The sequence below is a fragment of the Ruditapes philippinarum genome, unplaced genomic scaffold, assembly GCF_026571515.1.
Source record: "Ruditapes philippinarum isolate M1 unplaced genomic scaffold, ASM2657151v2 ctg455_1_1_1_1, whole genome shotgun sequence".
Lineage (NCBI taxonomy): Eukaryota > Metazoa > Mollusca > Bivalvia > Venerida > Veneridae > Ruditapes > Ruditapes philippinarum.
The window spans coordinates 1-144,179 of NW_026863235.1; the positions used below are offsets into that span (position 1 = coordinate 1).

Below are 144,179 nucleotides of genomic sequence, written 5' to 3' on the forward strand. Positions count from 1 at the left end.
GATAAAATTTTAATTCTAAAAGATTAATTCATAATAACTTCAAGATTAATTCTTCCAAATAAATTCATTACAACTTAAAAGATTAATTCATTTAATTGACATTATGCCCATCCAAGAGAAATTGGTGAATATACAAGGAAAAGTCAAAATAACTTTACACATTGTAATGACTGTTTTAATTTTTATTTGGAATATTTTCTATAAACCACATGAATTATAAATAACGCATGTGACACACATGCATTTCTTTAAATATCCTTTAAAAAAAATGTATCAGTAACATTTAGTGATGTTCCGATTGTCGCGAGTCGCCGATAATCAGTTACTTTTATGTAAAGCGACAGTAATCGATTCACAAAAATTTGTTCCGCGACGTCGTCGAAAATGTTTAAAGTATCAAAGGGAATTCATTTTGATGGTAATTTTCTTTTATGAACACCTCGCCGATCGCAAAAAAAAACATTTCAGAGACAATTTGGAGTTGAATAGGATCAATACGTGATGAAAACAATAGTAAAATAATGTGATGTGAATGTTATTATTTGACATCCATTAAAAATTAAATCTATTTCGTAAATTTATGACTATATAAGGTTAAAACTGTGTTGAAAAGTGCTAAATGAAGTTCATGTTACTGAATATAATCAACTGCCTTGGGAAGAAATGTTACTTCCCTTCTTCTTTTTAACGCGACTTTATTCGAAAAGTTATCGATTATGTCCCATCCGATTGAACCGATGATCGATTGGGACAAATTTCATCCGATTTCCATCACTAGTAACATTCAACTGATAAAAAGAGTGGGGCAGTCTTTCTTTTATATTTTAGGCAATTTTTATATTTCATGCAATTTAAACATTTGTATTTATCAATTACATGTATATGCCAATCATCATTATTATAGAATATTTTTTAATGGATTGAGCTATATCAGCTTAATACAACAGCTAAAATAAAAGCATATTGTCACTTTACTATCAATATTACAGCAACAAAATGGAAGTTTAAAGGGGAGAAGTTGCCAGCTATTTGTGGATAGCACTTACATGCATTCCAAATGCTCGCAGAATGTCCATCTTGCACATTGGACAATTTCTTTGATCAAGCAACCATGGATCTACACACGATTTGTGAAAAACATGTCTGAAATTACAGAAAATAAATGGATACATGATAATATTAATACCACACAAAATGTGAGAAAAATATGACAAATTTTGTACTACATGTAAATATAATATTGTGAGAAAAATATGATAAATTTTGTACTAGAGCCATGTAAAACTAATGTTGTGAGAAAAATATGATAAATTTTTGTACTACATGTAAAAATAACATTGTAAGAAAAATATGAGAAAATGTTGTACTACATGTAAATAATATTGTGAGGAAAATATGGAAAATATTGTTTTAGCAATCATCAATCCAAGTAATGCCTGTCGAAGAATTCAAGAAATAAATGAGAATGACATGTAAGCTTTGACACAGGTCCTTTACTAATATGTCTTTCTTAAATAGGATATCTTACACATGATTGCCTGTATTCAACTCTTTTCACTAAGGACGTTAATCTACAGACATTAATGTAACTACTTTAACAGAAATCTCTGATCAATACCAAGAAAAAAGGGAAAATTATCTCACTTTTAAATAGACGATCAATACATAAGAACTTCGTATGCTTTCATCTTACAACAACAACAATCTTGATTTTTTTGTAGTTCTATTTTTTGTGAACGTAACTTATCATGTGGAAATGTGTCATTAACTCTAATTGTGATAAAATGAAAAGAAAGAAGCTGATTTGTCAATCAGAATTACTCAAGACAATATTACACTCGGTGTCCCTTACGATGTGACCTTCACGAAATCTTACGTATTACTTTCGAATCATTAACACTAGTCTGATGTAAACAGCTCTAAGCTTATTTGTATCAATGTCTTTATTTATTTCCTTTTAAATAATGATGCTATTTCTATACTTGTATCATTACCATTGATGTCATATGACAACTTTCGAGCTTTGCTGGTAGAAAAACAGCTCAAATTATTTTTGTCTATTTTTAGGTCTAATAAACAACTTTCTGTGAGAGCTAGTTAAAAACACTTGTCAAATGATCTCTTTATTGACTTTATTCAAAACAAGAGCTGTCACAGGAGACAGCGAAGCTCGACTAATAAAATACTGGACACAGTAAGGAGAACAAAACTATGAAAGAAAAATCAATTATGTATAATTATGTATTAAGTTAAAGTAAAAAAATAATATTTGTTAACATAAACTCCAAGATCAAGGGGAATAATTCTAGAAATAGTCATGCTAGAGTTATGGACCTTGTCACACAACATTTGTGTAATGATAAGAAATATATATATTTGAAGTTTGAAGTAGATACCTTAAAAAGTAAAGAAGTTATTATATTTCTTAAAGAAAATCCTAAGTTTCAAAGAGAGATTAATCTGTAAAAATTGCATCAAGAGTTATGAACAAATGTCACATAAAATGTAATTGTTGATAAGGAATAAGTATTTGAAATTTGAGGTAGATACCTTTAAAAATAAAAAAGTTATAATAAAAAATAACATTTTTCTAGTAAAAAATCTAAGTTTATGGGGAGATAATTCTTGCAATATTGGTGCTAGAGTTATGAACCTTGTCACATAAGATGTGGATGATGATAACGTAAACATATTTGAAGTATGAAGTTGATCCTTTTAGAAATAAATAAATAACAGTAAAAAAAATATTTTTTATGGAAAATTCTAAGTTCAAAGGGAGATAAATCTGAAAATATTGGTGCTAGAGTTATGAACCTTGTCACATAAGATGGGGATGATGATAACGTAAATACATTTGAAGTATGAGGTTGATCCCTTACGAAATAAAGAAGAAACAATAAGAAATAGTACTTTTTGAGGAAAATTTCTAAGTTCAAGGGGAGATAAATCTGAAACTATTGGTGCTAGAGTTATGAACCTTGTCACATAAGATGGGGATGATGATAAGGTACATATATTTGAAGTATGAGGTTGATCCTTAAGAAATAAGGAAGTAACAGTAAAAAATAGTATTTTTTAAGGAAAATTCTAAGTTCAAGGGGAGATAAATCTGAAAATATTGGTGCTAGAGTTATGAACCTTGTCACATATGATGTGGTTGATGATAAGGAACATATATTTGAAGTTTGAAGTTGATACCTTAAGAAATGACAAAGTTATAGTGAAAAATATTTTACTGCACCAAAACTTTAATCTAAAATCTGGACGCGGACGCCGACGCCGGGGCGAGTAGGACAGCTCTCCATATACTTCGTATAGTCGAGCTAAAAACCAGTTGCTATTTATAGAATAAATTTATAGAATAATAGAATCTTGACATTTCTGGGGGAAACTAGCACTTTGAGAGGCCATGCATACCATGTTACTCATACCATGCCACTTTATTATTCAAAATGTTTTGACACAACAACCAAAAGTAATCTTCCAGATTTAAAGTTATCAACGATCAAAATTTTTAATAATTTCAGTCCAGCATCTGATCCTTACAATTCTTAATTTCTAATTTTCTATCATTTGACACTTTCTTGGCATTACTGGTTGAAAAAGACCAAAGATATACCTATAAGCATATTTTAATTTAAAGGCACAATTAGTTATTTACCTCCTCAAATAAGGTCGCTGCAGAGCCATATGAAGTAAGCAGGTTATGACATTTCTAATACTTACTTAAACAGGAATTGACATATCAATTTATTACTTAAACAGACTTTGACATATCAATTATTACTGTAACTAAACTTATACTGGTTAAGAACTCTGTGCAGTACAAAGCCAATTGTTTATTCAGGTCCACTAAACACAAAGGAAATTATTACTTGTATACCATATACAATGTAGTTAATGTTCAGGCATGACAAATTTACACAACAGGTATCATTAACATACATAATTTACACTGATCCACATTATGTCAGACTTGCTGATGTTCTGCTTTGCCGGATACATGTAATTATTACAGACCACAACAAGTCAATTAATGTCTAATTACCTAGTTATGCCTTGTCAGTCGCTTAATTAGAAGAATTGATACAATGTTTTTTCTTGGAAATGAACCAATTAACACAACAATTTCCCAGAAAACAATTCTTTTTTCTTCTTCGCTTAAAGTTCTTTTGCACTTAGGACATATTGTTTTAACATCATTAACCCGAGTCAGCAAAATTTAGACAGTCACATTCTTTCCATTTCATTACAAAAAAATTTGTTATCAAAATAGATTGTAGATTGTGAAACAGGTGATGAGGTGTTTGCAACTTATATTCATCATTCTCGAGTTTATTTCCTTGAACTCAACAGTATTGGTGTTATATATGAGGAAAAAAAATAATTGTGACATCAAAAGTCAAGGGAAGACTAGTAGCCAAATGAATAGACTAAGGGATTTGACTTACAACCTATTGATTGGCTCTTTTCCGGTCACAAAATTTTTTGAATATGATTCTATTTTCAGTTAGATTTCAAAATGTACAAAAAGCTAAATAAGATTGATAGAAAATCAGAGTTGTCATAAAAATATTTCTGAGACAATCCAAAATTATTAATTTGAGGCAGTCATTTTGTTTTTTATTAGATAAAACAAAGAGTATTTTATAAGATTTGAAGTGGCCCAAATATATTTCAGACCATCGTTATGGCCTCCAGTTCCTTCATAATGACAACCCTGCAGAAATCTAACATGCATATTATATGAATACACATGATGCCCAGTAAGAAACAGTATGCACCACTTTACTTTAGTTATTCTGGTTACACATATTGTAAAAACAAGGGAGATAAATCATGAAATACAAACATGAAAGTTAATGTTAAGTGTTAAAAAAAAAAAAAATTCACCAAATCTAACAATGGCGCATTTACTGTGCAGTATTTTGCCTTTTAACTAACATTTCCCTCCCATTTTTTTGACCCCTGCCCCTTTTTCAGGTCTAGAATTATCACTATACAAAACAAGAACAAAATAAGCCATTAGACAGAATATTTTGGAAAACCAATCATTTTAAATACTTTAAAAATAGTCTCATTACAAAAGCCGTGGTATACAGTATATAATTGAGCCGCGTCACGACAAAACCAACATAATGGGTTTGCGACCAGCATGGATCCAGACCAGCCTGCGCATCCGCGCAGTCTGATCAGGATCCATGCTGTTCGCTATCAGTTTCACTACTTGTTATAGGGTTTGTAAGCTAACAGCATGGATCCTGATCAGACTGCGCAGGCTGGTCTGGATCCATGCTGGTCGCACACCCAATATGTTGGTTTTGTCATGACACGGCTCAATTTATATTCATATTCTCTCATTTTCTATTTGGCAGGAAGTGCATGATGAATGAAGATGTCTGCGTGATAAATCATTTCACTTAATTAACTTACATCCTAAAAATATCTTTTTATTTTTTTTATTTCATCAATTAAACCAGCAGAATCACATACCTTCGTTACACAGACTGGTACATTAAAATATGTGTTACAGAGAAACGTAAATGATTAATCATGCAACAGTTACATGGCGTGAACGAGTATTAAAACTAGAGGATGCTTTTGTAAAAAAGCGCATGTCTCCCCCACTGCACTGTGGACCTTGACCTTTGACCTACTGACCCAAAAACAATAGGGATCATCTGCTCTATAAGACCAATCATCCTATGAAGTTTAGGGCTGTAGGTCAAAAGGAACTCTAGTTATCATCCGGAAACGAGAAATTGACCAACGGTCACTGTGACCTTGACCTTTGAACTACTGACCCCCAAAAACAATAGGGATCATCTGCTCAATAAGCCCAATCATCCTATGAAGTTTGAGGTCTGTAGGTCTAAAGGAACTCTAGTTATCATCCGGAAACGAGAAATTGACCAATGGTCAGTGTGACCTTGACCTTTGACCTACTGACCCCAAAAAACAATAGGGATCATCAGCTCTATAAGACCAATCATCCTATTGAAGTTTGAGGGCTGTAGGTCAAAAGGAACTCTAGTTATCATCCGGAAACGAGAAATTGACCAACGGTCACTGTGACCTTGACCTTTGACCTACTGACCCCAAAAACAATAGGGATCATCTGCTCTATAAGACCAATCATCCTATGAAGTTTGAGGGCTGTAGGTCAAAAGGAACTCTAGTTATCATCCGGAAACGAGAAATTGACCAACGGTCACTGTGACCTTGACCTTTGACCTACTGACCCCAAAAACAATAGGGATCATCAGCTCTATAAGACCAATCATCCTATGAAGTTTGAGGGCTGTAGGTCAAAAGGAACTCTAGTTATCGTCCGGAAACGAAGAATGGACGGACGGACGGACTGACGGACTGACGGACGGACTGACGGACGGACGGACTGACGGACGGACGGACAGGGCAAAAACAATATGTCTCCCCCCGAGGTGGGGGAGACATAACTATTAATTGAGGAAAACCATTATGTGACATATGTCAACTTCTAATTTCCGAATCACAAAATAAATAATAATGACATGAAAATTAACTTCCTTATTTGTATAATGACCTTGAAAACCGCAATATAACAAGCATTGTGTTTAATTGAAGGTTTTTAACATTCTTTTCCATGATCTTAGTTAATACAGGGTAGGGCTTTTGTAAAAAGCATTTAATGATTTTACACAGTAACAATTTTTTTCATGTTATGCACTTTTCCATCTTTGAATTTGGAAAATTTTAATTTTAAAGATTATGTCTCTATTGAATACATGTTATTCAATAGAGACATAAATATGTCTTATGGAGGCAATATCCTGTGGAAATTTTATGTAAATAAGATGATTAATCAAATAATTACTTTGAAGTAATGATAAAAATAGTAAAAATTTCCTTCACCCACTGATAAAAACTGCCATAAATCAGAAAATTTTGGATCACACCGAATTGATCGGACAAAATCAACAAACGTAGATATGTGAGTGCATCATGCACTGTCTCGTAAAGATAGTAAATGTTATCTTACTGCGTAGTAAGTAAATTATAGTATATATATCATAGTATATGCATTCAGCTGTTGTGTTTGACGAAAGCTTTAAGTGCCTGAAGTGTTTAAGTCATGCATATTTCTGAAAGGACAAAGTCCTATTTTAAGTCCTGTTGCTGGGTATTTGAAATAGTATGAACCTGAATTTGTTTTTATGTTGTTATATTTTTTTGTGTCTCTAAATATAGTTATTTGAGCATTCAATACTGAAAGATGTAAACCAAATTATTGCCTGATAAAATAATCAGAATTTACAGACTAGTTTTTAAACTCGTAAGTAGTTTTCCAACAGCATAATAAGAGTTCAATGAACTTTGTATTGTTATCTTAATTGCTCTGTCGGTTTATCACATAGTAAATATTTTGACATTACATTCATATTGTACCTACATCGGAGAAGCATGGCAAACTGTTTAAAGCAATAAATATTCTATAACAGTTACTGATAGGAAGTACAAGTAAATGTTGAAACCAAATTTGTATGCACTCTCCTTTTAAGTTTTATTGATTGATTGTTTAACTGTCAATATGTCAGACTGTACAAGGTACTGATAGCAAATTGTGAAAATGCATGGTTCACTGTATATTGGACTTAATCATACTCCAAACTCAATGCTATATAAAAATACCTTTTCTCCACACAGTTTTAGCGAAGGCAAAACATGTCCTTGCCTAAAGTTTAATATGTTTGCTTCTTGAACCTGGGATTGTTGTTCGAAACCCTTTTTTAGAGTCACAACAATTAATCGTTAAACACATAATATGACAGAAGTTCTGGTTAAAAGTTCCAGGATGTTGACTTTAGGAGTGGTACAAATCAGCTTCAAACTTTCAACACATCTGAGTGAGCTACATTAAATATGTTTCAACTAAACTATATAACAATCAGAGACACCTTGAGAAACTAAATTATAATAATCAAGAGATATACGTACTTGCATGGCAGTACACGTATGACATCATTCCATTTGTAAGGCTCTATACATACAGCACACTGATCAGCCTCGGCTTCAAGCTCCTGTAGAATATAACATTTATTTAGCACAAAATATAGGTAAAACTATAATAATCATGCGTTCAACTTCTTAGTCAACACTTGTAACATGTGCTGAGCAATTAAACTAGAACTGGTACTGTCCGAGGTGAGATGCTCATCTGGACAAAAATTAAGTATTGAAAGAATACAAATAGCAACATCACCAGAATTATGCAAAAGAACATTATGGCTCTTAGGCACTTTCTTTTTCTCCTTAAGTAATTAAATATTACCACTTGTAAATTTCAAGTTAATAATTCCAAGAGGTGTAGGGTATACTGACAGCATTGTTTAACAATAAAGGTTAAGATGTGTGCCTCTCAATGCAGGGGGGAATGAGGGTTTGAACCATTTAAAAAAAATTCAAACTTTCTATTTGTAACACTGACCTTGTCTCCAGCTTTGATTGTTCTCTGTGGAATTTTGGCAATAGCTTTCTTGGCTGCATTTGCTAAACGTCTCTGAAAAAAGAGAGAAAAATACCGATACAGCACAACATTCTACAATGGATTTTATCCTAATGTACGAACAATTATTTCTTGATTTTTCCCCCTGAAAATTAAAAACTAACAGAATTTCAAACAGTTTTCTTATTATTATAATGTATGCCACTTGTGCCATTTCATTAATGACCTTTACCCTTTAGTATGATTGACTTGGAATCGAACACGCAAATTCCAAACCACCTCTTAACTGCACACAAGGGGAGCGTGACCTAGTTGTTAAGGTGTCTGCCTCTTATCATGGATCATGGGTCCGAGCCCTAATTGGGTCACAACCATATTTTGTCATATGACAACAGTACTGGTTGCTTCCAGAAAGAGGACTCGAAAGTGATTTATATAAGTTGCAAGAACTTTGTTTTTCGCAATCAAGCTTAAATAAATATGTTTAAACCAACTGCACACATTAGAGTGATGCTGAACTACATGTACTACTTGACTTTGATTTGTTGTCAGTTGGTAGACACCTGCAACACTGATATTCTTGATGATCATGTGACAAAGTTTATATCACAGTAAATAATACGGAGGTCACACCTGCCAAATTCATCTCCGCCACATATGGTTTACAAATAACCGATTTTCAGAATTTTCTTTTTCAAAATATTTGATATCGACTGACTGCAATGAAATTGTAAACATGTTTACTATAAAGTGATCTATTAATATCGTGATGTTATATGAGTCTATAAATAGAAATGTCCACGGCTTATTATATACTGCACAGACAGGTATTGCGTGTCCTTTTAAGATTGTATACTTTCAAAATAACATGTTATTTTGTTAATACATGACGTTACATGATCATATAAAGGAAATGATTTAATGAAGTTACTTATTATAATTAACAACCTCATCCTGTATGAAGCCACTTGGTCTCTACTCCTTTCATTTACCATCATATTTACATGGTATGATGAATTTTCTTTTCCTTTTTTTTTGTGGTTGGGTTTTTATTTCGCACCAACACAGTATAGGTCATATTGCAAATTTCCAGCTTTACTGGAGGAAGACTTCAGGTGCCCTTCTGTGCATTATTTCAGGCATGAAAACGTGCCTGAGTAAACCACCAATGTTCCGTAAGCTACCTGGATAGCTTTCTCATATGATAGAACTCTGGATTCAAAACCAACAGTGGTAAAGGGCAAGTGGTTGAAGTCAACTTCCTTAACTACTTGGCCATGGTATGATGGAGGGCAAACAGATAAATAGATAGGCACTTCCCCTACACCATATGGTCAGGATTTGAATTTAAGTGGGAAACACATTTCCCATAAAATGAAATATACCTTTCATTCTTCTGTTACTTTATTTCAACTTCCTTAATTCATCTTTTTGCTTTCTTTATTGGTGTAACTTAAATTTGGACTTTTAAACTTTCCAAATCAACACTGCAAATGTAACTCATGCAAGAAAAACAATAATTGTACAATATTGTGAACATACACATACATGTATGAGATTATTCATTACACTCAATTATCCCCTGATGGCATCCAATGTATATTTATTTATATACAAGTGTACTTGTAAGGGGAAAAAATTCTTGTATACGGGGATTTTTCTGCTACAAAGAATGCTTCAATTTGGAGAAAATAGAACAATATCTTAATGAGTGATTAAAGGACATCTTAAAGCAAACAAAGAAAAAGTATGAGAAAATGTATGTGGCTTAAGAATGCCCACTTAAAGCCAACCACTCATTAAATGAAATAAACTGCCAATAAAAGACATGAATTAAAGTACATTTGTATTGCCACTTATACATAATTGTAGTCTACCTACTTCCCTATCGTCCAGACGGCCAGACAAAGGAGTTTTTATATCATTTTTGATGTAACAAAAAACACTAGCTGTCTGAGCAGACAGCATTCTCAACTAATTAAAATTTAAATATTGGACATACATATATAGTCAAGGAAAAACAAAAATTATCATTAAATATTATGGAATTATAAACTGGCGCCAGAGTTGAACCACTGACATTCCATAGGCTAGCATGATAGCTTCCTCACATGAAAGAATCCAAGCGGGATAAGAACCGGGATTAGAACCCACAATGCTAAGAATCAAGTGGCATGAAGCCAACAACATTACCCACTTAGCCATGGATGCCCACAAAAATCAAGTCAAAGTTATACCGCAGTGAATTTACTAAGAACTATCCCCATACTGCTCACCACAGAGCATAGAGGCCATAAGCGTATACTTTGGTCCTTTGTGTAAGCCAGATGATGTCACTGACCCCCAGTGACCTCTAAATTATAAGGCCAAAACTCTACAACAAGACCTCTGTTGCTTTTATTTATAACAAGTAAATCTGAGCTTGATATACCCCAAGTCTCCAATAGAATCCACATAACAATTTGCAACTACAAATGTAGACCTTCCAAGTGAAATTATTTTGATTTGTATTCTATCAGAGAACTATCACAGAGCATTCTCAATCTCATAGCAGACAAAGTCGTAAATGAAACTTGTTTCCATATCATGTTTTAATCAGTGCCATGAGAAATGTTTTGATGGATATTCATATCAATGTTTGTTTAGTAATTGACAAGTGTTGTGACAATAAATAAATCATATCTGTACAGGCTCTTAACTCTTGTAACTAACTAGACCTGTATTTAAACCATAATCTGCTCTGGAATCGAAAGTGATCATTAGTCTTTGATTGAAGTTGAACTAGAAGTTTTGCATGTATAGGGAATGGCTTTGTAATTCTTTAGAACTTTTTATTATGATTACAGCACAACCTTTACCTGCAGCTGATGTTAAAACAACTTACAATTTTTTCTTAAATATATTGAATTCATATTAATGACATACTAACTTCCCCTGATTCAAGCAAACTGTTTAAAAAATTCAAAATAATTTATTTACATTGTATAGCATACCAATCTTTTCAACAAATGTAAAAAGATGTCATCTGGAACTATGAAAATGTGGATTTTCCCCCATCTTATACTAGAGGGTATAAATAAACTTTTACAGTTAAAACTTCACAGTGCAGTACCATTCCCAAATTATGCAATGCATTGCTCTTATCAATATATTTACTAAGTTGTATAATTTATAGGTAACTGTTTGCATGAACCCAGGATAAGATGGGGAAAAAACACATTTGCAGAGTTCCGGAAAAGTATCCCTATCTCTATTTATAAGGCAAGAACTTACACTCAGTCTTTCTTTGGCATTTGTGTAGCGACATCTCTGTATGTAATAAAACACGAGCCACGCCAGTGATATTATAATGAGAACGATGAAAGATATTGAAACGAACAAGACGGACGTGTTGTTCAATTGTCCAGGACTATCTGGAGGGTCGTCTTTCTTTGGCATGTGTGTTATCGTGATGTTAACATTGTGAGATTTTAGCATGTCCACCAGTTTCTTCCCTTTCTCAAAACTAATCAGGATTGCCACTATATCTTGAACTGAAATAGAACAGTAATGTATAAAGTTATTACTTATGTTACGGTATTAAATATACAAATTAATATTGTCCATGCAAGTAAAGATACATACATATATGATATACATCAATCATAATGATATTCCTTGTGCAGCATGTATAGACGGGTTACACGACTTACCGGAATCGGCCGAATTACCGGAATCGACCGGAATCGGCGGTGAATTACCGGAATCGACCTGTAACTTTGTAATAATTAAACTTTTTAAGTTTTTTTCTTGCAATTTTATAAGATATAAACAATATCAATGATTTATGAAAAGATTTTTATAAATAAAATCGCTTTTGATTAATTTAACAAGAGATCTAATATCGGCGAGCTACTGCCAAACTACCCGTGACCGGAATCGGCCTGTTATTTCGTTGTTTATGCAACTTTTAATGTTCCTTTTGCATGTTTTTATAAAACCTAAATATTATCATTAATCTTCCTAGATATTGTGAAAAAATCGCTTTTAAATAATGATAATAATAAACAAATATTTATGATCAGCGAAAACGGGCAAACTGCCGGAATCGGCAAAGGATTACCGAAATCGGCCTGTAATTTGCTTATCTATATACTTTAAACAAAATGTTTGCACCCTTGATTATAAATAAACAATAGCAATGATATGTAATCAGAGTATTGTCAATAAAACCACTTTTTATTAATTAAATAAGATATTTAATATCGGCGAGTTACTGCCATACTGTCGGAATCGGCGAAGGATTACCGGAATCGACGTATAATTTAGTCTATTGTACTTTTTAACGTTTTTGTTGCATTGTTAATATTCATCTTATAAAATATAAATATTATGAAAGATATTTAAAAGTTTCTTTCTTTCTTTTATTTTGTAAATTTCAATTCGCCTTTGGTTAATAAAGCAAGAGATCGAAGATCGGCGAGTTACATACCCTACTGTCATACAGCCGAAATAGGCGAATGATTACCGGAATCGGCCTGTATTATTGTAATTTATGGACTTTGCAAGAAAAAAATGCAAACAATATATAATATATATCTAAAAAGATTTCTGTAAATGAAGAATCCTTATTAATTAATAAGCTAGAGACCTAAGGTCGGCGAATTACTGCCATATCGCATAATTATATGCAGTGCCAGGGCTATCGGACAATTACCGGAATCGGGTCTGTTTTTCCCCACCAATATTTCAACGTTTGAAAAATAACCTTGACTTATTTTATTAAATACAAACAATTTAAAAGATTTTTATAATGTTTATTGAAAAGAAGCAAAAGATTTATGAAAAATTGCTGTTATAAATAATAAAAAGATTAATATTGAAGATCGGCAAAAAACGGGAAACCTGTCGGAATAGGCGATAGATTACCGGAATCGACCTGTAATTTGGTTATTTGTGAACTTTTTGAATATTTCTTTTGAATGTTTTATATAAGATATAAACATTTTCAACGATATTCATTTTTGTAAGTAAATTTGCTTTTGATTAATAAAACTAGAGACCTAAGATCGGCGAATTACTGTAATTCTGCCGATATAGGGGAAGGATGGGCGGGATCAGCCTGTAATATAGTTATTTTTATGTTATTTTATTGAAGAAAATAATATCATTGATATACGAAGATTCTTTTGAGAAATAAAGATCACCTTTTTACTATAAACTAGATATCTAAGATAGACTAATTACTATCACAGTGCCTGAATTAACAGGTAAATACAGGAATTAGTCTGTTATTTTGTTATATTTCAGCGTTTTAAAAATATCTTGCCATACTTTATTAAATACAAACAATTCAAATGATATCTAATAATATTTATTGTAATCGCTATTACATAATAAACAAGGTGATCTATGATTTCTTCCATACCACCGAATCGACGAGCGATTACCGGAATCGGCTTCACTTCGTCTAGGATTACTGGAATCGGTTCTAATTTTGTTATGAATGTGAACTCAATATTATTATTATCATTTATTTTTGCATGTATTTACAAACATTATCATTGATCTTTTATGGAATAATGCAATATCGTCTTTACATTATATTTTTTCAGGACATTGCTAACAGAGGATTGTTTGAAATGACGGATAACAATAGGTCAGTTTAGTCTTTCTTTATGTTTGCACAACTCAATTCTTGATTTCATAAAGTAGTCGATTTATAATTACATGCAATAATTTTTATTTGAATCTTTATTTAAACAATACAAACCTCATGAAATATTCACATGAAATCAATGTTTTACCAGGCAGTTAAATCCAACTTACTTGACAGTTCAAGGTCATTCTGGAGTATCAAATCAATTGTCGTCATTTGCGTTATTGGTGCACCATAAAAATATTACAAAGATTGCAAATAAGTCAATCGTTGAAACATAGATTCTTTAGTCTTAAATAGTAAACAAATCATATATACCCGTAACGTATAAAACAGTGAGATATGGATGTTAACTATACACGCACAGATGATACTGTCACTTTATTGGAAGTAAACGAGCTGTATATTGGGAGCTGTGTATTGGGAAGTGTGATATACTACAAAACAGTGGGGTGCCAATATACGGTATGCTGAAATATTTCATAGTGGGAGAGACTATCTGTTAGAGAATGCCTGTTGTTAAGCAAGCTGTAGATCGATGAATTAAGTCATAGGATTTATTGAACTTCATAATTTTTAAAGACTTAAGATTTAGTCAATGTAAAAACTAAACAACAATATAAACACCCTGTATAGATCTTAAGATTCTTTTCAAAGTTTAGCATAATTTCTAACCGTTTGACCCATTTAATTATTAATTAAAAATGGAAGAAGATCCTTTAAGTAAAGGACTATGATATATACATGTAGTTACTTATGACACTGAATTAATAATGACATTTTCCGCGAACATCCCAAATAAACACACAATAGTTAAATAATGTGATGTATATATATTTTTTCATCTTTGATTAAATATAAACAATATCAATGATATGTAATCAGATTTTTGTAAATAAAATCTCATTGATAAATGATTAATTAAACAAGATATTTAATATCGGCGAGTTACTGCCATACTGTCGGAATCGGCGAAGGATTACCGAAATCGGCGTATAATTTGGTTATTAATAAAGATTAAAAAAAAGGTTCTTGCATCTTTATACAATATCAATGTAAAAAAAAATGTAAATAAAATCGCTTTTGATTAATTTAACAAGAGATCTAATATCGGCGAGCTACTGCCAAACTACCCGAATAACAATCCTTCCGACAGTATGACAGTAACTTGCTTATCTAGTTTAATTAATAAAGCGTGATTTTGTTTATAAAAATCTTTGTACATGTCAATTCTTAAAAAGTTCATGAATAAAATTACTTGCCGATGCTGGTAATAATTCCCCGATTCCAGCAGTATGACAGCTGGGCCATACGATATATCGTATGTCCCAGATGACAGTAACTAGCTGATCTTAAGTATGTTGCTTAATTAATCTTAAGCGATTTTTATTGTCATTAATATTGTTTATATTTTATAAAAGATGCAAGATTTTTTTTTAAAGTTCATAAATAACAAAATTACAGGCCGATTCCGGTAATCATTCCCCGATTCCAGCTACAGCTTGCTTAACAACACGCTTTCTCTAACAGACAGACCCTCCCACTATGAAATATATCAGCATACCGTATATTGGCACCCCACTGTTTTGTAGTATATCACACTTCCCAATACACAGCTCCCGATATACAGCTCGTTTACTTCCAATAAAGTGACAGTATCATCTGTGCGTATATAGTTAACATCCATATCTCACTGTTTTATACGTTACGGGTATATATGATTTGTTTACTATTTAAGACTAAAGAATCTATGTTTCAACGATTGACTTATTTGCAATCTTTGTAATATTTTTATGGTGCACCAATAACGCAAATGACGACAATTGATTTGATACTCCAGAATGACCTTGAACTGTCAAGTAAGTACGATTTAACTGCCTGGTAAAACATTGATTTCATGTGAATATTTTATGAGGTTTGTATTGTTTAAATAAAGATTCAAATAAAAATTATTGCATGTAATTATAAATCGACTACTTTATGAAATCAAGAATTGAGTTATGCAAACATAAAGAAAGACTAAACTGACCTATTGTTATCCGTCATTTCAAACAATCCTCTGTTAGCAATGTCCTGAAAAAAATATAATGTAAAGACGATATTGCATTATTCCATAATAGATCAATGATAATGTTTGTAAATACATGCAAAAATAAATGATAATAATAATATTGAGTTCACATTCATAACAAAATTAGAACCGATTCCAGTAATCCTAGACGAAGTGAAGCCGATTCCGATAATCGCTCGTCGATTCGGTAGTATGGAAGAAATCATAGATCACCTCGTTTATTATGTAATAGCGATTACAATAAATATTATTAAATATCATTTGAATTGTTTGTATTTAATAAAATATGGCAAGATATTTTTAAAACGCTGAAATTTAACAAAATAACAGACTAATTCCGGTATTTCCCTGTTAATTCAGGCACTATGATAGTAATTAGTCTATCTTAGACATCCAGTTTATAATAAGAAGTGACCTTTATTTCTCAAAAAATCTTTTTATATCAATGATATTATTTGCATTTAATAAAATAACATAAAAATAACTATAGTATACAGGCTGATCCCGCCCATCCTTCTCCTATATCGGCAGTATGACAGTCATTCGATCTTAGGTCTCTTGTTTTATTAATCAAAAGCAAATTTACTTACAAAAATGAATATCGTTGAAAATATTTATATCTTATAAAAACATGCAAAAGAAATATTTAAAAAGTTCACAAATAACCAAATTACAGGTCGATTCCGGTAATCCATCGCCTATTCCGACAGGTTTCCCGTTTTTTGCCGATCTTCAATATTAATCTTTTTATTATTATACAACAGCGATTTTTCATAAATCTTTTGCTTCTTATTTGATACCGATTTCAATAAACATTATAAAAATCGTTTATATTGTTTGTATTTAATAAAATAATTCAAGGTTATTTTTTAAACGTTGAAATATTGGTGGGGAAAAAACAGACCGATTCCGGTAATTGTCCGATAGCCCTGGCACTGCATATAATTATGCGATATGGCAGTAATTCGCCGACCTTAGATCTCTAGCTTATTATTTAATAAGGATTCTTCATTTACAGAAATCTTTTAAGATATCTATTATATTGTTTGCATTTTTTCTTGCAAAGTCCATAAATTACAATAATACAGGCCGATTCCGGTAATCATTCGCCTATTTCGGCTGTATGACAGTAGGGTATGTAACTCGCCGATCTTCGATCTCTTGCTTTATTAACCAAAGGCGAATTGAAATTTACAAAATAAAAGAAAGAAAGAAACTTTTAAATATCTTTCATAATATTTATATTTTATAAGATGAATATTAACAATATGTAACAAAAACGTTAAAAAGTACAATAGACTAAATTATACGTCGATTCCGGTAATCCTTCGCCGATTCCGACAGTATGGCAGTAACTCGCCGATATTAAATATCTTATTTAATTAATAAAAAGTGGTTTTATTGACAATACTCTGATTACATATCATTGCTATTGTTTATTTATAATCAAGGGTGCAAACATTTTGTTTAAAGTATATAGATAAGCAAATTACAGGCCGATTTCGGTAATCCTTTGCCGATTCCGGCAGTTTGCCCGTTTTCGCTGATCATAAATATTTGTTTATTATTATCATTATTTAAAAGCGATTTTTTTCACAATCTCTAGGAAGATTAATGATAATATTTAGGTTTTATAAAAACATGCAAAAGGAACATTAAAAGTTGCATAAACAACGAAATAACAGGCCGATTCCGGTCACAGGCAGTTTGGCAGTAGCTCGCCGATATTAGATCTCTTGATAAATTAATCAAAAGCGATTTTATTTATAAAAATCTTTTCATAAATCATTGATATTGTTTATATTTTATAAAATTGCAAGAAAAAACTTTAAAAGTTTAATTATTACAAAGTTACAGGTCGATTCCGGTAATTCACCGCCGATTCCGGTCGATTCCGGTAATTCGGCCGATTCCGGTAAGTCGTGTAACCGTGTATAGACCTATGCCATCTGCATATCCATCATCTGTGAGTATGCAGTCTGAACAAGGCTCTAACTGTCAATGGGAGCTTAACATTTGCATATTGAATTTGTAATCCTTAAAGTGTTAATAGTAAACAGTTCTAAATTCAAATCAATTACACAAATTCAATAGGTTTAGAGATAAAGGAAGTTAGCATTTAATTACTCTTCTTTCACATTGCAGTACAGTCCGGAGTACTTTAAAATGAAACAAAATGTAACACAGTATAATTACATGTAGCATTTTTATCCCAGAGGAGGTAACAATTTACATGTATGTATTAACAGCTGTACTTGATATTCATATATTCAGCATCTTTAACATTTAAGGAATAATCATGATGACATGTTAGATATTTTTAGTTTCTATACATCATCATCATGGATTGTTAAAGTACTAGTCATTCTAAATCAATATTTTACTTCCTTAAACAAATAGAAGATGTCTGACTCTGAAGAATATACATTTACAAGAAACATGCAAAGAAAGTACAAAATAATCTTATAACAATGCATACATGTACATTCAAATTTAATTCTACATGTACAAGTATGATTGATAATAAGTACACCAGGACAGATTCAATTTTCTCTGCATACACAGTCATGTCAAACACATATCTAGCTTTGTTTACAGTTTCAGAGTCCATAAAATCTATATCAAATGCATATTGTACTACATCTAGCCTAGTTTTCATTTTCAGATTAATATCTAAAATTTATTGTTCTTGAGTTACAAAGTCTAAAAGTCAGAAAGTTCTGTGAAATAATCTAGGTAGTGTCTTGTCGGATATAGCTTTGACAGCTGTATAATCCTCAAATCAAAATCAGTATTGTACTCAACAATGTATAAAAGACTCATTAATATTGGCAATTTCATTGAAAGTGTACTGTAACAGGTACAATGTAGATTAATATAGATAAGGAATCATGAAGTAAAATCTCCAACATAAATAATCTACAGATATATGGCTTTTTCAACTTTTCACTTTCCAGAGTAACTTCTTCAGCTTGTCATTTCACAGTTCTCTCTAAAGATTCAAGTATACTGAACAAATGCAGATGAAAGGATAGGAGTATATATATGTATGTATCTCAGCACACTGCATATTTTGTTGGCAGAGTGCTTGATTAGAATTGGAAGATGTTGTTGTAGCTATTTTGGTAATACAGGATGTAAATAAACATTATTGTTATGTATGATACACGACCTTGAAGAACATGGCATTCCTGTCTGGGACACAAGGTGAAAATATCATATCTTTGCAGTACAACTCTTGCAACAACTAACAAACTTATACACTGTTACTTAGTAATACAACTGGATTGTTAAGTCAATTTCTGTAATGATAGTCTAGTTACTACATTTGTAGGTCAAATGGACATCTATGATATCTTCATCTCTACTAATAAATTGACCATTGCCATGATTGCCCTAAATAAAAGATCATGAACTTCAAGGCGGTTAGGTAAACAAACAATCTTACCATCTAGCCATAGAATGATAGAAAAAAAAAAATTTTTGATAAGAAGTTATAAAGCTACAATGTCTGTTTTCAAGGCAATGGATTGACATTGACATTAAAATGTCTGTAAAACAGGTCAAGGCTCATTTAGCCCAAAAAATGCTATCATTTTTTTCTCAATAGTTTTTTTGTTTGACTTAGCCTAAGCATATTTTGCTAATTGGCCATTTAACTCCACTGTGGTCCAAAAGCCTAAAAACAAAATTTGTATTTCTTGCGTAGAACAACTGGGGCACTTAAAACAATAACATACAAATGATATTTAAGAAATAAAATGAAGATCATATTTTGTGCTACTCTTTGCCTGATGTGAAGAAAAGCATTGAAACACCTCAATTTTCAATAAAAATAATTATTAAGAAAAAACGGAGAGTGTGAATGATCTGAAATGTAGCACACAAGTTATTGGTTGAGACCTACACCAAACTGAACAATTTGATCTCAAAAAAATTATTGCTATTCCAGTCATGCCAAAAAACCCAGTGCTATGGTCCCTTAAAGTAAAGGTATATTTTTGTATTTATTTGTAAAATGAATTTTGCATGAAAACAAAGTGACATTTTCTTTTAAGTTTACATTCAATTCTGCTTTCTTCATGTCAGAAGCATCTTATAATATTTTCAATCAATCCAATTTATCAAATGAGGCAAAACTGTTTAAGACGCTAATATAATTTGCCTTTTCTTCTGAGGAATATTGGATTTATTCCTTATGCTTAAGGAACTTTAAACCCACTTGATAAGGCTACGTGTACATGTAGCTACATGTAGTATAATAATTATTAATTGTATGACTATTCTGCTATAATAAAGTCATGATTTTTCCTTAGTCTGACTAACCTTAGAACTTCTAAGTTAGAAATCATGTATAGATCTTAAAAACTAAGTCTGATTCAATTTAATTTTATTCAATTTACTGTCCTGGCATGTATGTATAAGTAAAGTACATGTACTACTGAAATCCAGACAAATGGTCAACCAAACCAAATGATAACCCAAACAAACACCTGGTCTAACTCCAGGTGTTCAATACAGTTGATTATTTGAACAATTAAATTACCACAAGTCTTGTTAATTGATAACCCATATAATACTACAGACAATAACATAACTGACCTGATGTTTGACCCCATAGAAAGTTGCAAAATTGTCATCTATAGTACATATAGCCTTGAAGTTGAACTATCATGAGTCTACCACTCAAGCTGCATGTCTTCATATAATCATATTATATAACAAAATATAGAATTTCATAATATATCATGTAATTATCTTATGCAATCATACTTTCTGGTTCTTGGTTTGTGTTTTTTCTCATTCTTTATTAATCAGTCAGGTAAACACCTGTCAGTGTGTTCCAAATGATAGCATATATACCTAATTTCCCCAAAAAAATTGTTTCCAAAAATCCCAATTTAGTTTAATATAGTTCACAATTCAAAAATAATCCCAACTCAGTTGGGCCAGATCAACTCATTTCTAAAATGTTGGTAAAAGGCACAAAAATGCAAGTCTTTAAGAACACTTAGCATTAAGATAATTAGATATACATTTGTACATTGTAATAGAATATAATATATATAAAATTGGTTAATTCAATTCAATTCCATTCTTCCTCGTATTGCACACATGTTGTGTATTAAATACTTACAAGTTTACTCTGGATTATAGTGCACTAATATCATAACAAACAAAACATAACATTTCTGGCAGTTTGCCTTCTTGTGCTAAAGAGAAAAGCGTAGATTTACCTACATACTGGTTTGTGTACCATTATACAATTATATATAAATCCTCAACACATAAAATGATAAATGTAAAATATTTGTATTATATATTAGAATAGTGCTTAGGTAATTTATTATACATGTACATATTAAGGTCATATATTAAGGTCATAGAAGGAAAGAAGTAAATAGAAAAACTTTGTAAACATATTAATATAGTGACTATACATAATTACAGTATATATATAAATTTAAAATTTCTATTGCTATTACAGAGCTAAAATAAAAATACCACATAAAGCCACATTTTTATAAAAGTACAACTAAAACCGATACTTCTGTAAACTCTCAGTATAAGTTATAAGTTTATAAGTACATATTTACAAAATTAAATTGGTCAGGCGCGGCACAGCCAATCTTAACCAGCTTAGTGTTTTAAATTATTTTTATAAACAGTTGATTTACTATAATGATTAACAGTTTGCCGATTAACCAAAGTAAATGTGTTACGATTCATTTGAAATACGGTGATATTGAACAAAAAATAATTTCAAACACTAATAAACATAAGTGTTGTATTTTAAAAACAATTTAAATTGTTTTATTCATAAAATCTAGCCTGTTTATTTTTCAATACCAAAGCATAATATATATAGACTATAGTACTAATACTATTACGTATACATTTTATACCATAAATTTATACTGTATTGTTATGAAACACTGCAGGAACGATACAGTATGAATATCATTTACAACAACATACATTGTAAGTTCAATAATAAATGTAACATAACTTTTATTCATGAGAATCAACAGGCAAGAATACATAATGAATGAAGCCGGTTTAAATGATATCTTATCTCATCAGTAAATCAACATTGTGTACATAATTTCACAGATGAAACAAGAGAACTGCACGCACTGAATGCTCGTCTGTTGAGGGCAAAGACTATCAATATTATAATATTATAATCAATATTGACAAAAAAGTTTAAAAGGGAGCATTACTGTTAATTTACATCAAAAATATAGCCCCCATTGCCTATCAACTGCACCTAGTCATGATAAGCAAGTATTCCATGTAAATGATGTTTAAACTTAATGAAGTTGATTACTTTAAAATATTTTTTTCAATGGACTGCATTTAAGTTTTTGCATGATAACAACAATGACAAAGTGAACATATATATTATAATGTACAATGCAATAGCTCGGTTTTTTCTTCAAAACAGACAAAAGCCTGACAAGTCACAAGAATGGAGAAGCTAAAAGTGGCATAAATTTACAAAACTTGTCTGTTTTAAACTAAGAACTTTCATGCAGCATTACTGCTAATAATGTAAAGTATTGGCATCCTTAATATGAATGTACATTGCATATTTATAATCCTTATCACAGTATCAATTTGCTGATCTTTTCACAGTGCCAGACTGCCAGTTGAACAAAATATATCATAAACAGTGTTCGAAATTAGCAGTAGTCCTATAGCCCCTGACTACTAAATTTCTTCTCGGGCTACCAACTTTTCACAGTAACAAGCCCGACCAGGCTACTGTATTTTCAGAGGCAATATATAAACAACTGTTTTGAACAAATGAATCGTGCTAGTGAAATGTCTTTTGGGCTAGTGAATATTCCAATCTGGTAGTCCGACCAGCCTAGTGGATTCAAATCTGAATTTCTTACACTGCATAAATGAATTGATTATGTATTTTGTGTCATAAATAAAATATATTAACAATATTTACTAGTCTACACTGTTTATATAATTTTTAATTTTAGGTATATCCTAAAAAGAACTGTGCTGAAGTCCCTTTAAGTTTCCCTCATGAGCGTATTATTAACAAGAGCTGTCCGTAAGACAGCGCGCTCGACTTTTTTATTGCTTGCCAATAAAAAAAGTTTTTGCAGTAAAAGGCAATACAAGAATCTCTGTATTTTTAAAGTGAACAATGGCCATGAGCATTAAGATATTTAGTGAAGAATTATTTTACTGAATTGTGTGATACCCTTGCACACTGCAGCAAAGTTTGAAATGTTTAAGTCAAAAGAGGGCTGGTAAGAAAGAAAAAAAAACTGAGTTGAGCCTTAAATAAATTTGGGAATCATGATTGTAAACAAGTATTCCAACTTTCAAATTAATATCTCAAACAGTTCAGTCAAAAAGTGGACTGGTACTAAAAACTTAACCAAGATTCTAAGTCGATAAAAGGCCCTAATTTTTAAAACAAATCCTTGACAGAGTTATCTTCTCTTGCGTACAGATGGGGGTAATGATGTGAAATAGCATTAAAAGTTTCAAAGCAATATCTCAAAGGGTTAAGGCAATAAGTGGATTTTACCCATATTCAATGTATTTTCTAAGTCAAAAAGGGGCATAATTCTGTCAAAAACCTTGACAGAGTTATGTCCTCTTGTCTGTTGATGAAGGTCGTGATGGTAAACAAGTATGGTCAGTTTCAAAGCAATACCTCCAATGGTTTTGAAATAAAGTGAGGTGGTACAAAAAACTTAACCAAGCTCAATACACTTTCTAAGTCAAAAAAGGGCCATAATTCTGTCAAAAACCTTGACAGAGTTATGTACTCTTGTCTGTAGATGGAGGTTATGATGGTGAACAAGTATGGTAAGTTTCAAAGCCATACTTGTAATACTTCTGAAATAAAGTGGGGTGGTACGAAAAACTTAACCAAGATTCTAAGTCGATAAAAGGCCTTAATTTTTAAAACAAATCCTTGACAGAGTTACCTTCTCTTGCGTACAGATGGGGGTAATGATGTGAAATAGCATTAAAAGTTTCAAAGCAATATCTCAAAGGGTTAAGGCAATAAGTGGATTTTACCCATATTCAATGTATTTTCTAAGTCAAAAAGGGGCATAATTCTGTCAAAAACCTTGACAGAGTTATGTCCTCTTGTCTGTTGATGAAGGTCGTGATGGTAAACAAGTATGGTCAGTTTCAAAGCAATATCTCCAATGGTTTTGAAATAAAGTGAGGTGGTACAAAAAACTTAACCAAGCTCAATACACTTTCTAAGTCAAAAAAGGGCCATAATTCTGTCAAAAACCTTGACAGAGTTATGTACTCTTGTCTGTAGATGGAGGTTATGATGGTGAACAAGTATGGTAAGTTTCAAAGCCATACTTGTAATACTTCTGAAATAAAGTGGGGTGGTACGAAAAACTTAACCAAGGTGTGACGCCGACGCCGACGCCGGGGCGAGTAGGATAGCTCCCCTTTTCATAGAAAAGTCGAGCTAAAAATGGCTGTTTTCATTGAAAAGCCTCCTGTTACAAGCTCAAACTGCTATGATTCTATGAAAAATTCTTCTATACTAATTTAAACTTGGCACAAATGTTGACTGGACCATTGCCTTTGTAACGACATGCTCAGTCTTAAGTTTCCTGTTACCATGGCAACGAGGGGACATATCAAAATTGCCAAAAATCACTATTTTGCCTCGACTTTTTCCATCAAAATTTATTTCAAAGTGCTGCAACTTCTCAAGAGATTGAGATAGAGTCAAAGGCTTTTCAGCGTTGGTTACATGTTACCTTATGATCGACCTGGGGTCATTTTATGTCTCTCACAAGTCCAAAATTTTCTTGGCGATGAGGGGGACTCCCAACCCCCTTCAAACCCCCCAAACAGAAGGGGGCACATCCCCCTTCTGACAACCCCATGATGTATCTTTTGGATGGGGTCCGCGCCGAAAAAGTGCTCACTTTTTTTAGCAACATTTCTCAAACAAAAACATGTGTTTGGGGTCCAAATAGGACATTTTTTCACTATTTGAGGCCTAAAAGAGGGGGGGTCTAAAGTGCATTGTTTCGCGTATATATGAGGTAAAGGGTTAATGTATTCTTAATATTTACATGTATCTATTACACTTGAAATAAAACAGAAGTTTGTGCAAGTCTTGAAGTGCAAAACGTGAAGAAATGAATGAATTATGATCAAGATGGGTCATCTTATTTTTAATGATCAAATGTATGCTACAAGTAACATGTACATGTTGTAAGTAAAGTTCACAATATTTTACGACATTACTTTTCATATATTTATAAAGCAGAACAGGATTGTTTAATTGTGAGATTAAATTCAAATTAGATGCCGGAGACAGAATCTAAACTAAAACAGGTCATGGTCAAACTGCATATTAAAAATTAAAATTACATATTATAATTATAGAGACATTGTAACGACACAGAGGTTCCATTATCATCTAACTTATTAATGACTCACTTGTCTCAGTCAGAAAGATGTTCATATATATGCAATTATGAAATGTGGTCTATCTAGCCTGCCTAAAGGGCAGTACATAACTTACAATGTACTTCAATGTATTAATATACTATTTTAAATTATGCAAGTGATAACATGGCATAATATTTTGATAAAATTTTATACATATTCTATCAGTTAATTAATACTACTAGTACTTGGGAAAGGGTCTGGGTCCTGTCTTCTTGGAAAAAAATATGCAGAGTGATGACTAAAATTGATTTTTTTTCATTAAGACAATTTCATTTAAATTTGTTGTTTGTTTTATTTATCTAAAGTTACATTATTGACAGATACATGTGTCTCTATATCTGTTTCTTTTGAAGATTTAATATGCTCCCCTCGTTAACATGTTCCATCCAAGCATTCTAAATTAAAATTGTCAATATTTTTGGTGCAAAAATGATTTCTAAAGCTTCACTATCTACATCTGTGATGTAATTGGGAATACTTTGATTTGGAATTGGGGAAAAACTGTCTGCATATTCAATAAGGTAGGGTGACCAGGGTCCATTTATTTTACAAGACCCTAACAAAGAACTAAATTACTGTCCACACTAAACCTCATCTGCATTATAATTTATACTGCTTCAACATTATTATTATTATTGTAAATATTATTAGGTTTGCTCAGTTATATGCTTCATCACAGGCATTCAGCACAAGCCGCATTGTATATTTTATATAGTAAACCCAGTCATCGAATTTTAAATAGCACTGGCCCGGTGGCCCATGGCCAGTGAAAATTAGTTTGGGCCAGTAAAAATTTTAAGAAAATTTAGTAAAATATATAGTAGAATAAATTCAAAACTGGAATTCGGGCTAGTAAATTCAAAATCTTAAATTAATTGACTGTAAACCGTAGCTGGATATCAACTTGCCGTGTCTTCAAAATTTGAGGGGTAAAGTGTTGGGGGTGGGGGGTTGAAGTGTCTTGTTTCTCTTTTTAACACCTGATCACAAATTTTGACGCTATTCGGTATAATTTACATCATATGCAGTGGCACTTTACGGTTTTGACTTTTTTGTCACTACACAGGCAGCTGAAAATTTACAGAAGAATCAGTTATTAATGGATTATATATAATTCATTAAATGTGCTTATTATAATGAGGATAACTCATTTGATAGAAATACCCACCATCTCGAGCCCCTTTCAAATCCATTTGTATAGGAGTGTCTTCAACTGATGTGTTATCATAAACAATTACTGCAGCTGCATCTCTAGCAAAATATACTTTTTCATTAAAATTACATGTCCCTCTCTTTACAAGAGCAATCCATGGCTCATCTTTAGGTATTATTGCTGGATCAAGCTCGCTGCATCCTAATTCACTTTTATTATACAAAGTTTGAACTTGTACTAGTTGCCCTTTGATAGGGCTTGAATTTATTCGAGCATTTTTTCCGTAATTTCCCGTACCAAAATCAACTCGATTGAATTCAACTTCTTTATTAATTCCATTTACATCTATATAACTCAAAGAAATTCTAGCTTCTGTCAGCTTGTCTTTATCTTGTTCGTGCGAGCATATCACAAATGGAGATGTGAACAATACATATAAATACGCATAAAATATGCACACATCCATCTTAGACCTCCATCTTGTCGAAATTATACGAGTGTGTGTAAAAATTTCCATGCCGTATGAAATGAATATCTTACAACATCTTACAACATAAGGAATTTGAATAATTTTAAACACCGTTTTGGATCACATGTACTATAATTCCAAGAGTTGAAGACACATACATGTCCTAAATGGCCTTGAAATTTCACCAAAACAAACGGAGATCTTGATTTCGTCACCTCTAACTTCATTCATGCTAGTGTGTGTTATGGTACAGCATGACGTCATAACAGGTGACCGATTAAAGCGCCCTCTGTAAACATTCAGTATCTAGGGTAGACTAATCTCACTAGCCTAAAGCATGAATTATGTAATACAGCCTATTACAGGACTATAAAGTTCTAAAAGAGGAAAATTCAAACAAAGATACCTAAAGCTAGATCTTCCAATCCTATGACATCTTCATTATGTTTTTTTATCTATACAAAATTACAAGCCGTTTCTGACGTGAGTAAGTAACTTAACTAGAAATTAATAAGTATATTTTTAGTGACTTCGCGCTTTTTTAACTGGATTTTTTCCCGGGATTTGTGTACTATTTAGGTCTAAATCAATAACATGCGTGCAAATTTTCAGTTCACTCCCTAACCCCGTTTTCAACAATAATCGTTTTTATTGTGCAAAATGACCCAAAAATGTTTTGCAATCAAATCGGACTAAGAATTGCCATGATTGCGCTAAAATTGATTTTCAATTTGTATATTTCTTTAATACACTTTTTTCCGTTTCAAGTGGTTCGCTTGATCTATGTAAAAATTCCATTTTTTCAAGCTTTTTGATCGAAGTGGGTCTCCTTTAATAACGTTGCGCTAGAGAGAGATTTAATTAAGGCCTAGAATCTCTATATCACCTTGAATTTTCAAAGGGAAAACAGTTTCCATATATCCAATTGTTCAGATTATTTCATAGATAAAAATAGTAGAATATACATTTATTCCTTAATTAATACATAGACTCTCCTATGATGAGTTTTCAAAGCAAATTGCCCGATCAATACTGAGAGACTCTGGGTTCATGAATTATATATAATAATGATATATAGCCTAATTTTGGGTCTGAATAAAACATTCACGTTCGAATTTGTCGCAGACAGTGGTGAAGGTTTAATGATGCCTTATACAACCGGTTTTTTTTATCTACAACTTAAAGATAGAATAGCAATTTAATGAATTTTACAATAAACCGTTGACATGTGATATCTCTGAAGTGACTAGATTTTGAATATAGTCAATACAAGTTTATTCCATGTCATCCGCCCGTTAAGTCACAAAAAGCAGCTTTCGCTGTCGAGTGCGGACCATGTCACCAGTCCTTAATTTTGAAAACACAAAGCGATACTAATTTACCCACAGAGAAGTAACCAAAAAAAATTGAGCCGAAAGAAGGTCACTGTACAGCGGTCAAGGAGCAACTTACCAAACGTATATAGTAACCAGCGTCAATAATGAAGGAGGTAGGGCTGTATCTGCCAACACATATGCGCTGCTGTTGAAAGCCGCCTCTTCGTTAAGTTTAATAAAAAATTATGCATGTATTTGTCCATGCATATAAAAATACAGATACAAATACGAAAAGAAACCTATACAAAAAATGGGCCACGAGTTATATTAACAGCAAACTGGCTGTTCCATATCTGTCTGGGTCTTCTTTTCCCCCCTTTTTGAAGGTCCTTAAGCGACTTTCCAGCTTTACTGGTGGATAAAAGACCTGACCTCAGGTTTCCTCCTGTGCATTATTTAAGGCATGAACGGGCACTCGAGTAGAACCTGCGATATTCCGTAAGCTGACTGGATAGCTGACGTAAAAAAAATCAAATTCCCTATCGGGATTTGGCGCTTTGTCGTGTTGTCGCTAGCGACAGGACGACAAGACGAAACCAAACGACAAACACAGGATCACGTCACATATAACAAAAATAAAATTTCTTAACGTTTCTAAACGCAAAATGTACTACAATAGAGCTAAATTAACAATTAAGAATGTCCACTGGCATACATTTAGAACATTAAGAAATGAAGAAGTATCTCTAAATCGCACTGTAAAACAAAACTATTTTCAAACAATGGCCGATTCACTAAAATGAGAACCTTACTTTCTAAAGATTGGTGGAAACTCCTTATAGATTTCATCTTTCAAGCTGATAAACCAATTAAGTATCCCTTCCCTATTTAATTCTGCTGTTATGTTTGATTCAAACTCGGAAGCAAATATTCTGAATGAATTTTGAATTTCTTTTTCTGCACAATCTTCAATTAACAAATTTAGCACTGACCATCGTAGAAACTTCTGCCAATCCAAGAAACAAACTAAAAATGTGTACACTGCCCCTCAAGATGTAGAAGAACTCTGAGATCTTAGAAAAAAACAAATAAAGCTTCAAGGCTGATGAAAATGATAACAGAAACCTACTGGAAACTGCACCCGTTCTGAAATAACGTCTATGTCTTAGAATATCCTCTTTTCAACACAGTAAGGTACCCCTAGTGTGGAAAGATGCAAACGTCTGTACAATCTTTAAAAAAGGTGATAGTTCACTACCAAACCTTTGTTTTGTTGTAAAGCAAAAGTCTTTGGACGCACATGTATTATATTTAAGAACGTTTTTTAACTTTTTTCCTTGATAAATTCCTTTCTTCTGATCAATCTGGATTAACACCAGGAGATTCAACGATCAGCTTCTAATTTATTTAATTTATACACTACATTTTGTAAGGCTCTCAGTAAGAACAGTATTCTTTGATTTAAGTAAAGCTTTGACATAATGGTCTTCTTTTTAAATTAACAAATGCTTGATAAGGCGGGAAATTGCTGGATTGGTTCTCTGATTATATCTTTACCAGACGTCAATTTGTTGTTCTTCCGGGAGTTCAGACTAATTGGTCAACTCCTCAAGGATATATTCTTAAGCGGCCATTGTTCATGGTATTCGTCAATGATAATGTTGATGACTTGAATATTTGCCGATGATACCATGATACCAGTTTGTACATAATTTTTGACTACACAATTTCACAGAGGCTTGGAGGTCACATCCTGCCCCCTTCCCCAACGTGACTGCCCCTGTATTAAAACACTCTATCAAAAATATTTTAATATTTAAACACGAATGGGGATTCTGTTACAACGATAAAACTGGTTTTCATATATGAAAAAATACCGTTTACCATCAAGTCTCAACAAAGTATGAGTATTGACTATGCAGTCAAGTTTACACACAATGAAAAACTTGAGCTTTGTAAAATTTAACACGAAGCCGCTTGCATATTTTCAGTGGCCACTTAGCTTGTACATCTTCGTGAACTTCAAAGAGAAATACCTTAAGAATCCCTCGAGCGCCGAAAACAGAATCACAAACAGTTTACTAATTCTGTGCAACAAAATGAGTAATGGTCTCATAATCGTCTTTAGTTCCACTATATATCTGTTGAAGAAACGTCTAGTACAGTTAACGAAATACAAAAAAAACACCAGCAAAACCTTCTCTTTACCATAATGCATTTCTGCCATCTACTTAGAGAGTGTGGAACTCACTCACTAGAAAAGTACAAAGCTCAATATATTTGTCCTCCATAAAGTTGAAAATTAAAGATAACAGAAGATATGCCCGAATATTTTTTATATAGGTTAAAGAAAAGGGCTAATCCTTCACATCCGAGTCCAAATAGAATGTAGCTCTCTTAACCATCACTTATTCAGGAAAAACTTGTGAATTTATGAGCTTTATTGCTTTCGGCTTTAATGTACTTTTAGCATAGCTCTTTCAATCAAACTTATATTATGAATAACAGCCGAGATGTTCCGATGCAATAAGCTATTTTAAATGCTGCATGCCTCCATATGAGACAAATGTTTTAAAAGAAAATCAAACTTGGGAAAAGTGTACAAAGATTTTAAGAAAATTAAAAAGATTCAAGATTAAAGGAATAATTTATATGTTATGTGCTGATTTTGTAGTATTTTCATCATATATTTCTTCTGCGTGGCTAAAGTAGTAAAGGATTTTTTTTTGGCATATTTTGTTCTCTGTTTGGTAATTTAGTTGAATTTTATATGCCGTTTGCAAAGTGTAAATTGTTTGTTCACTTCTCAATATTTAACTTTACATTTAATACATTTACTTTTAAAAATTCCATAAAAATTAGCATGAATCTGATGTCAGGTTGCTTTAAACTAACCTTAATAAAAATGATGAGCGAAAAGAACATTCTGGAATCTGGTTAGTGTCATTTTGATGCGAGCACCTGGAGGCCGTTTCATGAAGCTCGATACGACATTTGAAGTCCGACGCAGGGGCATTAATTAGTAAACTATAACAATTTTGACAATTTTATAAATGGATATATAAAAGTCCGACGCAGGGGCATTAATTAGTAAACTATAACAATTTTGACAATTTTATAAATGGATATATAAAAGTCCGACGCAGGGGCATTAATTAGTAAACTGTAACAATTTTGACAATTTTATAAATGGATATATAAAAGTCCGACGCAGGGGCATTAATTAGTAAACTATAACAATTTTGACAATTTTATAAATGGATATATAAAAGTCCGACGCAGGGGCATTAATTAGTAAACTATAACAATTTTGACAAATTTATAAATGGATATATAAAAGTCAGACGCAGGGGCATTAATTAGTAAACTATAACAATTTTGACAATTTTATAAATGGATATATAAAACTATATGACAATTTTCCGGAAAAGATTCTGTAGAGAAGTATTAAAATATTTGAAATAATATTTTAAAGCAATTGACGTCTTGGTAATACTTATGACAAGGTTCTACGTATATAAGTCACAGATAACAGCTTTGAGGAACATATTCATCACCAAGTTATGACAGTGACACCCACCATATATATCAGTCACCAGTATATACTATAAGTGGCATTAGCACGTGTTAGTAAAACGTGATACTGATATTGAAGTACTATACAGTATTATTCAATTTCAATTCAATTAATTCAATTTGCTGTGAAATAAATTTATTTACATTGTTTTGGGTATCAAATCCTAGTTTGTTGGTTGTTTTGTTAGTGTCAGTCTATACCAATTCGCCCGTCCTACCGTTCGTTCATTTGTTTGTTGGATATCTCTTTTAAACAAAGAAAAATGCTTCAGAAGGAGACTATCTTTGAATGTGCATATTAGACTTAAATTGAATTAAATTCTCACACCTCGAAACCTCTTGCCGATCACAAGTATATATAGTAAACCGAAAGAGCTGGACATTTTTCTAGCCCTTTCCCTCCTTTGACCGTAAAACTAACGTGAAAAGCATAAGAACAAGGATTTTCCATTTATGATGACAAGAAAAGCGGATATTAATTTAAACAGACTTTTATAACACCAATATGGAAATTTAATGTATCTTTGTGACCTAAGTCTTCTAGACGATCTCTATTAAGTACTCTTTCATATACTATATATAGTTGTAGGATAGGTATTTGGCCTGCAGCTGACTTTCTTTTCTAATATCGTATATTACCATGGACCCTCCAGTAACATAAAGTAATGTATAATTCAGTGTATTTTCGCTTACAACGTGTGGAACTGTCAGCTGAATAGAAGAGGACGAAAACATGGTTAATTCTATCATCGATTTTCATCTCTTACTAAGCTATAGTTGTGTGACCCTACTGCATTCGGAGAACGTTTCATCGATTTTTGCCCTCGCGAACTACATGCTATTTCGTATATATTGTCTTAAAATACTATATTTCCTCATACATTAGTAAATTACAAAACCTTTCTTCTACAAACACTGCCTGTGTCAACTACAATAAGCGTTGCTTGTGTCATGTAATGCAAACACTGCCTGTGTCAAACACTGCATGTATCAACCGCAACAGACATTGCTTGGCTCAACTTTAGTGCAAAAACTGCCTGTGTCAATTACAACAAACGTTGCATGTGTCATCTAGTGTGAACACTGCCTGTGTCAACTACAACAAAGTTTGCTTGTGTCATCAGGTAATAACAATGCCTGTGTCAACCACAAGAAAAGGTTGCTTGTGTCAACTAGTGTGAACACTGCCTGTGTCAACTACAACAAAGGATGCTTGTGTCATCCAGAGAAAACACTACCTGTGTCAACTGCAACAAATGTTACTTGTGTCATCTAGTGCAAACACTGCCTGTGTCAACCACAGCAAAGTTTGCTTGTGTCATCAAGTAATAACACTACCTGTGTCAACCACAACAAAGGTTGCTTGTGTCAACTAGTGTGAACAAAGCCTTGTCAACCATATCAAAGTTTGCTTGTGTCATCAAGTAATAACACTGCCTGTGTCAACCACAACAGAGGTTGCTTGTGTTAACTAGTGTGAACACTGCCTGTGTCAACTACAACAAATGTTGCTTATGTCATCTAGTGCAAACACTGCCTGTGTCAACTACATCAAATGTTGCTTGTGTCATCCAGAGAAAACACTACCTGTGTCAACCACAACAAAGGTTGCTTATGTCAACTATAGTGCAAACACTGCCTGTGTCAACCACAGCAAAGTTTGCTTGTGTCATCAGGTAATAACACTGCCTGTGTCAACCACAACAAAGGTTGCTTGTGTCAACTAGTGTGAACAAAGCCTGTGTCAACCACAGCAAAGTTTGCTTGTGTCATCAAGTAACAACACTGCCTGTGTCAACCACAACAAAGGTTGTTTGTGTCATCAAGTAATAACACTGCCTGTGTCAACCACAACAAATGTTGCTTTCGTCAACTAGTGTGAACAAAGCCTGTGTCAACCGCAGCAAAGTTTGCTTGTGTCTTTAAGTTATAACACTGCCTGTGTCAACCACAACAAAGGTTGCTTGTGTCAACTACATTGTAGTGTGAACAAAGCCTGTGTCAACCACAGCAAAGTTTGCTTGTGTCATCAAGTAATAACACTGCCTGTGTCAACCACAACAAAGGTTGCTTGTGTCAACTAGTGTGAACAAAGCCTATGTCAACCACAGCAAAGTTTGCTTGTGTCATCAAGTAATAACACTGCCTGTGTCAACCACAACAAAGGTTGCTTGTGTCAACTAGTGTGAACAAAGCCTATGTCAACCACAGCAAAGTTTGCTTGTGTCATCAAGTAATAACACTGCCTGTGTCAACCACAACAAAGATTGCTTGTGTCAACTAGTGTGAACAAAGCCTGTGTCAACCACAGCAAAGTTTGCTTGTGTCATCAAGTAATAACACTACCTGTGTCAACCAGAACAAAGGTTGCTTGTGTCAACTATGGAGCAAACACTTCCTGTGACGGTGTCAACCGCAACAAATATTGCTTGTGTCAACTAGTGTAAACACTACCCGTGTCAACTACAACAAAGGTTGCTTGTGTCAACTATAGTGCAAACACTTCCTGTGACGGTGTCAACCGCAACAAATATTGCTTGTGTCAACTAGTGTAAACACTTCCTGTAGCAACTGCATCAAATATTGCTTGTGTCATCCAGAGAAAACACTACCTGTGTCAACCACAACAAAGGTTGCTTGTGTCAACTATAGTGCAAACACTTCCCGTGATGGTGTCAACCGCAACAAATGTTGCTTGTGTCAACTAGTGTAAATACTGCCTGTGTCAACTACACCAAAAGTTGCTTGTGTCATCCAAAGAAAACACTACCTGTGTCAACCACAACCAACGTTGCTTGTGTCATCTATAGTGCGAACACTGCCTGTGTCAGCTACTACATTTGTACAAAGCGTGTGTCAACTACAAGGGTTACTGTGTTATATCCAAAGCAAACAGTACTTGACAAGTTGAGGCAACTGTTGCAAACACAGTTTTCGTTACATATATGTTTTGCTATTGTAAACTTGGGCCCAAGACGTAGTCTATAAGGCATTCATTGGATATCATAATAGAATTATTTGTTTTTGTGGTAAAATGTGTTCTTATAGTAACAAGAATATGGAAACAAGATTGACCGTTAAATTACTGGAACATAATTTTAATACTTGATGCAATCTTGAAATATCTCTTTCACACTTTGTGAAAGTTATTAAAATATTATCGTACGAGGTTATAGACCTAAAAAGGAACAACAAGCCATGTTAATACAAAATGTTAATACAAACGTGTCGGGCAAAAAATCATTTCAACATTACCTTAATTTATCAGAATTACAATGACTCGAGACAAAAGGAACTATTAGAGTGGACACATTTGGAACACTTTGTCGATTACAAAAAGTCATCTCGGAAACAATTCGCTTTGAAAATAGTTTTTCCAAGTTCTACTTCATTTTTAGGGGGGTTTACTTAATATTATGACGAGAAGGAAAGGGACAGTGATAGAAAAATTACATTCGGATGATCGTACATTGATTCATTTATTGTGGGGTTTCATATTGTGGCGGCAGGGAAAGTTTTTATTTTTTATTTATTTTTGACTACGATACAATACGATAGAACATTAAGAAATGAAGAAGTATCTCTAAATCGCACTGTAAAACAAAACTATTTTCAAACAATGGCCGATTCACTAAAATGAGAACCTTACTTTCTAAAGATTGGTGGAAACTCCTTATAGATTTCATCTTTCAAGCTGATAAACCAATTAAGTATCCCTTCCCTATTTAATTCTGCTGTTATGTTTGATTCAAACTCGGAAGCAAATATTCTGAATGAATTTCTTTTTCTGCACAATCTTCAATTAACAAATTTAGCACTGACCATCGTAGAAACTTCTGCCAATCCAAGAAACAAACTAAAAATGTGTACACTGCCCCTCAAGATGTTAGAAGAACTCTGAGATCTTAGAAAAAAACAAATAAAGCTTCAAAGGCTGATGAAAATGATAACAGAAACCTACTGGAAACTGCACCCGTTCTGAAATAACGTCTATGTCTTAGAATATTCCTCTTTTCAACACAGTAAGGTACCCCTAGTGTGGAAAGATGCAAACGTCTGTACAATCTTTAAAAAAGGTGATAGTTCACTACCAAACCTTTTGTTTTGTTGTAAAGGCAAAAGTCTTTGGACGCACATGTATTATATTTAAGAACGTTTTTTAACTTTTTTCCTTGATTAAATTCCTTTCTTCTGATCAATCTGGATTAACACCAGGAGATTCAACGATCAGCTTCTAATTTATTTAAATTTATACACTACATTTTGTAAGGCTCTCAGTAAGAACAGTATTCTTTGATTTAAGTAAAGCTTTGACATAATGGTCTTCTTTTAAATTAACAAATGCTTGATAAGGCGGGAAATTGCTGGATTGGTTCTCTGATTATATCTTTACCAGACGTCAATTTGTTGTTCTTCCGGAGTTCAGACTAATTGGTCAACTCCTCAAGGATATATTCTTAAGCGGCCATTGTTCATGGTATTCGTCAATGATAATGTTGATGACTTGAATATTTGCCGATGATACCATGATACCAGTTTGTACATAATTTTTGACTACACAATTTCACAGAGGCTTGGAGGTCACATCCTGCCCCCTTCCCCAACGTGACTGCCCCTGTATTAAAAACACTCTATCAAAAATATTTTAATATTTAAACACGAATGGGGATTTCTGTTACAACGATAAAACTGGTTTTCATATATGAAAAAATACCGTTTACCATCAAGTCTCAACAAAGTATGAGTATTGACTATGCAGTCAAGTTTACACACAATGAAAAACTTGAGCTTTGTAAAATTTAACACGAAGCCGCTTGCATATTTTCAGTGGCCACTTAGCTTGTACATCTTCGTGAACTTCAAAGAGAAATACCTTAAGAATCCCTCGAGAGCCGAAGACAGAATCACAAACTTATTCTGAGTAACTAAAATGAGTAATGGTGTCATACCAGATTATCTATCGTCTTTAGTTCCACTATATATCTGTTGAAGAAACGTCTAGTACAGTTAACGAAATACAAAAAAAACACCAGCAAAACCTTCTCTTTACCATAATGCATTTCTGCCATCTACTTAGAGAGTGTGGAACTCACTCACTAGAAAAGTACAAAGGGCTCAATATATTTGTCTCCATAAAGTTGAAAATTAAAGATAACAGAAATATGCTCGAATATTTTTTATATAGGTTAAAAAAAGGGCTTAATCTTCACTCCGAGTCCAAAAGAATGTAGCTCTCTTAACCATCTACTTTTCAGGAAAACTTGTGAATTTATGAAGCTTTATTGCTTTCGGCTTTAATGTACTTTTAGCATAGCTCTTTCATCAAAACTTATATTATGAATAACAGCCGAGATGTTCCGATGCAATAAGCTATTTTAAATGCTGCATGCCTCATATGAGACAAATGTTTTAAAAGAAAATCAAACTTGGGAAAAAGTGTACAAAGATTTTAAGAAAATTTTAAAAAGATTCAAGATTAAAGGAATAATTTATATGTTATGTGCTGATTTTGTAGTATTTTCATCATATATTTCTTCTGCGTGGCTAAAGTAGTAAAGGATTTTTTTTTGGCATATTTTGTTCTCTGTTTGGTAATTTAGTTGAATTTTATATGCCGTTTGCAAAGTGTAAATTGTTTGTTCACTTCTCAATATTTAACTTTACATTTCAATACATTTACTTTTAAAAATTCCATAAAAATTAGCATGAATCTGATGTCAGGTTGCATTTTTAAACTAACCTTAATAAAAATGATGAGCGGAAAAGAACATTCTGGAATCTGGTTAGTGTCATTTTTGATGCGAGCACCTGGAGGCCGTTTCATGAAGCTCGATACGACATTTGAAGTCCGACGCAGGGGCATTAATTAGTAAACTATAACAATTTTGACAATTTTATAAATGGATATATAAAAGTCCGACGCAGGGGCATTAATTAGTAAACTATAACAATTTTGACAATTTTATAAATGGATATATAAAAGTCCCGACGCAGGGGCATTAATTAGTAACTGTAACAATTTTGACAATTTTATAATGGATATATAAAAGTCCGACGCAGGGGATTAATTAGTAAACTATAACAATTTTTGACAATTTTATAAATGGATATATAAAAGTCCGACGCAGGGGCATTAATTAGTAAACTATAAACAATTTTGACAAATTTATAAATGGGATGATATAAAAGTCAGACGCAGGGGCATTAATTAGTAAACTATAACAATTTTGACAATTTTATAAATGGATATATAAAACTATATGACAATTTTCCGGAAAAGACTTCTGTAGAGAAGTATTAAAATATTTGGAAATAATATTTTAAAGCAATTGACGGTCTTGGTAATACTTATGACAAGGTTCTTACGTATATAAAGTCACAGTAACAGCTTTGAGGAACATATTCATCACCAAGTTATGACAGTGACACCCACCATATATATGCAGTCACCAGTATATACTATAAATGGGCATTAGCACGTGTTAGTAAAACGTGATACTGATATTGAAGTACTATACAGTATTATTCAATTCAATTCATATTTAATTCAATTTTGCTGTGAATAAATTTATTTACTTGTTTTGGGTATCAAATCCCTTTTTCAAAAAAAAATTTTTTTTGGGGGGTTTTTTCCCCCTTTTTAAAAAAAATTTTTAAAAAATTTTTTTTGGGGGGGTTTTTTTTAAAAAAATTTTTTTAAAATTTTTTTTTTTAAAAAAAAAAAAATTTTTTCTTTAAAAAATTTTTTTTTAAAAAAAAAAAAAAGGGGGAAATTTTTTTTTGGGGGTTTTTTTTTTTTCCAAAATTTTTTTTGGAAAACCCCTTTTTTTGGGGGGCCTTTTTTAAAAAAAAAATTTTAAAATTTTTTTTTTTTAAAAAAAAAACCCCAAAAAAATTTTTTTTTTAAATTTTAAATGGAAAAAAAAGGGGGGCCCTTTTTCCCCTTTAAATTTAAACAAAAAAGGAAAAAGGGGGCCCAAAAAAAAAAAAATTTTTTTTTAAAAAAATTTTAAAAAAAAAAAGAAAAATTTTCCAAAAAATTTAAAAATTTTTTTTTTGTTTGGTTTTTTTTAAAATTTTTAAAAATTTTAAAAAAAATTTTTGGGTATCAAATCCCCCAAAAAAAAAAACCCCCCCCCTTTTTTATAAAAAATTTTTTAAAAAAATTTAAAATTTTTAAAAATTTCTTTAAAAATTTTTTTTTCCCAAAAAAATTTTTTTTTGTAAAAAATTTTTTTTTTGGGAAAAAAAAAGGGGTTTTTTTTTTTTTTAAAAAACCCCCCCCCCAAAACCCGTTTTGTTTTTTTTCCCCTTTTTTTAAAAAAAAAATTTTTGGGGTTTTTAAAAAAGGGTTTTCCCCCAAAAAAATTTTTTCCCAAAAAAAACCCCCGGGGGAAAAAATTTTTTTTTTAAAAAAAAAAATTTTTTTCCCCCCAAAAAAAATTTTTAAAAAAAAAGGGGAAAAAATTTTTTTTTTTTTAAAAAAAAAAAATTTAAAAACCCAAAAATTTTTTTAAAAAAAATTTTTTAAAACCGTCCCAAAAATTTTTGGTTTTTCCAAAAAAAATTTTTTTTAAAAGGGGTTTTTTTTTTTTAAAACCCAAAAAAAAACCCCCTTTTCTTAAAAAAGGAAAATGTTTTAAAAAAAAAACCCCTAAAAAAAAAAATTTTTTAAAAAAATTTTTTTATTTTAAAAAAAAGGGGGGGGAAAAAATTTTTTTTGGGGGGGTTTTTTAAAATTTTTTCCCCCAAAAAGGGGGTTTTAAAAATTTTTTTAAAAAAATTTTTCCCCAAAATTTTTTTTAAAAACCTTTTTAAAAAAAACCCTTTTAAAAAAATTTTTTTGCCCTTTAAAACACCCTTTTAAAAAAAAATTTTTTTTTTAAAAAAATTTTTCCCCTTTTCCCAAAAATTTTTTTTTAAAAAAAAAAAAAATTTTTGGGGGTTTTTTTAAAGGAAAAAAGGTTTTTTTAAACAAAAAATTTTTTTTAAAAAAAATTCCTGTGTCAACAAAAAAAAATTTTCCCCAAAAAAGGGGTTTTTTTAAAACCAAAAAAGGGTTTTTTCCCAAAAAAAGGGGTTTAAAAAAAATTTTTTCCCAAAAATTTTTTTAAAAAAAAAATTTTTTTTCCCAAAAAGGGGGAAAAACCTTTTAAAAAAAAAAAAAATTTTGGGGGGAAAAAAGGGGGGGTTTTTTTAAAAAAACCCCCTTTTTTTAAAAAAAGGAAAATTCCCGGGGTGCCCCCCCCTTTTCCTTTTAAAAATTTTCCTTTTTGCAAAAAAAAAGGGTTTTCCCAAAAAAAAAACCCCTTTCCCAAAAAAAGGGTTTTTAAAAAATTTTTGTCCTATTTTAAAACCCTTTTTTTTAAAAAAGTTTTTTCCCGTGTAAAAAAAGGGGGGGGGAAAAAAAAGGGGGTTGGGAAAAGGGGGAAAAAATTTGGGGGGGAAAAAAGGGGGGGGAAAAAAAAGGGGAAAAAAGGGGTGGGGGGGGGGGGGGAAAGGGGGGGAAAAGGGGGTTTTAAGGGGGGGGGGGTTTTTTTTTTAAAAAAAAAGGGGGGGGGGGGGGGGGGGGGGGGGGGGGGGGGGGGGGGAAAAAAAAATTTAAAAAAAAAAAAAGGGGGGAAAAAAAAGGGGGGGGGGGGAAAAAAAAAAGGGGGGGGGGGGGGGGGGGGGGTTTAAAAGGGGAAAGGGGGGGGGGGGGGGGAAAAGGGGGGGAAAAAAAAAGGGGGGGGGAAAGGGGGGGGGGGAAAAATTTTTTTTTTTGGGGGGGGGAAAAAAAAAAGGGGGGGGGGAAAAAGGGGGGGAAAAAAAAAAAAAAGGGGGGGGGGGGAAAAAAAGGGGGGGGGGGAAAAAAAGGGGGAAAAAAAGGGGGGGGGGGAAAAAAAAAAAAAAAAAAGGGGGAGGGGGGGGGAAAAAAAGGGGGGTTTTTTGGGGGGGGGGGGGGGGAAAAGGGGGAAAGGGGGGGGGAAAAAAAAAAAGGGGGGGGGGGGGGGGGGGGTTTTTTTTTGGGGGAAAAGGGGGGGGGGGGGGGAAAAAGGGGGGGGGGGGAAAAAAGGGGTAAAAAGGGGGGGGGGAAAAAAAGGGGGGCCCAAAAAAAAAAAAAAAACCCCCCAAAAAAAAAAGGGGGGGTTTTTTTAAACCCCCGGCCCTTTTTTTTTTTAAAAAAAAAAAAATTTTTTTTTAAAAAAAATTTAAAAGGGGAAGGGGGAAAACCATTTTTTACATATATGTTTTGCTATTGTAAACTTGGGCCCAAGACGTAGTCCCATTAAAGGGATTTTATTTGGGTATAAAAAAATAGAAAATTTTTTTGTTTTTTGGGGAAAAAAGTGTTTTTTATGTCAAGAATTTTGGAAAAAAGAAAATTTAAAGGGTTTAAATTTCGGAAATAAATTTTTTAAAGCTTGAAAAGCAAACTTTAAATATCTTTTTACACTTTGTGAAAGTTTTTTTAAAAATTATGGTTTCCCAGGTTATTGACCTAAAAAGGGAAAAACAAGCCATTTTAATTTCAAAAATGTTAACAAAAGGTGGCAAAAAAATTTTAAAAAATACCCCTTTAAATTTTTCAGAATTACAATACTCGAGACAAAAAGGGAAATATTAGAGTGGAAAACTTTTTAACCTTTTGTTACAAAAAGTCATCTGGAAACAATTCGCTTTGAAAAAAGTTTTCCAAATTCTACTTCATTTTTGGGGGGTTTACTTAATATTATGACGAGAAGGAAAGGGACAATGATAGAAAAATTACATTCGGATGATCGTACATTGATTCATTTATTGTGGGGTTTCATATTGTGGCGGCAGGGAAAGTTTTTATTTTTTATTTATTTTTGACTACGATACAAAAGAATAAAAGAACATCGAAGGCCTGCGCCCCCTCGTACAAATCAGATAGCCCCGTGCTCTTACTATTACATGTACACATGTATAATTAAATCTGCATGTTATGTAAACATATGAGATAATTTGTCAACCGTTTTATCGATATTTATCACCATAAAATAACAACAACAGCAAGGAATCATGAGCTTCTACTGGTTGCTAAGTAACATTTACATAAATAGTGACGTTGCATCAGTAGTGATAAAAAAGTATTTAACAAAAAATTAATGCTGTTTTGACCCCATGTTATTTATAAAGAAATACTATTGTATTTATTGATAATGAGTATTGTATAACTCTTCATGGGCCCCAAAAGAACACAAACAACAACAACAACAAGCAGTAAAACACAAAAAAACACATGAAAACACAAACTACAACAAATATTTGGAATTTGAAGAAAATGTTTTAATTTATTTAAAAATAAAACAACACCAAAAACATCATGAATTGAGGTATAACATAAACAATGATTTGATTCATATAATCCATTTAATTCAACAAGACTTTGTCACTTTTAAATTTCCAAATCGACGCTCTTTAACGACCAAACTTTAACTATGATACATCATCGGAAAGACCCATGCCAGACGAACAAATCTGTAATTACGATAAATTGTGAAAATCTTCTTACGAATGACTAGATATGACTGAAAAGCCAAGCTATAATTATGACAACTTTGGAATATAATCCGGCTAATGATTTGTCTGATATGACAAAAATACTACCTTGCTGTAAATACAAGAAATCTTGAATGTCTTCGGAATAATGTAATGAAATGCTGAATAGATGCAACTTTAACAAATCAGAAATATTATTGGACTACAAACTATTTCAAGACTATTATAAAAAGGCATAATTAGTAACGCTTGTGAAAACATACCATTGTGACCACCCTCCGTAACTGTGGTCATAGTAAGATGGGTCTTCCTAGTGTCGTCTGCATGTATCAGCACAGATCCCTCGAGATTCATTATTATTACAGCGGAAGCAGACGAATTTTTTGCAGCATTATAAATCTTCTCGCTAAACGTACACTCGCCCCGTTTAATTAAGGCTACCCATGGTTCATTTTTAGGGACAATATCCGGATTGATTCGAGTGCAACCGAGTTCGCTGTTGTTATACAAAGTCTGCACGAGAACTAGACGGCCTTTGATTGGACTACTGTTAACCCGAGCATTGTTCGCATAATTTCCCCTTTCAAAATCGTCATTTATATGTTTGTATCCAGAATTGTCCTTGTATTCGACAGTTAGCCTGGACACTTTTGGAGACTCGTTACTGATATTTTCCTTCTGACAGTTAACAATTTGTGTCAAGCAAGCAATAGAAACAAACATACACAGTATACTGATATCCGCACGAAGTTGCCTTTTAAGACTCCATTTTGAAGATTGTCCTACACAGTCCATGATGCTGTCCTGCCGCTGTCAATCAAATTTATCAAGGGAAAATAACAAAACGGTAAACAACCACAAGAAAATTCAAAAATATTCCCGGAATTTCTCAAGCGAATACATATCTAAAATATTCCCTGAAATACTCTCTGCTCCTAATCCCACTCGGGTAAGACTAATTTCGCTTGACGTAATAAGTAGTTCCAGTATAAACAAAATGCATTTATTGGAAATCGACAAATATTCTGCAGAATGTTCTGCTGGCATATATACGCTAGATCAGTTTTAAAAAGCTAATAGATACCATCAAACTGTCATTCTTCTCTGTGTATAACATACAAATATATATAAATACGTTATGACAAAATAAAATAGGCACTTGCATGAAATTCTCTTTCGTATTTGCAGTATTTTTGTTAAGAACTTTCACCACATTTAGCTTCTTTATCGCTTTGTTTATATGGCTTATACACCTGGAAAGAAGGTTACTGTGTGCGTGTGTTTTGTTTTTATTTGTTTGGGTCGTCAGACCAAACAAATAATGGTAGCGAAATTTCAGAGTCTAATGCTGTTAATTGCAAATGCCGAAAGAAGTCCACTTTTTTGAAGCGGTTACTTCCCTTTATATGTACACTAACGCCGAAAAATTCAGGGGAGATCACTGCGTAAAGATGGTCAAAGACAGGCGCATTAATTTTCAAGCAAAATAATTCCCGAATGGTCGAAGATTTCTAATATTGTTTTATTGTATTTTCTCTGATCGAAAATAAGTAAATACAAAGGGACATTCAATGCTCTTACACAGAAGTTTACGACAAACCTAACAACAAGTAGTTTTCTCAAAACAGCTTAAAACTAGCGATTTTAAAGAAAGAAATATTTTATTTTGTTTACAAGTATCCAACAAATTACAACGCATTCAAAGTTTTAAAAATAGCGTTGGCTTATAGAATTGTCAATAAATGCACAATCACAAATTACGCGGATGAATATGATTTTATGTCAATGAAATGTCGATTACCGAATACTACACAAACCGAGTAGTGGAATATATAGATTCTACATGTCGGACTGTTTGGGCGAGAAGATTTTCGCTAAATTAATTACTTCAATTTTAAACAACAAGTTTATCCTGAACAAAATACCTCGAAATTAATAAGGATTACAAACCCGAAATGCAATGGAAGTTCTAAATTTAGAATGACTTGATGTTATTCAGCCATTGTTTGTATAACTTCTCCGTGGTGCAGTGGTAACGCGCTCGCTTAGTGAGTGAGAGGTATGGAGTTCAAATCCCAGTCGAGGAAACTTTTTTTTAAATTCTTTTTTTTTCTTTGTTAAGGAAGTAGCCATGATATGCAAGGACAAAGTGTGGCTGTCGTAAAAAATGAACAGAAATGATTTTTTGATGCAACTCTAGTTATGCAGAATTCTGTATGTATCAAACTCTGGTGCCTTGCAAAATGAATTATGATACATAAAAATAAACTTATACAGGAAAATACATACAGATATACAGTACGATTTAGATTGCAAAGATCAGAAAATACCACAGAACTTGCAGCCCTTTGATTCTTTATAATATACATGCTTATAGTAAGCTCCAGGATTATTTACATCTGTGTTAAACAACAGTTAAAGTCGTTACAAGCCCTAATTTAGAATAATATGGTTTTCTTCAGGCCGCTCACATATAAATTTACCGTGGCTGAAGGGTTTTCGCGCTCGCTTAGGTTAGCGAGAGGTCTGGAGTTCAAATCCCAGTAAAGGCAACTCATTTTTTTTTTCAAATTGTTTAAGTCAAATAAACATTGGATTGAATATCAGTGTTGCAATTAGTCTTATAGCCAATTTACTACAATTAAAACGCTGGAAAGCATTGGTGGCACTATACATATAATCTCACAACCTGTACCTTTCTTACATTCTGAGACCCAAACAAATTCAGCGCCTTCTCTGCTTTGATTTTTAAATTTTATTGATATTCGGCGCCGAAATTAACCATATGTCCAGCACTTTCGGCTTCCCTTTCGGTCTGCAGCTATTGCCTCGTCCGGGACGTCTTTTTATCAAATGCTGGTCGTTCGGCAAAAATGTTCTTCGTATATATAGGTGGTTGCTGAAGGGGACGACAAAAACACCAAAGCATGTTTCAAAACAACCCTTTGTAAAACCACACCCTCTCGAGTTTGTCATGATAGGTCCTATAACTTATGATGAATTGCCCTTGACCTACCGCGTGCCTTCTGCCTCGGGATGGGTTTTGGAAAATGGAGAAGGTAAACAAGTCACGGTCTTTTAGATACAATGTAGGTGATATTATTAAAAAAGAGGGCCATTTGTGGCCCTAGATCGCTCACCTGAGAGACCCATTGCTAGAAAAATGTCATACATTCTTCAATGAAGAGGAAGGTCATCGAATCATATTGGGCGCGGGCGTCTTAAAATTTCAAATACTGAAGGGAAGTAACTTCTGCAAATCGTAAAACCTTTGTTGTTCCCCTTTATTGTCAACAAAAACAAATAACTCAACAAAAATCTGTAAATCGAAATAAAAATTAATAAACTGATAACAAAACATGTATATAATATAAAAATTAGTTTATATCAAATATTTAAAAAATGAAATTTTAATACAATATTTTTAAAATATACGATTGTATACGAAATTATAAATTGTAAGTAAATCGTTTTTATATGTTATATTGGTATATATATCAAATTAATAAATTTCTAATTGGCAACGTCGTCATGACTATAACAATTATATAATGCTCGACTTTTTCTAAAAGCAAGAAAAAATTGAGATTTTGGAAGTTCTTGCTTTCTATAGCGAGAACAAAACAACCATTTCTTTCATAGCAGACTGGCGTTTCCGTGTATTTTACCCATGCCGGAAATTTCATCTGGCATGGGGGTGCCAGATGAGTCGCGTGCTTAGGATGACGTCATTTTACCGTTATGAATGAAGTTGCAATTTCATACGCTGTTGTAAGAAAATAGTTACGGCTGTAATGATATAAATTTCCGTTTAAAATAAAGATAAAGAATGTAAAATGTAATGGAATATTGTCGAATATGCAAGAAAAAATATCTGACATATGTTTGCGGTTCGAATCGGAATATCCGTCCCTCGGTAACCCGCCCATGGGCGGTAACTCGGCAAGCCACGTTACCGTCCAATGGGCGGATCACCGAGGGGACGGATATTCCGCTTGACAGATATTATTAATTATATTTCACCTAAGACCATGATTTAAAAAATATAATACTAAGTCCACTAGCACGGAGGAATAATTTGGAAAGTTTACTCAAAACTATCAGATTTTAAACAAGGCGCTGAAAAATGGACAGTAATCTGATAATTAGTTTTTGACACATAGTACAAGATGTAAGGCCAGCTTTATCATTATTATATAGTTTAATTAAGCACCTAAAACTCACACTTTTTTAAAGATGAAAATTACCATTTTGACCAGTGTTTCTGCACTGCATGTCTATACAAAAATTTTCCGACGAACTCAATGACAGTTATCACAAGAACTTCTGACAAGTTATCATAAGAACTCCATCCCTCGTGTAACAGTTCCTCCCCTGTGACTAGGCTACGCTACATGCTAAATATGAAATATTTTACTTTGCCATTACTTATATAAAGCTACTGGAATAAACGAACACCAAAATGCCATATCCCCTCTGGAATATGCATTAACCTTTAATTCTGTGACCCCCATCAGTAAAAAGGTATACTAGATCTACGTACTCTATCACTATTTTTCCTGAATATACATGAAACTTGTAACTTAGTAGGCCAGCCTTTTTCCCCCACGTTGCGACACATGCCATTTAGGCCAGTGTATGCCAGTTTGGACAGGTAGATATATAACTTGTAAAGTATTTTTTATTCTTTAATATTTGTTATTGAACATACTATATCTATTTTTAAATATTAGATTTCAAAAAAAAAAAAATGATAATAATAAGAAACGAAATGGATTGTGAATACTTTTAATTAAAGTATCAGTACACTACTGAGAACCAAAGTTTCAAAGTTTTCTTCAACCCAGAGAATAAAATGACACAAATAAAGATAAAGATGTGACTTGTGCATAGAGTCTATCGAACAAAAATTCCATCTAGACCCCTTAGTAATATAATGTGATGTGACGTCATGTAACGTGGAAGTGACGTGACGCGTAAGATGCGATGTGATATATAGAGGATATTGAATGAGTGTAGTTTAATACTGAATTTATTGAACGAGTTGAATAATACTATTTCGTTCAATGAGTTCAATAAATTTAGTATTGAACTAACGCGAATTTAATACTATATTTATCACATACCAAAATTAAAAATCTTTTGAAGCGAAAAAGAACCATTTTTTCATTGACGCACCTATATAACGCTAACATTAAGCGGTCTTTTAACGCTATGTAAAATAAGTTTATACTATTTAAATGAAGTTGTGTGATAGCAAATTCTTAAGAATTTCAGTTTTAAGTATTTTTTCAGGAACTTATTTTAACAAATGTTTTATATGTAAATATAAATAAATCGAATGAGAAGTTTAAAGAAAAAAAAATAGAAATATAGATAAACTATTTATGCATTCATGAGGGGAAACAAAACCCTATTTCATTTTAGAGCTTAAAACATTACATTTTCTTCATAATTAATTAAAATAATTAAATGATTTTTAGTGGATTCATATTTATTAATCAGTACACTTCTTATCTGGGAAGACGCCTCAAAGTTTTCTTTTGTTAACCATTTTTACATTTAGTGGTGTTTTACCGCACGAGATTTAAAGTACTCAGTCACCGGTTAGCAAACCATTGCCAAAATCCGAAACAGTCATATTTTGTCAAATTACAGAAAAATCATATATTGTCTTACAGTTTGCGAAATAGAAATGTGTTTCTTTTATTAATATTTACGTTTATTATCATTTACTATTGACTGGCATGCATTTAATTCATAGATATTTCTGATTTTTCGTTTAAGATTTGCGAAAAACGGTGTCAAGGCAGAAATTCTCACGATCAATTGATCCAGGATGAGCAGAACGAATGACAGCATTGGTTGTTTGCCAGAGGAAATGCAAGCTTGTATATTAAGTAAATTAAATGGGAAGACAGCTGCTGTTGCAAAGAAAGTCTGTAAATTATGGAATGAAATAATTAAAGGTAATTTCAATGCTTGATTAGAGATTAGACATATAAATCTTACTGTTTTCCATTTCATGTTAAGTCTTTTTAACCCAATTTTATCCAAGACATTTTGGCACTTTCCATATTGACCATTTTATACAAGTTCATCACCTTTCCAAACTTAAGTTACCAAGATCATGGTCAGTTAATGGATTAAATGTTGGTCAGTATGTCACATACTACAGGCCTTGCGTTGACGCTTTAAGAGTGGTGCTGCAGAAAATGTTGTTAAGTAACTATGCTAGGTGGGTCGGGGGAAAGTTCCCCATAATAAAATATTATTAAAGCCTGGACCATTGCTCTCTAGGGATCTACACTTTCCTAGTTTTCAGGTTATTGTATAATGAAATCGGCTTTTGAGACCAAACCAAAGAACCTGATACCCGATACAAGATGATAGACTTAATATCCAAATGGGGGCTATTGTAATGTCAACGTCCTTGTAGTATAACAGACATCAGGGTCTTTCAAATTTGTATTTGAAAGACCCTACGGACAGTAAAACTCTTAAACTGTAGTCGGATGAGATCCACAACTGCATCCTTTATGGTACCATTTATGCACTTTTCCTTTGTATCAGTGTTGCCTAATTTACATTGATTCATGTGTTGGTACTGTTTACTTTCTTACATAAAGTATTAAAAGTCCTTATCAATTCTTATTTGCTCCTGAGATCTGCCAGGTACTGTCTTTCAGATATGTTAAGCACTTTCTCCTACAGGTTTGATACATTGTGTTAAGATTGTCCATTAATCTTGGCACAACATTGGCTAAAATGACGCCTAAGTTATAGGTAGTTAAATGATTACATTATGGAAGAAACACTTTGGACCTCGAATGGGTTTTAGTATCTTCAGGATCGTAATTGCCCCACAAATCTTGCAGACTAGTGAAGTTATTTTACACATGAATGGGTATGTGTGCAGAAGTCAATATGAAAAATTAAAATATTTTAATTTTATTACAAAATTTTTCAGCAGTTGGGCATGGTCATTTTCCCTCTTATATATATGGATTTATATTCAATCAACACATTGAAAAACACATTTTCCTTTACTAATTAGTTTCATGCGCAAAACGCAATCTTCAGAAGTGTAAATGGTAGTTCTCAATAAAGGGACGTAACTATGAAGTGTAAATGGTGGTTTCTCAATAAAGGGGCGTAACTATATTAATACTGTTCATTTTTTAAAGTTGCTTAATAGATATTTCCTGGAATGTCTGCAGGTTGTTACAAGTTCGTTTCTTTTGTTAAGTTTAGCGTTTTCTTGTTTGCAGATAATGTAGAATTTCTCCCATAGGCACAAGTTGCATCGGTCGGAGGCTGGGTTGTAGGGTGAGGCTTGTTTTAAGATATTCCATGTTATGTTAAAGTCGATGTTTTTCTTCTTTGAGTTCCCAGATATATTTACTTAATTCAGTGCTGTTTTAAGCTTAGGATTTCTAAATGATGCTTTGTGGTTTGTAAATCGGGTTTTAAAGGTATTTTCTGTTAATCCTACATAAGTTTGTTTAGGCTTGTCGTCGTTTGTTTCCACTGTAGCTCTATATACAACCGATTTTCACCAAGCATCGTCCTGACATGGGGCAATCTATTATTTTCCTACAATTGCATGTTTTTAGGCTGATTTTTTACTATTTCTTTGGAAAGAATAGCTTTTGTTATGTCCGTCGATTATGTTTTTTATATTGTTCATGCAACTATAACTTAATTTGACTGTGTTTCTATTGAATATTTTGTGTAGCAAGTGTTCCTTGGGAAATTCTTCGTCTAGTATTTTCAGAAACGTTTTTCCAATGTTGGTTTCTACATTTTTACTATATGGTGGGTTATACCAGATTATATTTCTGCTTCTGTTTTTGCGATTTTTTGGTACCGTTGTCAGTCTTTTCTTCATTTGAGTATTTAAGTTGGTGTTTATATCCACTATTTGTAATAGACCTTTGGTAGATTGGTGTTGCTATGTCAAAAGATTCTTGGTCATATGATATTTCGCATAGACGTTTGTTAATGCCTATGGGTATGTTCTTGATGATATTCGGTGGGTGGTTCGATTCGGTATGCACATATAACGGTGTGTTGTTCGGTTTGTTGTATGGAACATGTTTGCCATTCTTCAGGTTGAGTGTTACGTCCAAAAAGTTCACGATTTTTTTGTTGGATTCAATTGTAATCTTCAGGCCGTGTTTAGAAAAGATAGAGCACAGGTCTTTTTTAATGTTTTCAATTTCACGTGGTTTCGCATCAGATACACCTAGACCATCATCTCGATATAGCCCAAAGTTTTTTTCCATGTTTCTGTGTTATTTCGTTAAGTAAATATAATCCAACTAACTCACAAGTTTCTGCTCCATCGAAGCTTCCCATAGTTACGTCAAATAGATTGGATGTCGCTTTCTTGCCCCATGGTTCACCTGACTTGTAAAGGCATGATTGTTTTGCATGTATAATGATTTGTCTTTCCTCAGAACTGATGTCGTGGTATATTGACGCGAAATCGAGTGCATTATTTAGCAGTTCGGCTGAAATTGAAGGGTAGAAATCCACTACGTCGAATGCTATGAAATAGTATTTTTCTTTCTGTTCGATGTTGTTAAACCATTTTAGTGTGGCTGCTGTGCTTTTCCATTGGTTTAATCCTGTTTTATCTTCTATTTTTGTGTTAATATTATCAAGTATCTTTTTGCTAATTTTTCCAATTTCTGATATATATATATATATATAAGCATATATTGACATTGCAATTTTGAGTAAAACATATCACTTATATCAAATGCCATCTCTCTTTATTTATTTTCAGATTTAGAGACGTTCAAGAATTTTTGGCTACACCGTTGCCTACAAGAGATTCCCCCATACACACTTGTTGAACTGACTAGGTTGACCCAGTTGTCTGGTGGAAAGGAGAGTACTCTTGTTGAACTGACAAAAGACTGGAGGACAAGCTTACAGATTAAGCTCCCTTGGATGTTTTGGCGGGAGATCTATGCAGAGTATTCAAGGCAAGTCATTGTACTATTAACATGCATTAAACAACTAAACTTGCCTGCACAAAGTAACTTTTTACTGTATTTCCTTTTAACTGAGTTTATTGATTCAGGGCTACTTTGACCCTTATAATCACACTGTCTACTTTTGTAAGTGATAGCTAATGAAGATAGAAATATCCTTGCCAAAATTATAAGCTACAGTATATGTTTCAAATAATATTACTCTATTTTGGGAAACTTATATGTATATGTCCTTTTACAGTTTTTGTTTTGTTGTAACATTCTATGTAAGTTGATTATTCAATATTTCTCATTTATTGTCATTAGTTGCTTCATATACATGCATTTTGTATATAGAACAGAACATATTTTTTTTTCAGACTTGTACATAGTACATCATTTTCAACACCTATACAACAAAAATTAATTTTCTGCACATGATTAAAGCATTTCAAAGCAATACAGTTTTTGTTTTCATATAAATTGATCTGTATGTAACAGGAGAGTGAAAGTAACAATACAACTTATAATAGTTAATAAACATAGTGTAACGGACTCCATAAAATACAATTTGCGTGTAACATTATTATGCAACCATATTTATATCATTTCAATTTTTAAAAATGTTTATATAGGTGTGGATATATTGTGCATGGTAAAGAGGAACAGAAAGAAATACATTACTTTCCAACACATTCCGATATCACATGCCTTCATATTAAAGGTATAAATGATGTTATATGGTATATAAGTATTTCAGCAAATGAGCCGCGTCACGACAAAACCAACATTGTGCGTTTGCGACCAGCATGGATCCAGACCAGCCTGCGCATCCGCGCAGTCTGATCAGGATCCATGCTGTTCGTTATCAGTTTCTCTACTTGTTATAGGGTTTGTAAGGGAACAGCATGGATCCTGATCAGACTGGGCGGATGCGCAGGATGGTCTGGATCCATGCTGGTCGCAAACCCATTACGTTGGTTTTGTCGTGGCACGGCTCAAATAGTTTTGTAGTAATGTTCACTATTTAGTATTATAGTGTTTTTCTTACATTTCTTTTACAATTTTTCCAAGTTAATGCATTACAGTTGGAACCTACTTTATGCAATGATAAGCTATTCATATATATTTATATACATTCTATCCAGCTAGTTTGCAAAATGTGGGTAATTTTTAGCAGCTCAACATTTTGAAGAATAGGAAGAGCTATTGTTTCTCACCAAGGCGTCCGTGTCACACTTTAGTTAAGTTTTTGTTTGCTATTTGATATCTAGAAAGCTACTAAAGGGAATGGGTTGAAATTCACATACTTATTTGAGAGCCTAATAGGAGGTCACAGTCTATGGCCCATAACTCTTACATTGATTTTGACTGAATTATGACTATTTTTGAACTTAAATTTTTTTATATTATCTAGGTGCATGTTGTTCTATCAAGCCCTGAGAATAGGAGAGTAGTGAAGCACGCTGTCCTTCTGAAGCTCTTGTTCTGTAGACAATCATACAAGCTAATATGAGCCGTGCCATGACAAAACCAACAAAATGGGTTTGCGACCAGCATGGATCCAGACCAGCCTGCGCATCCGCGCAGTCTGATCAGGATCCATGCTGTTCGCTATCAGTTTCTCTACTTGGTATAGTGTTGGTATAGGGTTGGTAAGCGAACAGCATGGATCCTGACCAGACTGCGCGGATGCGCGGATCCATGCTGGTCGCAAACCCATTATGTTGGTTTTGTCATGAAGCGGCTCATATATTGCACTGACTGGTGTATAAATACCTTTCTTGAAAGTGAAACAATGATTAATGTGGAAAAATGTTAAATTAGTTTTATATGATTGTACTTTAAATGTGTATCCTGGCTTGGATTAAATCATTTTTAGCTCAACTTTTTTTCGAAGAAAAATAGAGGTATTGTTACAGTCATGTTGGTGATCCCGTGCCCATTGCCATCTGTAAACTTTAACAATGATCAAAACTTTTAAATTCTTCTTGTATTGTTCTAATACTTTGCCACAACAACCCTTGGGACAAGACCTTTAAGAAGAGTTAGAAGACCAGACTAAACTTGACTTTCATTCATAAATGACCATGACCTTCAGGTTCAAATGTCTAAATTTTGCTTGATTTTTGCTATTAGTGGCTATAACTTTGTTATATTTGAATGGATTGTCAACAAACTTGAAACAATAATCTTTTATTATATACCTTCGAGTTAACCAGAAAGACCTTGACCTTCACTCATAAATAAGTTTGACCCTGTAGGTCCAATTATTGAAATTTTCTGTAACTGGCTCTAACTTTTTTAATTAATGAATAGATTGACTTCATAATTATTAAGGCACAACATTCTTTAGGATAAGGCCTTCATGTATATTAAACTCAGGTGAGACGTTGGATTAAGGCTGAACAACGTATATTTCATAGTGGAAAGACACCCTGTTTCATTCGTAAATCAATTTATTCTTTTACTCTATATTAACCCTTTCACTGCCATAGGGACGGCTTATGCTTTCCCTTTTATTTTCGGCGTATTTGCCATATGGACGGCTTTAGCCGTTACTATGATAATAATGATAATAATAATAAATTAATAATAATAATAATAAAATATAAAGAAAATTATACCATCGACAATAATTATCATTATACTAACAGATTTGGAAACATATATAATTATTATAATACTAATAACAATTGATTATAATTATATTAATTAATAATATAGTAATTTCTTGGAAAACCCTCTGGCAAATAGGTGATCAATAAAACAATAACCCTCTGGGAGCGAAAGGGTTAAAGAAACAAATTTGTATGAAAAAAACTTGTTTATTTTTACAGACAATGTGATGTACTCGGGTCATGCGGGAGGTCAGGTGATCAGTTGGGAAAACTTAGATGAGGAGCTGCATTACGAGTTGTTGTATAGTCACTGGAAAAAGGTGACAGACATTACTGGCCTTGATATGGGTATGTGTTTCAGTTTATATGAAATCATTGTGCTCAAAGGTGAACTATTTGGACCATTGTACCTTTTTGCTGGGTTGCTCAGGTGTAAACCCTGAATTATAGTATGGTGTATGTGGGGTGCTAGGCAGGGAAAAAATTTCGTATCAGTTTTTCTCAGCAAATACTTATCACAGTCTCTTGAAATTTGCTACACAGCATTTACATGTGGTCCCAAATCATGAGTTTCAATTTCAGGTTTGTCGTTTATCCACTTCCTGTTTATAAACTTAGTTGAATTTTCGACATAAATGGTCACTTGTAGAAATTTTTTTAGTAACATCACAGCCTCATGATATTTGGTATTCAAAAGCAACCCGGCCTTTTCTGCCTTTGACCCATTTTCTTCATGCATATTGGGCTAGTCATATCTCCAGAACTCTTAGTTTTCATTGTATTGTATTTAATATCTCAAGTTTATGTATTGTTCATTTACAGTCCAAGGAAATGTTGCTAGGTCAAAAGAAAACCTTGTTGATTTATTAAAACTTTCAAAGGGTGTTTGCCCTCAACAAGGTGAAATCAATGAAAATGTTTTTAAATGATTTAAATATTTCTGACACCACATTTTTAGCTGCAACTTTTCGACTGCCCACTTTGTAAAAGGTTTGTGTTGGACAGCAAAATATAGTTTAATAACTTTTATTACAATTGCCTTTAGAAAGATTGCCTTGATTTTGGCATGGTGGCCTGCATATCTTTTCTGTGTGACCAGGCTATACTTTACGATCTGCATCTCAATGCTAGGACATCTTTTTAGCTAATTAGAGCACAGCATGCTGAAAATGATCACATGAGTGGCAAAATTAATTGTCTGTATTTCTAAGGTTGTCCCACAGCCTGTAGGGACAAGTGAAATTTTCAGGAATTTACTATATAAATATCATAATATAGTAAAGAAATGCTTTAGATAAAAACGGACAAGAAAGTCAAAATCAGACTTTCCCCGCCTGGTTAGATCTATTGCCATCCCTCTTTGTCTATTGTTCATCTTTCCATGCTTTCTTTTATAATTATATCTGTCATATGTTACGGTTCGGACCGGAATATCCGTCCCGAGGTGGCCCGCCCATGGGTGGGTTACCAAGGGACAGATATTCGATCCGAACCGCAAGCATATGTCAGATATTTTTTCTTGCATATTCTACAATATTCCATTATAATTTAAATTCTTTATCTTTATTTTCAATGGATATTTATATCATTAAAGCCGTAACTATTTTCTTACAACAGCGTATGAAATTGCAACTTCATTCATAACGGTAAAACGACGTCATCCTAAGCGTGCCATTGTACAGCACACGACTCATCTGACACCCCCCATGCCAGATGAAATTTCCAGTATGGGTAAAACACACAGAAACGCCAGTCTGATATGCAAGAAAACAAAATCTTCACCTTAACAACTAGGTCAATTTAATAAAAAATCCTCTTGTAAATTTTAGTGAGTGATACATGGCCTTTATAGCTTGCGTGTATTGAAAACTTCGTTTCAAAGGTTCATATTTATAACTAACAGTTTATTCTATGACAACTATGTATGCCTTTTATACTATGACAGCCATGCATCCCTAACTAGAATTTACAAGGAGATTTTGATTTAAAACATGGTTTCAAGACAAACAATGAACAGTTGCCAGTTCAAGTCAGGGCAAGAGAAGACCCTTACCTAATTTTTTTTTGGCAAGATTTGGGTTAATAGTTAATCTTTGTGTTTTTGAAGCCAAGACCACGAGGCATATATTGCTTGGTGAGTTAAATAACAAGATTATCAGCTCAGCAAAAGACAGGACAATAGTTATGTATAATATAGACACTGAGAGCTTTTTCCAACTGGAAATTGAAGATCACAATACATATGAATATGTGGGCTATGTCAGGTGAGTATTGATCTCATATTAGAAATAAGACATAAATTTTAAGTTGGTGTTAACATTCGGTATTTTGTATACCAAGATAATAAATAAGTTTTTTTTTCCAGATACATGCCCCTGTAGGCCATGCATAACATCAATAGTAAAAAAATTGCAGCCCTATTTTTAGCTCAACTATTAATAACAAAAAATTAGTGAGAGCTATTAAACTCACCAAGGCGTCAGCATCAGTATCAACATCACACTTTGGTTAAGTTTTTACATGCAAAATGCTATCTCCAAAACTACTGAAAAAAATAGGTTGAAACTTTACACACTTATTAGAGAGCATAATAAATGTTCACTATCCAAGTCCCATAACTTTTACATGGAATTTTACAGAATTTTGGCCCTTTTTAGAACTTTGAAATTCTACATTATTCAGGCTCCTGTTTTACTATAAAGCTCTTAGAAAAGTCAAGCATGCTGTCCAAGTCAGGCATGCTGTACTGCCAACAGTTTTTGTTCTTACTTGAAACAGCCACAATACCAGTAATCATATGTTTTAAATTTCAAAACATTTAAACTATTCGGTAGATAGACATGATGTTGTGAGGTAAAAGTGGTATCCTGTTAGCAGTCTTTTATAACATTATTTCTTTTTGGAGGCATAGTGAAATTAAGGTCAAGGTCTTGTCCTGAACAAATATTAAGATAATACATTCATTAATTACAAAGTTATAGCCAATTATAGCAAAATACTGTCAAATTACTATAATTTGACATTCAAGGTCAAGGTCATTAATGTGTTAAACTGAAAATCATAATCAATTTGATCTACTTAAAAATAGTTGTTTCCAAGTATTAAGACAAACCATTCATAAATAAACTTATAGCCAATTATAGCAAAAATCAAGCAAAATTCAAACATTTGACCTCGAAGGTCAAGTTATTTATGAGTCAAGGTCAGGTTGAGTATATCAAAGGATGCAGACAATCCATTAATAAAATTTAAGCTAGCTAATATAATATGGGTGGTTCTACTGTGGAGCCTGTTCGTGCCTGAAATAATGCTAGGGAGGGTATTCCTCCACCAGAAAAGCTGGTGTTAATGCAATGTAAAACCCAGCCATACAAAAAGCAAAATGTAAAAAGTGTTAAGATAAATTTTATATGAATATTTAAAGTGTTTCCCATTTGGAAATGAAGAAAAAATGCATGTTTAGAAATCATATTTAATTTATATTAGTACTTCAAAAATGTAATACTTATGCATAGGTATAGAAGGTATAGAATTATTAAACTATATTATTTAGAACAATTTTAATTCAAACAAACACTCAGCTTACTTGACATATATCAAGGTGTATTGACATGTTTTTGTAGTTTGTTCAGTTTGATAATTTGTAGAATTGTTTTTCTTTATAGGTCATGGGGTAAACACTTTTTTGCTTCAGCAAACACATGTTCAAGGGGAAGACAGTCTGTATGGAAATCTAAAACACATTCTGATGAAGCTGACCAACAGGATATTATATCCACCGATATATCTGCTAAAGTTACAGCTTTTGCAGTCTGGGATGGCAATGTAATTAATTCATTTATTCAAAATTTGATTTGTTAGACTTACACTGTGAAGGTCATATGGCTACATTTTAGTTGCACTGGCGTAGGGAGACCTCAGGTGTGCCTTTTCGGACAATTTTTTTTCTGCACCAACCTGTAAGCTAGCCGGATAGCGTCCTCACATGAATTCAAATTTCTAACAGCTGTGAGACAAGAATGATTAGAAGTTGGCAACCGTAACAAGATTTAGTTAGGCCCCAATTAATTTCTTAAGAAAAATTTTATTATGAAAATAGTGCTTGTAGAAAACTTTATTTTATGCCTACTTATAAAAAAAATGAACACCAACAAACAACGGAAGTATAGAAGTATGTACTTTGCTTTTTCATATTTGAGAAACTAATATAATCTATTTTTAATATTTTATTATTTTTTTGGTGCTAACTTTATGTTTTGTAAATAATTAAATAATTAAATTAAATTAATTATTACAATTTTTAATTTGAAGGTGGTATTAGGAGATGAGAAGGGAAACTTGTTTACTGGACTAAATATTTTCAATTTAGGAGATGCGTTAAGACTTGAAGCAAATATAGGGGGCTATATCAACTCTATCTTTCTGCTTGGGGAGAGAGTCGTCTGCTTCACAGGTAAGTACACATATTAATATGTTTCAAAGATAAAAGGGTTTTTTTTGACATGAGGGCCTGGAAATAATTTTTGAGATTAATGTTGCATTCATGTAGATCTAGACCAATAACTTGATTTCAAAATATCAGATCATTTGCTCATTCCATTTTTCCAGGATAATTATTCTAATTGTGAAAAACTATCCAAAAATGAACAGTCTTGCAATGCTTTTCACTCAAATTGGGCTAAACTAGGGCAAAGTTACAATTTTAAATTTATATTCCTTATTTATCTTCTCCATGTTTCAAGTGCCCCTACTTATCTATGTAGGGAATTCAAATTTTATGTTTCAGGTTTTTGGACCTGAAGTGGAGTCAGCGATAGTTCTAGTTATTTCTGGTTATTGTAATCAATATTTCTTGTTTATATTTCAGGTGATGGTTTACTTCATGTTAGTAGATATAAGGAACATTATGTGTTCAACAAACATGACATAAATAAATGTCTGAATAAAACACCGGAATGTGTTGTCATTCACGGATCAGTGCTTGCCATTGGATGCAGAACTGGTAAATTGCTTTCTTGAAAAAATTTTACTATATTAAGTGCATGTATCACATGCTCAAATTAAACCTGACAGAAAGAAATCTGTAGCATCATCTGGAGTGATGTTTTTGACATACTGTTTAGATACAGTCAAACTAGTATTAAGTGACTCCTTAAGGGAAACATTAAAATTTATCCCTTAATACAACAGTCTCTTAAGACAAAGAGTGAGAAAAAGTCAAAATTTATTCATGATATCTTTCTTTACTGTTCATTCACTTAATTTAGTGGACACAAAATTTCGTTGTTTTATCAAAAAAAGACATTACCATGGGTTCTCAAATACCTGGATTGTTTGTTTGGGCAAAAAAAATAGAATGCAAATAATTGAATCAAAATGATTGTACAGCAAAAAAAAATTTTTTTGTTGGATTTTAGATTCATGGATTGACCTATGTATCAAAATCACAAAAATCAGTGCCCTACAAATATAAATGATTGTGCAGTATTAGAAGGTATATAGGAAATGATCAGTGTAAGAGTATAATGACATATTACTCGTATTTGGCTCTTTTTGACATTTCTGGAATTGATCACGCTCTGCCCTTGTACAATTCTTGAGATCTTGGCCCTATAACATATCCAAGGACTATAAAAAATATATTTAGAATAGTATGATAGCAAGTCCGTATAATCTTAACCACACATATAAAGTAAATCTTTTGTTATAGCTTTATATACATGCATGTACATTTTATAGAGTCTCGAAGGGAAACTCGATTCGCCATTTTGAATAAAGTCTTCATTAGTCTGACTATTTGAAGAAAAGTAGGGCTATCGGACTACACACTTGGCCATCAGCTTGACACTTTGTTACAGTTTTGCATACATCTCTTTGTGTACATTTTCATATCTCATCACCTACTTCAGATATTTGCTAAAGTTAATGCTTCAAATATGTCTTTGAGATCATAATGGAAGGTATCAGAGCTATCAAAATTTTTATTGACATCAGATTGAAAAAAATATTTATATATATACATATAAATATATTGATGTATTTTAGGTGCTGTATATATGTATCACCTCCCTTCAGATAGAGATTGGGACAATCTTAATCTAGCCACACCCTCCAGGGTCATACAGACGTCACATGACCATATAAATGCTGTTGCCATTGGAGATGATGGGGATGGACCTTATGTTGTCATAGCAACAGAAGGCTGTTCTTTCCTTCTAGTGAAATACAGAAGGCAAAAAGCTTCGTCAAAGAAAACAGTTTTAAAAGAAAAATATCTTAGGAAGTCTTTCTGGTATAGTCTTGACAAAAATACCTCTCCATGGCAATTCCTGTCCTGATTATTTTGAGTTTACGTTTAAGAATGATGTCAAAATTAAGGATTTGGAATGGTGAATTTTCTTGAGATTTTTCTCTCTCGGGGAATCCTTAAATTTTTAGATATATGGGGAGGACAATTTGGGTGTAGACCATTTTTTAAAAGCAATAAAAACGTTTTTTGTTGTTTAATTAAGTTGTTACGCTTAGAAAATGACAGATAAAAACATTCTGTAAGATGAAATTTGTGTTTTGTTGGAAATCAAATTTGTAAAAGTTTTATTTTTATCGTTGTTCAAATTTATCATTTCATTTCATTATGTATTCATACTGTTTATTTTTTGCATCAAGGCCAGAAAATTAAATTTTTTCCACATATGTGTTCAGATTTAGTAATTTAGTTTGTAAAATGTTTTGTTGTTAAAAACTTTTAATATTGAGAGTTCAATTTGGTCAATTTGTTTCAATTATTATTTTTTTACCATTGTTTCATTTACAATAAAAAGAAATAAAAAATTGTAAGAATCTCTTTGTCAGTTGCTCGTATTAGTCATCAAGTTATATATTCACATGTATGGCCAATTACAGGGCCCAAACTTCAAACCGGATTCTTGGATTGTTTTTTTTTTCAACAGACACCTGTAGGTTACATTTGTATTGTTACATAGTGGCCTCGTTCCTTAACACCAAAACCTGTTACGGATATTGCCTTCAAATCGCACCAGTACACCAACATATATCGACCCAATATATTTAATACATTTTACTTAGTCCTTTACCATGCACACCATACCTTAAACTAAGCACCTTGATCGAACATGTACGAATTGAGTGGTACTGTATGTGCCCTGTATTTTCTTACATACACCACAAGTAGGGTCTGAAAAGATACAGGTGCCCGTTATTGGGAGGAATGTTTTAGTGTGTGTGTGGATATGCGTGCGTGCGTGTGAATCACTTATTCCTCACAGCTATGGTTTTGAGGCCTGCTGTTGGAAACTTCAAATTCTTCCGTGAAAATAAGCTGTCGATCTGGTATACGGAATATCAGTGGCTTCTTGTTGACGTCATCCTGCACATGCAAGACCTTTACACTTTGTCTGTGTGACTTAAATTGAATTGATATTAGTGTAAACTTGCCTGACATTAAGATTTTATTAATAGATTAAAAAACACATCAAGACAAAAACACCACATGTGATCTTTAGACATATTATACATTTAACGGATTTGAAAACTTCAATCTTGGCATTAGATCTAAATATAAATTTTCTTTTAGAATTTACTTTGTGGAATAGTTGTGATTCCATGAATCTTTACCTTTTCCTATTTATCTAAGCTGATAGAGATAGTACTGAAACATCATTGTATTTTATTGACGACTGACCAATCCTGGCCATTGCCAACCAACAAAATCAGGTGAAGTTATACTCTGACCCAGCTGACCTTGGTTCATATCCGGGGCTGAAAAATTCTGCCACTCCCTTTGAAACTAGCAGTCCGTTCTCGTGTAATAAAACTGCAGGCCAGACGACATAAACAAATTCTGGACCGGAAGTTACGTAAGGTTTGAACTTCATTGAACTATTTTCATCTGTAAAATCCAATGCGATTGGTGGATCTTGAAACTGCATTAACCACGTGATTTCCGTACACATATCAAGGAAAGATCTGATTGGTGGTCTCTGGGTGCGTTGATGAGCTCTGACTACGATATTCATTTCTAACAGCGAAACAACATCTTGTCTAATGACCTAAAGTGTGAAATACGTAAATGTGTGAAACATTAAACATATGCCCTTTAAATATGTACGTTAGATAAGCACGCGTTAATTATAACTCAATAATGTATCACAGTATGGGTAATATGTAAGTAGCTTTTCAAATTATTTTATTCATTATATACTATATTTAATGTACTCGTAAATACACTAAATGTAGATACTTTGAATAAAGTATTTTTACTTAATTTGGTAAAACAGTAATTCTAACTTTCGAAAGGATAGCTAGATCTTTATATTTTCAATCACACATAATTCAATAGTAGCAAATATTTTAAGAATACCGTTTGTTTGAGAATACCTTCTGAATATATGGTAAAGTATACGCTGCTCCCCTTTTCAGGAGTTCTTTGATTCTTAGTCGGATGACAGGTTGACACGTGTCTATGTTGTATTGTGAAGACATGGTAAGAAGTTGAAGTAAAGCAATGCCTTGTTTCCAGTAAAATTCCCGACAGTTATCATAACAATACTGGAAATAAGAAAATATATTCAAAGCTACCATTCATAATGGTACAGACATCAAATCGATGTCGGTTTCTATATCGGGTCGATGTTGGATAATATTGTAACAATAATAAATGCAGAATAAGGATAATGTCGGCTGCTCATGTCGGATCGACGTCAAGCCGACACCGGCCCGATAGTTGCATATATCATGACCGGTCCGAAGTCAAACTAGCATGTGCCTGCTTTTAGCAACCTGATATATGCTTTTGTTATACATGATTGTTTTATTTGTTTAAGTCTTTTTTAATATCTTATTGTGGCTGTACAGGTTAGTAATACGTGCCATTCTATACATTATTTCAAGCAAATGATTAGAATCTTAAAACTAGATGAACAGCCCTAATGAAAACGGCTCTTCCAGGGTTCAAAAACGCACCGATGATGAACAAGTAATTTGAAGACTAATCACGGAGGCACATGTCTTATACTGCATATTTGGATATGTAAAACAAAATTACGTTTCTAGATAAGTGGTCGTATCTTTCTAATGCTATCCCATACTACGGAAAGTAAAGGCAGATGATCGAGGAATGGCTAGGGTTGGGAACTGCAGACGCACGGAAAATTGTATGACCTACTCTCATATTCTGCGTGTTAAACATAAAAGAAATGATTCATTGCATTTTATATGACAAGTTGTCTTACCTTAAGTATATCTCGAAGCTTTTCTACTATTTCTCTGTCAGTATATTTTCGGATAAGTTTATTTCTTGAAGATAAATACATCTCTTGCCATTGATTCTCAAACACGCCGACGAGAGATTCAGCTATATGTTTTGCACGGTTGTAGCTCGTGATTTCAACGACATGAGGGTTGTATTTTTGGAGCCAGGCTGTTGTAGCTTCCGATAATCTGTAATAATATATGAGCCGCGTCACGACAAAACCAACATAGTGCGTTTGCGACCAGCATGGATCCAGACCAGCCTGCGCATCCGCGCAGTCTGATCAGGATCCATGCTGTTCGCTTAGCAACCTATTACAAATAGAGAAACTGAAAGCGAACAGCATGGATCCTGATCAGACTGCGCGGATGCGCAGGCTGGTCTTGATCCATGCTGGTCGCAAACCCATTATGTTGGTTTTGTCGTGACGCGGCTCATACCATCTTACGTTAGGTTGCAAAAGTAGTAAATGGGGACACTAGAAATAGGGCTTATCAAATTTGAATATACGTTAAACATAAATTCAGGTTGAAAGGAAGTAATATATATGGCAACGATAAAATAATTTCCTTTTTGCGGATTCTGTTTAGTGAACACTATTTAAATCTTGATAAGTAGCTGTATAGCATTTCTTAAAGTGACCGTATTATTTTCAAGAAGAGTATAAAGATATTCTATTTACATGTATTGAGTATTTTAAAATGTTTACACTGGGGTTATAGTTGCCGCATTAGTGTCACTATTTGAATTTTGTAGTTTCTGTATAGACTTGCTAAAATAAAGTGATTTTGTATAATGTTTTACATCATTTTTCTTTTTTTGCCATTGTGTCCGGTTTCATTTATTATTTATTATTGCTTTATAAATCAGACGAGGAAACGCCGTTGTAAGTCACATGACTGATGCGTCGTACTTACTTATCTTCATATTTTTTCTTCACATGTCTTATCCTCGTGTATCTTTCATCAATTCTTTCATTTTTCTTGATCATAGAGAGCTGAAATAAATATTATAGCATTCGTGCATACGTGTGTTTCTATCTATAAGTGTACAATTGAATATATTACCGAGATGATCATTAAAACTAGTCCTTGTACTGGAAACTCAAATAATAAAACAATATGAAATTCCACTATTAAGATTACTGTTCTTAACTGAACAATATTTATCGGAATTAGTAGTATTTTATCTTTTAAGACATTGATGGATAAAGAGATGAAGCCAAGAAAAAAAAAACACCCTCAATATCAATTAAATCCGTAGAAAAACGGCACCAAACTCTTCCTTAATTAGCCCAGCTTAACAGATAACCATTTAGACACAAACAATGCAAACGCGTTCCCGTTTATTCCATTTCAAACAAAACATAACTTACATAATTTCCAAGTTTTTCTTCAACTTTGTTAATCATCTTAGATCCCTCGTCTATTCTATCAAACGCTATGTTTTCATGTTCAAACCTTTGTTTAAACATTCGTATTTGAATCCTCAAATGGTTCCCTAACTCTCGTAGATGTCCTTTAAACGCTTCAAGGTCACCGGAAGTGGTCAGTTTGAATCGTTCAAATTCACTCAGATCTTCCTGTTTCATATTAGTACTCATTTTAATTTAATATATTATTATTCCATCAAATTCTGTTTTCTTTTCCAGTTTGTATATGTTCTGAAAAATACTCTACTTTTATTTCACTACGGAACATGTTCCGTTCTCTTGAATGTTGATATGTTCCTCGGATTCACATTTTTAAACCGTTCATTGCGAAACAATTTTTAAGCAAAACAACATTAGTATGACTCCCGGCAAGCAAAGATAAATACCGCGTTCCTTTCAAAAAGTGGCATGAATTGGTTTGTTAGGTTAGCGTATTAACTAGACAATCGAGTAGAAAATAAAGACATATCAGGTAGTGTAATCTTATACTTTACTTAACATTTACATGATTTATAAAAACATTGGCATTTTCCCTTACATAGATAAGACGTTTTAAAGTCTAAATCAATAATTTTGTACTGTCTTTTAAGTCACTATTGTTTTAAAAATCAAAATCCAATGGACTGAGGTACGTAAATACAAAGTAACTTTGTTCCATGAGTAATGTGGTTATTTCCCTTCCAATAGGCATGCTCGTAATATAACGTGAACTGTGTTATTTAAAGAGGAATTCGAAATTCATGCAAATTAGACAAGCACTAGCGAATTATCAAATAATTTGGTGTTTTTGTTTGTTTGTTGTTGCTTTTTTGTTGATGGTTTTTTTTTGTTGCTGCAGGGTGTAGCTTAATTATTTAATTACAAGTGATGTCTTGGTTTTTAGAATGAAAGAAAATTACTTTATTGTTGGTTGAATATAAAGATGTTAGAGAAAAAATATTTATTGATTGCGATAATGTAAAAATTAAGAGGATACTTTTGGACAATCTGGAATAAGATACGAGTCAAATACTGTATACTAAATTTAATTAAGCCATTACATGTTTTGCTGTTCCATCCCAGGACAAATCGAACAGTTCAATAATTAAAAATGAAATTACATGTCCTGAAGTTGATGATGATAAAGCACTATGTAAATTTTCAAAATACTGTACACCAAGTAAATACTAGTGTCAGTTCAGTAAAGTAAATGTCAGGGGCGGTAAGAAACCGATATACCGCCAGTAAAGGGTCAGCTTCTGAACTGTAAATCTTTGTTGTTGAAAGCTTGTATAGACTGTTCCAAACTCATAGAGATGTAAGTCTGTTACAGATATCTGGCAAGGTAACATTACAAGGAAAATGTTAAAAAGTGCACTTAGTTTTGTTATAAAAGTTTAAAAAATCGCTGGACAACAATTTCATATCTCCACTGTGAAACTAATATGGATTAAGATCAAGTTTAAAGTGAATTTGTCTATAATGGAAGATCATTGTGTTGATAGTATTCAGTATCATATGTGACAAAAACCAAAATATACATGTATATAATGAATTGTTGTAGAACAAAATACATTTTCAGTAATCATTAAACGACAAGAAATGAACGATCTAACACTCATATGAGAATCAATTAAAAACAACAACGCATTATATAACTTTTTATTTTTTTATTTTAATTCATATTCAACAAATGAAAAAAAATATAGCGATGCATATTAAAGAAATATTCAAACAATACAAGCACACTTATTTTTAAACAATAATGTTCGTGGTACTTTGATTGAACAGAAATATCAAGATCTGAATCAGTGTCAACAGAGCCTCGATTTGAAATTTTAAAATCAATAAAATTAAATTGAACGTCAACTGTTCAATTAAACCATAAAACAATTTATGATTTTCTTTTTTCTTTCACAACATTTTCCGAATCTTCTGAATATATCAATTGTTTCTCAGGGCATATGATGTGTGTCGTTCATTTTTTTTCTGGAATATCCAGTATCTTAATATGAACATACCTACCCTTTATTAAACAGATTTATTACAGAGAAAACAGCAATGTTTTCGATCAATATATTCAATTTTAAACTAAAATTAAGCTATCTTAGCAGTACTTGCTTATCACCTTTTTAACAGCAATACTTATATTTATATATTTATTATTTGACTAATATGAAGATGCGGAAATCTTTTTATAGCCATAGCCATGGCATAAAACAAATGTTTAACTGTTTTCATTCCATATAAATAATGATGAACCATTTATTACCTCGTACAAATGACTGAAGATAACACTTACTAAAAGCACAGATCTATACCTACATACAAAAACGTGCAATTTTATCAGAAATCATAAATTCCCTGTCCAGTGCAAGTGCTTCAACGTGCAGTTCGAAACTTATCACGTGACAGTTTCTTGTCATGACGTCATAAAACATAAAACGACATAGACATAGAACATTTTCAAGAATACGGAGAGAAAGCAGCGTTTCCCTTTTATAGCTGTAAAGATTTGTCATTCATCTGTTATGAAGTCGTTATGTACGGACAAACAACATCATTACAACAACAAAACAACAACAGAATATCAACGGAGCATTTAAACTAACAGCAATTGAGAAGATCATAACTGTGCAGTAGTTCTAGTTCAAAAGAGAAATACAAATTTTGTTTTCATCTATTTCAGACTTCCGGTATACAAAATCGTCTGCTGCAAGTGATTAATTCGCGCCATTTATTCAATCCAACTGCCCTGAAAAGTCTTATAAGTAATATATGAGGCAATATAGCTGTCTCTAAAGCCGTGCCTTATTTACTGATATGTTGATGAACACCATTTACCCATCTTACTTAAAACATTATAAAAACATAATGTTATGTTTATATACATGTATATAAATCACAATATGGCTGTATCACAGTTTTCAAAAAGCATAAACACGAAAAGTTATTCCCCTATATTGAAGCCCTCCCATGACTTGTGGCATAAGTCTCTAATAAATGTCTTATTGCAAGCTCCATTTTAGATAGTTTCTTTAGCATGTTGCCAATTTCTCGTGAAAGCGCGTTCGATGGAACATCCGGTGAGAACGAACGCCTTGGTAAATTGTCGTCTGTACCCTCGTGATCTGGTGACCCGCCCGCGTTCATGGCCTTCGTAATCTCCTCGTGCAGACGGTTCACGCGGATTTTTAGCGGGAGCATGTCATTCTCCATTTTGTTCAAGATACTGGTCCGGTCGATAATAAGTCTGAAAGAGAAATTGAATGGTAATATTTACAGTCTATAATTCAGCAGAAGATTTAAGAATGAGTTGCTTTTCTAAAATGATACACCAAGACAGACTGATTAGTATAAACACTGGCAGTATTTACTTTAAGAGAATAAAAGAAAATCACCAGTGTTATTAGTCTACATGTTAATATTGTTATATAAAAAGATATGTGAATATTCATACAAAATTACCACGTGACATATAACCAATTTTGTCGTCTTAATCACTCGATTATAAGTAGCATGATTACATAGTTGGATGTCAACAAATCTTATCTATCATGTCTGATTGGGCTGTAATCAAATCATTATTGTCTGTATAAGGTCATCCTTTACAACTCGATATATTGGCGTTCATAGCGTCTTATTGTGAAATCCCAGACGACATTTGTAATCAAAGTCTGCACCAGTAAATTTGAGATGTCTTTGGGAATGAAAATGAGGTTACAAAACAAATTTCTACACAAAAATGTTATGCTTGATTTTATAGTTTTCAGAAAACACTTTTGGTCATTCTGAATCCAGTAAAAATTAAGGCACAAGAGTTATCAAGTTCATTTTCACGGCTCTAAAATTGGTCGGATGGCATTGACCCTTGGTTACTCGAAGATTTGTAGCATGCGAGTGGATAAGGAAGGTAACAAAATGTAATGTCAACTGAATCATAAGAAAGACAAAGTTCTATCAAAAAGATATAATCTATGCATAAGGTTCGTCCTATAATGGAAACATTGCCACTTACTGTTGAAAATGTGTCACCATCGTCCCTATTTGCTTCAGTTTATCAAGGAACTCTTTCTGTTCCTGCCTATCAGCTTCCGGTAGCTCATCGCCGGACCCGTCAAACTTGTCGCCGCTGTCTTGTCGCCGCTCGAACTCGGGTCTCGATATGGAAATATCTTCGATCTGTACTGAAAGAACCTGGTCATGGAGTTTACCAATCTCACCCTGAAGTTCCTCCAGACTCCGACGATAATTTGTTACTTCACGTTGTTTCCGTTTTACCGAACTGAAAAAAAATGGATGCATGGTAGCCTTAACTCTAACGCTGGCATAAGGTAATAAATTTCACCTTTTAAACAGTACATCTTTAAAATTGAAGTAAATTAAAATATTGTTGGATTTATAAAAGGTACATACATTTACATAACACAAGTGAAAAGGGGTTATAAAACTAGCAATGACATTATATCATTAGAAATGGTTGTGTTCAAACCCCACCGCAACACCAACCTCCCCCGAGTTTTATGTTCACGCCTGTACTTATGCACTTTATCAATAAATATCTTCTGTTGATCAATAGTCTTGATCACCTACCTCGAAGTCTCGGCGAAACTTTTTAATTTTGTATTTATATTTTCTTTCGTTTTCTGCAGTTTTGTTTTACAGCTGTGAACAATCATTTGAGCGTCAGTTTCCTGCTGTCCCACGGTGAACTCCCGATCGTTATCGTCATCTGTAAACCCTCGACAGAATTTTGAAATTTCACGTTCAAGCTCTCTAAAATTCCTCCGCCAGTTTGACATATCGTCTGCTTGTCTAAAATAGAAATACTATAAGGGTAATCTGCTATTAACTAGAACTATTTACGGTAGAGAGCATTTCTGGTACGTTTCATGTCGATTGTGTTTTGGACTCCACTGCATATCTATCAGTTTAAAGATGCCGAGCTGATCTATGTAAGAAATTATTTTTAGGCTTTTGGACCTCAATGGAGTTCCTTTAATATCAAGTTTTCATACTATTCCACTGAAACGGAATATATATGATGCCACTAGTTTGTCACTAGAGCTCCACTGAGGGGTAAAGGCCTAAAATGTGAAATTTGAAATTCTTACATAGATTGACTCGGACGCTTAAAGTGGTAAAACACTGAAAAGATAATCAAGAAATATACTAAGAATAAAATTGAACAATGATTTATTTGTTTATGCAATTCTCAGTCCGATTTGTGTTAAATACCTTTTAACGCTTTTCATTTTGGGCTCATTTTGCACAATTAAGCTCATTATTCTGGAACAAAACGGATTGAGCGAATGACCACTAGTTTAAGGTCCTGGCACAACAATTTCGTTAAAGTTATTCAAATGTTGTTATGTCTAAAATGTCAATGGAATCCCTTTAATTAACATGTTAGAAAACGTGGAAAGTTTACATATGATGATATCATTATCGATGATATATCAGATATCATTATTGTCGATATATCTTTTTTTCATATTATGATCATACAGACATGTTAAAATTTATTGATTATTAACTGTTTAACCCGGAAGCAACAAACACTTTATTTATTTACAATCATTATTTATTATTATTTTATGAACAAGGAATTATTCAAATTGAAATACCTAAATAAATCTTGTGACTTTGATTTTAAAATTTGTACCCCACCAGCAACACTAGTTATCATGTTCAATAAATCTTTCGTCGGCAATATTTCGGCGTCGTCGGAGTTCCTGTGTATCGCCGGCGTGTCGTGGTAATGTCCAAGGACCATGTAATGTAAATTGTTTATTGAAGACATTAGACTTTCCACGTCGGACCGGATGTGGGACCGAACCTCCTCTTTGTCGTGAAGTAACCTGAATTAAAAGAAACAGATTTGATTTTGGAATACAAATGTTTCAGTCAATGAATATAACAAAATGTTAATAACGTTTTTTCCTAGACAGAAATTTCCTGTTGACTTGTTGGATGCATTTTCAGGCAACTGACTAATTAGTAGGTGTGCAAATGTATTAAAAACAAAAAAAAGTTTCAAAGCATTTAGATGTTAAATTATAAATAATGGTAATTAAAATGTTCACTTTAGGTTATGAATGATTCAGCTTTTTATACAGGAAGGTTCAAAGCCCCTTCCCTTATTTTTGCTGTTGATGCAAAATGGGGAAAAATAATGCATATTGAATTTAGCGGAAACTGAATTATTTTGAAATGACCGAGGAACAGCACTAAAACGGCCATTGCTGCACAAGGGAAAAGACCCTAAAAAGCCCTGAATACGAAACTTTAAAGGTTTGTTTTTGCATTATAAGTATTTAGTGCCCCCACCCAAAGAATAACGATAGATGTATCGCTTACATTGCCAGATTTTTCTTCATTCCGCTTTCTAACTCAATAATCTTTTCTTCCATATCTTTCTTTTCTGTTCTATATCTGTTTAAATGAAGGAAATGTAAATTTAAATATACATGTCTATAGTTCAGGTATTTGATTTAAGCAATATTTAATTAATAATTACAGTATTTGCATGGAATTATTAAGTACAACGAATTAAGAACATTTTCAGGAAAATTATTTGTCCTAAAAACTAGTTTTTTAGGAGTATGAAAAAAGGGGAAAAAAGGAAAAAAGGCGCGAATTCAAAATTGTAAACGCAAATATCGGTATTAAATTTAAATGAATTACATATAAATACTGTTTTTTATGAATAAGATAACTATTAACGTGTTATTCTTACAAAAAAGCCAATAAAAATACATCAACTTTTTTTAATGTGTTTATTTAAGGTCGCCGCCGGGAGGCCATATGGGCGACCGTACACTCAAGTCGGGCCATCCTAGAGCATCCCGCCGAGATTTTTTCGTCAACAAAAGAAATATGAACTATTTATTTAAAAGGTTTCTAAGAAGAAGACGATATATCAGAAAATAATCTTAATAAAGTAAAATAATTCACAGGAACAGAAAAAAATACGTGTATTTGCTGTTGCTAAGAAGATATCACTCGTAGATAAATATATATTTTTTTAATTTTACTTACCTTTCCTCTAGACGTTCTACTTGTTTGCCTTTAGCTTTTGTAAGAATCGGCTGAACACCCTTAATTCTGCAAAAATAAATAAGTAAAATGAAATAAATAAATAAATAAATAATAAAAAATAAAGAGAAATAAAAAAATAGAAAGATAGATAAATAAATAAATATATAAATAAATGATAAAAAATAAAGAGAAATAAATAAATAGATAAATAAAAAGGTAAATAATAAAAAATAAAGAGAAGTAAATAAATAGATAATAAATAAATAAATGGAAATAAAATTCATAAAAGTATATGACTAATATTGACAAAGGCTGTCAATAACCTGAATATATACGCACAGAGCAAAATAGAGAGGACATAATTTACTTACGTAATAATGACCCACTTAATTTCCTTAAGTTTTTAGGCCAATAAAGAAATGTAATTATAAACCTATATAATTATATTGCAAACAAACGATTTATTATGAAAATACAGCATTTTAATCCATGTATCGTCTGCAAATTGGAGACACATTACAATTGGACTACACGAATACACAAATCTGGAAAAGAGGTGACCCCTCGGAAGCACACAAACATCTATAAACAGTCTTACTTGCTCATGCGACCACTTGTATTTAGCGACCTTTGTCTTATGCGACCACTGTCAATTCCCCACCAATATGAAAATTGCAGACTCGGTTTGAGTCTGTTTATAAGAATTTATGAAAAAGTGGAAAATCTCTCACGCTCTCTAGCACCGGCTTAATCGGTATTTAAAATTCATGCTGAAATCAATGGTTTCGAAGGACCAGAAAAATATAGCAACCCTGAAGTGAAGTACGGGGCAACTTTTTTACAGCTGCCTAACGGCACTTGGCACTTGTTGTTGTGAAGTAAAGGCGTGATCCCTCGTAAGCACCGAAAACAACAATAAAATGAGAAAATTGCAAAACTGAATATATTTTAAACTAGTTAATACAGATGAAGACATGAAAAGTTGACACAACTTTACGATACTAACCTTTCGTTTTCCCTTCGTAGTTCGGAAGAATTTTTGTTAAGTCTTTTAATTTCTTCCATTAATCTGCAATGTCACCAACATTTTGATTATATATAATGCCGGAAATTTTGTTTAAAATAAATTTATTACTGACGCATTATCAAATGTCTACAATAGATATGTAACTATTATCCTGAAACTTCTTGTTTAACCAGAATAAAGATTGTCTTAACGGATATAACTAGAATTTAAGTAGAATATAACTTACTGATAATACTACAGCATTTTAACAAAACATCTTTTTATCAAAATATTTTTCTGTATGCTGCTTACTTTTGTGGCCATTTTCTAATTTATTTATCACGTTTAAGTTTATTTACTATTTACTTTATTGTCAAGAAGATTAGGTAACTTCTCGAACCTTTTTACATTAAACAATTTATTATCCCACTTCGCCCCACCCCCAATATTTCTGTCATTATCTAAACGGTGTATTTTTCAAGACCAATCAATCAATACGAATTTAGAAAATTTGGCTTGATCGAATCTATTCATAAGCTGTAGTTGTAAAAGGCAATACCAGTTTTTGAAATAATGATAATTAGAAACCAGGAAAAATTAATAGAATAAATTAGGATGATATAAATAAACAATTTATGCTAGCATAACAATTCCTAACATTCATTTTTAAGTGTTAGTATTATAAAACTTGGAGTCGCTTACACAACAATGCAATCAAGCAATGTAATCAAACATTATACTGTGTGTTAAAATGCAATATCATAAATTTACAATCAACTTCTGGTGTGCAGTCCATATTGTCTAAACATGATTTCTAAGTCTCAAACCTTGAAGTATATACTTAATTCAAATCTTATACAATACTTGTATACTTCACTTTTCTTGTCAATGTCTGTGCCACATTTATTATTATTTACAAACCTCATTTGTTCTCTTTGTTGCTGAACTTTCTGTCTCTGAAATTCCTTTTCAAAGTTTCTCAATTTTAAAACAATGTCATGAAACGTTTCATCGGGTTGCATTTGTGACAAAGTCAAAATATTCACATTTTCTTTTTGCACACTTCCCTCTTTATGAGAATGGTCGGACACCATGGTATTCTCTTGCTCCTTAGAACTAAGCTGTAAATGTCTATATAGTTTCCCTATAGCTGTATTTAACATCCTCATGTCGTCTGCAGAGAGACCATTGGCGTGTTTGTGTCTACAAATTGAAAACATAACATTTAACGACATTTTGAAATAATATAGCATAATATAACGAATAAAATTAGGTTCCTTGTTAACTCGGATAACTTAACAAATGTAATTATTCCTAATGTGAAAGGACCATTATGCCTCAGAAATGCATTTATTTTTATTTTTCTCAAAATCTTTGTATTTTGGTTGTCCTGTTATAGCTCCAAAATGTTACTAAATGTCGTGTTTTGCTTCGAAATAGTAAAGTTATATTGATTTAGTATTAGATATGGAAATCAAAATACCATTTTGTTCTTTAATCAGGTGATAAGCATGTATCATGCCCTAAAACAATTATTTAAACAATGCAAAACCCAAGTCAGCCCTTTCTAAAGAAAGAGAAACTTAATTGTTTCTGAGGCGTAATGTGCCTTTCTATAATATACATTATTCATTCTTGCTTTAACATTTAATGAAATTATACTTTAACTTATTTTGTACAGAATGAAAGAATTCTGGAAAGAGAAGGTCCCTCGAGAGCAATGAATAAAATAATGTAAAGTGCAGGTCCGGTTTTTATCAAAGTGAGTCTGTTCATAAAAGCAGATGAAAAGTGCAACGTTTGTCACACACTGTAGCACCGGTTTAACAAAAATCCAATCCTCAACAATAAAAGACTAAAGATATAGTTTGTTGTTTTTTATGTATTCGACCTGTCTTGATGTTTTTGAATTCTGAATACTTCTTTTTTCACCCGTAGGTTTTACATATAATTATTAACTTTCAATTACTTCATATGAACGCTGACTGTGACCTTGATATCGCATGAATGAAAAAAAAATGTAAAGGGCACTGACTTCCAATGAAAAGTAAATAAATAACTGTTTATCTGTATATAAGATATGATTTTTAGCAAACAAATATTTCAATACGTGGAATTATATTTTGAAAGGAAATAGGTCATTTGGATTTAACGCGAAGTTAAAAGTATCGTAAAGGATTTTTTTTGTGAATTAAAAATTTGAAGATAGTGATTTTCTGTATAATCAAAAAGATATATTTTACATTATTTATAAATCAAAAATGTTTAGTCTATGTTAGTTATATTATCTTGTACACAAAAATCATACAATTTTATCCATAATTGTTGTCTTTTATAGTTCTGTATTGAAATATGCTCTGCTAAATCTAAAATATATATTAACTGTTGATATTAAATGGTCCCTTTAATGTTACTTTAATAGAGATTCCCGAGTAAATGAAGAAATAGACAATATGACAACATATTGTTAACTCATTTTTATATAAATGACTGAAAATGTTAAGAATATTGGAGACCAAATAGCCCAATATATCAAGAAATATTTAAATGTTCAAAATATATCATTCATTTCCTTTTATACAAACAACGCTTAGGTTTCGAAAGTATCAATTGATGGAAATGTATTCCTGAAACTCATAAAAGATCTTGCATAAAAAATTTTTCTCACTGTAATATCTGAGAGTAATTTAATTATACACGTATTCAATGACGTTAAAAATTATTGGCGTATTCTAAGTAAAATGTAAATATTTAACTGTTGTCACGAAAGAGAGATATAACAGCATGATATGTATCCACACCTTCTACCATGCAGACTACTTTCAAAGGAACTCATAAATACATTTCCGGTAGGCTTGGTATTGGAAACCAGTGACGATCAACCTATCAAAATATTTGTATTTGTACGGCCTTCACATGCCATAAACGCAACGCCTTTTCAACGGAAGCAAATATAGAAAAACATCTTTCAAAAAAACATCGCCGCACCATTAAAACGTCTTTCACCAATATTGTAATTCTTGAATGCGTCTTTCGTTTGCATGTAGAGTATATCGAATTGCGTATTGAATCAAAATTTTCGGTACATTAAATTTTGAGCAAAAGAGATACGTTGTATGAAAATTGTATAGGGAGTCTAGATTTTGACATTTTGTATATAGAAAAAAAATCAATCAAAATTATGATCAATAATAATGGTAAAGGATTATTTACATAAAAAATAACTCACTGGTAAGTGTTTTTTATAAAATTATAAAATGGTTTAACCCAAATTTTGATGATAATATACTTTCCCCCCGGATATCTGATACTCTGCCCTATTTTTGCCTTTTTTATATTTAAACCCAAAAGAAAGCAAAACCGTTTTTTGAAAGTAAATTTTTGGGTTTTCCCCTTTTTCCATTTTTGCCCCACCATTTTTTTTTTTTTTTTTTTTTTAGAAATTTTTTTTTATTTTTTTTTTTTTATTTTTAAAGGTTTTGGGGGTTTTTTTTTTTGTTTTTATTTCCCCTTTTTTTTTTTTCTTTTTTTTTGAACAAAATACCCTTTTATAGCACTTTTGTTTCATTCAGATATTTCACTCAAAAATTTAGTTTATTAATAATACATTTTTGCTTTACTATGTTACTTTTTAAATGCATGAAATCACATGTAAAATTTACGACTAACAGAAAAAATTTAACCCCTTTCAGCATAGATGGGGCCCCCACGATGGTTTTAGTTTGAGGAAATTTGGCATTACGTCCTGGCAAAATTGGAAGAGGTTTATACTAATAGAACAACTCTTGATAAAAATCTCTATTTTGTCGCTTAGCATTTTCCAAAGAATTTTGTTAGATTCCTTTGTTCGACGATTCTGCTACTTTGGAATATTTAGAATCCTATTACGAATTTACAATAAGAAACAAAAAAAAGAGTAAAACAGGAACTTACGAAGTTGTCGCCCCTGAAGCAGCTGCTTGGTCATTGTCACTCTTTGGGGCGATATAGAAAGTGCGATCCTTGACTGTGTGACTTATACCTGGCAAGGTGTGACGGGGAACTTGTTCTGAACCATGCAGTAACTGGAATGAATAACATCCATGGTATAATATTTAATATATCAATATTTCATGCTTGAAAACAAGTTCATGGTTGTATTCGATTTTGTTCAAGACTTTTTTTAAACATCTGTCACAGTCTTTTAAAAAATGTTACATACTTATTACGGATTTTTTACGTATAATGTGCTATTCCCACGGTTTACGCAATTAGATTACTTTTTTTCTACCAAACGGTACTAAACATTTTTTTAAATAAACGAAAACTAAAAACTAGATTTTTTAAATAATTATGATATACCAGCTTACAAACATGAATCTATATTGTTGTCCTCTATGTTATATACCTATTTTTTGTTTTGTGAAAGCATCATTTTTTGTTTTGTGAAAGCATCACAGTGATCCATTTCTTTTATATGTTTACATATTTGATTTGCTCATGTTTTTGTATATTATACAAATTGAGTGTTATTGTAAATGAAATTGAAATATTTTCCGTGACAAAATTTAGAGCAAGTTCACCGTTGGAAATTCGCCGTTGCCGTTTAAGTTATTGGATGACCTACTATTGAGTATGGAGGTTTAAAGATGCGTTACGGATGATAATCGGAACTCTTTCATACGCACCTTCCGGGCAATGTGATTCTAGCTTTAACAATTGTTCAATTTTCGGTCTCATAAAATATTATATAATAATCAAACATTCATATCGAATTCTCAGGCAAATATGTGATGTTGATACTGATATATATTACTTAGCTTTTTCAAGTCATTATAAAATTTAAAAAAATCAAATGTATTTTTTACTAGCAATATGTCATAAAACAGTACAATAACGAAAACATACATGAACAAGAGGGCCATGATGGCCCTAGATCGCTCACCTGACTTATCAAACTCATCCAAACAATTACCTAGACAACCGTTCTGACCAAGTTTCATGACAGGTGAGTCAAAAATGTGACCACTACAGTGTTAACAAGAATTATCCATATTTGAGCAGTGCGACCTAGTTTTTTACCCAGGTGACACATATTCAAACTTGACCTAGAAATCATCAAAACAAACTTTCAGACCAATTTCCAGAATACTTGGATCTAAACAGTAGCAACTAGAGTGTTAACAAGATTTTTTTATTTTTAGCTCCGGTGACCTAGTTTCACATGCGATTTCTAACTCATCCAAGCAATTACCTAGACAAGCATCCTGACCAAGTTTGATGATAATTGAGTCGAAAATGTGACCACTAGAATGTTAACAAGGTTTTTCCATATTTGGGCGGTGTGACCTAGTTTTTCATCCAAGATGACCCAATTGTTCGAACTTGACTTAGAAATCAACAAAAACAAACTTTCAGACCAATTAACAGAATATTTGGATCACAACAGTAGCCACTAGAGTGTTAACAAGAATTTTCTATTTTTTAGCTCCTGTGACTAGTTTTTCATCCAAGATGACCCATGTTCGATTTATTCCCAGCAATGACCTAGACAAGTTTCCTGACCAAGTTTGATGACGATTAAGTCAAAATTGTGACCTCTAGAGTGTTAACAAGGTTTTTCTATTTTTAGCTCCTGTGACTTAGTTTTTCATCCGAGATGACCCATGTTCGAACTCATCCGAGCTATCACCTAGACAAGCATCATGATCAAGTTTGATGATGATTGATGCAAAAATGTGACCGCTAGAGTGTGAACAAGGTTTTTCTATTTTTAGCTCCGGTGACTTACTTTTTCATCCGAGATGACCCATATTCGAACTTATGCGAGCTATCACCTAGACAAACATCCTGACCAAGTTTGATGATGATTGAGGCAAAATTGTGACCTCTAGAGTGTTAACATGGTTTTTCTATTTTTAGCTCCGGTGACCTAGTTTTTCATCCGTGATGACCCATGTTCGAACTCATGCGAGCTTTCACCTAGACAAGCATCTTGACCAAGTTTGATGATGACTGATGCAAAAATGTGACCGCTAGAGTGTTAACAAGGTTTTACTATTTTTAGCTCCGGTGACCTACTTTTTCATTCGAGATGACCCATGTTCGAACTCATCCGAGCTATCAACTAGATAAGCATCCTGACCAAGTTTGATGATGATTGATGCAAAAATGTGACCGCTAGAGTGTTAACAAGGTTTTTCTATTTTTAGCTCTGTGACCTACTTTTTCATCCGAGATGACCCATGTTCGAACTCATCCGAGCTATAACCTAGACAAGCATCTTGACCAAGTTTGATGATGATTGATGCAAAAATGTGACCGCTAGAGTGTTAACAAGGTTTTTCTATTTTTAGCTCCGGTGACCTACTTTTTCATCCGAGATGACCCATGTTCAAACTTATCCGAGCTATCACCTAGACAAACATCCTGACCAAGTTTGATGATGATTGAGGCAAAAATGTGACCTCTAGAGTGTTAACAAGGTTTTTCTATTTCTAGCTCTTGTGACCTAGTTTCTCATCCGAGATGACCCATGTTCGAACTCATCCGAGCTATCAACTAGATAAGCATCCTGACCAAGTTTGATGATGATTGAGGCAAAAATGCGACCGCTAGAGTGTTAACAACTAAATGTGAACGGACGACGGACGGACGACGGACGGACGGACGACGGACAATCATCGATCCTAAAAGCTCACCCTGAGCATGCTCAGGTGAGCTAAAAATGTAAGTAACATAAATAGACAGGTGAATGCCTTAATAAATGTGATATCAATTACTATATGCAAGCCTAACAGACAATGCCACGACATATGGGCGGCTCTTCATAAAGACTTTAATCAAAAGGTATAATTTATGCATATTTGAACACAAATAATAAACAAGACGAACCATTTAAATCATTTTGTCGGTTTTGAAAATACTTTAATGATATCCCTTAACAAGGATCACTATCCGTTTCAGAGGTCGTATCCTAATAGTGAAAGCGATACGTTTAACTTCATTGACAGGTCTTTGACCTGGGGTCTTCAACACTGATTTACTGTCTTTGCAAAATAATAACAGCTCGTTGCGCGACATAGATATGCCTTACGCCCATTGTCAGAAATTGTCAGTAAATGAGAAGTTAATTGTGGAAGAAATTGTGCCATTGATAGAGTGTTCAATTATGCATATCTCGTTTAAAATGCAGATATTTTAGCCCACAGCCAATGCTATAAAGACTTCACTCCTTAATTATTTAGTAATCGTAAAGTGCAGTGTTTTTATTTAGAAATGTAAAAAACAGTTTAATGTAATAGGAAATGAAGTGATAAATATCACCATGAATGATCACAAAATATCATAGTTCAATATGTTATTGGCGCTATCAAGCAGTGTAACTAAGAAAAGCATTAATGATTTTGTACTATTTACCGTAACAACCAAACATTAACAAGATATGACCTTGAAATAATCATATACATTTAAGCTTGATAGACCCTATATGAACATGCCCTTATATTCTTTTAATAAAATATCTTTTCATTAAAATATGGAATACGTTTCTGAAAAAGGCATCATTTTTATTACACGTAAACTCACTACTATACATTTCAGTTTAACATATACGACCAATAAATAATTTATAACGAACCTAAATTTATCATCTAATTCATATGTAAATTTACTGTTTTTAAAGTACATTTTCTCAAAGCGGTATTCATTTTTCCATTTCATCTTTCATCATAGCTAAATTCTTTCGGGAACATTCCGTGAACCACCACAAGACAGATAAAGATCAAACGCATATCAAATAACGTGACACTGAAAGCGGTGTCACACAGCTTAATCAATGACTACATTTTGATAGTTCATTGAGCAGAAGGACATATAATTGTAGATCGTTCACACGGGGTTCAATTTATATCTCGATATACTAAAAACGACACCGTCATTCTTAGTATAACATTACAACAGACCCTGTGTTTAAAAAAAATTGAAGCATATACCTCTTACAAAGCTATTGTTATATTTTGTCTTGTTTTTATTTTTTCTTATCCTTGAATAATGTTTCAAATGTACTTTGAAAGAATTCGTTATGAAAATAACGTTTTCACCGTTTCAGACTAAAATCACAATGAAGAAAGAAAATCAGCAGCCTTTTATAATAATAGATATGCATGTATATATCATAATTAAATAAAACATAAAATAATATTTTCCTTTTGAGAAATAAAAACAACAACACCGAAGAAAAGCAACATGCACACAAAAACAACAACACTGAAAAAATAAAGCAAACATATTATTGCTTAGATATTTAAATTTTTTAGTGAGAAAGAAAATTTGTATCAAAATATATTTCTCCCAAAATTTTAAAAGACAACTACCCCCGAGAATATCTTTTCGTAAATGCACGAAATCTGACTTGACATTTTTATATAGTCCCTCATGCTTAAGTGACTGTTCAAGCCGACTCAAACGTGATTTTATTTCATGTGGATCCGATTCCTGAAAAAAACATTAAGAACTTTTGATATATTCAAGAACAATAAAATTGAATGTAAATAACTATATAAACTCGGTTTTCAAGTCACAAAGATTTTGCCTCAATGTCATATGGTGTCATATGGTGACGTCATAAGACGTCATGCGCTTCTTCGAGTATTATCTAAGCAATGAGCCTACATCTGAGGACCACCCGGAAGCTAATTGGATAGCGTCCTCACATGACATAAAGTGTTATACCTAGTCAAACGCCTTCGAACTTTAGAAATAAATGAAATAGTGATTGTCCTCATACATAACATGGCATGACATGACTTAACAAGCAGTTTATTATTTGACTACTTACATTTAAATCACATAAACATTTCTCATTACAATTGAAACCAAATACATGTATCTTAATGTTTTTACTACTTTAATAGTTATACAATCGTAGAAATGGTTTCACAAATGTCATTCACAGATATATAATGCTCTGAAGTTATCATGCGACAGTTATAAATGCAGCACATTAACACTTCATTAATGAGTGACGAATGTCATCAATATTAAGGAAATATTCATTAACATATTTAAAGAAGTTCCAATGAAGAAATTGACAATCACCGACCGTTTTGTCATAACGTTAAAGGCGACGAACTTGTACTTGTTCAAATGTTGAATTGAATTGTCTTTGACATCAGTCAGTTATTTCGCCCTCTCGATATATGTTTATGGTAAATTCATAGCAAAGTTACATTTTGTCCCTATTTTTGATGTGAGAAGAAGTGCGTATAGAATCTTTGATTTTGATTACAATGTATGTACTTACAGCATCGACAGCCTCTCTTAGTTGATCATAGTGTCTTGTGGTAACTTTGGAATTGAGCGCCTTTCTTGAGTTGAGAAGAGTCCCTAACTGCACGTGCAGCGTCCGTAACCGCTGTTTATTACTGTTGTCCATTTTCTGAAATTGTAATTTTTTTGTTGTTGAAATAATATCTTACTGTAGTACCAGAAGTCTGTGTTGCAGGTACGTATAAGCAAGGGGACAAGATGTCGGGATATTCAGTTTAAAGATATTTTATTCGGAATAGTTGCATGAAATGAGTACAAATTATAACTTTCAATGATTTGGCGTGAGCTATTAAAGCTTATTGATGCCCTCTACCTTAAAAGGCTCTTAAGTTTCATGGAGCATATAAACAATCAGTTTTCATATTTACTAAGAACACTTATTTTGAAACATGCTGGTTGGAAAAACACTGAGAAAGACAAAAACATTCCTGTCACATTAAATAACCCTGGAGCTTACATTCCTATAAAAATCAACGAGGCTAACTTAATGTTTTCATGAAGCACATTAAGATTTGGAACAATACATTTTCATTTACACATTTATATAAACCGTTGGATTGCTAGACAAAACATGCTATGACGTTCTTTATTAGGAATATCCGAGTGTCAAGTTTTATCAATTAAAATCAATATTTTTCTTGCTTCTTAATGAAGTATCTGTATCTTAGCTTTTTATCATATTTTTCCCCAGTTGCAATATACATGCTTTTCTCGCCTCTACACCAGTAATTTAAGGCAATGCCTTTTTAAAAAAAAAAATAATTGCCGATACAATGTAAAAATATTTCTAAATAAGGTTTTTATATGTTAAATTAAGAGTAGAATTGGAAAGGCCGGTTATTGAAATAAACATTTAACACTACATGTGTTTGCATTATACCGGATATTTGTAAAGTTTTTTTTGTATTGTGTTTTTCTTCTTCCACATTAGAACTGTTGAATATACTAGTTCAATTATGGCATCAGCCATTGGCTCATGTCAAAATCCATCACAAATGCTGTTTTTTTCTTTTAACAAGAATAAGCTGTTATACACAATATCACGTGAGCAAAATGATTAAAACTGAAATATTTTTTTCTAAATGCATCAGTTTTATACACTGCGAGCTGTTTAAATATTTTGAAATCACCTGACAAATTAAAGGACTTGTCTATTTTCTTTCTTTTTTTGTAAAACCGTAATGGCAAAATTTAAATAATCATAAGCATATAAATGCCATTTAGTAAGGTAAATATACACTTGTATTCCATTACATTGTTCAAGTCATATATTTTTCATACAGTTACTACCTATTTTAAATGCACATTATGATATTATTACGGTCTCCCCCGATGCATTACTTATACGTAAACCTTTTTCAAATGTTAACCTGTTTTTTTATTTTATTTTCTTCAAACTGTACTTATGTACCTGAGAGGAAAAAGAGCCTGTTCTGTTTTGTTCAGTAACAGAATATTGTAAATTCATGCACAACAGGTGGCCAAATGTACTCATTTGACCACGCTTTTAAACAAGTGTTATATGTAAATTATAAAACACTCAAATATCTACACCAACTCTTCATGCATTGATTTAATCATAATGATTTATCGTAAAATAAAAACGTATGATTAACTGAAGAGACACTTATTGTCGACAAAGGAATGCAAATTGAAAAGAAAAATCGAATTCTTTAGGAAACTAAGATTAAAGAGTATCTGGATAGTTGTTTGAATCCTTGTTTTTTAATTACAATCATTTTTAAATTAATATCTATATTTTTAAAATCATTTAAGAACGTAAAAAGAACTTGGTCTTACTTTTGAAGTGCACGTTTCTGTTAATGTTTAGGTGAAACAGACATTCAAATTACTTGCCAAGAGATATAGATAAAAATGTACGTAATAAATGCCAAATTTATAATCAAATTTTAGAATATAGAGAATTATTTCATGCTTTCCAGTGTTTTATTGTAATATATCAGATGATTATATTCTGATAAACCACAAGTGAAATTTATAAAATATAATTTTCACTGTAGCCGGACTATATCTGAATGCGGATGGAAAGAAAATCATAACTAAATGGAATAACAGGCAGATATAAATGCCGTCATGCGTAAATTTTGCTTCTTTAGGAAAAGAAAGTCGATGTCACTATACATCAAGTTGAAAATGTAACAAAATTAGAGAAATTTAACAGAACTATATTTCAAAATTGATGATGTGACGTCATGATGTGATGACGTCACTAAGGAGAATGCGCGACGTTACGCGGCAAAATCAGTAAAAATTACTTAAAATCACTTAAAACGCATGAAATAAAAAGAAAATTTATTTGTTTTACATATAAGATTGAAATATATTTCATTCGTGAACACCTGCTATTATATTTTCACTCGTGGCTACGCCACTCGTGAAAATATTGCATCTGGTGTTCACTCAGTGAAATTATATTTCGATCTTACATGCAAAACAAACAAATATCCTCTATTACTCTTGGAAGAAAAAATTAAATGAAACGATTCCTTTTAATCCTTTTACCTTTTACCCTTAACATGAAAATGTTTGAAGTTCAACTAGATTGTACTCACGAATTATGGCATGACTTTTTGAGCAAATAAATGAAGTCATACTCAATATATTTTATACAGCATAAAAGGTACGTATTTATACACGAAATACCCCAAAACATGAAAATAAGCCATTCCGAGGTGTTTTATGAATTAAAATGATTATTTTGTGTCATTTTAAATATCCATTGTACGTTTACCGGAAGGTGTTTTGTTGATACTTGAAGAATTTGACAAACACTTTTATTGTCACATGGTTCAATTTTCAACTTTAAATTATTCAATACCATAGTGTCAAAATATGACGCCATGATACACTGACTTGCAAAAATGACAAAAACCCTTTTATAATTATACTTTAACGTTAAAGTACAAGCGACATGTTTATTTATTACCAAAGTCTTGATCAGAATTTGTAAATGAACATTAAAAAACTCAGCAATATCAGAACAGAACAGACTAGGGTTTATTAAGAATATCAATAACAATTAATATGGTGGCGGTGTTGGAAGTTTTCATTCCGTATCACAGCAGTAAGCCATATTTAAATTACCAGAGCACAGTTCAGCCACCGCATCGTTCCTGCAGTTCTCCGGTACTAGTTGCCTTCGCTTTTGCAAGAAACTGATTACTTCTGTACATGCAATAGCAGAGGTACAGTGCGAATGACCGTAGAAAGGATTTTCATGATCAATCACAACGAAAGTTACCTACGCCGTCCGGGAATCGAACCCGGGTCGACCGATTCACAGTCCAACGCTCTGCCTATTGGGTCAACCGGATGGCTATAATAACAATAAAATTTCTATATGTGTCTGAACTTCCGAAAAAGGCTGACCAGGGTCTATACTGCCTGACCAACTTTATAATGGCATCTTTGTATATCCAAACTTGATAATGGATAGTTCCAAAAATTGAAGCTTGACAGCAGGTAAAAATCTAAACTCAACAGGTTATAACAATCATACATTTTATGGCATGTTCGAGGAAATAATTAAAGAGTATTAATGAAAATAAGCAATTATGAAGGTAGGGCAAGTATATATAATGCTTCATAACGTGTGTTTGTATTGTTAGTTTTAATTTCAGTTAGAACTGATTTGAATTGTATTATTAGTGAATTTGATATAAAATCTTTTAAGAAAATCAATTCAAAACTTTATTAATGTTTTTGCGTGTTTCATTAAATAATATACGACAACTTTTTATCAAACATAACTGACTATGGTACTTATAACAAATTTATTTGTGCTGAACCAATGTATTTAATTTTGATATTACATCATTTATTTTGCAAAACTGTAAAAACAGGCTTAAAAATGAAACTTAATTTTTGGTTATCAATTAAGCGTTTATTTGAAAAAGCACATTTTGATCAAGTCATTTTTTTGTCTGACAAGCGAGTTTGGTAAAATCAAACTTTATTTCTTTTGTAAATCAATAATAATGTACTTTATCTGACAATCTTTTGATATTAAAATACAGTTTATATCAACAGACAAATCATCAATATCAAAAGCAATGACTTCAATTTACTTAAGATTTGTGATTTTTTATGCTAATCCATCACGATCTAATGTAAATTACATTGACATACACAACGTGATTATTTCATAACAATTTAGAGAATCAAAGCGATCTGTTTGAAGTGTTATAACGGCATTGCAAGATATGCAGTAGGAAATAACTTAGTCTATCAACTCTTTTGACGATAATGTCTGTAATAAATCAATTGGTGCATGTTTGTAATACATCAAACAAGGATCTTGTTATATCTTTCGTGAAGTATTTGCCGAATTTACTTTTACCAAAAGATTGATGTGCAAAAAAATACATTAGTCGCGGCGTCGCCGGTTGGTTATTGTGTCAGACTGGTAATCTAAGGATTGCTGACCGCGTTGGTTCAAACCCCGTCAGGGGCAAACCGTTGTTTCCGCGAGCAAGAAACATTACACTCATTGCCTAGTATTGGTTGGTTCCAGGAACGGATTTAAGAGTGTTTCAATAAGCTTATAGCTTCCAAAACAATTGAGTATATTATACAAAACGTTTGCTAGATAGGATGTACCATCAGGTGAACATGCTTGTTTTTAACTTTTCTTCTATAAAATGTTCCTCTTGGCATATCATAAGAATTGATTTACGTTTTAAACAGTAATCAGGTAGTGACCATTAATTAGTGAAATTGTCATTTGAACAATACAATTAGTATTGACATTTTTGATACAATCATATTTAACTTAAGAAACAATACAATCACACCGTTCATAATGTCCTTCTGTCAATCAGAGGTTAAAATTTGTTGACAGTTGGTCACGGTACTTTAACCTGGACAAAATTGATCAATACTGGGTTTAATGTCCTAATATAAATAAATTATATTTATGAAAAATCGTTTTAATAGCCAGTATCAGAGAGTCTATAGGATACTCAATTATTCTTAGTTTAGCGTAATACATTACTGTTTTTTTATGACAGTTTCATTATATTATTATGAAATCAAACTTGGTATAGAAACAGGTTTTTTTATTGTAATTATTCAAAAAGTAATTTTTCATTTGACATACCATTCACGCGACACATATTTATTATAAGTGTTAAGGTTTTTTATGTTCGTATCAAACAATTAAACAGCAGTCAGATAATACTGAACAGGCCCGTCGTCACGATTTTGTGATTGGTGCGGCCAACTTTGTTGGTTTGAGCCCGAATCTAGGGGGGTACGGGGGCATGCTCCCCCGGAAATTTTTTTATTCTAGGATGCTCTCAGGGGCGTTTTCCCGTATATTTGGCACAGTTTACAGCCTGCCGCTAGTACATGTTATAGTAATATATGTCAACGATTTTTTACATTTTTAAGTGCGCCGTAAGTTTTAAGGGTGAAATTTAAGGTTCGCATAACGGACGGACAGGTGTACATAAAAATGAATACAGTACATGTAATTGATATTTGGCAAATGAAAAATAAACAATAACTGATGTTATAATTCTTTAGATGCATTTTTATCTGATAATTATAAATAAACAAATACAAGAAATAGTACAGCTACGTGGATTATTGTTTAACATAAATCACACAATGGTATAGGCTTAAATATCAATCGATGACATGATGGAAGAATAGTACATTACGAGTCACTAATAACCACTTTCTGTTTAGCAGTAACTTGTATTTTGTTCACAATAATCTTACACAACACAGAGTTTCATTTTATGTAAATTTTCCAAAAACACATCGCCATCGTTCTCTGGTGGTAATGAACTCATTGGCAATAAGTCACGTTAGTTTAGTGAATCTGTCCTGTACTTAATGAATATGTAACACCGTTAGATTGTTCAAACATACTTGAGACATTGTCGATCTCAGGTATGTCTTTCTTCTTCTGAGCGCCAAGAATGTCCTTTCACTTGTAGCATTAGTAGCAGGCATTTCTAACAAAATCTTAAACAACACAACGACCTCAGAGAACAGTGCTCGTTTTAGCATTGACTGTTCTGACACAAATTTCAAAACGTCAGGTAGAGTAACAGTACTATTTTCTGATTTGTCAAAATGTGAACGTAACAGGTAAGGCCTTAGCTGCACCTCTAAGATGTCTCGGTTAATGTCGTTACCATAGGAATTTCAAACAAAACCAAGTTCTCTAGTGTACTCGGTCTTCAAAGGTTGTGCGACCTTAGTACGTAAATCCTCCACGTTCTGAAATACGGGATATCCCGGTTGGTCAAATCTCTCTTTAACACTGGCCATGGCAAGATCGATTGCAGGCCAGAACACGGTTGCCGTATACAATCAATAAAATGTTATCAAGTTCTCGGAGAATTCAGGCATACTAGTTTAAGATTTTCATAATGCATATTGCAAATCTCATGCACTGTTTTTTTTGTTATATCATAATATATATAACATTGATGAAAAAATGTACTCACAAATGTTCGTTTTGGAAACGAAAATGATATTGGTTGATTTGGTTCCGATGGAATTGTGTCACACATAATGATAGTTTGCTATCTTAATTTTTTTAGCTATTCATATTAAGATACTTGTATGTGAACTGAAGTAATTTTTTGAGAATTGTGATGTTATATTTTAAATAAACATATAATATATATATATATATATACTGTCCGAAGCCACGTCGATGTCAATTAATGCCAATTAAGATAACTTAACACTTGACTTCGTAGGACTCCTACATATACAATTAACAATTAACAGTATCGGACTATCCAGTTGTTTCTTCACGTCAAGTTTGTATATTACCGCGCATTGCATAAGGGGCCAGTCAAGTGTCAAATTGCTTATCAGCGATGCGTGTTTTTTTTTTTTTTTTTTTTACTCATTTTTGGTCAAAATATTGGTCCGGCCAAGGCCGGACCGGCCGGACCATCGACGACGGCCTTGCTGAAACAAGTAAATAAATCATAAACATTTGTTTGTAATTGTAATTGCAAATATCTACAACAAAATCCTTCCTTTAAATAATGCAAATATAATAATAATATAATTGCATACTTAATATTTTAATACAGAAAATGAAAAGGGAAACTGGTTACGTTTCAAGTGAGGTGACATTTGAGCCGCGTCATGACAAAACCAACATAATGGGTTTGCGACCAGCATGGATCCAGATCCGCGCAGGCTGATCAGGATCCAAGCTGTTCGCTATCAGTTTCTCTACTTGTTATAGGGTTTGTAAGCGAACAGCAGGTATCCTGATCAGACTGCGCGGATGCTGGTCGCAAACCCATTATGTTGGTTTTGTCATGACGCGGCTCAAATTTTATTTCTTACCAATACGTTATAGAAAGTTTGAGTTTTGATTTATTGATATTCAAGAAGCTTATTTAATCTAAGCACAGAAAATATTTTACTGAAACAACAATCTAAATTCCATTTTACTAAGTTATCATAATCCAAATCGAAGCTAATTTGAAACAGATAACTTATCAAAAGACAGTTTTTGGAAGAATTTGTTCACTTTATGTCTACAATTTATTATAAATTAAGCGTATTATTGACAAGAAGATATAAGTGTAAGTCAAACAGTATTATCCTCTTGAAAATAAATGATATTGTACTATTACATTGACATAAAAACTTAAGATAAAGACAGTTTATGTAAACCTGATTGATGACCAATATTAAAAAACGTTTATTTGATAACATTAGCTGGTTATTTAATATACTTGTTTTAAGTAATTTGCACTTGGTAAAAGTAAATTGTAAATTGCAATTGTAATAAGTAAATTACTTTTGATATAAGCAAATAATAATTTGGACTTGTTATAATTAAACTGTACTTGTAATAAGTAAATTGCACTTGTTAGAGATAAATCATTCCCCGGGTTAAAGTAAATTACACTTGTTATAAGTAAACGTAATAATTAAACTTCACTTGTAATGAGTAAATTGTACTTGTTATAAGTACATCGTTCCAGTTATAAGTGAATTGCACTGGTACACGTGTTAAGTAAATTGTAATTGCACTTTTTAAAATTAAGCTGCACTTGTAATAAGTAAATTGCACTTGTTATAGAGAATCCCTCCAGTTTTAAGTTTTTACACTTTGTTATAAGAGTATCGCTCTAGTTTTAAGTAAATTGCACTTGTTATAAGTAAATCGTCCCAGTTATAAGTAAATCATTCCAGTTGTAAGCTAATTGCAATTGATATAAGTAAAAAGTAACTTGCATTTGTTATGATTAAACTGCACTTTAATAAATAAATTCCACTTAATATATAAATAAATCGCTTCAGTTATAAGTGAATTGCACTGGTTTTAAATAAACTGTTCTCACAGCCACATTTATGGGTTTTTGTACAGCTTTCTGTTTACATGTACAACAATAAAACAACAACAAACAAACAAACCGAAATCACCAAATTATTTGCCGGCACTAGAGATTGTTTATTTATCGAGAAATATCGTGTCTTATCGTATTATTTTGAGATGATTTTATTGATATACTATTATTATATTACAATGCGTATAAGAATTTAATTTATATTCTAATTAAACAGATAACCGTAAGACATTATTAATTTATACCGTTTGGGATTGGATAATAAATAACATCAACCTTTTGAAAAGAAAAAAACAACATATTTTTTATAAACTGCCACAAATGGACGGTTTTAATACACTCGTAGTGTATGCAGAAAACCTACTCTTATAATTGCAGCTCGAATTGATTAGCAAAATTCTTTGAAACAAAAATGAAATTTTGCAACTTAATATTTATGATTAACGAGAAGTGATTTTTACTAATAAAATAGATGAATACAGAATCCCTAAAGAAAGCCCAACACGGCAAAATTGAAAATGTTGCAGGCTCGGTTTGATTGAGCCTGTTCATGGACGGTACTGGAAAGTGCAAGTTACCGTCCACGCCCCCTAGCACCGGCTTAAGCAGAATTCAACATTTAAACGTGAAATAGTAAAATTTTGAATTTAGAAACATCCGCAGATGTGTTCATACGGCGGTTATCATGGAACCTTCAATGTGACACTTCCGTGCCATTCCATGAAAAGCGGCGTATGGTCCCCAAGTAATAAAAAGCGTGTGCCCTAAACGAGAAAACAATGGGCGGAACTAAATAAAATGGAATTTTGAAAGGGGATCGGAGGTTATGAAGCCTGCGTATCACAGATAAGACGTCAAAAGACAAATTTAAAAAGCAGGCAACATATCCTAAGGGTGATTCAACATTATTCAAGTAGGAATATTGGAACCACCCAACTAGAAAATGCCGAAAACTTGAAAACTAAAAATACCACAAGCACAACAATAATGTCGTGCTGAACGATCTTCAAGGATCGAAAATATAACATCATTGATTAAATGTACGGGGAGACTTTTTACAGCCGCCACACGGCACAAATAACACGGATGTGATCATAAAATAGATGAATACAGAATCCCTAAAGAAAGCCCAACACGGCAAAATTGAAAATGTTGCAGGCTCGGTTTGATTGAGCCTGTTCATGGACGGTACTGGAAAGTGCAAGTTACCGTCCAACCTTCAGATACTTAGATGATGCAAGATTTTAAAATATTGTATTTAAAATACGGTAGATTTGTGATACAAGAGCAAATAGCACAATAGTTGACTCTATTGTCAGTATGTGATTTGATAGATTGATTGATTCAACATTTTAATGAAACTGATATCAAGGTAAACAATAAATATCAGGGGTAAACAGTCCAATTATGCAATTGTATAATTTGCCAGAAAATACAAATGTAAATACATAACGACTATGATGTTTTGGAAATATAACATATGTTGTTCGTTGTCAATTTCGATTATTTCTATTTTAACAGTGAATCGGGTTACAATGGGCACATTTTCCATTAGTTTTTCAAATATTGATAAAAGCAAAACAAAATGTCTCATTTGGATATCTTAAAGCTGCACGCCTCCACATGAGCCAAAATATTTTAAGAAAATCAATATTTGGAAAAATGTACTAAAATTGTAAGAAAGGTAAAACAATTCAGATCAAGGTTATATTTTACATGTTATGTGCGGTTCAACTGATATTACTATATGTCTACTGTGTTATTAACGCAGTAAGGGCTGTTTTTGCATATGTTGACAATTTTTTGGTAATTCTCTTGGATTGTAAGTGCCGATTGCAATATGTTAATTACTTCATTGGTTCACCTCACAATATTTTACCATTTAATACATTTCTAAAATTTTCATGAAAATTAACATGAATTTGGAGTCGTGCTTCTTTAAAGAAAATGTTGATTAAGATTTAAGTGATTTAGAATGGACATCTATATGATGTATAATCAAAAGTTTGTTCTTCTGTATAAATATATGTTACATCGGACTATGTATCTCGCGAGTGCCAGCAACAAGCATATATATTGACTTCGTAGTTAAGTGTTATGTCTTATAATTAATATTTTATAATTATTCATTGTATTACAGACCTCCATTATAGACCAATTCACTTTAACGGGACTTTAAAATAAATTGTAAGACTTACGCGAAAATCAACCGCAAACGTTACTCTCCTTTTACCTAAAGCAATCATTTTGTTGTCTAGTTACACAATATATCATTTACAAAATCGTACAGAAAACACGTTTAATAAGCCACAATTTCTCGTAGAAAAGAGGGTAGAAAATCCCTGTTAACACCTTATATACATCCCCGCACTATTCTTTTCAAATGAATACAAATGACTTAAATGTCCTCCATATGGCCATGTTTTAAACGGAAATGAAACAAATTGTATCATGTACCCATGTGACCATGTTTTAAACGGACATTAAGCAAATTATCAAACACTCAAATATTTACATTTTGTAAACAGACAACTTCATCTGGCCATGTACAGATTACATTCCGTCATAATTGTAACAGAAAAAAACGTTCAACTTATGTGTTATTGATGAGGCGTTCCTTACTGATAAAGGAATGCAAATGGAAAAGAGAAAACGATTTTTGATAATTTAGGACAAATTAAAGAGCCTCTTAAGAGTTGCTTAAAACATTAGGTAATAATCGCCATCATTTTTAAATTAATTTCTAGTTTCTTTAATCCCTTTTAGAAAAAATGAAAAAGAGTTGGTCCCATTTCTGAAGTATCTTCGCCCAAAGGATTAAATGTGCCTTTTAACGAATTGACAAAAATGTTTCAAACTTTTTTATCTTCAAAAATATACCAGAATGTATGTACTGAATTGTTACTTGTTCTCAAAGATCACAAATGACTGCTGTAAAACGTCATTCTTATTTCAGTTAGTGATTTTAATGAATTAATATACACATTTTTTTGTTGATCAAATCAAGCAAATAAACAGGTTTGATACATTTATATCAAGCTGGAAAAGTACAACTTGCACAAAAGAAGAGTACATATTTATTCGGGCGGATTTTTCGATTCAGTTGTAGGTGTAAATGAATGTACAGTACAATTATGTATATTCAATTACAAACGGGAAGTAGACATTTGGTCAATACAGTAATAATTTGATTATAACATTTATTCTCATGGGTTAAAATCACAACTATTTCTACAATAAAAGACAAATTTGTTAAATATGTGTGAAAATTTATCGCCATTATTACATCTGATAAAAGATATAATATGTGTACTTTTATATTAAAGTGCATGCCAGGTTAAAACATTTATAAATGTCTGGGAAAAAGTAATCCCTCGGAAGCATTAAAAACAGCAAAATTACAATTGTACACTCAGTTTGATTGAGTCTGTACATGAGGTATAATGAAAAAGTGCAATATCATCAAGCCCCTTAGCACCAGCTTGAGCGGTACTTGATTCTCAACACTTAAAAGTGCTGGACTCAATGATTATATTATATTGGTTATACACGTTTATATACATATTTATGACGTTTGTAAAGTCGATTCTTAAATTAGACAGGTATGATGTTTATGTTATCTATGTACATTACGGCTGCAAATGTACTTTAATTAATTCAAAGACAATCATTATGCCGTATGAAGATGCTTTCTATATAATATAAAAATAATGTTTGATGGTACGGATATACAAACTTACAACTGTTTAAATTTAAGTATAATACTAAGTTTTGTAAAACAAATAATTATAAGTGATAAAGTCAGAGCATTTTTCGTTAAAATGCATCATTTTACGAATTGGGTGATTAAGTGAAATAGTAATTATCCCATATGCGACATTCAAATCCCAAATTTTCACTTAAAAAACATAAAATATCAACTTTTGATTTAGATAAAGCTGATTTTAAAAATAAGATCGTATTTTTGTACAGTTACTTGACATTAATTTTAAAAGATTATTAGAAAACAACGAGAAATTTCATTTATTTGACCGCATTTGATTATATACAAACTTTTTGCTCATAAATATCAAATACCTTGGCTTAGATTGATTGAAGACTGTAACTCATAACACATGAGTATAATTCACAGTTGCATTGGCAAACAGGTAATTTCATAACAGTGTTATGCATCAAAACGGTCTGTTTGAAGTTTAATCACGATTTTGCAAGTTGCACAAACGGAAATATCCCTTATGATCAACTCTTTTGAGGATAATTCCTTCAATCAACAAATCAATAAATATTTGAAACAAATCAAATATAGGACTAGCTATATGTTTTGCGTGGTTTATAAAGTATTTGTCGAAATTAATCTTTTAAAAGAATAACATTTACAAGTCAATATTAATTTAAAACAGACAGGCAAACATCAACGTCGCACTCCAGATTGGTAAACATTTCCATATTGTCTATGAGTTATTTTTAAAGATAGACTATGTTTGCTGAGCTTAATAAGTGATATACAAAATGAACATGCTTTAACTGTATTATCTCTATTATTGAAATTATTATTTCAATTGAAAATCGTATATTTTTGGACATTCACTGGTATCATTTTTAAAACATATAAAGCTAAGCATATTCCTATGTCAAAAGTGTTCGTTACGTTTATATCCGTCAACAACGTCCGTGTTTGCCGTGTTAATTTTGTGACTTTTGCAACATAAAATAATAACAAAACAATACAGGGCTTTTTTGACTTCAAGGAATAATTTGAAAAATTTTTAAATTCAATATGCACATTTTATAAAAAGCAGAAAGTCATCTATGTAGTCAAAGAACTGAATTTAGCATATCTTTTAGAAATTTTCTGTAGAAAAATAGCGGATACTTGCTACTTTTCATTAACAATCTACATTTAAAGTCAAGTAATATTCAGAAAAAAAAATATATCATGTTAAAATTTTAAAGGTACATCAAAACTTTATTAAAACGCAATTTAAAAAGTAAATTTTTCATTTTCACATTTTAAATCAGCGACTGGAAATCAAACCCCTACAAGGATAAAAACTTTTGTGAAAACCCCTTAAAATAAACATCTACTCTGGGTAGGGAAATTTTTTTAAAAAGCATTTAAAATTTTAAAGGGGTTTTAAAATGGAAAAATATAATTGAGCTGCAAGCAATATAGAACCTGGTTATACTGCATTGGTATTTGTTTGTTTTGTTTGGCTTTACGGCGCAAGAACACAATTTTAGTCATATGGCTTCGAAACAGGAAAGATGATTTCGTCTAACTTCGGGTGTTACAAACTTAAAGCAACATGAGTGATCAAAACCACTTCACCTGCTGGAGCTAAGAGATGCATAGACTTCAGTAATTTGAACCCATTTAGTCACCTCTTACAATCACGCAGGAATATACGATCAATCCTCAGCCACAAGGGGGCTGCAATGAAGTGCACACTGGCATGACACGACGATGTACTGAGCAAAGGCTAATTTCTTTCGGTTCCTTCAGGAAAAGGGTTACAATTAAATGTTTACATTGATGTACATATGAGCTGTTTCAAGAAGCTAACCACAAAATATTTATTAAACAACGGCCGCACTCAATTACCATTATTTGGACAATGTTTTTTTTGTACATGAAATTACATTGTGATAAAGTGAAATTTCCATTACAAAAGTCAATTATTACAATAGAATAATCTATCTACTTGTCTTTCAAATAAAAAAAGAATATTTCGAAAGTACCTGGTTAATATTAAATAAAATTATTAATTATGATTACATAATCATAAATTTACCACACGTGAAACTATTTGAAACAGAAGGCTGGTAAATTACAAACAGTATAAAATTCCTAATTGATCTCTGTTACATCAGGTCTGTTGAAATCATTATCAATATAATGATCTTATTGAACAATCAAATAAATATTATAAATTTGTTAATTGGGTGGCACGCATTTCGACCGTGTAATTATTACCATAAATCATGAATATTTCAATATGAAGACGTATCAACAAGCATCAAAGCTACCACCAAATGTGTATGGAATTCAGTTCAGAGAATTTTGTTTTTCAAATTTACGTCTTTCTGTTACAAAAAGCAAATAACCATCGGGTATATTCATATTATTTAATTCTTTATTGTTTTTAAAAAAACTTTAAGGCTATCTAAAAAATGCAATATTTATTAGCCTTTTGTCCAGTTGAAACCGAAAGAGAATAGCCTTTGTGACCAGTATAGAGCCAGGACAGACTGACTTGGCCTATACTATTGGTCCGAGTTGGATGACTATCTTAGAATCTTTATCATGATATCTCCAAAATTGATAAAGGACAGTTCCAAAAAATGCAAGCTGGGCAAGTCCATTTTAGAACTTCAGCAGGTTTTAAGAGTTTACTACCACCCACTGAAACGAAAAAGAATAACTGTATTTTTTTGGTTTACAAATGTATTACCAATGCTTTCACTCATGCTCCTGTCGCTATTCACCGAAATTGTACAGCCAAGACAGTTTATATGTCTATGACTATCGGCATAAGTCCTCATTACTTTTTTATTTTATTGGCGGCTCGTGTAAAATATGTGTTCATATTTTGAGTTAGATAAATCGTCATTTTGAAAGCTGTAAAGATTTATTATCATTTCTTTGATACACGCGATCCAGCTTTCTGGTTTGAAAAAGTGGAATGCGGATATGTCGTACAAAGAAAATAATTGAATGGTAAAGCAATACTCACTTGATCTTCCTATAATCTTTAAGGACTAACCTGTTTATCGCAATAGTTTATCACCATTTTTGAAGTTTTACGAGCAATGGGGAACACTTCAAATATATTGTATCATTAATTCTATTGGTTGCAGACGTGAAATACACGTTAATATAGCCGTTTGTCATTGATATCTGTCAAATTTGTTATCCGAGGTATATATACATCAAAGAAGACTAATTTATCCCGTATATTCCAACAACCTTTAAAAGAAATTTATAATTTTGCAAATTTTTCTTTATTTACTTCTGTGAAATAAACTTTGAATAAACAAAAGAAAATATAAAATAAACATGTGAAGTATAGACCCGCCTCCCGCTTTGATTTATTACAAAAGACATGGTAAATTATGTGTTTATGTAATATTATTCGGATGTTTGCCGTCCAGAAAGTTAATCTATATACACGTATATAATATATATATTTATTCAAATCAGGACGTGGTTTCTTTATCCAAATGAAAAATATCTTACTTACTCGTATATTCTGTAATCAGTTTATTTGTGTATATTATGAAGAACCTTATTAATTTTGTTAATGTTTAATTAGATGAAAATGATATTAAATCACTCCATCAGTAAAATTATCAGTGCGAAAGACCTACTAATGAAATAAAGTAGCTTATTTAGATTGCAAACACAAATATGACCTATACTTGTATACTTGTAACCATGTCTTTAAAAAATTAATAAGAACATTCATGAAAAATAATATTTTGTTCTAGAACAATTTTCTTTATTTATTTATTATTATGTATGTCACACATACCAACAGCATCAATATATGATTCTTTTTGTTATTTGTTGTCACGTACGATACTTTATACTACAAGCATAATTATTCATCGTATTAATGAAACAGTCCACTAGAAATTACTTATATACCTAGAAATTGAAATACAAAGTTTGGAAGTATGTAAATGAATAAAAGAATATGTAATGTTTCTACAACGAGATATTGACGTCGCAAATACTATGTACTACAGCATAAAAGGAGATTTCTAAATTAAAACTGTATATCAACTAAAGATTATTTTTTTTATCAAACTTATGTGTTTGAAACTAATAACGTCTCACAGTGAGTGGTTTCCAAATATGAATATATTCCTTTGTACTTAAGAACACACACAAGTTTATTAAAAAACAAAACAATTGAAGTCTATTGTTGAACGGCAAAACGTGTCCTATCTTATATTTTGAAAACTTTTTGTTGATTAATTTGAATTATTACTGTCTTCTCATCACAATTGCCTATGATTTTTGTCTTGTTTAAGGTATTCAATAAACTTGCAAAAATGTAAGATAACGAAAATCCCATTGTTCAAAACCTTTATGACCTATGCAGCGATCCTACAAAACATTGTGTTGTTTGGGATAACGATTTTTCGATGTCAATTTTGACCTCATTTTAATAGGGATTAAAGAATAGTATAAGAATTTTGTAACAAACAGGGAGGTTCCTGGTGTGCTTTAAAACCATTACACTGATGAAAAATAGGTTGAAGATAGAACACGGTAGTCAAAGCTTAAAAGCTTCTAGGTACAGGTTGACATACATACATGTATATATACATACCCCTCCATCTACCAAACTCAGATTTTAATGCAGTAAAGCATTACATTTGATCAAAATGTAAGATATAATAATCAATAACACAACAGCAAAAACTCATTTTCGACCTCAAAATTCTAGATGATATCAAAGTAATAGTTAGTTATCATTTTTCCTGTCGAATTATATCATTAGTATAGCCTAACAAAGGAGGACCAGAAATCGAGTTATACTATCTAAATGACAGTGCTATTTCCATAATATACATCGCATATTGACAAAATGATCAGACCTCATTGAAATTGTTGAAAATTGATAGCGTTGTCGGTTTCTCTATATTATATAATCTGCCCAGAATTATCTTAGCTATTGAAGATTGTTTAAATTTATATATAATCCATAAATGATTGCATATCAGTATTTTTACAGCTTCCATAAAGCACTTGACACTAACAGTATTTGTAAAAGGGGATATCCTCGGAAGAAACGAAAACGACATTATAATTTTAAATTTACTGACTAAGTTTGATTGAAGCTGTTTACGAGAGATTATGTAAAAATGCAACATCTAGCGCCCCCTAGCACCGCCTAAAGCGATATTCCATCTTCAATACAAATATATGCAATGGTTCTGACACCTATATTTTGACTTTTGTACATCGATTTAATGTGTCGATGAAAATTTAATTAAAAGCAGCCGTATGTCATATCATAATATTGTCAGATTTTACTCACCATGACTTTTCAATGGATCAGTAGGTAATGTTTGTAAAGTAGTCATAATCAATAAGTTGTCAATAGAACAATATACGGTCATAAATCAAGTTTTGATACCAACTGTCATCCCGATGATTATATCAATATAATGAATACAAGTTTCAAGTTTGAAGCAATTCAATCATTTGATGTAAAATTCTCGTATATCCCAATATCAGGACAAGTGTACCCAAAGTTTTAACGGGTATTTATTGATTCCATTTTTTATGTTTGAGATTTATTTGGATCATGATTATCTTCGTTATCGTATTTGCTTAATTTCAGTACATTCAAAATATGTAAAGATAATAGTTAATCATAAAAGCCATTGGTATTTAAGGAGTCCAGTCACCTTACTTTAAGCCAGAGATAAGACAATTAGATGAAGATTTTCATGGATGTCACAGTTTTTGGATTTTTTATTCTTTCTCTAAAATCGGATATTTCCGGAAGAAAGCAGCATACTTATAAAAGACAATGATTCATCTCCTCTCTTTGCAACATGTTTTGTTGTTTGTAATATCTTTAAGAAAAGAGAGACAATTTACAATGACATTAGAATATTAAGACACCTAAGTTAAAATACCTTGCTACACTGTGCCAGCAATTTCTAGTCGAAATATTTGCAGATATACAAATCTGAAATGTGTTGTAACGTTTTGCAACGCAACTTTTTACCACCATTTGCAAGCAACATATCGGCACCGTTTTACGCATCTGCAAGACAAACATGGCCAAAACTCTCTATGTTTTAATCTAAACGGTAGATTAAAATTTCCAAAGTACATGTTTTGTGGAATGCAAAAAATTATTTTATTGCAATATAACAAAATTGGCCTTTGCTCACGCATTGTCAAACAAAAGGATTAAGTTTGTTTTAAGTTAATACAAACCAAAGATTATAGTAAATGCATTCCTCGCCGAGGAGGTAAATTTGATTTCACAATCGTTACTATGTTAGTGAATTTCTGCCAGATCAAACTTATAAAGCAGGTGTATTATGATGGCAAAATCGTTTTTATAATCAATACATGACGAGGCCAAACTTACTACAATAACTAAAGAAATCTCATATCTGATATAAAAAAGCAACAGTCAAAATTGAACGTTTAAGGTTTTGACAAAGTCAAAAACTCATATCAAGTAGCACTATTTTCTTGTAAACTATAAAAAAAGAACGACAAGATAATTATCATATTTGCATTTCACAATTAATGACATCAAAATTGTTGTGTCTTATTAACATTGTGGCATTACCTTTGCGTGCAGTTTTCTCGCTGCGTATTGTCCAGCATAAGTACTTTGATCCATTTATAAGTTTTTATCTTTATCTTCTAGGAGGGACAATAACTGAACAATAATTCCTATATCTATTTCTATAGATGAGTAGTAAAAACGTTGGTTCTACATAATCTCATTGCATTTCTTATCCATAATGTCCATAACGTAACAATTTTATTATCAACGTCAATATTTACGAGAATATGTATGCATATGTCAGAGTTAAGATTGCTCAAATTTATTGAATGTCTTTCTCATTTTCTTCACTTTTAAAATGCATTCACATAATTCGTAATTTTACACCAACAGCATTCATTGATTAAAATGTACTTTTATTTTTTTTCATGCAGAATTAATTGCTGACAAACATTTCACATAAAAAACTATCCAGATTTTCCCCACAAAAGTATGTTTGACTTGAATTTCCAATAAACAAAGTACGTTTCATTCAAGTTGAAGATGCATTTACAGTTTAAATAAATTTGGAAACGACAGCTTTTAGAAGAAAACAAATCCATTGAATAAGCAGGCACTTTTCATCTTTAGCTCAAATTGTAACTGAATATGATAATTAAATACAAAGGTTAATAATCGCCAACTTTCTTAAAGATATTGCAGTCTTCGTGACTATAAAATATCACAAAATAAGTGCGTTGCATTTCCTTACATTGTATTAAATAATGGTGATAATCGATACTTTTTAATTAGTTTATTCACAAAGTAAGATGTTTCTATCATAATTCTCATGCCAGAAAGCTTTTGTAATAATTCATACAGGTTATATTTCCTCGTTCCTCGTATACACAAACGTTAGGAATCTTCAAAAGAAATTTAAACAACTGTTCATCTAATCTATTTTTCACATCATTCACAATTACTATTCAATTTCATGATTCAATATTTGCTTTTAGATGTTGCACAATAACTTAATATCCCCTTTGCATGTTTTCAAATGTCAGATAATCAAAATAATAATCGTAATTCAGACAGCTTCTATTCTATATTCCTTTTCATCTGTAAAATCATAAATTGAGTAAGGCTTTCCCCGTTAAAATTGTCGGATTATAATGTACTTTTAAACACAAACGGTTATCTTTGACTCCCCCTAGAGGGCTGAAAGCAACAATCTATATATTGAATAGACTATCGTTAAAACAAATATTAAATCCCCTGTATTAATTGAAATCTTCAAACCTATCTGAAGAGATAAATTTGAAGATTCAACACGCCTTGTTTTAAAGCTGGCAAAGTGTATTGACACAAAAAATGTTTATGACATGAAATATTTGTTTTTGTATTGAAGAAGTAAAATGGACAACTAAGTAAAAACGACAATTTTTATTTCGAACATTAAGTTTATTTGCTTATATTAGAATATAATGTATTTTATTACTGATTTTTGATTATTTATAGTTTACAAGAATGCGACAATTACCAGTTACATCTTAGAATTGTATTTTTCATCACATTTGATTATGTTTGATCAAAGAAATACTTGTACTAGTCAGTGGTATTTTTTTGACCACATGTTAAGTTTTCACGAACACATAATATTTTTCAGTTTTTTTTAAAACCCCACGAAGTCATTAAAAAATTGACTCAATAATTTGAAAAAAAATAATCCTTGAAAAAATCGTTGAATTTTTTTTTATCATATCTCTAATATGGCGGGTTGGCTTATCAAACAAAACGATTAAGTTGAATCTATGAAGCACTGATAAGCAAACTCATGCTGATACAATAGGTCTTATCCCTTATCCAGCTGATTTTCTTTAGCTTCTACCTTTAGAAACTGTCAAATATTAATTTAATTTCGGGATATCAAAATGAAAATTTTACGTTGGTCTGCCTGCAGTATAGAGCCTGAATCTATTACTGGTGGCGGAGGCTTATCACTTTTAATTCCGTTGTAATGGTTAAATATTGAAAATAAGCAATCATTTTGAATTGCGTTATTGGAGACGAGTGAAGGTGTAATTAATGAAATGTTACCAACGTTACGATGAGTATTGTCAATCGGTCAATGTCATGATTAAGTAATGAAATGTTTTGTTCCGTAATACTTTTAAAGAAGTAAATAAAAGCAATATATTAATGCTTTCTGGCAAGCCGACATCAACACACCAAATAATTCATCAAAAGCTAATAATTCAAGCCATTTTAACCAATAATATACTTATATACAAAAATATATAAAATAGTTTTTACCTTGAAAATCTTTTTCCTTGATGCATACTGTCCAGCATAGGTAGTCTTATCAATTTGAGATCTTTGCATATCTCTTGTATTTATTGTACTATATAAAGAATTTAAAAAACTTTATTCCGATTCAGGCTAAAACCATTCCAAGTTTGATATGCTCGCTACAGTCTTTGCTCACATTTTTCATAAACCACTAACTTTCCATGTCATGTTTTATAAATGATAGGGTGGACCATTTCAAAAACAACGCTTGAAATAATAAAAATGTTGATGAAAATGATAAAGCATCATTTAATTCAATTACACCACCGCTTGGTATAAATTTTTTTAACAACCATCCTTAATCAATCAATAACTGTTATGACACCAATTTATTATTAATTGTGACAGTTTGAAAAAAAATATTGTGAAATTAAAGATCAATTTGATAATGATTCTGAATAAATCAACATCATGACACTACATAGCAATATGACAGTTGTTGGAGATGATATTTTCGATATCAACATAACGATATCAATAATTCAAACAAAAGTTAGCTCCATTAAAGCAGCATTCTCATGCAAAATCTAATTACCAACATTCATTAAACATGCTTCATACATGTATATAGTAGAACTTAAATAATATTTGTGGCAAAGTTACGCTACATGTAGTTAAACAGACAAAATTGAAAATAGTTCAGGCACTGTTTGATTAAGCCTGTTCATGGACGGTACTGGAAAGTGCAAGTTACCGTCCATGCCCACCCTCCCTAGCACCGGCTGAAGTAGAATTCAACATCTAATCAAGATAATGGTGAAATTTTAAATTTTGAAACATCCGAAGATGCGTTCATACGGCGTTCATGGAAATATCACATATTGAAATGTTAAAATATATATCTACTAATTCAATAGCTACCGGTAAATGTTTGCAATCTTTGTATGGCATCTACTAAACAGCAATCGCTTTGAACTATAAAAGCGTTTGATGATGCAATAAAACAACAACTTTATGACATCATAATATGATGATACAAGAAGGTATGAAAGTATTGTATTCAAAATAACTTTTACAGGATTTCTACTGGCCTCTTTTCACTGGGGGTCGAAATTTTCACGATTTCTTACTTTAAAGACAAATATGTACCAAGTATTTGAATCATTAATTTAAACGAACATTATATGTAACTAAGCCCATTAAATCGATGCACTAGTTTTTGTTTAAACTTTTATTTACACTGTACGATTAAGACAAGGATACACAAAAGTCTGTATGGAATACCAGCTTCGCAAGTACATATCATAGGGTCATCGTTACCAAATTTATCACCTTTTGCCCCATGGCTGTCAATATTTTTACAGACAACTCAGATTGGCAGTAAACTATATACATATATAAAACATTTAGCACTAACTATATAACTGAATAGCTTTAAGTAGACATAGCTTAATGGCTGCACCAACAACCTATTATAATTCAGCTTTTCATTTTCATTCAGTCATATGATCAATATAATGGTTTTACATCTATTGTCATTTAATCAAATATCCATTTAAATTTTTAGGCGGTATTCAATTCCAATTTCCTGTAAGAGAAAATTCCCAGCTCAATAACGTACAGAATCCTTTTGTTTAAGGCAAATAGTTTAATAGGTTGTTGCGATGTTTTGTTAAGAATTTCAAGAATCATTGAGTGCATCCCACTACTGGTATTTTATTCTCTTTTATTGACATTACATTTTGGCTGACACGACAGTAGCATTTTTTAGAATTGATAACCCTATTTTAAAACTTGCATGTTTCTATGGCAAAAAAACCTGTTAAACCCGTAATGAGTATGAGGGGGGGGGGGGGGGGGTAAAGGGGGCGAGATCAAATTGTTATGTTAATTTTTACCGAAACATTTTATGTGTCCGCACAATGATCAAAAAAACATGATCTTTATAGAGAATGATACATTGTGTATGGTGTTTTGAACTGTAAATTTAATACCAGTACTATCCTTATTTTTAATTTTATTAATTCAATTTGTGAAATGAAACTTGACAGAATGAATAATTTATCATATAATACTTGCATGACATATGACTATTCGCGTCATTGGTCTGGAAAACGATCGTTTTAAATATGTAAGCATTTGAGAACTATGAGGGAAATGCACTTAAATCGTCAAAAGCAATATCTTTCAAAAGAACATAAACCTTTCAATCTATATCATCAGATGTTTAATCAGACTTTATTTTAATTCCACTGTTTAGGAAGCTGCAAACTTAATTGACACACTTTCGAATAAATGAATAAATTTTTGGATCCAACCAGTACTGCGAGTTTCTTGCTCAAAGATACAGGGGCTTGTCCCTGACGAGATTTGAAGGCCCATCGCGACACGCAATCCCAGAGTTGATTTGTTCAAATATTAATAATTTCTGCATTGTACCTTTTGCGAATCACTACAGTACCAACCATGTTTGTTATATATAGTTTTACTTTCAGCCGTGTATTCTGTATCATTTCAAAAAGGACAGTTAAAGGCCTTTTGTTAAATGTTCTACTGCAAATTAACATCAGTGTTTTTCAGCATCAAAGTAACTTCAATCAGAAAAGTCATAGATGGAGGAATTACTTCATCAGATTTTCGTTAAAATAAAGCATCAAATAGTTGTAATTAGGAGACCTTATAGTAATTGTGTAGATGCGGTGTTGAAAATAATGGTGTGTATGCTATGTTGATAGTAACTGTGTTATTGCTTTAGAATAACTGGAATAGCAAAATCTAAATAATTATAATTTCAAGAAATGTGATTAATTACATTGCTTGTTGTTTACTTTTATTTTAGCACTTGTGCTCTTTTGACACGTTGTTCGTTTTATCAAATGTTCTCCAAACAAAATCATCACACCATTTTACTTTCTAGGTACTCATGTTATGACTGCAATTGAGCATATTGCATATTAATAATGACAAATGACAGTATAACGGTTTATTTGATGTTAAAACGACACAAGTAGACATTATCAGAATAAAACTATCACGAAAATCTTCATCGAAATGTATGGTATTTAAGAAACCAGTGTCTTGTTTCAGACAGAAACTCAGTGATTAAGAAAATAGATGGATAAACAGATAAATATTTTGGTAAAAAGTGCAAAATGTATTTTAAAAAATTAAAACAATCAGGTAATAATACACACATTTTTATTTGCCATGAATTCATAAGAACAAGCATAAAAAGGAAACCTTATTACGTAAATTACGTCGTGCCAAACAAAGACGTCATTCTATACATTGATTAACATAAGTACATGGACACATAGCAAAATATGGATCTTGATATGAAAATCGTTCTGAATCCTATCGAAATAGTGAGGGGAAAAACAGTTTTTAATAGTAATATTACCTTGAGGAGCTTCTTCCGACATGCATATTGCCCAACATAGCTGTTTTTATCCATTGTACCTTTAATTATCTGTGTTGAACAATCCACACTTTTACTGCAATCTGTCTTAGTGGATCGATTGCAGTATAATGTAACGCACAATCAGTTTGTCTAATTATCTAAACCCCTAATGGCATCATATTAACGAATTATTTCTTTTGATAATAAGCCAAACAACGTTTGTCACAACACTCGGCTACTTTAAAGATGTGTATCTTAATGATGTGTACTTTCCACACCGACTTTCCTAAACGATTTCATATTATAAGAATCAAGTCAGTTCTCAATTTTGCTTTCATTTGCACTTTCATTTTCACCTTCTTAATGTGTTATTAATGCAAGATGGTCTAACATGATGTTAAATAATTCAAATTTGATGTTTTAAGATGGTTTTATCGGTTTTTCATCATAGGTGGACAAAAATAGAAAAGCTATTTAACAATAAATTTCGTACAATTGAATTATGAATAAACTTATAGTCATAATGAAATAAGGTAAAATATTTTAGGATCCATCAAAAGTCGATAAATCATAAACTTTCTACCACATTTCACTAAATAAAGGAATTTAAATAATGTATGACATTTGATGGCAAACTAAAAAGAAGGTTAAAATGCCATAAAAGCTTTTGTAGTTCAAACGCGGATTCTTTTTTAATTTATCTGTCCTAACAAGAAACGACTTTTGTTAATACTTTTATGTTGATTAATATCTTTATTGCTAAAAATGATGATATAAGTTATTATTGAATCCTTGGATAACATCGAAAAATGAATAATTTATTTTGATAAACGATTGCCTTGTGTAATATGCAAATGAAATTCGTTTGAAAAGCATGTTTCGAATGACCAAAAAATACGCTTCAGGCTTCATTAAAGTTAAACAAGAACGCCATGAACATCATTACATCAATAGTTTACGAACTAATATTTGAGCCGCGTCACGACAAAACCAACATAATGAGTTTGCGACCAGCATGGATCCAGACCAGCCTGCGCATCCGCGCAGTCTGATCAGGATCAATGCTATTCGCTTTCAGCTTCTATACTTGTTATAGGGTTTGTAAGTGAACAGCATGGATCCTGATCAGACTGCGCGGATGCGCAGGCTGGTCTGGATCCATGCTGGTCGCAAACGCATTTCGTTGGTTTTGTCGTGACGAGGCTCATATTATTTTTATTCTCTCTCATATTATAATGTATGATAACATCACTTTATTTCAGTCGATAAACACAGAATAAGGTAGTGCAGTAAGAAAGAAGTTAACTTGTTTTTGATATATCAGTTCGAAAATGTTCACAAAATATCACAGATACATGTATGTTATAATAGCAATCACGTTTGTGTAAGCAAAAAATGTAACCATGAAAATCACCAATCCATAGACCTTCCATTATTACTAATAAATATCTGTTATTCCATTTTACAACCCCTTATTGCTAATATTCTCATTTCACTAATAAATTATAAATCAACACAACAAAAACAACGATATAAACCTTTTCACTGTTAAAACATAGTTTTGTTCCCTATGTACAATTCTTTTATTTTTTTATCAAAATTAGTTACTATATCTTACTCAATGAGTTATTCTCGCCGAGTGAAACAGACTATCGGTTAAACAAATATGGAAATGTTTTCACGAATTAAAGCTTTGAATAAGTAAAATTGATATGATTGAGGAGTCCATATAACTATTGGATAAGATACAAATCCCAGTACATCGCTGGATATTGACAAATAGATTGTGGTTGTAAGTTACTATTTGAATTTTGAATGATATCTAACGTGGTTACGAAAAGTTCGATCTTTTTGCAATGGTATCATATCATATCAAATAAAGTCAATTTATATTGACTAAATTTCATTAGTATTGCAAAAGTGAAGAGGAAATAATTGGGGTAATAGCATAAATGTCAATTTTTGCGTTTCATCAAAATAATTTTGATAAATTTGATATATTTTTAATATTGTTTTGTACAACATCGTATAGTTTGGACTTTAAAAATATTTTCTGAAATCAGCTGTCTGACCAATTGTTAACATTTTAACAGTTCGGTAAACAGCATCCATAAACTTGAACAGAAACGTTTCTATGAAAATGTATAAGCATTATAAGCTAATTATCTCTTTGACTATACTAGTGCCTGAATACCACGGTTATTAACATATATTTTATGCAAAAACACAATTATTTGAATGCTATGTTTTCTCGCTATTGACTTAAGTTTGCTGGTTAAAAAGAAGTAGTTTATCCTAAATAAAGTATACATATAAAATATTTGTCCAAATTTCTGACTGACTATGAAAAAGTGCACATGAAATTGAACGAAGAGAAAACACGTATGTGGTTGGCAATTTTGCGAAAGATGTATATCATGTCACCATTGATTCTAGTTGCACGTACAGCATTTTTTACCAAATTCATTATAATATTTTGAGAGGGAAAATAAGTAAAATTGTGTTTATTTTAATATACTTGTTTGCAAATTCACTATAAAAAAGTCATTATCTATATAAAACAAGAAGTAGCGTCATGTATCTATGCATGTATATACATCATCTGCACGATTCGATTATTGAAATCTCAAATCTGATAGACTACTGTTAGAACAAATATGACCTTGTATATATTAATCCAAGTTAAGAGATAAGAAAGAAGATCGTAACGGTTTGATGACATGTTAAAGACGGTGGTATTTATAGCCTTTTGGTATGAAATTTTCGACAATTGTGTCATTTTACAATTGTGTTGACTTTTACATAATAGTTCACGATATACGATTTTATAAAAATGTGTGAAGTGTGATGTGCCATATACCAAACTATGAAATTCATGAAACCGACACAAACAGTCAAAAGAATTATCATATGACGGTGGAGAACGTGAATGATATTGCAATTTTACATTTTCTCTCACGAATAAACTCAAACCGACATACTATTATTCTTTCATTGCTTCCGAAAAAACACCCACCTTTTCCAGGTTTTAATTTGTTTTCACTGTAGGTAATTTGCATTGTTTCAAAATGATAGATGTGTCCAATATCAAGTGTCATTACCTTATTTTGTAATGTATTATTGACAAACATTTTTGTTGGTACATCAATCAATATAGAAGATTATTTTGCATATTTAAGATAACGATAGTTTAATTGAATTAGTTTCAAAAGTTTTTGTCAGAATAAAACATCTAACGGAGAAGGGTAAAATCACATAACATACGATCCTCATGCCAAAAAGATGCAAATCATACATGTCGTCTGCCGCGGTAAATTGTGAGAACTTTGCAAGTTCTTCATAACAGTCTATAGAGAAGTATGTATAACTCTTTAGATTCAAAATTTAAGTCAGTCCATAGAATGTATTTGCTTAAAATGAATTTTGTTAAAGTGCACATTAACGAGTATATACCAAATGTTATCTATCTATCTTGCTATGTTAAATGCGTCCTTTGAAATCGAATCGTATATATCTCAATCTAACACCTCATAGTATCAATAAGTTTAACACCAAACGAACTACAAATGTGATAGTAGATAAAAGTATCAACAAGTTTTTAATGAATTGAAAGTTCAAAAAGGCGAAAAGAGATAGGATTTAAAGGCCTGTGTTTCCCGGTGATAGCCTACTACTACAAGTGTATTGTAACTAGCCTTACTGGCATAAACCATTGTTGATTGTTTATAAATATATACAATTTGTTTATTCGTGAATTTAAGGTATCAGCAATACTTTAAACTTTCACCTCGATGATTCTGCATAATGTTTTTGACCTGCTTAAAATTTGAATTGTTATTGTAAAGGACTGAACTATCAAAAAGTCTAAATAGAATGCATGAGGTTAATGAATTAAATAATGAAGTAAAGATAGTCAATGGAAAGACTACTGTTTAATAAGGAGCTCTTACATTTTATCAAGGTTCAAATAATGGAAATCAAACAAAAATGGGTGAGGAAAGTGGTTGAGGTGGGTGGAGCAAAGACAGCAAATACCAAATATCTTTATAAAATGAAAATAAACAAAACTAACAAGACCCTGAAGGACACAATAGTGTACAAAAAGAAAAAAAAAAGAAAAAAAATAGACTAGACTTCTAAAATAATAACTTTTTATTATTTTTTTTTTGTTGAAAGATTTATAAGGCATCATAACTTCCTTTAATGTAATAGATTATTTTCTAATACATTTTATGGTCAAGGATATACACATCGTTTTCCATTTTCATCAAAGTTCCATATTATTCAAATAAAAATCACTTGATCATTGAGAAACAAAGACTTCTAAGAAGTTCAGACGTTCTTTGACCTGAATTAAAGTGATATTATGCTCATTTTTGCATTGTCAAGTTGAGCTGAATTAACTATATTATTCAAAAGATTGATGACCGACCATTATTTCTTATTGAAAAGTGTTAAGAATAAATATAAAATTATCTAAAACATTGAAAAATGTCCGTCTTTTTATAAATTGAATATTACAGGTACATGTCGATGGATATTTACAGACATTTCCTTTGGTCACGTTAATGCAAAGTTAATTTTAAAACTGAAAGGATTTACATGAAAGGTAAACTGTAAACTTATTTTGACTGCCACTTGTTTACTCAATAATGGGCAAAAGGTATCATAAAGGTAGCAAAATGTAAACAAAATAGTATTTGGACTTCCATACAAAATACTTATTCACTATAATTATACCAATTGCCAACAGAGTAAAGAAAGATGAGATAGATCTAGTTTATTTATGTTACAAATGAGTATTTTTTGAAACTGTAACAAGATACCAAAAATCAAAAAATTAGAAAAAAAAAAGAAAAAAAAAGCATTTCTGAGGTATAATTGGCATTTAACCATTTTAAAAGCTAAACACGTTAAAGGCAAGTTTTGTGCTTTAAATAAGTACATTGCATAAGGTTAAATTATGTATTTGATTAGTCTTTATGCAAATGATCATAACCTTTCGCCGGAGAATTATTGCAGCGTTACATGTCTTATATCGTTCCTTCTGATATAAATAAACCTAGTTCAAAGTTTAAAGAATCTCATCAAAACCTTTTTTATATAAGTTTATAGCTCTCTTTAGAGGAAACTATAAAAAGTAAAGTAAAGAAAAGTATATTCTATGCATCAAAAGATCTATTTCAATCACTTTTCTTTCTTAATATATGCCAAAGGGTTTTATAGACTTGAAAAGAAATGATAGCGACTTTGTTGAATTAAACGTATAAATGTCAATAGGATATTTAAAGATTATTTCAAATTTGTTATTGAGCTGTTTATATATGTTTGCATAATACCTGACACGTTATAATTATAACATTTATAACAATTTTATGATTTTTTATATGAAAAAAAGGGTTTTTGTTAAGGATGCTTATTATTCAAAAATGTAGACTCGAACCACTATTGTTGTATTTCATGGTCATTATATTATGCCTTTCTTGGCAAAAGTCTGTTACAAACTTTATCTCATTTATTAATGTATATTTGGTTTATCAAAAGTCATCCATTAATATTTTATAAATAATGATCAATTATTATTAAGGAAATTATTAAATTGCATATGATGAAGTAAATGATAAAGTTACATGCCTTGTAATTAAGTTGATGTACTGTTTCATAGTTGTTGTACTGTTTCATAGTTTCAAGAGATGCATGAAAAAAACCATTGATCAAAGGGCAATCAATATCACTTAATATCTAGAGATACATGGAGTAGAATGGCTGTTATTAGGATATCGGAGAGTAATTTCTAGAGTTAGACTGATATTTGGTGATTTATTACACAACATTCAAATATGTCATGGTAAATCATCCACACATGGAATAAATTAATGTACTTATAAATTCAAACTATTGTGGAAATGATTCATTTCATGATATTACAAAACAGTAAAATCAAACAATATTGCTGATGATAGGTACCTGAGTATGGTAACTGATTATTGCAATTTCAAGTGAAACAGAAATGATATAGTCAAAAGCAGTCACTGATTATTGAGTGCATTTCGAAGAAAAGTTTTGCAAATCTAATAAATAACAGTTTTCTTTTATAAAATCCAATTTAAATTAGCCAAAGTGTAAATCTGTGTTTTACTTCTTGTGATTTATCTCATTTAAAGGAACTACAAACAGGTCCAAAAGTCTAAAAACCTTAAATTTGAATTTCTTACACAAATCAGCTGGGGTACTTAAAACATAAAGATTTGCATAAGATAATTAAGAAATATCTATAGAAAGAAATTGAAAATCGCATTTTTATTCCATTCTAAGCCGGCTCGAATGAAAAGTGTTACAACGCAATTTGGGTCATTTTTCACAATAAAAACAATTATTCTAAAAAACGGAGTGAAAGAATGATCTGAAATTTTGCACACAAGTTATTAGTCTAGACCTACATCAAATGAATCATTAATCTCGAAAGATTATTTCCACTCACATCATGTCAAAAAGCCTTTTCCCCTGTATGACTAATAAAAGTAGCATTATTAAAGTGAATTGGTCTTTAATGGAAGGTCTGTAAGTACAATAAATAATCATATTAACAGTATTTTGTTTAGTACGTGACAACAAACCATGGACTAATTTTATATGGTTGTTATTGGTAAGCTTGAGATACATGATCCGATATTACATAATTATCTATATATAGCAGATAATAAATTGTTCTAAAACAACATATTATCTCTCATCATGAAATAGTTTATACTTAATATCACTTACAATTCTATCAACATTTTATTCCTGGTATTTTTATAAGAATATCCAAGTGATACATTTGTATTCTTTTAACAATAATTGATATACTTATGAAAAATATTCCCATTGTGGACCAATCCACTTTAATATAATTGAATAAAAGTCAGAACTTACGGACATGGTTGGTGTTATATTTGTATATCCACTGTAAATCCAATGTTTTAATTGTATCTAAAACAATCCTAGCATATGAAAATATTCCTTTTTCTTTATTTTAAGTATGACACAATAAATGATACTTCATTTTTGTTGCGTGTTACTTATCGAAGTATCTTTTCAATATGGTTGTGCTAATAATATTATGTGTGTTTTTTTTCTTCACATTGTATACATTTCACTTTTCAATGACTTCTATGAATACGGAACTGTGAGTGTATCAAATTAACCTATACATTTCATTAGTTTGCATTTAAATCCCCGGGCTTTATTTAAGGCACCCCGAAACACTATACATTTACGGCGGCTATGCTTTAAAAATCCTTTTATCTATAATTTGTAAAGAAAGTGTGCCTTTTGAAAGGAAACTTTTACTTTTCAATTATATGCAATGGGACAATTTTATCGCTGTTTACACTGACTTTTACGAACGTCTTCTTTAACTGTTTTAATGCAGATATAATTTTGTATTCTATTGTAAATTTTAGAGAAGGGTAATAAATGTAATAGCATAGTAATTGGTTTTTGACAATACATTTGATTTATAGATATTTCTTTTTTTTTCTCTTTTTTTTATAAATTTGGATTACTTGCTGTACTGAGAGACATTATGAAATACGTACACTTTTAAATTTTTATTTATTTATTTATTTTTATCTTAAAGATCTTAAGTATGCATATGTACATTTAATTGAGTTCCAAATTATTAAAGATGATAAATATTGTGTAAACATGCTGTTCGATATATTTGACTGTTTATCACCTCATGAGCTTTGAAAGCTATTGGAATAAAATAAGATAATACGATGTCTACTTTCTATTGTCTACAATATGTTTTTTAACATTTCTTCCAATAGATTTAAATGACATCGATTTACAATGCATAGATACCTGTAAACCTGTATGACCCTTACTATGAGATTAGTGGATTACAATAATAATTTCAACACAATATATTTGTTAACAAAAGAGCGCATGTCAATCTATTGTTATGCAAAAAACGCTTAGGGTCAGAGCAAGGATTTATCAATAATAAAAAAAATACTTTATGCATTATTTTCAAACGCCTTATCAAAGACAACCTCTCTCGGCATTTTCACTGTTTCATTTAGTAATACATGTTTTATGGATTTTTTAAAAATGTATCAACCGGGCACTGTCAACTCTTCCTTAAGTTACTATTAAGTTTGCTTCACATCATTGAAAACTCGGCATCTTTTTTTTATAAGAATCAATTTTCTTCAATAAATAAACACTAAAGAGACAGTTTAATTCTTTTTTTTTCTTAACGTTACACTAATACGTATATTTCCGACAATGATTTTTTGCCAGTCATAAAAACAGAAAAAACCCAAACGTCATTGCAACGGAATACCAGCTTATCTTTCATGGCCTGGTTTTTTTTTAAAATAACCATTTTTTTGTTAGCTATTTAAACGACTGTCTTACATTAAAAGTGTTTAACGTCTCTTTTGAACCAGAAGGAAAATAGATTCAGCAATCTTAACACTTCAACCATTTGTGTTATTTTCTCGAAACTCAGTTGTCTTTTTTTGGTATGTAATCTCTAAAGGGGGACAACTCACGATAAATTTACACCCATTTCCCATGTTCAGTAACCTCCCATTTCGCCGTGTGCGTGTTTTAGGGCGCAATGTAAATAGTTTATTATCAAAGACATAGTTGTCAGATGACATCGAATTAGCACGTGGAAAGCGTGACACAAGCACGAAACATAGATAACGGACGCGGAATTACAGATTTAACGCTAATACACATTGTTCGTGCATTAAAAGCCCTCGGACTTATTAAATCCCCCTCCCTGCCGACTCGGGCTTTAAATGAGCCCTTGTGCAGATGTAAATGCACGAAACAAATGTGCATTAATCTTCCAGTATTGTTTGTACGGTGAACATATAAGTAATAAATATACTATAAAGTATACCTCTCAATCAAACATAAAAATGTGGCCATTTTACACGGTACGGTATATTATCACGCAAATCAAAGAATATAATTCATTACAATGTTATAAGCATGACAAAAATAATACATCAAATTTTAGACAATATAGCTCGTAAATCCCAGCACCATAATCAGGCCCTCTTTTATCATCTTTATATTTACGAAAGGTATTTAAGAAAGGTAAAAACATTCAAGATCCAAGTTAAATATTACATGTTTTGTGCGGTTAAAGACTGATTCTGCGGTATTTCATCACCGTAGTTCTACTGCGTTACTAACGCAGTAACGGCTGTTCTTGCAAATGTTGACCAATTTTGGTTATTTACTTTGCCGATTGTTATACGTTTATTACTTTATTTGTTCACCTCACATAATTTTACTTTTAAATACATTTCTTTACAATTTGGAAAATCCTCATAATAACAGGAAGTGGAACAACTGAAGGTCGTCCATCAAACACGGCTAGATTAGACAAAATGTTATAGCAGATGACATTTGATTGTCTAAAGGTTGAGATCGGGGGAATTTATAACGTTATCAATATTCAATTTGGTTATACAATAATAAGATAAGTCTGTGTAAACAGAGCTAAATATATAACCAATATAATTAATATAATTTTGTCCGATCAAGTTAGTAACTTCATTTTACATCATTTGCTACTTTGTTTCGTATTTGTTTGTTTGCTTAGTGTTTAAACTTTTTGTCGTTGATTTTAACACTTAGACACATATAGATATTTCAGATTCCTTCCAGAAAAAAAACATGTTTCAAATTATGCTGGTTTTATTCCCAGGCCTTGACTTTATCTGGTTACCTTTTACCCTAGAGAGCACAGAAGGCCATATGGTGTAAATCTATTTATGTATTGTCCGGATCAGGGAAAGAGCAGTCTAGATCGAACTTGTTTGGCATGAGGAAAATTTTTCGTTGGCGAGAACTTCTCCTTCGCCATAAAATATTCGCTACGAAAGCATACGAGTCCTGATTGGTTCGAAAGCATCACGTGATCTTAAGTCATGACCTCATTGGCTAAGAAGTTAATTTATGTAGAGAGCTAAAAACTGATGTTGACCGTAACAATTCTGTAATAGGAAAAATTTGTAATCAAAAGAAAAAAGGGGGCTAACGACATAAATTATTTTATGTGTTCATAAAATCTTATTTATGCGACCGCATTTACAGTTAGCACACGTCTTGTATAGTGAACTTGAAATTTTAATAGATAAGTTCCTTGTTGCGTTGTTAAGTGTTTTGAAACTGTCTCAAAGGATTTGAACCCAAACTTCATTTTACCATAAAGAACGTCTAACGACTTCTTTGTTGTCGCGTTGCTGTTTTGTTGTCAATTATCGGAATGGGATAATTGTATTAGTTTATACAAATTTATTTTAGTTCGATTGTGTTGGAAGTATAAGCTTATTGAAACAATTTCGGATCCGTTCCTGGAACCAACCAGTACTAAGCAATATGAATGTAAAGTATCTTGCTCAAGGAAACAACGACTTGCCCATGACAGGGTTTGAACCCACGCGGTCAGTAATCCTAAGATTTCTAGTCCGACGCGTTAACCATTCGCCCACACCGCCACGATAATTGTATTCATTAATTGTATTATGGTTTTATATCATAATTTGTTTTCTAAAGATTAAATTCATACAACTGTTTTTTTTTAAAGAATTGATCATTTGTAAACAATCATTTCTCATACCTCCATTTGGCATTATTCCTGTCTGTTAATTATATGGGCATGTTTTGCTGACAATTGATCGATCAAGTCTCAGAATTTATGCTTTCTTTGTCAAAATGCGTATTAGTCCAATTTGGGACCACATATCGTGCGTGAAAATTGTTTTGAGTGACAATTTAGCTGTCTGAAACGATGAATGTTTCTTGGATCAGTTACATTTACGTCGAAATCTGCAGAATATAACCATAGCAATTTTAATTGAGAGGCATTTACTAGGTTTTGTCTGTTTTTGTGAAAGACATTCATTTAAAGGAAATACACAAACTGGCAGAAATTAAGATGTCACCTTGATGCGACAATAATGTAAACGCATATGAGTGAATTTGTTTAAACATTCTCCAGTATGATACTGTGTTATGTCAAGTTTAGATGTTTGTTATTTAAGTCCATGAGCGACATAATGCTATAATGACTTTACAAAGAACCATTTTGAATTTTGCATAATGATTCAAGTAGAGATGGTTTGTTTGTTTCATTTTACGCCTTTTCTAACAGTATTTCAGTCATATAGGCGGATAGTTTCCCAACCATCGTTCCTGGAGAGTTACACCAGTACTAGACTAACTTCCTCCGCGCTAAACTACCAAAGCATCTCCCGGGGATCGAACCTAGAGATGGTTCTAATATAACAGTAATGTAACGGGCCTTTTATCTATGCGTGTGGGCCTATATTTCTTTCTTTTATTAGCTGTAACTGAATTAACTTTTTCCGATCATCGGAACTAGATTAAGTGTACGTAATATCAGATATATTTGAAGATGGTAGTTGACTTGTGATTTGACAGAAGTAACACCAAAAGTATGTGAGTACGTGCTAAATCAAAAGTATCTAAAATCGTACTAATCGTACTGCTCTAGTTTTGTTTATACTGGGTGCCGGCTTTACCATATGTCCCAGACTATCGGCCCCTGTTATGTCGCTGGTCGTAGAGCCTGCAACTGAGGACTTAGTTCGCCTGCAACTGAGGACTGAGTTCGCCTGCAACGTCGCCGACCGTAGAGCCGCAACGGAGGTCTTCTCATGCCGTCTTTCGTCGTAGATCTTCTCTAGGACCCAGTTCTTCGATCTTGAACGCAGTAGACAATATGGAGGAAAGGCACCTCTTCCGGGAGCAGCAGCTCTTTGTAGGGCCACACCCATCGCCGTTGTTTAGGTCACAACAGCTAAGCGACCTAACTAGGTCACCCATCTGGTGTGACCTATGCATTCCGAGCGAGGTGCACGCCGCGAAAGGGAAGTCGGAAGTAGAAATTTTGAAAAGGAAGATTCTCTATTTATAAGGCTAATATATCTTTTTAACCCCCACTCCCTTGTATAATCCATCTATTTTTATGACCTGTTATTTAAAATTTTAAATCTTTCCTGTTTCCTTATCCATAAATATGAAAAAATGTGTATTTATATAAGAATATTATTGCCATGTATGTATATATTTTTTGTATATGTCTATATGATGTACCATGCATACGACTAAATAAACCTTCTGTTCTGTTCTGTTCTGTTCATAAAATGAGACAGTTAATTGTATAACTGGTCAATATGAACTATGGCAATTAACACCTTAGGGAATAACTAGTATTACTCGGCAATTTGATGTTTTCAATTTCTAAATAATTTAAAGAAAATAATTATGAATAATTTCATCTGTAAAGACTAAGAAAATACATGTATATAACTTAACAATATCATAACCCCTCTATGATAACCCCTCTTTGAAAAATAATTATTATTTATGGTATACTGTTTGGTGAACAAATTGGTGTACTATGTGATGTATGTTGTATATTTCTTCATCTCCTACTTGTGTATTTCTTCATCTCCTACGTGTAATTAAAAATACATGTGTTTGAATAAAACTTAATAGACGAAACACCCGTTTGAGATATTTAATTTATCATCTGATTTAATAATCTAATAAATAATCAAACAAACACTGTATTCAAATGGTGTAAACTTTGCTCTTGATGTTTAGGTAATGATATTAAGGAAGATTACAGGTATTTGAATAATTTCCGGACCACGTATTTTTAATTTTTTATGCTACTGGGTGATTTTTAAGAGACCAAACATAAGTAACAATATGGTATATACAGTCAAGCCCGTGTTAAAGACCAGATCTGAATAAAGATAAACCTAGATAAATAATTGCCAATTTTTGATAACCCATCATTGATGTAATCGAAATGTCTAACCCCCAAATTAAGACCTTTTGTATATAACGACCACGTCGTCACAGGTTCGACTGTATAACCAAAAATTGTTTTCTCAAAATACAAGCTTACAAAATGATAAATATTTTTCTATTAAGATGGACTTTTTACACCGGAAATGGTCTATATACAAATTCCGGTCTAGTATCGGCTTTAGGACATGTTCTCCTTTCATTCCATATATAGACTAAACTATTCGCACTTAGCTCATGAGCCGTGATAATACGGTTTCTATAGTTACAAGGGTCAAATTTTACATACTGATTGTTAAATCCATCTAATTTTAGCGGAGTTACTCCGAACCTTTTCAAACAAATTGCAACATAAACGTCCTCGAGATAGAAGAATGGCACGTTTGGTGATTCTTGAAGGATACCGGAAACTACGTCACGTGACATAACATATCCGGTTCCGCTGCACATTGAAGGAAACAAAGGATGTCGGTATTGTACAAATGAAACGTACCACTTTGAGGTCATATCTCTGTGAGGAGAACTTGGACCCCAGCACATGCCACCCATAAAGTGTTTACTAGGAGCCGCTTTGAGCATTAAAGGAAGTAACTCTGTATTAACATACATGTCATCGTCTGTTTTCATGACGTAATTTGCTTTCTTGCAATAATCATCACTCCATTGCAATGATGTTATTGTTTTGTAAGTTAAATTTGCATATGTGTCGTTAAAATCAAATTGAATTATATCACTGTACTTCTTACTCTCGTTGAGAAGATGAGCGTTTTCAACGGAATCGTTTCTATTTCCAAACACAAATACCACTTTCATTTTTGAATCCGGTTTATTGCATTGTCCACCCCAAGTGTTTCTTATAGCGTTTCTAGAATCCTTCCTTGAAAATGTCGAAGCAATCATGAATAAAAGTTCGACATCACCGTCACATAATGAAGGCTCGTTTATTATCTTTCTAAAATTCTTTTCAAAACATCCCGTACATACATCCGGGCGACTTGTTGCACCAGAATTAGCAATATAATGTAAATGTAAATGTTTTTCGGAAATTCTAACTTTTGATATTTCACTTGATATTTTGTAAATATTTTCTGATATATTCCAATTGTGTGATATTAAAATTAATTGAAAATAAAATATTGCGATAGTAAGGAAGAAAACCTTAGTTCGTTTTAAATTTGGTGACATGTTAAGATAAAAATTGAACGTCATTTTTGAAGATACCGATATATTTCGTGCTTCTTACAATCATCGCTGCATTTTTGGATAATATGCTGATAAAGAATTTTGTCTACTCATAAGTCTGATCCAAGCGATTCCATTGGTTAGTCATAATATCACGTGACAAGTTTATTGTGTAAACAAAACACTTTGTTACGGTTGTTGCTTTAGCTCGATTTATTCAGTTTTAACTGCTGATAAAGCTAAATAATGTTTATAGTTACGTCATCGACCGTAACATTTCTGTACTGCACGTGAAAACTTTGAGTTCCGAATATTTAACGTCAACGTGTGATCAGAAACGCGAGTCTTGTTTATTTTTGTTTCCAATACTTTGGAAGCTCTTCTTGATGTCGTCTGCCAAAAACATTCGCAACAACAAAGTATGTTCCTTTCAAATTCAGGAATCTGAAAATAGAGAAAATCAAAAATAGTATTATTGATATAAGATAGTTATGCTTGTAAAAATATGAAGCGTCTATAAACCGAGATCATCTTTTATTTTACGTAGTAAAAGTTGTTAAATTGAATGGACAAAAAAAGAAAGAAAAAAGAAGTATATTGCTGACCTTGACCTTGTACAAGTGGCGGACAAGTAAAATGATTCTTTTAAGTTGATATAATAAACATGTACATTATTTAATTTTATAACAACTTGTCCTACGATTTTTAACAAAGTTGTTCGAAATAAAAAAAAAGCAAATTGAAAAGATATATATTTATACTATCAATATTACATATCATGGCACATCATACTATAAATATTACTTAAAATGGCACATATTACCGTAAATATTACTTATAACAAGAGCCATGTCAACATGGCCATCCCCCGCCGAATGTGTTTGCTCATTGGAAGAATGTATATGTAGTACAGCAGAATAATTCCATTTTAAGAGGTCTTTTGGTAATGAAAACTGATGGCTATAGTGATTACAGATTTGAAACCTATGTGAATACTGATGGCTGAAAATAACAAAGGGCAATAACTGAAAAATAATGCAGGGTAGGTTATCATTCTTGTGTGATGCATCCTCCTCAGTAAAATCTATCCACCTATGAAGTTTCAAGTTGATACCTCAAATACTTTTTGAGAAAAAAATTGAAATGAAAAATTAAGTATGAAAAATAACAAAGGGCAATAACTCAAAAATTATAAAGGGTTGAGTTATCATTCTTGTGCACTGCACACCTCCTGAGTTAGATCTATGCACCTATGAAGTTTCATAATGATATCTCAAAGGCCTTTTGAGTTATGCTCTGGACAAAAATTAATTTTGAAAAATAAAAAAGGGCAATATCTAAACAATAATGCAGGGTAGAGTTATCATTCTTGTGCACTGCACTCTTCCTCAATGAGATCCATCCACCTATGAAGTTTTAAGTTGATACCTCAAATACTTTTTGAGATAAGCTCCGGACAAAATAGTATAAAAAAGAACAAAGGGCTTTAACTCAAAAATTGTACAGGGAAGAGTTATTATTCTTGTGCACAGCATTCCTCCTCAATAAAATCTTTCCACCTATGACATTTCATGTTGACATCTCAAACACTTTTGAGTTATGCTCCACTCGGGTGAAAAATTAGGTATGAAAAATAACAAAGGGCAATAACTTTAAAATTATGAAAGGTAGAGTTATCATTCTTGTGCACTGCACACCTCCTGAGTGAGATCTATGCACCTATGAAGTTTCATTTTGATATCTCAAAGGCTTTTTGAGTTATGCTCTGGACAAAAATTAATTTTGAAAAATAACAAAGGGTAATAACTCAAAACTTATGCAGGGTAGAGTTATCTTATTTGTGCACTGCACTCCTCCTCAATGAGATCCATCCACCTATGAAGTTTCAAGTTGATACCTCAAATACTTTTTGAGATAAGCTCTGGACAAAATAGCATGAAGAAGAACAAAGAGCAATAACTCAAAAATTGAATAGGGAAGAGTTATCATTCTTGTGCACAACATTCCTCTTCAATAAGATATATTCACCTATGACATTTCATGTTGATATGTCAAACACTTTTTGAGTTATGCTCCACTCAGGTGAAAAATTAAGTATGAAAAATAACAAAGGGCAATAACTCAAAAATTATGAAAGGTAGAGTTATCATTCTTGTGCACTGCACACCTCCTGAGTGAGATCTATGCACCTATGAAGTTTCATGTTGATATCTCATAGGCTTTTGGAGTTATGCTCTGGACAAAAATCAATTTTGAAAAATAACAAAGGGCAATAACTCAAAAATTATGCAGGGTTGAGTTATCATTCTTGTGCACTGCACTCCTCCTCAATGAGGTCTATCCACCTATGAAGTTTCAAGTTGATTACTCAAATACTTTTAGAGATATGCTCCGGACAAAAATGTCGGACGGAAGGACGGACGGACGGAAGGACGGACGGACGGACGGACGGATGGAGACCATTTCTATATCCCCCGCCGAATTTTCGGCGTGGGATAATTACACATCACACCGTAGACATTACGTATAATGACATATTACCGTAAATATTATTTATAATGGTACATCACACCGTAAATATTGCTTATAATTTCACATCACACGGTAAATAGTACATATGATGGCACATCATATCGCAAATATTACTTATAATGCATAACATACGGTAGACCTTACTTATAATAGCACATTATATCGTAAATATTACTTATAATGGCTCATTGTGTCGTAAATATTAATTTAAATATCATTTCACACATTATTTTTTGTAATCGCATATCATAGTGTAAATATAACTGATTGCAATCAAGTTCAGTCTCATTTTAAATGACATATTTTTGGGTTTATTTTTTGTTTCATCAAGTTAAACTTTTTTTCCTTTAAAAAACAAACAAACAAAAAACTAACAAAAAACAAACAATGCTACAGAAAGAAAAGATAAGTATTTAGATATGATAGATATTTTCTTTATCTCTAAAGTATAATTTTTCAACTGTCTAGTTGTAAAACAGACATTAATTTTGCAATAAACTGCACATACATGTAAACATAAAAAATGCCCTGACGTGTGTTACTTTTCATTTTTAAATGATATGACACGTTTCAAATCTCGTTATCATTCCTGTCACATGTTAAAAATATATTTCTCTTTTCATATATTGATTTCAAAATGTTTTGAAGTATGACAATCAATAAATAAATGGAACAGAGATAAAAACTTATAACATACTTATAAATAAAATATTGAGCAATATTGATGAAATAAAATGCGTATTTTTATTTTCCGTATTTTCACTGCAATTATTTTTTCACCGCAGTGAAACATATTTTCCGCATTTTCACTGGTGTCTTGCCAGACTACTTTCTTCTAAATTCAGCCAATACACAAAATTAAATTGAAATTCTTCCTTATTATAAGGTTAAAAAAGAGAAAGAGTATATAATAAACAGAAAATTCAAGTTTTCTTTAAATACAGGATTTATTTCTCGATATCATTTTCATTTATAATTATATAATAAACAAGAGCCCGGTTTGAGCCGGGTGATGCTCCCCAAATAGGTTTTGGGCACAGGAAAGTACACTTCTTGTAGTTTCAGAGTTATGTCCCTGAAAAAAGTTCAAAGTGCAATAATTCCAAAATTAAGCAAGGCAGAGTTACTGTTCTTTGCACTGCACTTCTAATCAATGTGATCTATTAACCTACTAAGTTTCTTGATGATATCTCTTATGATTTCCGAGTTATGTCCTGGACAACTTCAAAAAGTAAAAATAAACAAAGGGCAATAACTCCAGAATTAGGCAAGGCAGAGTTATGATTCTTATGCACTGCACATCTACCCATTGAGATATATCTACCTACAAAGTTTCATGTTGATATCTCTTATAGTTTTACAGCTATGTCCTGGACAATATTTTTCTAAAAGGGGAGATTATTCAAAAATGAGTCTTGCCAGAGTTATGGTTCTTTCGCACTGCACCTCTACTCAATGAGATATATCTACCTACAATGTTTCATTTTGATATCTCTTATAGTTTTAGAGTTATGTTCCGGACAAAGTTCAAATTGTTAAAATCAACAAAGGGCAATAACTCCAAAATTAGGACAAAAAGAGTTATTGTTCTTATGCACTACACATCTACCTATTGTGATCTATTCACCTACAAAGTTTCATGTTGATATCTCTTATAGTTTTAGAGTTATGCCCCGGACAATATTTTTCAAGGGGAGATAATTCAAAAACCGGGCAAAATAGAGTTATGGTTCTTTCACATTGCACCCCCCCCCCCCTTAATGCCCTCTACCACTGTATGAAGTTCCAACAAATTATCTCCAAGGTTTTTTTTCAAGTTATGCTCCGGACAAGACAACGGAAGGACAGACGGACGGACGGACAAGGCGCCGACTATATGCTCCCCCGAAATTTTTCGGGGAGCATAATAAATTTATTCAAGTTCATGTACATGATGCCGTATGAGTGCCATATTTCATATCCATATATTTATTTTTTAGGGGAACGTAGCCTGGCTTAACATAAATTCCTGTGCAAAATAAAAAGAAAAACTGAATTATGCCCATACACTGGTAAAAAGACAGGTGAGAGTCAAAATAAATTTACATTTTGCTACAATTCCTTGCAATATTATATTATTTACTTCGCATGAAGGATAAATAAATCAGGCTTCCTAAGGAAATTTTTTTAAAAGAGCACCCAGAATTCATCTGTAATGTTCAATTTAAAAATAAATAAATAAACTTTTCTTTTTATATTTTAGACAGATTTATGTTTAATTCTGAACATTGTCCAATACCAACTGTTTTTCAGTCACCATTTTAGCAAAATATAATGTCAATTCAGCTCAACTTGACAAGAAAAATGGATATAATGTCACTAAAGTCGTGTTATTTTGATTTTTTAAAATTTATTCTAAATTTGTAAGGGTCATTCTAATATAAGTAATATACCATAAACGGGATTTTTTTCTGAACAAACACTCTAAACCGGTGATTATTAAAGAGTTTCGGAAACGAACTTTCTAGTCAAGACTTTGTTTCCAGTCCTTTTTTCTAATTTGACATGTATTAATAAGTAATACATGTCCTGGAAAAAAACATGTCCATTAGCTTTCGGTACTTAAAAATGGTTTTATGAAAGACATATTTGAGCCGCGTCACGAAAAAACCAACATAATTGGTTTGCGACCAGCATGGATCCAGACCAGCCTGAGCATCCGTGCAGTCTGATCAGGATCCATGCTGTTCGCTTACAAACCGTATAACAAGAAGAGAAACTGATAGCGAACAACATGGACTGCGCAGGCTGGTCTGGAACCATGCTGGTCGTAAACCCATAGAAAGCAAAGATAACAGTTTCAGATCTAAAGAAAATCGTTGACAATATGTTATTTGTGTTCCTTAACATTAATGGTATTGCGTTAAAGACTGGGTAACAACAAAACAAAGAACTTTTAAGTCCTTCGACTACGCAGAAAACAGCAGTATTTGATTAATTGCCCCGAAAAATTGGCGTACGTTTATTTTGCATTGTCTTCCAGTACCATTTATGAAAAGGCTCAATCAAATTGTACCAGCTATAATTGTCGTTTTGGGCATTCCTTAGGGATTCTTTTTTTTATTTTATGGTCACATTAGTGTTATTTGTGCCGTGTGGCGGCCGTAAAAAAACTCGCTCCGTACATTTAATCTAAGATGTTTAAGATCCTTAAAGATCTTTATGCTCGTCATTATCGTGGTGTGTGCATGTTTATGGTGTTTAAGTTCCTTCTTATTTGGCGGTCTTTAGGGATTCCTTTTTTTCTATTTTTGAAATGCATTATATGAAAACGCAAGACAATCGTTCACCTTAGTATTTTTTTTTCCCGTCCTATTGCGTTTGCAACTTCCTACTTTGGCGCAATGATGTTTGCGTTAATGCAGATCGATGTGTTTCGTAATAGCTTAAATTATTACAACCAGTTAAGAAATTAGTTTTCCTTTTGAACTTTAATAATCAGTCTATCTTTAGAAAATTCCAAATATAAGTCAACTGTATATAAAAATGCTTGGTTTCAATGAACCCATATTGTGAATTACTAATAACAGGTGTTTTTGTACTTTGGAGAACTTAACATAACTAATACTTTGTCACGTGTGTTAATTTTTCATAAATAAAGAAAAAATACTTTAATGTTACCATTTAGATTTGTTGACAAAATTGATTTCTCCTAGAAAGGGCTAACAGTATTACATTTTGAGCATTCTTTTTAAGATATCACAGTACTTAGTTTCATAACAAAAACATAACTAGAAATAGGACAAATACGTTTATGTAAATTAATGGAATTGCGTTAAAGACTGGGTTACAACAAAACATAGAACTTTTAAGTCCTTCGACTACGCAGAAAACAGCAGTTTTTGATTAAAAAATGGCGTACGTTTATTTTGCATTGTCTTTCCAGTACCATTTATGAAAAGGCTCAATCAAATTGTACCAGCTATAATTGTCGTTTTGGGCATTCCTTAGGGATTCTTTTTTTTCTATGTTATGGTCATTTGTGCCGTGTGGCGGCCGTAAAAAACTCGCTCCGTACATTTAATCAAATATGTTTAAGATCCTAAAAGATCTTTATGCTCGTCATTATTGTGGTGCGTGCATGTTTATGGTGTTTTAAATGCTTCTCTTTGATATTGGGAGGTCTTTAGGGATTCCGTTTTTTTTTCTATTTTTTGGAATGCATTTTATGAAAACGCAAGACAATCGTCCACCTTAGTATTTTTTTCCCGTCCTATTGCGTTTGCAACTTCCTACTTTGGCGCAATAATGTTTGCGTTAATGCAGATCGATGTGTTTCGTAATAGCTTAAATTATTACAACCAGTTAAGAAATTAGTTTTCCTTTTGAACTTTAATAATCAGTCTATCTTTAGAAAATTCCAAATATAAGTCAACTGTATATAAAAATGCTTGGTTTCAATGAACCCATATTGTGAATTGCTAATAACAGGTGTTTTTGTACTTTGGAGAACTTAACATAACTAATACTTTGTCACGTGTGTTAATTTTTCATAAATAAAGAAAAATACTTTAATTGTTACCATTTAGATTTGTTGACAAAATTGATTTCTCCAAGAAAGGGCTAACAGTATTACATTTTGAGCATTCTTTTTAAGATATCACAGTACTTATTTTCATAACAAAAACACAACTAGAAATAGGACAAATACGTTTATGTAAATTTAGACAAGTCATTGCCGCAGTCTGTAACTAAATTGCCAATACATTGGGAAATTCTAAACTGTAATAGAATATCCTACGAACCTTAATATGCGCGTTCAAACAAAATATGACAGATGGCTTTGTATGTCAAAGGCTGATAAAGATTTCATGCTTGTTATCAATTTATTAAAAATATAACAAAAAAGAACATATGAGCCGTGTTTGTTTTGTTTTGGGTTTTACGTCACATCGACACAGTATAGGTCATATCGCGACGTTCCAGCTTTACTGGTGGAGGAAGACCTCAGGTGCCCTTCCGTGCATTATTTCAGGCACGAACGGGCACCTGAGTAAAACCACCGACGTTCCGTAAGCTAGCTGGATAGCTTCCTCCCATGAAATAATCCAAAGTCCCTGTCGGGATTCGAACCCACAGCGATGAGGGGCAAGTGGTTTGAAGTCAACGACCTTAACCACTCGGCCACGGACGCCCCATATGAGCCGTGTCACGACAAAACCAACATAATGGGTTTGCGACCAGCATGGATCCAGACCAGCCTGCGCATCCGCACAGTCTGATCAGGATCAATGCTGATCGCTATCAAGTTTCTCTACCTGTAATAGAGTTGGTAAGCGAACAGCATGGATCCTGATCAGACTGCGCGGATGCGCAGGCTGGTCTGGATCCATGCTGGTCGCAAACGCACTATGTTGGTTTAGTCGTGACGCAGCTCATATTGCATTTAGATATGATAGATATTGATACTATTCTAAAGAATTTTGCTATTTTGACGTATTTTTAACCTTCTTGGGTAGAACCATTTGTCAGTTTTACGGCGTTTAGAGTACTATTTGAATAATCTTCACTTTATATTCAAAGCTACAATACCCTCTCAAATGCAACCAGAGCGAGAGAAATGAATTAATGTTACTATATAAAGCTATAGTTATCTCAGCTCTTCTTAGTATTTACCCCCCCCCCCCGAAAGCTAGACCAAATCTCATCAACAATCAATAATGAAGGTTCAAAGTATCTAAAATGTCATTTTAACCCAGTACGTTATATACACGCCCTTTAACGCCTTTTTCATCCCCCCCCCCCTTTTGTTGTCTCAAATGTTGAAAAAATGCCTTATTTAGGCCCCCAACACTTGTTTTTGTTTGAGAAATGTTGTTAAAAAAGTGACCTCTTTTTCGGCGCGGGCCCCCAACCAAAAGATACATCAGGGGGTTGCCAGAAGGGGGATGTGCCAAGAAAATTTTGGACTTGTGAGAGGCTATAAATTACCCCAGATTGATCATAAGGTAACGTGTAACCAACGCTGAAAAGCATTTGACTCTATCTCAATCCATTGAGAAGTTGCAGCACTTTGAAATCAATTTTGATGGAAAAAATCAACGCAAAATAGTGATTTTTGGCAATTTTGAGATGTCCCCTCGTTGCCATGGTAACAGAAAATTTAAGCCTGAGCATGTTGTTGCAAGGGCAATGGTCCAGTCAACATTTGTGCCAAGTTTGATTAGTGTTGAAGCAGTTATTATAGTATTATAGCAATTATAACTTGTAACGGGAGACTTTTCAATGAAAACAGCCATTTTTCACAAAATGCTCATAAAGTATGGGTTAAGTATACCAGATTGCAAGAAATTTCCGTTGAAGTACCGATTTTTTGCCATTTTGCAAGAAAATATAGAACTTCTTAAAGCCGGTATATTAGTTTGACTTTTAATCTCGTTGTGGTTTCAGAAAAAGAAAGTATTCTTTCAACTTAACGATTTATTACATACCTATAAACTTTATCCTTGAAATACACACAACTCTCTATTCATTATTGAATATTATTTCTTGACAGCTATATGGATGTTTTTTTTTTAAATAACTAACAGAGTAACAGTAAATTAAAATTATTTCGCTTTAAAATTTATAGGTATAAAAGGATAATTAAGTTGTGGAAGGTTTCTGGGACAATGCATTTTCACAGCGTGTGAAAATTGATATCTAGAGAGAGCGATATCAATTTTCCACTGCTGCTCTTAGCAAACAACAAAACCTCAGATCGTTACTACAACATAATATTCCCTAAATAATTCAAGCACAATACAACGACATTGTGAATCTGATAAATATTTTATATTGTATTATCCATTTTTCTTAATCTAATTGAATTTATCATTAATGTTAAGTGCATAGAAGTTCAATCTTAATTTTTTATTTGATCAAAATGTTATCATTTTACCGAGGTTTTGACTGAAACTGAAAACACCCAAAAAAAGGTAAGTGAATATTTTGGGCAGGTATATAATAGCATGTTTCCTAAATTTAGAACTTATATAATAATATCTTTCGGAGCACATTGCATAACCTTTATATGTTCTTTCAATGCACTTAAACAGACAAAAATTACATATTGATCATTTGTGACAAAAACGCTCAATTTAGTATCATCCAAGAAACGATTTATTTTGTCATTTAAAACACTAGAAAAAGTACCAGTCATACTGTATTTTGTTTTTCAACTGTACGTTTCAATCATTTTCATACAATAAGGAGTCCATATTAAACCAAGAAGACAAACAAGGAAAACAATTTATCAGAATAACAATGACAGATAGTTACAAACTTACCACTTTATATAAGATAATACATCTATAGAATGATAAAGATAAGTAGCATGTTGGTAAGGAAAACAATGTCGTATCGTCATGAATCACGTTTGATCTATCGGCATTGACAAATCCTCTGATTTATCGTAGAATAAAGCCAAAGTATAAAAATTAGCCGTGTCATGACAAAACCAACATAGTGGGTTTGCGACCAGCATGGATCCAGACCGGCCTGCGCATCCGCGCAGTCTGATCAGGATCCATGCTGTTCGTTATCAGTTTCTTGATTTGTTATGAATTGTAAGCGAACAGCATGGATCCTGATCAGACTGATCATGACACGGCTCAAATTTATCATGCATTGAATCATGTTACGAGATACACACAAACGACAAAAATTACCTTCGTACGTGTAGGGCGATATTTACCCGCAGTTTGTCTCATTTAAATGCGTGTTTTGTTGGGGTGGGGGTAGTGGGGGGTTGTAAAAAGGTATTCATTTGATGGACAATTTGTACAATTCAAATTTGAACTAGGAATCACTAAAGATCTTAAACGATATGTGTTTGATTTCAATAAACATATAAACTATGTCCTAAAGAAAAGTAAAAAAAAACAAGTGAAGTTGTACGTGCAGCCAAGAATAATACATTTAGTGATAGGAAGAATTTTTTCAACATACCGAATAATAAACATAGCTTTTTTAACTTTAATTGATTTATATTTTGGCATACGAACAATTGTTATGTTTAATCACTAGTACGTTTGTATCTTTTTTAACTTTGCTTTTATAGCAAGGAATTTTAACCTGCTTTTATAGAAAGAAATTTCAAACCTAACAATATTTAACCAGACGGTAATGGTCGTTAAGTCTTAAGTCATTTGTCACCACAGATGTACAAGTTAATGAGATTATTCCAATAAACCCAGATTGTCTGTGTCGTATTCAAACGAATATTTAAGTATGTGATGCTGAGTAAATGATCTATGAAATCAAAGACATGGCGATAATTTGGATAAGATTTACCTAAATTCAATATATGATATCTTTTAATTTGAAACATAAACATTTTTTTCCTATCGTATGTTATATCTTTATTTATTTATTTATTTATGATGGCCTTATAATCAGTTTACAACAGTACAACCTGATGAATGAATTATTTAAACAGCATGTATAAGAAAACAACCATTAACGTCTTTTTCTTTCAATTCTGAATTGACATTTTAATTTAATACGTGTTCAGTTACTTGGAATAATAATAAATATAATAAAAATAATAATAATAATAATAATTATGATAATAATAATGATAAATGAATAAATAAATAAACATTATAGAAATCCGCTTATCCTCACAAATTAATTTTTATTTTCAATCATCTCAAGGTAATTCAGTTTTATAATTTGAATGTCAGCAACGTCATAATATTTTAAATGATGATAAGAACGTTTTCTCGTGTCCACGACTTTGTTTGTTAATTGGTTGTGTTGTTGTTGTTGTTTTGTTTATCTTGAACACATATAGATGAACAAGTCATCATAATATCACATGTATGTATGACAGAATTATAAAGTAAATATTTGTTCCCGAAAATTGCAAAGAAAAAAAGAAAGCCAAAAGGACAATATTGAAAGTGTTGCAGACTCAGTTTGATTGAGCCGGTTCATGGACGATACTGAAAAGTGCAAGTAACCATCCTCGCCCAAAGCACCGGCTTATGCAGAAATTAAGCATTTAAACATGTGTTTATTGTGTTATTAAAATGATTTGTATTCTAATGTGAAAGAAACTTAAACTAATGTATCAGAGACAAATAACATATTTAATAAGCATCAGCCGATATAAGCATCTTTTTAATCAATTTGAAAAGAAAAAAAATGATTCAGATTATTTACTTCTATATTCCCTTACCATATTCATAGAGTAAAAGTGGATCTGTATGTTTTTGTTATACCGATATACACCATGTTAATCTTATGAAATAGTATGTTCATTAATAAAAGTAATAAATAATACATACGCAAGGACATACCCTGCCCCGATGTTCATACAACCGTTCCATTGCTGTTTTTGTTTTGTTGTTTTTGTTGTTGTTGTTGTTTTGCAATGTAAATATTGGTGTTTATTTTCACTAAAAGCTCTTTAAACATTTTTTGAGTTATGCCAAAATGAATTAAGAAATCAATCCCCCCCTCTTGATTTATTCTTGCGTATTTCTATGTCCCTATCATCATAGAAGTTAAAGCTCTAATTCATTTACACAATTATTGATACAATTAGTCTAAAGGTTCTCGGGGGATTCGCATAAGTCTGCCTGTTGTCAATTTCAATTGATGTTTTCTCGACTTTCTGAGAAGTATTTATCATTTAATGAGAAACAGCAAGTATTGACTAAATAAAAGCCAGGATTTTTAAAGATATACTATGCTCAAATTTGATATCAGGAATTTTTGGTTATTGCTACATAGTCTCTTTGTAAATATAAAATAAACATGTTTTGACTTCACACAAAGTAGATATTTTATGTTCACTATAACTGGTGAAAATATGAATATATAGTGTCGTTAAAAAAACTGGCAGTTTTTTTTAAGAAAATACCAATTTTACTTGTCCTGTAGAAAGAAACGCGACTCCCAATACATAGTTAATTCGTTTAATTATTCAAACAAGACATATTCAGTAAGGATTTCATAAGTTTTAACAAATTTTTGATTAAAATATTTTACTTGAAGATGAGCATAGTATATCTTTAATGAAAAAAGTAAATGAGCCGCGTCATGACAAACAGTTACACTGAGGATCATAGTTGAGCCGCGTCATGACAAAACCAACATAATGGGTTTGCGACCAGCATGGATCCAGACAGTCTGATCAGGATACATGCTGTTCGCTATCAGTTTCTCTACTTTCTATAGGGTTTGTAAGCGAACAGCATGGATCCTGATCAGACTGCGCGGACGCGCAGGCTGGTCTGGATCCATGCTGGTCGCAAACCCTACATGTTGGTTTTGTCATGACGCGGCTCAAATATGATCCTCAGCGTAACTGTTTGATACAAATGACGACCGAGTCCCCTCGTCACTCTAAAATATCACGGGAATAAAGATAATGAATTCTAGATGTCGAACAATAATCCTTCGTTTAGATGCCCTTTTTCGCTTCCTTTAAAACAAATTTCGTTATCGACACAATGCATCTATTATGCAGATAAATAAAACAGTTTGTCATATCATAAAATACATACATGTATAGACAAAATGTAGTTTTTCAATTGTTACCAATCTTATCTGTGATATAGCGGTAAATTATAGAACTTGCTCATAATTTCCTTACAATGATCTGAAGTCTGGAAATTTTAAGCTTTGAAGATGATAGACGAAATTTGAAATACCAGAAGCGATAGAAAGACATTACATGTATATTGATGAAACAAATGCTTAAACAAATCTATTCTATTATATCATTATTTGTAAATTAGTATATTTATTTTTTACAAATTTATACACGGCTTTTTCGGACTTGGTTTAAATAAACATATACTTATATGCAATGCAAAATGGTACTGAAATTGTTTGTAATATATACATAATGTTTAGCCATAATGCCGCGAAAGAAACAACGCTACTTGTTTTGAAGTCTACACATACAATGTGTATATTAAATGTAAACACATCAAAATGAATCTTTATTCGTTTTATATTTGTAGTATTATTACACAAAAATGATGGGTTCAACATAGATAATATTTTACACAAAACTTAAGTCAGACTGTGCAATATATCTTAGATGACATCAATCGTAACAACTATTACTAATAATAAATTTAAATTTCAGATATAAAGCTGTTGTCGTCTGAGTGTTTACTCTATTTTTAGTTCCTGTGACCTTGTTTCTCATTCGAGATGACCCATGTTCGAATTCATCTGAGCAATTACCTAGAAAAGCATCCTGACCAAGTTTGATGACAATTGAGTCAAAAATGTGACCACCAGAGGGTTAATTAGGTTTATAATATTTGGGCGGTGTGACCTAGTTTTTGACCCCAGGTGACCCGAATTCGAACTTGACCTAGAAATCATCAAAACAAACTTTCAATCCCAAATGAACAAATGTGGACGGACGACGGACATTCAACGACCCTAAAAGCTCACCCTGAGCTAGCTCAGGTGAGCTAAAAATCCACTTGCAAAACCCCGGGTCAACAGCTCACAGTGATTTTGATCATTATTCCTGCAAAGTTGGTTGATTCTAACTCAATTACTCAAGGTACACATAGCATAACATTTTGAAATGGGTTTTACTAAATCAAGGGCAATAACTCATAAATACTGCAGAATTAATCCACAAGCAAAACATCAGGTGCACAACTTCACATGTTTATCAACATTCCTGTAAAATTTCATGACAATAAGTCATTATTTAGTTATTTTTTGAGCTAACCCGACAAAAGATGAAAATTGTAGATATTTACTAAATCAAGGGCAATGACTCCAAAAAGCAGCTTATCAACATTCCTGTTAAATTTCATGACAATAAGTCATTATTGAGTTATTTTTTGAGCTAGCCCGACACAAGATGAAAATTGTATATATTTACTTAGTCAAGGGCAATAACTCTAAAAAGTACTTAACAAATCCACAAGCAAACAACAGGATGCACAACTGCACATGCTGACCAATATTCCTGTAAAGTTTCATGACTCTAGGTCAAATACTTTTTTGAAAATTAATATTTTTACTACGTAAGTGGCCATAACTCTGACATAACAGAATTAATCCACAAGTGAACATTACGTGCACAAATTCACATCCTGAGCAACATTCCTGTAAAATTTCATGACCCTAGGTCAAATACTTTTTGAGGTACGTGCGAAACAAAAGTGAGCGGACGGACGGATAGACGGACGGACAGACAAGAGTACATCTAAATCCCCCCTCCTATAGTGGGGGGGACAAAAATCCTACTATTAGATCTATCAAGTGTAAACCTTAGGGGGTCATTATACATAATCCGGGCCGATTATCACCTTTCGGCCCTACTCAGACTGCCTTGTATAGATCTATTAATCTCTGACACACACATGTATCAAAAGATACCTGCCTCACAACTGCACAAGATTTTGACAAAAGTCTCGATCTTAAACTTCAACAACATTTCTGTAGTACTTACCTTTGAAGACCTTTAAACAAGCCTCAATGTCTCGGAAGATTTTAAAGAAGTATCCATGGTAATATAACATCTTTAGATTGGAATCTTTTAAAATTTACTGACAACACAAAGGCAAAGACTATCACTTTTTTTTCTTTCTTTCTGTTTTGCGTCCATGTACGAAGGACGGTCAGAAAATATCCGGACTTTTCATGCTCCTCTCTTTCCACGTGCAGCTAAATACACACATTATATATTGGTGAAAGCCAATAACGTGGTCAGTTTTTTAATGATAGTTGTGTATACACAGTATTTTACCCACTAGTAGGTGTTTCGTCTATCATGGATTCTTTGTTAGAGGAACAACGCTCTGTAATAAAGTTTCTGGTTGCAGAAGGTGAAAAGCCCTGCCACATCTTTCAAAGGCTTAAAGCGGCACGCCTCCAGATTCATACTAATTTTCATGAAAATTTTGAAAATGTGTTTAAAAGTATTCTTCAGTGAAATAACCATAAGGAAAAAATTTACACAATATCAATGCCACTTACAATCCAGGTAAAAAAAGAGGACAAAATATACAAAAATAGCCCTTACTGCGTTAGTAACGCAGTAGAAATATACTTATAAATACTGAAAAATCGGTCATTAATCGCACAAAACATGTAAATCATTAATAGAACTTTGAATCTTTACACTGTTCCTAAAATTTTAGTACATTTTTCCCAGGTTTGATTTTATTGAAATATTTTCGCTCATCTGGAGGCGTGCAGCTTTAAAAAAAGATTTTCTGATAAATGTGTATCACTTTCAACCTTCTACAACTGTGTTTCTCAGTTTCGTGAAGGCAGAAAAAGTGTTTTTGACAGGCCTAGGACTGGGCGGCCAGCTGAGGCAGTGACCCCAACAATTGTAGCAAATGTTAAAGCTTTTGTCAACAAAAATCGTCGAGTAACTTTGGAGGAGATAGCCAACCAAACTCCGCGCACCAGTTACGCTACGGCCAGTACACAAATCACGTGATGATGGTCTTATCACATGATTGTGTAAAAATGGCGTATACGCCAATGGAATCGTTGAAAAATGTTTTATTTGTAATAAACAGCGACATCAAAAATTGAACTCTGGTCTCAAATATGTCGACATGATTAAAAAAAATTGATTTTTGTAAAGCTTAGAGTCGAAATTAATTATTACTTGAATGATTTCTTTTTCGAGAGGGGTCATTGTTTTCGAAACAAACGGTGCGGTATTAAAAATTTTAAAAATTATTTTCATTATATTTATGCTCGCAAAATTATTTTTTATTTTAGTTCACATCTTACACCTATCGGTCATGAAACATTAGCAAACCCGTGTTTACTTTTTAAAATAAATGTAAAAAATGAAAAAAATCATATCGTCAAAAATCTTGACGAAAATGTGATGGCAGAGATCTTATCCTGTAAGGGGAGATCACTGCGTAGGAGATTGGTAGCCAACAAGTTTAGCATCGGTAAGGCATCGGCACACAAGATTTTACACGAACACCTAGGCATGAGCAAGGTGGATGCCTAGATAGCTGTCCGCAGATCAAAAGGCAACCAGAGTAACAAATGCAAAAGAACATTTAAGTCGTTTTAATCGTAAAGGAGATAAGTTTTTGAACCGCATTATCACTAGAGATGAGATGTTGGTTCATTATTCGTTTCTAAAAAGTGTTAAGCAATATCAACTATAGATCTAAATCGTTTTTTGTTTTGTTTTTTTTTGTCACGGCCTAAACCGACATTGAACGCCGCTGGTCGTAGAGCCTGCAACGGAGGTCATCTCATGCCGTCTTTCGTCGTAGATCTTCTCTTTGTAGGGCCACACCCTTCGCCGTTGGTTAGGTCACACCAGCTAAGTAACCTTACTAGGGTTACCCACCTGGTTTGGCCTATGCCTTCCGAGCGACGTGCACACCGCGAAGGGAAATCGGAAGTAGTAATTTTGAAAAGGAAGATTCTCTATTTTTAAGCCTAATAGATCTCGTTACCCCCCCCCCCCCCCCGTATAATCTAATTTAATGACCTATTAAATGTGTCCTTATCCATAAAATGAGACGGTTAATTGTATAACGTATATCGTTAAGTGGTCAATATGAACTATGGCAATTAACACCTGGGAATAACTAGTATTACTCGACAAGGTGGATGTTTTCAATGTCTAAATAATTTAAAGAAAATATGAATAATTTCATTTTAATTTCATTTGTAAAGACTAAGAAAATATATAACTTAACAATATAATATTCCCCCTATAATAACCCATATTTGTTAAAATAATTGTTAATTTTGGTGTACAAATTGGTATACTATGTGATGTATGTTTAAAAAAATTAATAAGCTTGGTATATTTTATATTAATAAATTATATTGTTAATTGTCAGAGATTGGAGATAGAGTCAAAGTCTAATACTGTAAATTGGTTGTCTAAAGTCAAAGCACCTTTGCAAAGTGCTGGATTTAATGATGTGTGGATGTATCCAGAATCAGTTAAGCTAAATATATTTATACCAGTCCTACATGGTCGTTTAAAAGATAATTTCTACTGTACATATTTGTTCTTCTTTATATTTGTATAAACATATCAAAACCGATTTTAGCAGGTCTAAATACCTGGATATTGTTGACTCTATGAAATTAAGAAATATATTAGCTAAACTTAGATTATCATCTCACAATTTATTCATAGAAACAGGTAGACATAGTAATATTGATAGAAATTATCGGAATTGTACTCTTTGCAACAATAATGACATCGAAGATAAATATCACTTTGTATTGATTTGTACTTTGTATGACTCTCTTAGGAAACATTGTATACAAGAAACCCTAGCATGTTAAAATTTTTAGAATTGCTGAATACAGAAAGGAAGTCAGTGTTAACAAAATTTGCTATATTTTGTAACAAAGCTTTTAAATTAAGATTTGATTCATTGAATGCCGGATAATGCTATATAATACCACCTTGTTGTATTGTTTAAAGTTATATATGGATTGTATATATTGCATGTGTTGTATTACACTCTCGATAGTTTATTTCATTTATTGATATGTATGGAGCAGAATTTGGGTATTTATTCGCTGTTTATCTTTCAATTTCTATTTATCTAATTTGTATTCGTATTCATTAATTTTCTTATCTATAATCATATAAATTTAAATTGATTTAAACAAGTTTAATTGCTACTTTTTAATTGCCAGTTAAACATTTGTATTTTGATACTGCAGAATGTAAGGATCAATTGTTTCGACTTCTTGTTTAAACTACGTGATTAGATATTATGTTGCATACTTCTTCCTTTTCAATTTGAATAATTTAGTTTTAACTTATGATCTTGAACGTCCTTCCTTTTAAGAATACAAAGTGGGTTACATAACAATAAAATAAAATCTATACGAATGCACGTAGACAAATACGAACTGCAATAACACGAATACGAAATTACATTGAAATTTAAATTTATACATCTGGCCGGGAACCAATATTTCCGTACAAGTCCGTAATTTCTGACGGTGTAACCATAGAAATATTCTCTTAAAAAAATCCACGAAATCCAGGGTAGCACTCCACAGTTAATTTCAAGTTTCTGCCGTCAATGTCCTACAAGCAATACATGTACGTCTAATAATTCTGATACCAAACTACACAATTTAGAAAAGGAACACATTTTGTTGAGAACATATATGACATAAGATTGCAAATCTACAAAGAAATCATCCCATCTGCAATAGGCAGGCAGTCAAAAAAGTTGTAATTCATTCCGTTGAAGCCCAAAATCTACAGTGGCCCGAGACCCAAAACAACACATTTCGTCCCTCTGGCAAAAAAGACCTGCAAATATACAGGCTAAAGGAACACCGTCTCTGCTTTAGCAACTCCCTTTACATGCAAAATATCACAAACTGGTGCTCAACCTTGTAGATTTTTTACTACTGCTAATAGTTTGTATTCCCTGTAAAATGACTTGCCTTTACCGTGCATGCTGTTTAAAAGCAATGTTTACAAAAAATGGCGGCCTTAACATCTATAATCAACTGCATGTGATTTCTGGCCATGCTTCGAATTTGCAAGTGATCATATTAGATGTCACAAAAACAAATTTCATGCTGACAACCAGTCATTTAACCTTTTCCCTTATGTAGACGTATTTTGACGACATTTTGCCCCCCCCCCTCCTTTTTGAGACCTCAAACAGTGAAAAAATGCCCTATTTAGGCCCCAACACTGTGAGAAATGTTAAAAAAGTGACCACTTTTCGACACGCCCCCTATCAAAATAGTACATCAGGGGGTTGCCAAAAGGGGGATGTGCCCCCTTCTGTTTGGGGGGGGGGGGTTGAAGGTGGCGGTAGCCCCCCTCATCGCCAAGAAAATTTTGGACATGTGACAGGCTAAACACAGCCTCAGGTCGATGTCAGGGTAACTAGTAACCGACGCTGAAAAGCCTTTTACTCTATCTCAATTCATTGAGAAGTTGCAGCACTTGAGTTTTGATGGGAAAAACAATGCAAAATAGTGCATTGTTTTTCCCATCAAAACTCAAGTGCTGCAACTTCTCAATGAATTGAGATAGAGTAAAAGGCTTTTCAGCGTCGGTTACTAGTTACCCTGACATCGACCTGAGGCTGTGTTTAGCCTGTCACATGTCCAAAATTTTCTTGGCGATGAGGGGGGCTACCGCCACCTTCAACCCCCCCCCCCCGTTGCCGTGGTAACAGAAAATTTACGATTCATGCTGTTACAGAGGCCATGGTCCAGTCAACATGTGTGCCAAGTGTCATCAGTATTGAAGCATTTTTTATAGTTTTATAAGTTATAACAGTTTGAACTTGTAACAGGAAAACTGCCATTTTTCACAATATGCTCACGGGGTAAAAGGTTAAATCCAGAATATTCACTATATCCAAGAAATCCTCCCTGGCCATTCAAAGCTGTGTCTTACATTATTGTGGTGTGCTACCTATAAACTTGGATTAAATTGCCGAGTAGCATTGTATCCTCACACCTTGTGCTCACGGAAAATACCGAAGCGATACATGAGTTATCTCCCGTCACTAAGATTTTGCGCTAGAATTTTACAGCTAGGACACAGAAAGCAAATATTAATCACGTGGTTTCTAGTTTTTATTTGTTCTGCTGTTCTTCTTATTTCGCTTAAGGTTGTTTAATGTTAATAATTTCATAAAGTTAGAATATGGATAAATCTCTATAACAACAATTCTGATAGCCTCTACATACAAATTTATTTTCAGTGTGAATCGAATGAGAATATGAGTTGCACAGATACATTTCTAAGAAAGAAGTTCGAGAAAACACACTTTCTTTTAAATAAGTAGAAATAGCACATGTTTAAAACAAAAAATTTATTTATTGGTATCTAATATTAAATTAAACGAATTAAGATGAAGTACTGGCATTGGCTTTAGAATATTACAACTTACTATAAACATAGTAAGAAAGAATACATAAATATTTAAGTAAAGAACTTTGATTTACTCACAGATGAATCAAATTTTTAGGAATATGATTTAAACTTATGCAAATGAAAACAACAAGTAGTCATATGAATAAATACCCTAATTCTGCTCCATAGATATGCGCTTACCATTTTTATATTCATGCATGTATATATTTGTTGTATATGAAGATGAGCTGTATATGCTTAATTCAAAATAAAATATATGTTCTGTTCTGTTCTATATTCCTTAATCCCCTACGTTATATGCATTTTAATAAAACTAAATAGACGAAACGTCCGTTTGAGATATTTAATTTATCATCTGATTTGATAATCTAATTTATAATCAAACAAACACTTTATCAGTGCAATCATTTCAAATGTGGTGAACTTTGCCCTTGATGTTTAGGTTATGATATTAAGGAAGATAACAGGTTTCTGTATTTGAATAATTATAATTTCCGGACCACGTCTATTTAATTTTTTATGCTACTGAGTGATTTTTATTAGTCAAAACGCATATACAGCCAAACCTTTGTTAAAGACCACATCTGAATAGAGATAAATCTGCAAATAATGGCCAATTTTTGATCACCCATCATTGATTTAATTGAAATGACATAACTCCTAAAATAAAGACAACTTGTATATAAAGAACGCAATTTCTTACTCCCTCGTCACAGGTTTGACTTTATAACCAAAAATTGGTTTCTTTAAATGCATGCATTTTATATGGATTAAAGATATAAAATAGATACACGTACACGTCAGAATCTTTTCATTTATTATACAAGAACAAAGTTTTAACAACAAAAAGTTCTTAACACACATGATTGTTTTTTTAACAATCATTTCTTTAAAAAAAAGAACGACAAGGTATTGCTCTTTAACAAATATTGAGCTCGAAAATGACTAGAAATTATAAAATCTAAAATAAAACATAAGTTTTAACTCAAACAACCATACAAATCTGCTCATGTGGACACAACCTTTTCAAAATCTCTTATTCAATTACAATTGTTAAACACTCATTAAATCTTACCAATCACTCGGATGTCTTGTTGTTCTGTCAAACACTTTAGATAACGTCTTTATGTCTTGCTTAACACTCTAACGCTTTAATGTCTTGTCAAACACTCTAATGTCGTTATGCCTTGTCAAACACTTTAACGTCATTTAATATCTTGTGAAACACTCTAAAGTTATTATATTATGTCAAACATATCTATGCCATCATGTCTTGTCAATATTCACCGTTTTTTTTTATCTTTAAACAACCTAAGATTATAAATATATATCATCAAAACTCTGGCGTCATTATATCTTGTCAATCACTCTTACATCATTATGTCTCGTCAATCATTCTGACGTCATTATGTCATGTCAATCACTCTGATGTCTTCAGTTCTTGTCAAACACCTTTATATCTCGTATCTCGCTTTTATGTCATGTCAAACAATCTAACGCCATTAAATATCTTGTCTAACACTATAAAATCATTATATTATGTCAAACATATGTATGCAATCATATCTTGTCAAATATTTAACGTTATTTTATCTTTAAACAACCTAAGATCAAAAATATATTTCACCAACACTCTGGCGTCATTATATCTTGTCAAACATGTCTACGTCATTTAAGCATATCAAACATACATTCCTCATTGTAGTTTTTTAAACACGCTATGATCATCAAAATATCTCATTGCAAACATTCTACGTCATTTTAGCATTTAAAACACACTAAGATTATAAATACATCTCATCAGCACCCTGACGTCATTTTATATTGTCAAACACATTACCTTATTGTGTTGTTGATATATTGTGGATAATATGAACTTTACCACAATTATAAAACCAAGTTTGTACTGGTTAGTATTAAATAAATTTATTTCATCAAACATTCTTACGTCATTTAAACTTATTAAACTCTAACGTCATTATTATACAATTATTGTACGTTAGTGTGAAAATTCACCGGCGCCGAAAGTGCAATAAGATCAAAACGGGTAATCAATATGAATTTCGGTGCAGTGCCGGGAAAAGTTTTCTTTAAAGTCATTATATATAGTGGTGTCTCACAAAGTAACCATTATTCTTAAAGTTTAAAGGTATGCAGTTTTGGAATTTTGTATTGTTTTTTCTTAATTCAACTTTGGCATACCTAGTCCGCGAGATTATTTAAACACAATAAAGACACATCTTATAATTAAAAATGTTAAATATTTTTCAGATAGACTGTTTATACCGGAAATGGTCTATATACCATTTCCGGTCTAGTATCAGCTTTAGGACATGTTCTACTTTCATTCCATATATAGACTAAACTATCCGCACTTAGCTCATGGGCCGTGATAATACGGTTTCTATAAGAACAAGGGTCAAATTCTACATGCTGGTTGTTAAATCCATCTAATAATAGCGGAGTTACTCCGAACCTTTTCAAACAAATTGCAACATAAACGTCCTCGAGATAGAAGAATGGCACGTTTGGTGATTCTTGAAGGATACCGGAAACTACGTCACGTGACATAACATATCCGGTTCCGCTACACATTGAAGGAAACAAAGCATGTCGATATTGTACAAATGAAACGTACCACTTTGAGTTCATGTCTCTGTGAGGAGAACTTGGACCCCAGCACATGCCACCCATAAAGTGTTTACTAGGAGCCGCTTTGAGCATTAAAGGAAGTAACTCTGTATTAACATACATGTCATCGTCTGTTTTCATGACGTAATTTGCTTTCTTGCAATAATCATCGCTCCATTGCAATGATGTAATTGTTTTGTAAGTTAAATTTGCATATGTATCGTTAAAATCAAATTGAATTATATCACGGTATTGCTTACTCTCGTTTAGAAGATTAGCGTTTTCAACGGAATCGTTTCTATTTCCAAACACAAATACCACTTTCATTTTTGAATCCGGTTTATTGCATTGTCCACACCAAGTGTTTCTAATAGCGTTTCGAGAATCCTTCCTTGAAAATGTCGAAGCAATCATGAATAAAAGTTCGACATCACCGTCACATAATGAAGGCTCGTTTATAATCTT

The 144,179-nt window shown here is 32.3% G+C and overlaps 6 protein-coding genes across 7 annotated transcripts in view; 1 reads left to right on the top strand and 5 right to left on the bottom strand.

The window, feature by feature from the left end:
• Positions 1-1,046: 1,046 nt before the first annotated feature.
• Positions 1,047-43,653, bottom strand: LOC132721546 (RING finger protein 150-like; the record flags this gene model as incomplete). Of its 2 annotated transcripts, none has more annotated exon segments than XM_060705866.1 (5): positions 1,047-1,143; positions 7,978-8,060; positions 8,468-8,539; positions 11,759-12,018; positions 42,952-43,653. In XM_060705866.1, coding segments are annotated over 5 exon segments (1,044 nt in total), but the record flags the coding sequence as incomplete, so codon positions are not given.
• Positions 43,654-48,273: 4,620 nt separating this feature from the next.
• LOC132721547 (uncharacterized) lies at positions 48,274-61,133 on the top strand. Its single transcript, XM_060705869.1, has 10 exons — positions 48,274-48,324; positions 48,476-48,657; positions 51,483-51,684; positions 52,308-52,396; positions 54,513-54,641; positions 56,401-56,557; positions 57,959-58,118; positions 58,605-58,746; positions 59,161-59,295; positions 60,339-61,133. Exons 2-10 carry the CDS (start codon positions 48,528-48,530, stop codon positions 60,629-60,631), a joined length of 1,437 nt encoding a protein of 478 aa, XP_060561852.1. The 5' UTR covers positions 48,274-48,324; positions 48,476-48,527; the 3' UTR covers positions 60,632-61,133.
• A 611-nt stretch (positions 61,134-61,744) lies between these two features.
• Positions 61,745-65,191, bottom strand: LOC132721543 (uncharacterized). The gene is made up of 5 exons (XM_060705864.1): positions 64,940-65,191; positions 64,482-64,561; positions 63,545-63,752; positions 62,691-62,861; positions 61,745-62,362 (listed from the first exon to the last, which is right to left on the bottom strand). The coding sequence occupies exons 1-5, from the start codon at positions 65,165-65,167 to the stop codon at positions 62,024-62,026; spliced, it is 1,026 nt and encodes a 341-aa protein (XP_060561847.1). The 5' UTR covers positions 65,168-65,191; the 3' UTR covers positions 61,745-62,023.
• A 1,467-nt stretch (positions 65,192-66,658) lies between these two features.
• LOC132721557 (uncharacterized) lies at positions 66,659-107,006 on the bottom strand. The gene is made up of 13 exons (XM_060705883.1): positions 106,628-107,006; positions 82,306-82,440; positions 81,377-81,497; positions 80,959-80,966; positions 76,956-77,086; positions 73,944-74,225; positions 73,023-73,085; positions 72,017-72,082; positions 71,336-71,410; positions 70,603-70,836; positions 69,569-69,790; positions 68,994-69,260; positions 66,659-68,228 (listed from the first exon to the last, which is right to left on the bottom strand). Exons 1-13 carry the CDS (start codon positions 106,679-106,681, stop codon positions 67,934-67,936), a joined length of 1,953 nt encoding a protein of 650 aa, XP_060561866.1. The 5' UTR covers positions 106,682-107,006; the 3' UTR covers positions 66,659-67,933.
• A 12,166-nt stretch (positions 107,007-119,172) lies between these two features.
• Positions 119,173-135,813, bottom strand: LOC132721549 (beta-1,3-galactosyltransferase 1-like). The gene is made up of 2 exons (XM_060705871.1): positions 135,657-135,813; positions 119,173-121,108 (listed from the first exon to the last, which is right to left on the bottom strand). Exon 2 carries the CDS (start codon positions 120,689-120,691, stop codon positions 119,618-119,620), a length of 1,074 nt encoding a protein of 357 aa, XP_060561854.1. The 5' UTR covers positions 120,692-121,108; positions 135,657-135,813; the 3' UTR covers positions 119,173-119,617.
• A 6,064-nt stretch (positions 135,814-141,877) lies between these two features.
• Positions 141,878-144,179, bottom strand: part of LOC132721548 (uncharacterized) — an 11,555-nt gene continuing 9,253 nt past the window's right edge. Inside the window, exon 2 of the mRNA XM_060705870.1 lies at positions 141,878-144,179. This exon is cut by the window's right edge and continues 1,914 nt beyond it. Coding sequence (XP_060561853.1) covers positions 143,364-144,179 — 816 coding nt within the window. The 3' untranslated portion in view covers positions 141,878-143,363.

What these genes read in the sequence shown, in the direction of transcription:
- LOC132721547 (XM_060705869.1), top strand. Translation starts at nt 48,528, where the DNA reads ATGAGCAGAACGAATGACAGCATTGGTTGTTTGCCAGAGGAAATGCAA. An exon ending in CACATGCCTTCATATTAAAG is followed by an intron (nt 52,397 to 54,512) that starts GTATAAATGATG and finishes TTATTTTTACAG; the next exon opens with ACAATGTGATGTACTCGGGT. An exon ending in GAATATGTGGGCTATGTCAG is followed by an intron (nt 56,558 to 57,958) that starts GTGAGTATTGAT and finishes TTTTCTTTATAG; the next exon opens with GTCATGGGGTAAACACTTTT.
- LOC132721557 (XM_060705883.1), bottom strand. Translation starts at nt 106,681, where the DNA reads ATGGATAAAAACAGCTATGTTGGGCAATATGCATGTCGGAAGAAGCTC. An exon ending in ATGAAGAAAAATCTGGCAAT is followed by an intron (nt 70,837 to 71,335) that starts GTAAGCGATACA and finishes CTTTTAATTCAG; the next exon opens with GTTACTTCACGACAAAGAGG. An exon ending in ATGGTGACACATTTTCAACA is followed by an intron (nt 68,229 to 68,993) that starts GTAAGTGGCAAT and finishes TTTCTCTTTCAG; the next exon opens with ACTTATTATCGACCGGACCA.
- LOC132721549 (XM_060705871.1), bottom strand. Translation starts at nt 120,691, where the DNA reads ATGACGTTCAATTTTTATCTTAACATGTCACCAAATTTAAAACGAACT.
- LOC132721543 (XM_060705864.1), bottom strand. Translation starts at nt 65,167, where the DNA reads ATGAGTACTAATATGAAACAGGAAGATCTGAGTGAATTTGAACGATTC. An exon ending in AAGAAAAACTTGGAAATTAT is followed by an intron (nt 64,562 to 64,939) that starts GTAAGTTATGTT and finishes TATTTATTTCAG; the next exon opens with CTCTCTATGATCAAGAAAAA. An exon ending in AAGAAAAAATATGAAGATAA is followed by an intron (nt 63,753 to 64,481) that starts GTAAGTACGACG and finishes ATATTATTACAG; the next exon opens with ATTATCGGAAGCTACAACAG.